We start from the raw sequence: 126,781 nt of genomic DNA on the forward strand, positions 1-126,781 counted from the left end.
TTTGGTCCTTCTGTTAGGTTTCCGTTAGTTTTAATAAAAAAACGTTAAGTGTGGACACGTGTCACCTTGTCATTGGCTCTGAGTTTTTTTTTTTATAAAAAAAAATTAACTTTTTTTAAATATATATTTTATTTTTTGTAAAAAATTCCTAGAACCAATGACAAGGTGACGCGTGTTAACTCTGGGACACGTGTCACTTTGTCATTGGCTCTGGGATTTTTTTTTAAAAATAATAATAATTTTTTTTTTGTAAAAAAAAACTCAGAGCCAATGACAAGGTGACACGTGTCCAGGAGTTAACTTTTTTTTAAAACCCTAACGGAAACCTAACAGAAGGGACCAAAACGAGACTAAAAAAACACTTAAAATCCTCAAACAATCTTTTTTTTAGTTAAGGGACCAAAGCGATATCAATTAAATAGTTAAGGGACCAAAAGAGCATTTAACCCCTAATAATTATTATACTACAAATCAAATATACATGATTGGTTTTGATTATTTGACGGCATATAGAAATTAACTAATGGGTTAAATATGTTTTTGGTCCCTACATTTTGCACGATTTTGAGAATAGTCCTTACATTTCAATAAATGTTTTTAAAATCCCTACATTTTTCCTCCGTTAGCGTAAATAGTCCCTGCTGTCAAATTATTAACTTGATGCCGATGTTGGCGGTTCAATCTCGGCGGAGAACTTCTCTATAACTTCACCACGATCTTTCTCCGCAGCATCGTAGACACGGATCGCTGGTGTTCGTCACGCTTCCGGTGAAAAATGTTGGTTTAGAGGGGAAGATTTGGAGGCCGAAAGCGATGATGTTGTCGTTGAAAGCGCTTGTTGTTGCGGGTGTGGAAGGTGTTGTGGTGGAGATTTGGTGGGGTGGGGTTGAACTTGTTATGATGGCCTGTGTTTCATCAACATGGCACTGATGGCAGGGACCAATTGCACTGACGGAGGAAAAATATAGGGATTTTAAAAACATTTATTAAAATGTAGGGACTAAAAACATATTTAACCCTTATCTAATTAAGTGATAATAAATGGGTCACTGTCTTCTCACAACATAAATAAATGGGTCACACATAAAATGTTTTTATTTTCTGATATTGATTTTAAAAAAATCTTGCACTTTTAAGAGACATACCGAAGTTCTCCTTCTCTCCCTCACTGTCTTCTCACAAAAACAAAATCACGCCGCCGCCGTCGTGCCAATATCTCGCTCTCACTTCCGTTTCTCTATATCTCGCCAAGGTACGTTCGTTTCTTGTTCGAGAGAGAAACACTTAGATTGAGACTTCAAGGTGTTCGATAAAATGTCTTCTTCGTTCAACAATATTATTGTGTTTGTTGCATTCATTTATATACATAATAGATAGAGAATCTTACGTTGGAGGCATTTTATTTTTGAAATAATTATGACATGCTATACGAATTATCATTTAATTCAAATACTGCTGCTAAAGTTACTCATGTGAGTTCATGATTGACGTGAATTTGTAACATTTTTCATTTTAATCAGAAGATATGATTGTGGCGAGATTCTACTACGGGAACAACTAATTTTCGTTTGATAAGAAGTTGTGTATGGAAATGTGGTGGATTTATTTCTTGAGATCTTCGGAAGGAAAATAAGTCACTTCTAGTTCTAGAGATTTAAATACTTTATTTAGATTTCGAGACGAACAACAGATAGAAATGATTGTAGCTAGAAAATTTTCCCCTTCAAAGCTTAAGTCGCTCGTTTATTTAGCTCTCCTTTCCGATTGCAAAACCCATGTGCAGTCAAATCTTTTTACAACCTTAACACCAGACTCAAATCCCCATCTCCATAGCCTTACAAAAAATTTACCGCATCCATCAAGTAATTTGATTAGGTATTTCTCTTCAGCACCAAAACAAAAATTGCCCTTATCTCGTGAGGGTAATTATGATGAAGGTACTTCCCAATCTCTTCATGTCTGCCCTGGTTGTGGGGTTTTTATGCAAGATTCCAGCCCAAAACACCCTGGTTATTTCATTAAACCATCTGAGAAGGATGTAACGTATAAATTGCATACCCATCTTGAACCTGTTGCTCAAGAGTCCGAATTCTCTAAGACAGTTAAAAAAGGGTTTGTTGTTGAACCAGAAAAGCTTTGTAGTAGTGATGACAGCTTGATCAGGAAACCAGAAAAGCCAGTGGTATGTGCACGCTGTCATTCGTTGAGGCACTATGGGAAGGTGAAGGATCCAACTGTGGAAAACTTGCTACCAGATTTTGACTTTGATCATACAGTGGGAAGGAAGTTGGCATCAGCAAGTCGGACCCGTTCAGTGGTACTTATGGTTGTGGATGCAGTGGATTTTGATGGGTCGTTTCCTAGGAAGGTTTCGAACTTGGTTTCTAAGACAATTGAAGATAACTATACAGCGTGGAAGCAGGGTAAGTCAGGGAACGTGCCTAGAGTAGTGCTTGTGGTTACAAAGATTGACTTATTGCCTAGCTCATTGTCACCAACAAGATTGGAGCATTGGATTAGGCAAAGAGCTAGAGAGGGTGGCATTATTAAGATTACTAGTTTGCACATGGTGAGTTCGCTCAGAGATTGGGGGCTTAAGAATCTTGTGGAAGATATAGTTGAATTGGCTGGATCTAGAGGGAATGTATGGACTGTTGGGGCACAGAATGCAGGAAAGAGTACGTTAATAAATTCTATAGGAAAGCATGTTGGAGGGAAAATTTCACATCTGACAGAAGCACCTGTTCCAGGGACTACACTCGGCATTGTTAGAGTGGAGGGTGCTCTTCCAAGTCAGGCAAAATTATTTGATACACCCGGCCTTCTCCATCCTTATCAGATTACAACAAGGTTGATGAGGGAAGAGCAAAAGCTTGTTTACATGACCAAGGAGCTGAAACCTAGGACATATAGAATTAAGGTTAGTGCACTTAAATACTAATTTGTGTCGTTGAATTTAATATTATTGGTTACATATGTGTGCTAATTTGGGCGCTAGAGTTGTTGCATCTTTTGCCTTATTAAAATCTCATGTACTACATTCTTTTACCAATTAATTGTGGTAGGCTGGTCATTCGATTCACATAGCTGGTCTTATGAGATTGGATGTAGAAGAAACGTCCCTGGATACTATCTATGTTACAGTGTGGGCATCTCCTTATCTTCCTCTGCATATGGGTAAAATAGAAAATGCAAGTAAAATGTTCAAAGACTATTTTGGACACCAGTTACAGGTATTCTCTTAATTGACTACTTATTAAGCAAATCCCTTTCCCATGCTTCTAAGCTGATTTTCAACTGTGTTCCTTTAGTTTTGTCTAGGTTACAAATGATTGATTTATATCTTAGTTATCCTGACTGTAAAAAGGGTTGTACCAAATGCTGTTGATAACCAACCTGATATTTGTTAGTCCTCTCTGGATAACCAACCTGGTCCAAATCTTTAATAGCATATTTTTTGGTAGTTTGCTGAGATTATTTTCATAGAATCACCTATAATACAATATTAGGCATAGTTTTTATGCATTGATAAAGTGCATGTAGAAAGCTATGTTGCAAGAAAAGACAAGTTTTTCTTTTGATTCGTAGGCATTATTCATTGCTCTTTACAGTTTTCACTCGTATAACACCGGTCTGAATTTTCCATTGTTCAGCCACCAATTGGAGAGGAAAGAGTCAAAGAATTAGGGAATTGGGTGCGAAGGGAATTTCATGTTTGTGGAAACAGTTGGGACTCAAGTTCTGTAGACATTGCTGCTGCTGGCCTTGGTTGGTTTGCCATTGGACTTAAAGGAGAAGCCGTATTGAGTGCTTGGACTTATGAAGGAGTTGATGTTGTTCAACGCAATTCTTTGATACCCTATAGATCAAATACTTTTGAAGTTGCAGGATTTACTGTATCGAAGATTGTCTCACAGTCTGACCGAGCTTCAAATAAGCCGCGAAGTGACAAAAAGGCGAAGCGGAATGACTCAAAATTGCTATCCGGCTCAGTTGAATCACCTCTGTTGGCTTCTGATGGAGGCATTTAATAATGATATCAGTTTGGAAGAAAGCAAAAGGAATTGAATTGCAATTTAGTTTCTTTCTTTACAATACAAGAGATGAATCGAAGTGATGACACTTCTTTTTTTCTTCAAAAGAATTATCAAAAAAAATTCGGGAATATATTAGTGTTTTCTGAGTTAGTTGAAGTGGCTCAATGAACTAATTCAACTATTGATTTTTATGCTTGTCCTTGTAATGATATTTTTGCATGCTAATTTTTTCTTTAAAAAAATATGAATAGGATGTATTGATATTGTAAAGCGACTATTGATTAATTTCAAATAATGCATTATCGTTTTTCTTATCTGATTTGATCATTTACTTTTTTAACATGGTTATCTTTTGAACATAATCAATTACATGTGACCAAAAAAAATCAATTACACCAGTTTAACAAAAGCATGTGTGGCAATACCAAAAGGATGATGTGGATATATAGGGTTGGATTGTTGTTATGAATTTATATAAAAAATGATTCAAATATTTATTTAATTAATTAGATGCTAACTTTTAGATATTAAAAAATGTTAGTGGATTTTTTCTTATCATAATAAAAATCACTTTCTTTAGTGCAAAATTACTAAAAATAAGAGTGAGGTCTTAAGCGAGACATTGGATCTATAAGGGCATCTACAATGGAGACACTCATTTTAAGATACTTAAATGGGTCTCACGAGTGCATAATTACTTGATCCCTCTAACCCAACATCTCACACAAATTTAATAAATAAAACTCAGTAATCATCAATCAATAACTTTATATGTTTACATTTTAATTTTTTAATATTAAAAAAAATATGGGTCTACCTTATTATTAAAAAAGTGTGTACGAGAAATGTTAATGGAAAATATTGTGAGCCACACTTGAGAATGAGATGCATCTCAGACCTTGGGTCCTACTCCTATGGGATCCTCAAAAAATCTCTCCTCAATGGAGTATCTAATAGCTCTCATATTTTAAATGTTTGAGACCTTTCCATCTTAGATGTTCTAAAACTCTAAAAAAAAGTTAGGTTTAATATATGTTTTGGTCCCTCAACTTATTTTTAAATTTCATTTTGGTCCCTTAACTTTAAACCGTCTCAATTCGGTCCCATAACTTTACCTCCGTTTACCTAAGTGGTCCCTTCTGTTAAAAAAACTAACCGAAGGGACCACTTAGGTAAATGAAGGTAAAGTTATGGGACCAAATTGAGACGGTTTAAAGTTAAGGGATCAAAATGAAATTCAAAAATAAGTTGAGGGACCAAAGCATGTATTAAGCCTAATAAAAATAATTTTAATATATATACCTATAATTTTAATCTAAATCAAAATAATTTCAATTAAAAACAAAATTTAACATTAATAATAATAATAATAATAATAATAATAATAATAATAATAATGAAATTAACATATACAAAATAAATATATTCCAAAATCTATATAACAAGAATCTAAATTTAATTATTGAGTAGAATAATTATTGATCAGACTTTCCTACCTATTAATCGAACTTCAAATTACCACTACATCTTTCTCCCAAAATCGGATGGTATATTATACTATAACACTTTTTTTTCTAATGAGTCAAATGCAAAAAAAAAAAATATATATATATATATATTGGAAGGTATATTAACTTATTTTTGAATTTCATTTTGGTCCCTTAACTTTAAACCGTCTCAATTTGGAGGGGAGGGGAAGGAAAGGCTTATGGAGTGGTAAACCCTTGTTTGCGAGTTTTAAAAAATCAAGGGAAATGTTTTGGGGGGTTTTGAAGGGCTTCATTTGTCCAATTTTAAAGTTCCCCCAAATTGGGGGGTTTTGAAGGTTAAACATATAAATTGACAATTTTGCCCTCTTAATAATTCAAAATTCCAATTTTAGACATTACTAAAATTATTACAATCTTTTTTAAAAACAACTTATTCAAAACAACTTATTTATACAAAACAGCTTATTACGACCTCATTTTCAATTATTACGACCTCATTTTTAAAAACGGCTTATTCAAAACAACCTATTTATACAAAACAGCTTATTACGACCTCATTTTCAAAAACGGCTTATTCAAAACAGCTTATATATGCAAAACAGCTTAATACGATCTCTTTTCCAAAAACAACTTATTTAAAACAGCTTATTTATGCAAAACAGCTTAATACGATCTCTTTTTCAAAAACAGCTTATTCAAAGCAGCTTATTTATACAAAACAGTTTATTACGACCTCATTTTCAAAAATCGCTTATTCAAAACAACTTATTTATACAAAACAGCTTATTCAAAACAACTTATTTATGCAAAACAGCTTAATATGACTTCATTTTCAAAAATCGCTTATTCAAAACAACTTATTTATGCAAAACAGCTTAATAGGACTTCATTTTCAAAAACCGCTTATTCAAAACAATTTATTTATACAAAACAGCTTATTGCGACCTCATTTTCAAAAACAGCTTATTCAAAACAGCTTATTTATGTAAAACAGCTTAATATGACTTCATTTTCAAAAACCGCTTATTCAGAACAACTTATTTATGCAAAACAGTTTATTACGACCTCATTTTCAAAAATCACTTATTCAAAACAACTTATTTATACAAAATAGCTTAATATGACTTCATTTTAAAAAACAGTTTATTCAAAACAACTTATTTATCCAAAACTGTGACCGTAAAAAAGACATTTACGCAGTTAGCAATTGTTTTATTGTGAAGAAAGTTGATGCAGCAAGGGAGCAAAGGTTTTTCTAAGGCTTTGTTTGCGAGTTTTGAGGGGAAGGAAATGAAAGGCTAAGGAGGGGAAGGGAAGGAAAGGGAGGGAAGGGAGAAAGGAGGGAAAACCTTCCCCTTGTTTGGGAGTTAAAAAGCCAATAAGGAAAGAAGATGGAGGGCTTATGTTATAATTTTACTATTTTACCATTTTTCCTCTTAAAATCAATACATTATTTATTCAATCACACCAACAATATAATAAATATATAATATAAATTCTTATCTTTTTGAATGACACAACAATTTAGCATTTTAGGAAAATTTGTTTAAAGAGGGTATAATTTGAAGCGAAAAAGACAGCCCAATTTTTTTTTTTTTTTAAAGAAGACAGCCCAAAATCATTTTTTTTTTTTAATAAAGCCCAAAATCATGTATTCCCTTCATATATAATATAGATATAATCTATATTATAATTACAAATTATAAATAAAATAAAATAAGGTAAGGAGAGGTAATTTTTAAGTGGCGCCCTAATATTCATTAAATTTCCTTATGTATTGATTTTAAACAGGAGTAACATACACTTTGTATTAACTATTTGATATATTACCTGCAAGACCTAGTTCAACTAACATTATCGATATTATTATGTTGAACATGTTTACTTAGGTTCAAACTATTTATGTGTGTGTTTGTTTATATGCCTTTTTTTGCTAGTATGATATAAAGTAAATAACTCTAAATACCATAATTTTCATATAAATTGAAACAAAATAATAAAACATATTACTATGACCACAATAATGTTTTACATAGAGTTCTTAAAAGTACATAGAAATAGCTAGAATTAAGTGAAGGCCGCATATGTATTGAGAAGTAATTATAAATAGAAGAGTGTTCTTTTTTGTTGTTAATGATTTTTTCTTATAATTCGTTATCGTCCTCGATGATTTGTCAAATATTATCATACATTAGTATTGTAATTTTTGTCAAATTACAAGACATATTAATTAAAATCTGAGTAGCTGATATTGTTAAAAAAAATTGTTTAAAATATTCTATTTTATCTAAATAATTAAATCTAAAATTATTAGATTCATTTGAACTAATATGCAAAGGAAGGTTTATGTGACAATAAATTTTAAGATTTTGTGACAATAATTTTTCATATGAAAATTTCTTAAAATAATTTTGTGTGCTATGTATTTTTTTAAAATTATTGTATTTTATCTAAATAATTAAATTTAAAACTATTAGATTCATTTAAACTTATATGCAAAGGAAAGTTTATGTGACAATAAATTTTAAGATTTTGTGACAACAGATTTCCATATGAAAATTTCTTAAAATAAATTTTAAGATTTTGTGACAATAAATAATTTCCTAAAATAATTTTCCATATAAAATTTTCTATACTTGTTTTGTATATTTTAATAACTATTATTTATTTATTTGAATAAACAAAGAGGAAACATAAGGGAATTTAATGAATATTAGGGTGGCACTTAAAAATTACCTCTCCTTACCTTATTTTATTTATAATTTATAATTATAATATATATTATATCTATACTATATAAAATTTCCTAAAATAAATAATTTCCTAAAATAAATTTCCATATAAAATTTTCTATAATTGTTTTGTATATTTTAATCACTACTATTTATTTGTTTGAATTTTTTTTGGTGGTGGCCTGGCCGGGGTTTGAACTCTCGGACCTTGCATATTTTTATGCATTATTTATACCAACTGAGCTAAGTTTACGAGGACATTTATTTGTTTGAATAAACAAAGAGGAAACATAAGGAAATTTAATGAATATTAGGGCGCCACTTAAAAATTACCTCTCCTTACCTTATTTTATTTTATTTTATTTATAATTTGTAATTATAATATATATTATATCTATATTATATATGAAGGGAATACATGATTTTGGGCTTTATTAAAAAAAAATGATTTTGGGCTGTCTTCTTTAAAAAAAAAAAAAAAATTGGGCTGTCTTTTTCGCTTCAAATTATACCCTCTTTAAACAAATTTTCCTAAAATGCTAAATTGTTGTGTCATTCAAAAAGATAAGAATTTATATTATATATTTATTATATTGTTGGTGTGATTGAAAAAAATAAGTATAATTTATTATAATATGAAAGTGTAAAATATTTATACCTATAATTTTATTAAAAATCAAAATAATTTTAATCAAAATCGAAATTTTATAAAAACTACGTTTTGTAATTTATATACTTTAGCGCAATAAAAAAAACAAACAATGGGAGCAGTAGACAAATTTATAATTTTGGAATGACTTTTTTTATTAATTCCAATTATACCCTTAAACAAATTTTTCCACGGTAATATTTATTGTTGTTGTCATTAAAAAATAAATATAATACGTGTGAAAAATGAAAAAAAAAAAAAAAACTTACAAAAAGTGAACGATGAAGCATTTAATCGATTAAATATTTAGTTTCTTGCTCTTTCTAACCAAAATAATTATTTTAAAAATGACAAGTTACAAAATTTAAACCCTGGCAAATCACAGTTAGCGAGTTCGTTTTAGTATTTATATGAAGCAATAGACGTTAATCTAAAACGCATATATACAATGGCGATGACTGGTGTTAAAATTCGAGTAAAGCTAGAAAAGTATAACAACTCTTTGAGTGAAGATGAAAAAATAGATGACGTATATTCAGAATTGGTAAGATCTCTACACATTTAAAGAAGGGTTTGTCTATGTCGTCTTGCCTTAGTTCCAATTTATCTATTTTTTTAAGAACACTGAGTTAGTTCTTTTCTTACGCTTACCGAATAGAACACCCGAGCCAAACCTTTTCATAAAAAAAATGTCTTTATTTCGAGTGGGAAAATCATATGGTTTTATGAAATCACGTGTTATTGTTCAAATCCATAGTCAATCCTATCTTCGAAACGAACAGTTGACAATTGAATGCAAATTTTCTCATTATTTTTGTTTGCCTAAGTGTGGGGCGTTTAGTTTATAAATAGTGGTGTTTAGTTTCTCAACCTTTTGAAATATGTTCCATAACAATAACAACGTTGTCAGTTGTTATGTAACATGTTTTGTAGGTAATAATATTATACACCATACAACATCTTACTATATATTTTTTCATTTCAATAAGCCGACCATATTTTTTTTTCTTCAACAGTATTCTTTGAGGGGGTGTTTTTAAGTCAATTTTGATAAAAAAAAAATAAAAAATTCATCTATCTTCATATGTTTCTCTTATTTTAATCCAAATAAGTGATTTTCACATAGATTTAAGTTTTTTATCGTGATTTTGTTGTTTGAGTGTTACATTGCTCGTCTTGTGTGATGTTGTTTGATTTTCTGTTTTGTTGCGGAGTTCGCTTGATTCTTTTTGAAATATCGGTTTTAGCCAATTACATATTTAATTAATGATTCTAGCGTCTACGTTGTAGATCCAGAGTCATGTTTATTCCGATCACTTTGATTTTATCATATTATCTGTATGTATTTTGTCGTTATATGTTATTAACTTCAATGATGCGAGGTTGTTAATCTTTTACGTTTCTAACGATGTTAATTTTTTTTTTTATTTTAAAATTTTAACGATGTTGAATATGTGGTTGTATTTTATGTACTTTATCATATCAAATAAATAAATATCGTTTTAAACAATATGGTTGAAGGTTGAACTAATAAATTTGTTTTAAAAAGTAAAATTAGCAAAAAAGAATAAATATTATCTACTTACCTTAAAAGGAAAAGAATTGACATTGCCAGCTATATAGCAGTAAGTACATTCATTCCATTTTGACCGTTATTTACAAAATACAACTAAGCATGCATTGCAATTGTATCACTTTCTTATAAACACGCATTTTCTTCTTTTACTAACCTTTTCCAATTAATTACAATAACACACACTTCTAATTAATTAACCCAATTACTTAATCCTCCACCTCTCTCCGGCGTCGCTCTCAATCGGAATGGCCGTTTAGGGTTTCGTTTCTCCGATCGCCGCCGTTCGCAGAGATGTCGCGCCAGTCGACTGGTTCCGCTTTCACCCAATCAAAAACTCTTGATAATAAATATGTATGTCGTTTCTTCATCCATTTTGATTTTTTTTTTTCAATTAATCTTTTCGTAATTGAAGAAAAAAATGCTGTTGGAAAATGTTAATATCATTGTTTTTTGAAGTTTGAATTGTTGAATTTGAATTATTGCTTTGTGCATTGTTGAATTAAACACTGAAATTTGAAATTTGATTAGTGGAAGGTTTAGGTTGGTTTTTTGTTGTTGAAGTTAGAGAAATTTTAGTGCGGTTTTTGCTTAATCAGTGTGATATGATGAATGATGAAGTTATCGATTATGATATGATTGTAGTAATGGTGAGGTTGATAATGTAGTAGTTGAATTGAAACCCTAGAAAGCAAGCTGATGGTAAGCGTAAGGGCGCAGGTGTAATGTGGAAAAGTAGCAGGCAGTAAAATTGAATCAGCGATGGTGGTTGTAGTAATGAGTTAAAGATAATTTCGCGGGAATATGTTGGTGTTGAAGGTAGTTGTGATGCGTGCCAGAGGCAAGGGATACTCCCACCGAATTGGATTGTGGAAGTTTCTAATCTATTTATTTTTTTCAATTGCGTAATCGAGTGTTAAATGGTTTTTGGACGAACGTGTGTTAAATGGTTTATGGACGAACGCGTGTTAAATGTTTTTTTTTTTGACAAACGCTTGTTAAATGTCTTTTATTTTGATTATTATCATTGTTTATTCTACAAGTGATTTTTATTATCGTTGATTGATTTTTTTAATTGAACTTTTTAAATGTTGGAGAGTGTGTAGAGGGAATGCACTTGGAAGGATTGTATTTATATTTCACATGTATGAGTATCATTTGTAAGTTTTTTTTTTTTGAAGTTGCATATGGAATTGACTTGTTTACATGTGATCTTTGGAGCAGATGCTTGGAGATGAGATTGGGAAAGGAGCTTATGCTCGAGTTTACAAAGGTTTGGACTTGGAGAATGGAGATTTTGTTGCAATTAAACAAGTTTCTTTGGAGAATATTGCTCAGGAGGATCTTAACATTATCATGGTATACAATGCATTTTAATATCATCCGTTTTCTTTTTAAAATTTTAGGGTAGCTATTAATTATAAATGGTTAGGTCTTGATGGCATCCTTGGTGGAGTTAATTTTGGTCCGAATTGAAATTGGACACACCAAGGATTGTATGATTAAAGTGGGATTACCAGGAAGTAATATGCAAATCGTATGAAATTTGAAGACCCTAAGGTTTTAGGGCCTGCAACTCCCAACTTTGTTAGTTCGTTACTTTTTATGTTGGGCTTTTTGAAGCACACTTAAATTCCCAAAATATATTTGCAACAGATAAAACAACTAGCAAACTCATTACCGTTTCTTCTAGACTGTAACGCCTCTTTATCGTTGCTTTTTATTTTATTTTATTCACTAATCTGGGTGCTGTTTACCTGTGACTATGCTGTTATTGGATGGACGACTCAATGTTTATAGCAAGAAATTGATCTGTTAAAGGTAATTCTTTTCCTCAATGTTAGATTAGCAGTACATTATCAGTTAATTTTTCTTTTGCTTGATAGCCACTCAGGGTTTTATTTGTTCTATTCCTCCTATGTATATATTGTGCCTGAAGCTTTAGGCAATGATTTTGAATGACATGATACAACTGTTATTGCATTAAAAAGCACTCTTAAAACTATATTATATTGACGTAAATGACGTGTTGGATGTTATTGTAGAGACAGAGCACTCTATAAAAAAATAAAAATAATGCTCTATTTCTTAATGCTTGACTCTTAATCCTTATTAATACAGAAAACAATAATGAAAATAAAGACAGAAACTAATTCTCAGAGATAGTTTAAGATATTTTATGATAGAATAGTGACGTGGCAATATAGTTTTTAGATATTCTAATTTCTAACATATATGATTTCAATGTAAATAGGCAAAGTTGGGTTGTTTTGCATTGTCGTAGAATGTAATGGCCACAATGGCTGTGATTGGCCGTGACAACCATAACTGTTAAAATGTGATGTGATGTGATGGTTTCAGTGGTTAGGTGCCACGATGCTAGGTGTAACCCTGTGATTGACTACAATGCTACTTTTCCTTGTCTGCTGATGCTGTAATAATTAATAATTTATTGTCTTAGTCTTGGATTGGAATAATTCTGAAAAGTTTGGGATTTTGAGAATTCACGGAATTGCTAAACTTATTATATGATGTCGTTCTTTTTTAAATGATTATTATTTTGCAGAATTTGAATCACAAAAACATTGTAAAATATCTTGGATCTTTGAAGACAAAGAGTCACCTGCACATAGTTCTTGAGTAAGTGAGCTCAACTCTTCCTCAATGTTGTTAGATTTAATTGTGGGATCATTTGAAGGAGGGTATTTAGAGTAGTTAATTGATTTTGCTTCGCATTGTTTGCTGCAAATTCATAGGTATGTTGAGAATGGCTCACTTGCAAATATTATCAAGCCAAATAAATTCGGACCCTTTCCAGAATCGTTGGTTGCAGTTTATATTGCCCAGGTTTGTAGCCTTAACTGTTTGCCCTAAAAGTCTTTCTAAGATTTGGCTATTTTTTAATTTCATGCTAAAAGTATTATATAATGTGAAAGGTGTTGGAAGGCTTGGTTTACCTACATGAGCAAGGTGTTATCCATCGGGATATTAAAGGTGCAAATATATTGACAACTAAAGAGGTAAATTTTTTATGGTCCTATCGCATACTTGACCTTTGTATTTTAGAAACTTTAGTGGTTGCTTATGTGCAAATTGATTTCGTCACTATGTTAAGGTATATCTGTTCATAGGTTAGTTTTTCATCAAACAATTCATCCTTTTATTTTGGACTTGGTTAATTGTGTTTCATCTGGATGTAGTAGATGGTTGTTCTTAGTAATCTAAAATCACTGTTTAGCCATGTTAAGCTCTAGAGTGTGGATTTTTAGTGTTGAGCTTTATATTTTGAATCTTTCTTTGAAAAAGTGCATTTTGTATAATCCTTGCTTTTCTGTTTCATTGCCTGCCACATCAACTTTTGTTTTTTGTTTTAGTTATTTTCTTATGCTTCTTTACTGTATCTTGTTTGTGTTGATATTCAGTTTACTTTATAGCTAAAAATAAACGCAGATAGAAAATAGATGACAAAAGGAAGGAGTCCTTGCCTTGCGTTGTTTTGAGCATTATTATCACTCTTAAGCATTTTGCATTAAATTCAGAACGATGTGTATATGTTTTAATACCAACATCAGCTAATTACTAGGAATGTGGAGCATAATGTATTCTCCATAAAGTGTAAAAAGGAAAATAAAACAGCACGGAAAAAGAGTTAGCGATAGCAGAAAGAGATTGGACAGCTCTTTGACTTTCTTCTTTTGTGTCTGTTTTTTCTCCTTTTGTTGAGGATTTCTTATACATCAGCATTTTTAATCATCTGTGATAAATTATTCATTTATGAACAATTTTTTTTTGTCAGCCTGCTTTATGTTTGCATTACAGTGTCACCACGGGTTTCCGTTCACACCACCCGTTGTTCGAGGATATTTTCCCGTGCAATTTTAATGAAAACCATAGGAAAATAATGTGGAACAAAAACAGTACATCTGGGATAATACAGAAAGTTCTAAAAAATCAAACTAAACTGTGGAAAAATATCTACTTTATGTCTGCATTACAGTGTCACCACGGGTTCCCTTTTATTCAAGTCTCTTTTTAAACATAAACTGCATTATATTTGCATTACTGTATCTTGGTTTTGTTTTTTTCTTTGTTCTAGATCTATTTAGAAAATTTGCTTTAATTTCTTGATTTATGCTTTCAGGGTCTTGTCAAACTTGCTGATTTTGGTGTTGCAACAAAATTAACAGAAGCTGATGTTAACACTCATTCAGTTGTTGGAACACCATACTGGATGGCGCCGGAGGTATTAATGTTATGATATTATTCTGCTAAATCATTTGGTTAGAGCTTGTGACCATTATCATATCTAAATTCTTTTCTAAGACCAGACTGGTATGCGAAGATATTAGAGGACCCTTTTTTTTTGCAGTTTTTAGCAACTTTGCCTCACTGTTCAGTTTGTGTTTTTAGGAGAAACTTTCATTTTATCCCACATGTACTGTGTTCCTTATCTCATTTTGGTTTGGTTTTTCAGGTTATAGAAATGTCTGGAGTTTGTGCAGCTTCTGACATTTGGAGTGTTGGCTGTACAGTTGTTGAGCTTCTTACATGTGTGCCTCCTTATTATGATTTGCAGCCTATGCCGGCTCTTTTCCGTATTGTCCAGGTTTGCTTATGCACCATCATTCATGTTTCCTCAATCTATGAAGGTTCTTTGGACCTGGGTTTCTTTTAGAATTGTTTAGATAATGATGTTTGCATTTGATTGTACAACTATCAAGTTCATAATTGGAACAATTTTTGCTAGCATGCAATCTTAATATGCTCAATTATACAGTTATAATTTGATTTGTGTCTCTTGACTTTTCTCTCAGGATGACAATCCTCCAATTCCTGATAGCCTTTCGCCTGACATTACTGATTTTCTGCATCAATGCTTTAAGAAGGTAAATTAAATATCAGCCGTTGATGGGAAAATGTTTCTTAATGAACATGTCTTTTACTTGGATGCCGTTGTGATTGTGTATAACTTCTATTGGTGTATTCTCTCCATCTATCTTGAACTTTGTTCCCAACCCCCATCCATGATCTGACATGGGTCGGTTGTCGCTGTCAGTATAAGGATTTTTTTTTTTTTTTTTGCGCACTAGACTCTATCTCTATATATAACAAATAAAAAGTGGAAAGATGTTATATTACTTATCCTTAAGATTTTTGTCTGTACCATATATGGTTAGATTATTCATTAATTGCACAATAGTTAAGAAAGAAAGAACTGATTTTTACAACAAGGGATCTTCCAAAATGGAATTACGAATTGTTACGCGGGCATAATTCTGCTGTTTTTTAGATTGGTTTCCATAGTTACATAACTTGTTCTGCTACTGGACTGTTTCCAAATTGCTTGGTCATTTGAATGATTGGAGAAAAAGAAGGGAAATGAGGATATTTTCAAAAAAAATTGGGCCACTATTATTATGGCAATACTATTTCCAGCAATATTAGGTTGCGACAAATGAAAATTCACTAAAATACTATTATCCTATTTTGTGTTTATGTCTATTTTTTTTTTTGGTCAGGTAGCCTAGTGGCTAGAAATTCACTTTTAAAGTGAATAAGTGGGGTGTCCGGGGTTCGAACCCCGGCCCCTGCATATAATAATGCATTGTCCCTGCCAACTGAGCTATGCTCACGGGGACTTGTGTTTATGTCTATGTACACCAATCGTTTCTTAATTACTGGCTCTGCTATGGTCACACATTTGTATGACTATAATTTAAATTTTTAAGGGAATTATATGAACAAAGTGATTTTTTTTTTTTGTAATAATTGAAAGTAGCAGATATGCTGGAGCTTAAGTCATTAACTGATAATTTATTTTCACTCTTTTTTTGTTTGTAATAATATCCTATTTTGTTATTTTTGTTGCACATGTCAGGATGCTAGACAAAGGCCTGATGCTAAAACGCTGTTGTCTCACCCTTGGATTCAAAACTGCAGACGGGTCCTGCAGTCTTCTCTTCGTCATAGTGGAACATTAAGGTAGACAGTCTGGGATACTATTGCCATATTATGTTATTTATATTAGTTGAACCAAACCATATATAAGTATTTTGTTTAACTTCGTGATCTGACACCTGTCAGATCACATCATTCTATTGAAACTGTACTCATAATAAGTGATGTTTCCCTCTACCTATTTCGGGCGTTAAGATCTCTGTAAGACCACCTATTTCTGTCCATGCTTCATTTGTAAGTGTTAGGGTGTGTGTTGAGTACCCATATTGACTATAGGTATGGCCAAATTAGTCATTATAAAGGCTTGGACAATCTTTACCTTTTGAACTAGCTTTTAGAGTTGAGTTAGATATACTCAATATTTAAGGTGCTATCAGAGTCTATCATAGATTTGTTAATAGGCCACCCATATTTGTCCATATTCCTGATGTTCAATCTTGGGCATAACGAGATGTGCTAAGATCTGTATTATTGGGCCACCCGCATTTTGTCCGTGCTTCAAAGTGTCCAGTTCTGAGCATGAGGGGGTTTGTTGAAATCCCGCATTACCTAGAGAATCAGAGATATGGAAAATTTAGTCCTTATAAGGCTTGGGAAATCCTCACCTCACGAGCTTGCAAGTGAGCATTATGTATCACTTGGCCTTTTCTTACGGTAGTCATTCTCTAATAGACTGATTGGATAGGGCTTTAACAATCACCCCTATCCAAGGGGTTTGTCTCTCACATCCATATCTATGGGAATACCCTGACTTTGTTTTTGTGTGTGTGTAATCCTGCTTTTCTCATTTTCCCAATGAACCCCAAGAACTACTTTGGTTTCATCCCCTATAGCAGATAGCTTGACACAGTAGTTTTTTGCATCGACATTCCTCAATGGGTAGCTGCTCACTGTGAGAGAATAGAGATTACCACTTCTCATGTACTACTTCTGGTTGTGCCCTTTATTTACACTTGTCTAGCTGTCCTGTATCTGTCTGAGTTAGCTACATAATTGTTTCAGTTAGTTATACCTAGACTACTTTGTAAATAACGAATATTAACACGACAGTGGGGTCAAAATGATTTTTCTTACCTAATGCATAATCAAGCTGTCAGTTTCCCTATACTCATAAACTTCTATTTTGTCTTATAATTCTTTGAGAAGAATGGGGGAATAGTAACGTGGATCATATTATGCATGTTTTATTAGTTTTCCACTGGATTTGTAGTATATCTGCCAACTACTGGTGGTCACTTTGAAGATAAATTTTCTCTAATTCAAGAAATGGAAGATTAATTAGTTTTTGATGCATATACTGCCAGATTTTTTTTTTTTTTTTTGAATTATTGTATACTTCCGTTTGGTTTTAGCTCTGTAATTGCTACAGTTTTTTAGTCGAATGGTGCTACCTCTTGCAGAAATATAGAGGAAGGTGCTTCTACAAATGGAAAAGCTTCTGATGGTGATCATAAGCTTGCAGGTGAAAACTCTTCTGTGCAGAAAGAGGTCAGTGTTGGTGGGGAGCTATAAGGACTTCCATTTTCTCTTTTCTACTGGGGCTGATAATCAGTGGCGGAGCCATGTACACTTGAGGGGTTGCAACTGCATCCCATGAATTTTAAAAATTTGAACCAATAAGCATGTAGTTTTATCATTTTGAATCTCCTCGCTATGTTTTACTGCTTTAGCCTGCAACTGTTTTACTGCTTTAGCCTGCAACTGTTTTACTGCTTTACTGCTTTGCCCTGCAACTGTTTTATTGCTTTACTGCTTTACCCTGCAACTGTTTTACTGCTTTAACCTGCTGTACATCTTTCTATATTTCCAAGTGGAGTAGTGTTTGCTAGTATTTGAATTTAAAATGTATGAGAAATAGAACGTATGAGTTGCTGGCTAGCTTAATCCCCATGCATCCATTATTATTCCAGCGTAAGTGGAGTAGTGTTTGCATTAATAGGATGCATGGGGATTAATAGGTTCATTGATATTGATGTTTTTTCTTGTAATAAGGATTAGAGGGAATATAATAGTTTTTTTTTTGTAATTAATTTAAGGTAAATTTTTAAATAACTTGAAATTTCTTTGTGTATTTGTAGACCGTACGTAAAATTTACCAAAAAATTGAATTTATTTTTAAATAACAAAATAAATATAAAATATAATATAACATTGAATGGTTGGATGATGAGTGCATATAAAATATAATATAACATCGAATGGTTGGATGATGAGTACATAACCAACAAAACTCTAGGGGTGTCGGAGTGTTTACCTTAATTTATTTGTCATGCATGTTTAAATTATATAATATAACTTATCCATTAATAAAATTAGAAGTGTATGTTTTAAAATGATGAAATATTTATTCAACAATCTCATAACATGATACCACACAGAAGACAATTGTAGAGTATGTACATAATTTTTTAAATATATATTATCTTTAGGGTGATAAAGAGTGCTCTTTGAAGAAGGTAAACTAGCCCACCTAAATTGGCTCTTAGGGCTTTGATTAAAGAACTAAAATAGAAATATTATGTTGGAATGTGGTGAAAAGTGCTCTAAGGACACTTTTTAAATGTTTAAAACTTTTTTTTTTTCCAATGAAAAACTGCTACTTTTAATTTTGTTAACAATTTTTAAAACTTGTTAGCATAATCTTTATATATATATATATATATATATATATATATATATATATATTATAATTATTGATTAAAGTTCCAAAGGTTGAACCCCCTAACCTAGGGTCCTGGCAACGCCACTGCTGATAATTTCATTAATTTGAAACTAACCATAAACAATAAATCTAGATACTGGGAGTAACTGAATGTAATTTTAGTACACTCTCAACTTTAATTTGCATATTGTAGGGCACTGCGGCTGCTGAAAGCTGCAGATCTCAAGATGGAAATGCTTCGGATTCTAATTTTCCCAATGAAAGAACAGAAAAGGCTGATGATGTCCCATCGGATGAGGTTCTTACCTTAGCCATCCATGAGAAGTCCGTTCAACAAATTGGTTCTAGCAAACCCTCTTCTGATGGAGAAATGGGTAGCTCTGAGCCAACTGGTAATCATGAAATTTCAAACACTGAAGGCGTGATCAACGGAGAAGTTGGATCACCACAGTCAAGAGGAATGACTAATAAGGTTGGAGGAAAATCATTTGGTTTTGGACCAAGAGGTCTTGATAAAGGTCCCGCAAAGGTAAAGAATTTCATATTTGTTATGGCTGATTGAAAGATTTGTTGATTATTGACTTGGTTATTATTATTATTATTATTATTATTTTTAATAAGCTAAACTAGCCCACCTTGAGAGGAGCTCACTCCAAGGTTTCAAGCCACACCACCAGAACCCAAATGGGTTATTGACCTGGTTATTATTGATTATTTTGTTTTATTGTCACACACACACACACACACACATATGTAATATATATAATATGATAAACCAAGCCTTGCCCCATTAAGTGAGATCAAGTGATACACTTTTGCTCTATTCGAAACCAAATTTACAGCAAGTCCATTTAGAGTATGGTCCTTTTAATTGTTTCTCCTAATTTTTTTGAGTCCTTTTCTCCTCGTTTTAAATTGGATTGTTTTCATTTTGATCCCTTTTGTGCAACTATGCCTCTCTCTCGGTTCTTCTTAAATGAGAGAATCACCTTAGATGAGTTTCTGGCATACATTTTTTTTAGTTGAACTTGCTTACCCTTCTGTTGATATTATCCACCATTTTAAAGAATCAAATTTGCAGACATCAATTTTTATTTTGTTCATTTTGAAATTGAGTTATAAAATGATTAAGTACTTCTGAGCAATACTTTGGGTAGTTCTTTACCCGATATATGTGACCAGATTTTCTGCAACCCTTAGACACGAGATTGGATCGAGTCTACCGAGGTGTTGCTTAAAGCTTCACTGTTTAAAGTATTGATGCTATAACTCTTCAAGAAAACATGTTTTTCTTTTTTGGAAGATACAATTTATAAACTTGTCTGGTTGCAATCTGAAGGCAATGAAGATGCTGCACCCTGCGGAAGGAAATGGGCTGAGTAAATTTAGTGACCCTCCAGGAGATGCCTACTTGGATGATTTATTTCCGTTAGACAAACGACATGGGGAGGTTGTAGGTGAGGCATCCACATCTACATCCACTTCACATATGGCAAAAGGCAATGCATCTATGATTGATGGAGGGGAAAAGGACCTGGCAAAAGAGTTGAGAGCTACAATTGCACGAAAGCAGTGGGAGAAAGAGAGTGAAATTGGACAGGCAAATAATGGTGGGAACCTTTTACACCGAGTGATGATAGGTGTTCTAAAAGACGATGTGATTGATATAGATGGTTTGGTATGTTAGTCGGTTTTCATAATTAATCTCTTTTTTCTCTGTTTAAAATCCCATGTTTGTATCCTTTTAACTTTTTGTGGCCTCATTTTTTTTATCAGGTATTTGATGAAAAACTTCCTGGAGAGAACCTTTTTCCTCTGCAGGTACCAAGGCCTTTTCCTCTGTCCTCAGCATAACATACACCTATCTCATGTAGTCTGCTCTAATAATTTGTTGGCATCTCATATATTCTTTCTCTTAGTTTGTATTTTATGTTATGGATGTGGGTGCATCTTTATTGAATGTGAGGTAGAATACACTTGTCCTGCAAAAATGACTATATTAGAGCCTATGTTTGGAAGATTTTTTTTTTATTTGTTCTTTGTTTAACCCTCTGCTTCTGTGCTACACACCATGGGTATGGTTTAGTACATGGTCATCTTGTGAGGTATACATCACATCTTTGGTGTACAATAATCTGACACATGGAAGAGAATGGTAGAGGGCAAGAGACAGGGAGGGAAGGAAAAAAAGCACTGCACTCCATGTATTGTCCCCAATTCGTGTGATATCTAATGTATTGATGTGTCCTTTTGGTGTTCTTTATTTCAATTGTTTTCAGAGTTAAATGTTTTTGGCCCCTATAAAATCAGCAACATGTTGATTTTAGTTCCTATAAACTATATTTTTTAGTCCCAAAAACATGCAAAAATTGTGTGCTTTTAGTCCCTGACAAGAGAATAGTGGGGGACGAAAAATATACTACCTTTACTATGTTAGATTCAAAATGTATGAACTTTTTATGGGGACAAAAATTACTTTCAATTCTATTGGGACTAAAAATATATTTAACCCTTTATTAAAATGACTGCTAGCTTCTTTTTTTTTTCCCTTGGGGGGTCCAACAATTCTGTCTGAGTTGTGTTTTTTTATCAAGGGGTCCTTTCGTTATTTTCTAACTGAAAATGTAACTCAAGTTGCTTTTTCTGCCACCTAAAAAATTGCATTTTGGCATCTTCTATTCACTTCCAACACTTGAACTCCATAGTGTATGTTTCCTTGATGCTTTCAGATAATTTTTTATTTTAAAAAAAAGAACAAGTTCTAGACTCTGTTGATTTCAAAAAATTATAACTTCCAATTTTTCAGACAATACTTTTCTCTGCTATGTAACTTCTTTTCAATTTTATAGTGACATTTTATCTGCTGCCCCTCACTTTATCCTCAGACATTTAACAACCATCCTCTGCATGTGAAACATGCTTCAATGCAGAGAAATTTTTTAAAATTGGCCTACCAATGTTTTTGTATGTGAGACATGCATTTGTGATGTATTTACCATTACTTTGTAGGCCGTTGAGTTCAGCAAATTAGTTGGTTCATTAAAACCAGAGGAATCAGAAGACGTGATTGTCTCTGCTTGTCAGAAACTCATTGGTATATTTCAGCAGCGGTCAGAGCAGAAGATTGTTTTTGTTACCCAGCATGGTTTACTTCCGCTAACTGACTTGCTAGATGTTCCTAAAACTCGTGTATGCTGTCCATCTTGATACTTCATTTGACTTTTAATTATTGAATGACACAGCTGACAAATAAGTAATTGGGATGGAAACATCTTAAATTCAATGGATGTTTCAGGTCATATGTTCTGTGCTTCAGCTTATAAATCAAATAATTAGAGACAACACTGATTTTCAAGAAAATGCTTGTCTTGTTGGATTGGTAAGTCCCATGTATGTTTTATGCTCCTTTCCCTATACCTCTATTTGATTATTTGTTGGATTAAATTCTACATTAAAATGTCTAATTAATGTTAGGGAGGCTCATTGGTCTAATTGTTGGTTCCACTCAGTATCCTTCATTATTATTATTTGGGCATGATAGTGCTGTAATCTTGAGGAAGAATTTTACAAATCTTCTATGAAATAAACCAACAAACAATGCATAGCAATTTCATTGTCACACTGTTGAATTAAGGTTTATTTAATTTGTAAATTATCTAATTTTATATCATTGACATGCTGCTTTTGTTGTTTTTATGTGTGTGCTGGTTCCACTCAGTGTTCTTCATTATTATTATTTGGACATGACAGTGCTGTAATCTTGAAGAAGAATTTTACAAATCTTCTATGAAATAAACCAATAATGCATAGCAATTTCATTGTCACACTGTTGAACTAAGGTTTATTTAATTTGTAAATTATCTAATTATTATATCATTGACATGTAGGTTTTGTTGTTTTTATGTATGTGCTGGTGTCATTTAGCAATCTTCTTGCATGATCAAGGTTCTGGGTTTTGATTGCATAACTGACCAAGTAGCTATTTGGGAATAGTTCATAGAAATGATCATTTCCTTCAAAGGAAGCATAAAATCTGTTTGAGAAATGATATTTGTACAACCATTTTTGAGACAACTTTTGGGACAACCTTTTCTTCCCTCTTCTTTTAGGTTTACAGTCTAAAGCAAATTTTCTATCTGATTTCTCCTTGTAGGAAAAAATCTACTTTAGAGTATGTTGTCTCACTTCTTTACGTGATAAAATAATCATCTCCTTACCTAAAACATGTATTGGCTAAAGTAAGATCCAAGCAGGTGAAAAATCTTGGATAGATTTACCCTTCAAATTTACCTCCTTTAGGCCATATCCCTTATGCAAAGCCTTGTAAGGCGTAACCTTTAGATGCCTCATTGAAAAATCTTTCTCCTAGTGGTATTTCCTAAATTGAGCCTTCTTAATCCTCCCAAAAGGTGCGTAAGCACCGATCACATTAAAGGTGTCTTGTTCCACAATCCTAGCATTAACATTATGACGTCTTTGATCCATTTCATTTTTATATGACTAAGTTTTGCATTGGCTGTTTTATGAGATTAAGGATAAAAAATTGAAACAAGACTGCTTTAATTATAGATTTTCTATATGCTTGATTTTATCAGTGTCCTCAAATATTTTGGTTCAGCTATATTTAATGCAAAATTTCTTGGTAGATTCCTGCAGTCATGAGCTTTGCTGTACCCGATCGTCCCCGGGAGATTCGTATGGAAGCAGCTTATTTTTTTCAGCAGCTTTGTCAGTCAAGGTTTCAAGTTATTTTATTTGTTACCATTATGTGGATTTTATACTTCAAAAATAAGGCATTGAATTGATTGTTCACACTTGATGCAGTTCTTTGACGTTACAAATGTTTATAGCTTGCCGTGGAATACCTGTTTTGGTGGGATTTCTTGAAACTGATTATGCCAAGTACAGGTCAGTTATTTTTATAAATTTTGCTTATGTAGAATTAAATTTTACATTTATAGTCTGCAGTGCTATGGTTATGCCAAGATGTGGCATTGCAACAGAAATGGCATGGGTTTATCTGATGCTATTTTTGGGAAATAAATGATCTGATATGGGATCATCTTAAAACCACATAAGGCTCTCTTTTCATCTGTATTATTATGATGTTTTCTTCAGCACATAACAGACTTTCCTGTTTTTTATATTTGCTTCTTCTAGTTTGCATGAGTTTAATCTTGTAATTTGCAATAAATTCTCGTATTTTGTACAATGAAAACTGACTGACTCAACTTCTGTCTCAGGGAAATGGTTCATCTGGCTATTGATGGCATGTGGCAGGTATTTAAGCTTCAGCAATCAACACCTAGAAATGATTTTTGTCGCATTGCCGCTAAAAATGGCATACTCCTTAGGCTTATAAATACACTTTATAGCTTAAATGAGTCAACACGATTAGCATCTATGTCTGCTGGGAGTGGATTTTTAGTTGATGGTTCGACTCAACGGCCACGTTCTGGTATCTTGGATCCTACACATCCTTTTTTCGGTCAGAATGAGGCACTGCTCTCTTCAGCGGATCAGCAAGATCTCACTAAACTAAGGCATGGAGCACTTGATCATCACTTAGAGTCTTCACATAGAAGGTCAGATTCTAACTACCAAATGGATGTTGATAGACCTCAATCAAGCAATGCTGCAGCTGAAGCTGTGCCACTAGAGATGAGTTTGAATCTTGCATCCAGGGAATCTTCAGCGGGTACATTGAAAGAGAGAGAGAACGCAGATCGTTGGAAAAGTGATCCCTCTCGAGCTGATGTTGAACTCAGACAACGTCTTAGTATTTCTGGCAACAGAAAATCAACAGATAGGTCTTCAAAATTGACAGAAACTTCCTCGAACGGGTTATCAGCAACAGGAGCTACTCAGCAAGAGCAAGTTAGGCCTCTTCTTAGCTTGTTGGAGAAAGAGCCCCGATCTGGACGTTTCTCTGGACAGCTTGAATATGTACGTCAGTTTTCAGCGTTAGAAAGACATGAAAGTGTACTCCCTTTGCTTCATGCCTCTGAGAAGAAAACGAACGGTGAACTGGACTTTTTGATGGCAGAATTCGCAGGTAATAAAGTTCTGTCTGCTTCTTTGATGAAGATATTTCAAATGGATAAATAACAGAAATCTACCTGTTACAATTCTGATAACAGTGGGAGTAAACTTAATTTCGTTGAATTACTAACTAACTAATTACAATAGTAAACACCTGACTGAAGGTAGTTTAGTTAGTTTTTTTTTTTTTTTTTTTTTGCGGGAGGTAGTTTAGTTAGTTACTGAGGCTGAATAATCTAGAATGCAACAAAACACATACATGGAAGAGAGTATAGAATAATTAGCCAACAAAGAAACATTCTGTTTTATTTTTTTACATTCACTTCAATGCTTTCTTTGTGGATTGTTGTCTTTATTTGTTTGCTGTGGACTTTTTTATGGTTGTGCAGATGTTTCTCAACGTGGAAGGGAAAACGGAAATCTTGACTCCAGTGCTAGAGTGTCTCAAAGAGTTGCTCCCAAGAAATTAGGGACTTTTGGTTCTAGTGAAGGAGCTGCTTCCACATCTGGGATCGTATCTCAGACAGCATCAGGTGTATTGTCTGGTTCAGGTGTTCTAAATGCTAGACCAGGTAGTGCTACTTCATCTGGACTACTTTCCCACATGGTTTCATCATTGAATGCAGAAGTTGCAAAAGAGTACCTTGAAAAGGTGGCAGATCTTCTGCTTGAGTTTGCACAAGCAGACACAACAGTGAAGTCTTATATGTGTAGTCAAAGCTTGCTCAGTCGACTTTTCCAGATGTTTAATAGGGTAGAACCACCTATTTTGTTGAAGGTACTACACAACATATCCTTTATGGAATTTAGCATATATTCCACTGCATAGTTTCTAACCATTTTGGCATTGGTATATTTTTAGATACTGAGGTGTATTAATCACCTGTCAACTGATCCAAATTGCTTAGAAAATCTTCAGCGTGCTGAGGCAATAAAATACTTGATACCAAATCTTGAACTCAAAGAAGGGTCTCTTGTATCAGAGATACATCATGAGGTGAGTCATACTTACCTTCCTTCTATTAAAATTTAGTTGTGGCTCATAAATGCTATTTATTATTTGTTAAATATTTTAAAAACTTATTTCAACATGTGATTGATTGGTAGTGGACTAGCTACTGGTAGGTAAAAAACATATAAAACATACATGTATTTCTCGTTAACTTTCAGTTAGGAACCCCAACCCGAACCCATTGAAGTTGAAATTAAAGATCGAATGAATCAAAAGAATAGAATCATATTATTCAAAACTGAACAGCAAATGGAGCATAAAATTCTTCCTTAGGGGTCTCCTCTTCACGGAGGATATCTCCTTTCACACACATGCCATCAAATATACAGAACGGCGTCTTCCATCTTTTAATCCCCTATTTATTTATTTAACTAATATCATCTTGCTAACTAACTATCCTAATTGTTCCCAACTAATTTTCCCTTCTTCCCTATCTTGACCCTTTATGTACCATGTTTACTCACTAGTACTACTTGCGAGTTGCGTTTGTACCAAGTAAAAAAAAAATAGCAGTTGTCAGGCAGTAACTACAGGGTTCTTTTGCTATGCTAAAAATAAATAAAATATTAGCACCAACAGTATTATAAGTCTAGCATTGTGGTATGTGTGTGTTGAAAGTTGGCTTGAATCTCATCTTTCATTTCTCTTTCGTAGGTCCTGAACGCATTGTTCAACTTATGCAAGATAAATAAGAGGAGACAGGAACAGGCAGCCGAAAATGGAATCATTCCCCACCTGATGCAATTCATCACATCAAACTCTCCTCTCAAACAATATGCATTGCCTCTGTTGTGTGACATGGCTCATGCATCTCGTAACTCAAGGGAGCAGTTAAGGGCTCATGGTGGTTTGGATATCTATTTGAACCTTCTTGAGGATGAGTTTTGGTCTGTAACAGCACTAGATTCAATTGCTGTTTGCTTGGCCCATGACAATGATAATAGGAAGGTTGAACAAGCATTGCTAAAGAAGGATGCAGTTCAGAAGCTTGTGATATTCTTCCAGAGCTGTCCAGAGGCGCATTTTGTACACATATTGGAGCCATTCTTGAAAATTATCACGTATAAAGTCTAAATCCTTTCTCTTCACTTGTCCAATTAAGTATTTAGTTGTTTGCCCTTTAGTGCTTTTATTATTTGCTAAACTTGTTTTGCACTGATGGGTTATAAACAAAGTTGTGCACCAAAATTCCTTTTCTTATTATGAGGTTAATGAATATAGGATAGACAAGTATTTTGCATTTTTTAAGGAAAGTAAATGGATTACAGGTGAGAAGGATAGATATTTTCCTGGGGGGGGGGGGGGGGGGGGGAAGTCAGAAACTCAGATATGTTAGCTCACAGAAGTACCTAGAGATCTTTGTTATGTGATATTTTACGCAGCCAAATATAATTTTCTATGTTATTCTTCTAATGTTAACATTTTTACTTTCATTGCACTGAGTTTTTATTTAATGTCATATAATAACCATATTGCAGAAAATCTGCCCGGATCAATACTACTTTGGCTGTTAATGGATTAACTCCATTACTCATTGCAAAGCTTGATCATCAAGATGCTATAGCTCGGCTTAATTTACTGAGGCTTATAAAGGTATGCATATATTATACTTGTTATAAAATATCTGGTCGGTGCTACCACAATACTTCATCCCAAATCCTGTCTTAATTCGATAGATTGAGTAGAAAATTGTTTTATTTTAATGTACATGTGGCTTAGTGTAAAACATGTATGAATGGAACATCCAAGTTTGTGTTTGAATAGGTTTTTGCTCCAAAAGCAACTATACTTACATATCTCTTGAAAATGTTCTGGCAGGCTGTTTATGAGCATCACCCTCAGCCCAAGAAACTGATTGTGGAGAATGATCTACCGGAGAAACTTCAAAACTTGATAGGGGAACGCAGAGATGGTCAAGTGTTGGTCAAACAGATGGCAACTTCATTGCTTAAAGCACTACACATAAACACCGTTTTGTAAATTAGTTTGTAATGGCCATTTTCCTGGATGTATATTTATTTCATTGGGGGAAAAGGTTTTCAATTGTTGTATAGAAGTTTCCCCTTTATCTGGTTTGCTTATTTTACTGCGTTTGGTTGAGTGAAAAAAATATAACATAGGGCTAGAAGTTTTTTTTGACTCTTTGGTGGTTATTTAAGTGGGTGGATGATTTCTTATGCTCAATGGCCTTTTTTTTGGCCAGGTATGTGCATTTAATGTATGGATACAGGGTTGAAAAATATAAAGGTACTGCTTTAGGGAACTGTTTATTTTACTCACTTGAGTTTTTTTCCTTTTTGGTTACAAAATAAATCATTCACTAGAGTTATTGATAAACTACAGAGTAAATTCATATTGTAATGTCCTGCAAACACAACTCAGGCGGTCGCTGCAAGGACAATATTATGCAGGGGCCGGGGTTCGATCCCTAGCTTCTTCACATTTAAAATATGTGCGTCTCAGCCACTAGATTATTTGACCAAAAAAATATGTATACTGTAATATCTTAAGATCTTTTTTAATCGAAAATATCTGGAGAATATACAACATTACCTGCGTCATCTATATTATTGATAACAATGTGATAGGAACTAGTACCTGAATCGGAATTAATTGTTAGAATAGGCGTTTATTGATGATGGAATAAGATAAGATTACACCAAAATAGTATAATAAACTTACAGTGAATGAGAAAAATGAAAATGCATTTTAATTTCAATAGTTTCCCAAGAAATTTGCAAGTCTTGGGTCTCACCCATCCATGAACTCAAAAGAGTTTGGTATTTCAATCAATATCTAGTCCTAAAATAAATGTATTTTTTTTTTTTGAAGAACTCAATAAATGTTTTTAATTACGATTTTTTAAGGAAACAAACTTAATTCATGTTGTCGTTATAAATAGCTTTTACAATACAAGTAGGCATCAACTCAAACACATGAGGATAATTATAAAGACAGGCAATATGATATAAGATAAACCGGAGATATGTATAACTTCAGAAATTGAACCTTGATCCAATTGCATTGCACGTAGCTCATATCTCAACTGTAGCCACTTTGCATTGGCGTGTGTCTGAAAAAATGCATGAATGTGATCCCAAAGTTTCCACGAGTTCTTGCTTCCAATTCCCATGTTTGGAACGCTAGATTGATGCAATTCAAGTTGCAATCTTAAATTGAAAATAACGCTAAGGAGTTAAATGATTAACAAGGAAATGGTGCAATTTAGATTTGATCACTAGTTCGACTTACTGTCACCAAAGGAGGTAGTTATGAGAATCCAAATTATCATAAATTGCAGAGAAGTTATTGTGATGGTGCAAAGACGATGCAACCAGTGGCGGCGGAATGGTGGTTTCAGCCATCGTCGCAGTGTTGTGCAGCGGATAAGGGATTGAAATTGAGGAATTCATGGGGATTTCCTCTGATACCATGTTAGAAGTATAACTACGGAGAATGTTGTGAATTTGAGTCAAAACTCACACTAATACTTTGATGTGTGGAGAAAAGTTAGCGGTAACCAAAACCAAAGTGATTAAACAAACACAAACGATAAACATAACATAAATGAGAAGAATGAAAAACACGTTAATATTTGTTCACTTAGTTCGGCCTAAATTTGACCTACACCTAGTGCCACTGGTGAAAGACTCCACTTCAACCTTCTAAATGCATATATCCACTATGTCTTTCACCTTCTAACCTCCACCCCACTGATCATGAGTGTTCTCACCTCGTTCTTTCTAGACTGGCCTTGATTATTCTTAGCATCACCTCTTCAAACTGGTGTTGAGTGTTTAATATCTCTTCAAACGAACACCTCTTCTACATGAAGGTCAACTTGCAAGTGTCGTTATTTTTAAGGTGATATAGTTCACCTTATGAGAGGTGAGATCAGGGAAAAGAGGAAAGGACTATTTATTGCATATATCACTAATCATATAAAAGGTGAAATAAGGGAAAAGAGGAAAGAACTATTTTGTGTTACATTGCTCGATATCATTTTTATTATATTTGTATTTTTTAAATTTGAGTGTTAGATTGTAAGTTTATATCATATAGATCATTTATGTAAATCTTTAAATCTTTATACAAATCTAAAATCATTTTATATATTGATGAGACCCACCAAGATTAACGGTGTTCAATAAAAACGCATAAACCGTTAATCTTGGTGGGTATAATAAGATATCAAATGAATTTAGATTTGCATAAAATTTTACATTGGATGATATGCATGATATAAACTTACAATCTAGCGTCAAATTAAAAAAATATAAATATAATAAAATGATATTGAACGGAGTAATATCGATGTAACATTACATTGATGTAATTTGATTCCTCACTCGCACACATTCCTTCAAAAAAAATAGACACACACTTCTATTGGATTGATGCAAGTACTTTTAAATATTTAATTGTTTTGTAGCACATAAATGTTCATTTTGTGTATGATGAATGTTGTTACAACTCGCTTTGTTAATTAAGACTTGAACTAAAATACCAAAATTTGACCCAAGAGAAGTTAGATAATACGACACATGTATTTTTTAGCTTAATCAATATCTTAAATTCAAATTCTTAAACATGTGCAGCCACACTAAAAATTTTAGGGAGATTTTGCCATCCATTTAAGGCCTTTATGTTGTTTATTGTATGTATATAATTATATATTACGTGTGTATTGTTTTCTGTCAATAAGATTAAGACAACTTCAAAGTACAGTTTCCAATCCTCGAAGCAAAATAGGTACTCTTTTCAATTAACATTTCTATATCATCAACGAAACTAGTATTTATATTATTTTTGTAAAATTGATGATAAAAATGGTTAAATATATTTTTTATCTTTATAAATATTCAAACTTCTCGTTTTAGTCCTTCTAAAATGTTATTTCGACTTTTAATCCTTCAAAATTTTTACGTCTACATTTTTAGTCTTTGCTTTTAAGTCAGACCATATGTATCCTTTTAATTTTTTAAGAGTTTTTACAAAAATGTTTAGAAAATTATAAGAATCTCTTAAAAGAAATTATAATCAAACATGAATTAAATATAAATTTTTAAACACCAAAATTATAAAAATTTATACTTAATTCATGTTTTGTTAAAAAATTCTATTTTTCGTAAGATTATTATAATATTTTAAACGTTCCTTCAAAAATTCATTCAAAATTTCAAATAGTACACATGGGTTGTGTGAAAAAGCATGGGTCTTAATTTATAAATGTTAGACACTTTGATAATTTAAGTTGCTAACATTTTTTTGAACAAGTTTAACTTAAAAACATTAAGGAGCAAATCGTTTAACATTTGTAACTTAAGAGACCAAAATGAAATAAATAGACTAGAAAATCAAAGTGTTTAATGTTTACAACTTAAAAATCGAAATTAAACATAAAATTTAAGGGATTAAAGTGAAACCTAAAGATGAATGGCTGATCAGGATCAGGGATCCCGGATCCCTTTTCCTAAAAAGCGAAGGGTTAACATAAAAAAATGGAAGTTGAATATACTTTTTTTTACCATTTTTCAAGATATTTTATAGGGAATAAAAATACAGATAATCCTTCCTCAAAAAAAAAAAAAATTATCCAAAATATTATAGAGACTAAAAATAATATAACTTTTTAAAAAGTATTATATAAGAAAATAATATTATATTTTAGCAAATATATATATATATATATATATATATATATATATATATATATATATATTATATGTTATAAAAAATAAAAAATGGTGGCTATATCAAAACATTAATACACAAGAATCACAACTAAATGAACAGTTACCATTTATTCGTTTGATTCAACGAAAACATATTTAGCATTTCTCTTATGTAGTAAGGGCAGCACTGCCTCAGAAATATACACAGAAAGTCTCTCCTTGTTTAACCTAACCTAGTGCAGCCCCTAAAACCATATGTTTTGATGACGTGAGGCGCATAAATAGAAGGTTCAAGCAACAATGAAATGTTCGGAAAATAAATATGAAAACCATCAATCTATGGGGTGATTCTCATATCCAAACTCAACCCGGTTAACATTTTCAAGATTTGTTTTTTTTGTCAAGTAGTTTAATGACTAGATTCACACAATTTAATTGTCGAGAAGTGGTTGTAGAGAAGTGCAGTGTTTGAGGTTCGAACTCCGGACGCTACATATAAAATATAATATTTATATCAATCGAGCTAAACTCACAATATTTTCATTGACTTTTTTATTTTGTTTACCTTTTTTTCTTTGAATAAAAATAAATTGCATACGACTTGTTTTTACGAAATTTATGTCGGCTTATTATATAAAATTTTAATAACTCAAACGAGATTATTTATGGTAAAAGTATTATAAAATTAAATTGATAATTTATTGATATTAACCCATATGAGTTGGTCTAAAAATGGTAAAATTCATTATGTTCAATTATTTTTTGTGTCAATTTCGATATGTTTTAGATCTTAGTGTTAAAATTGTTTAATACGAAATGAGATAAAATTGCTGTAACAATAATTTATATTGTAAGAGAAACATCAAAATGTATTTAAATCGCTTAGTTTATGTCTTGAGTTGGTACTTTTTTTCGTACTTCTTTTATTCATTTCACTTTTTGTCATTCAAAATATTGATGTTGCACCGATATCCTTTCTTTTTTCTTTTTTTTTTGGTCAAATGGATTTGGATAACAACACCAATATCTTTTTTTTTTTTTTTTTTTTTTTACCGAAATAAAGTTAACTATTATCATTAATCAACCAATATTCAATATAAGAAGGATAAGAATAAAAAAAATATGGTGACTAGTCCAAGGACAGGCCGCCCTAGCTATATACTATGAGCAACCATGTTCGCTTGTCTTCTACCAAACTTCACCTCGAAGTTGGAATGTAATGATAACTGATTAATAATACTAGAAACAATAGCATAGAATTTTGAATCACCATGGCCCAGAGACGATAGAGCTTGCACTAAAGTAGATGAGTCGGACTTGAACACAACCCGGTCCCATCTGTTCGCATCAACAAAGTGAAGGGCCTCGAGTAAGGCTACTGCCTCCCCCTCAAACTATCATATTTTCCCGCTGCCATTTCGTTTGAGCCCGAATAAATTGCCCGTGGGAGTCTCTAACACAACACGCAAAATATGTAATATGGTTACGATCATGGAACGCAGCATCCACATTGCACTTCAACCACGTCTCGTTCGGTTTCTCCCAAACTGAATTGTTACCTTGCACTCTACTGTGCCCGTGTTGTACAATCGGTGGTGAGTGGTGTTTATGAACCTCTTGCCATTGTTGACATGCATCTAGTGTTGTCCTTCCCATGCTCGTTGAAGTATGATGAGCGTCATTCCAAATGACATCATTACGTGCAGCCCAAATTTGCCAAAGAAGTACAGCCACCCGACCAGCAATATCTCGGCTTTCTGAACGACATATATCAAAAACAAAGTCTGCCAAACTGCTCACAGTTCCAACTCGCGGTTGCAGCGCAGTCGCAAGCCCTACCCAGTACCAACTCTCTTGTGCCACCGTACAACCCACAAAAGCTTGTCAATCATCCTCAACAGTCGTTTTACACCAGGGACATACCATCTCACATTGTACATGTCTTGATTGTAATCGAAGGTGCGTCGGAACACACACCCTACATATCCTCCATAACAAATTATGTGCTTTATGAGGGGAATTCACCTTCCAGATTCTATGTCACTGCTTCAACATGGAACCAATCAGTATGTAGCAACTCCATCATAGCCAGCATATAACCAGTCTTAACAGTATACCTCTCGTTATGTTCCATCATCCATGCTATTATATCATTCTGAACTTCCGCAAACAGTGGTGTGTCGAGAGTAGCTTGCACCATATCATCTAAAAACAAAAATTCAATCTTATCAATATCCCAAACCCGTTCCTCGACAGCTATTAAATCAGACACACTCAAACTATACACATCTTGACTTTGTGGGGATTGAATCTAGCATCCACGGACACCTCGAACCCATGGATCATTCATCACGCTGACCTGCTGCCCATTTCCAACTGTCCATCTACATCCATATAAAAGTAACTGATGTGAATTCCAAATACTCCGCCAAGCAAAATTCGGGTTATAACCGAGTCTAGCACCCAAAAAATGAAGAACGGGGAAAATACCTTGATTTAAAAACTCTAGCAACCACAGATTCAGGTTTAGACATAAAACTCCATTCTTGCTTAGCTACCATAACGAGATTAAAAGCTTTGAAATTCCTAAACCCCATACCACCAAATTCTTTGGGGAATGCCACGCGTTCCCATGCCATCCATTTAATCCCACGATTGTTACTCCTTCATCCCCACCAAAACACATCTATCATTTTCTCAATATCATCTATAACTAAATTCGGCATAAGATAAATTAAATACTCATTATATATGAAGGAACCGATATCCTTTCTTATCGCCCTAAATAGTAAACAATTAGGCTATTAGAATATCTTACGTATATATTAATGTGTATGTTATTAGAATTTAGAACTAATTCAGTTCACATACACTGCTAAAGAAAGCCAATATAACTGGATTTTCCGTCGAAAAAGAAAAAAAAAACTGGAATTGATTTTTTTTTTTCTTCTTTCTCTTCGAACTAATTCAGTTCACATATAATGCTAAAGAAAAGTGCTATATATTCTGTGTGAAAAAACTTTTTTCTATTTCTAATCCAATATTTGAACAAGTCTTTCTAATTCAATTAATCGCTTGAACTGACATGATTGGTGAGTGCACATTCTGCATCTTGATTTTCTCTCTTTTAATTAATTAAAATAGTTTCAAATAAAATAATTTTTTTGAAAAAGAATTACAATATTTCAACTCATCAATTTTATACAATCAACATGTACGTAAATTTACAGAGGGATAGATCAAAACTCCCTTAAACGACAAAAGAGTTAAACGTTTGTTTCACCTACACCTACAAACGCCGTGATCGCATTCGCAGATGCCATACTTTACCACCACTCGGTAACCGGTCTCCTCCACATCGCACTCCGTCCCCATCGCGTATGCGAAATGAACTTTTTGGTCAAAACTATTTGTTGTTGTTTTCCACAGCGTTTCATCAGCTGCTTTGAGATGGTAATTTATTTATTAATTTTTTCTGTTTTTAAAGCAATTTTTAAGATATTAGTTCTTCAGTAATTTTTCCAAATTGCGGAAATTTGTCACAAAATACATGGACGGGTGATTAACCGTGCGTTAACGTTGCTTACTTATGTGTGTGTGAACTCTCATATCCAATCTCAAGAATATTTTCATTCACTTTTTTATTTTGTTTACTTGTTTTTTTCTTTGAATAAAAATAAATTGTAAATGGCTTGTTTTACAAAATTATGTCATAATAACTCAAACAAAATTATTTATGGTAAAATTATTTATTGATAATTTATTGATATTAACCCATTTGGGTTTGCTCTAAAATTATTTATTTGAAATCTCTGTTTTTTTCTTTTTTTATCAAGTAGCCTAGTTGTTAGAGCTCACACAATTAAATTGTAGAGAAGTAGAGTGTTCGGGGTTCGAACCCCGGTCCCACCAACTGAGCTAAGCTCATAGGCTTATTTCAGATCTCTTAACGTCTTATGTTTGATTATTTTCAGTATTAATTTCGATGTATTTTTAAAATTGTTTAATACGAAATGAGATTAACAATAGTTAATATTGTAAGAGAAAGCATCAAAATGTATTTAAATCGTTTATTTTAGGGTTAATTAAGTTTTTGGTCCCTATAAATATCTGCAGTTTTGTTTTTAGTCCCTATAAAAATAAATCACATTTTTTAGTCCCTACAAATTTTTCCGTTAGTGTTTTTAGTCCCTGTTAAATTAAAATTTGTTTAATTATGCTTAAAATTTTAATTTTTTTAATAATTTTTTACATACTTGTTTAAAACATTATAAAAGGTTCCGCCACAATAAATTAGCTCAAAATTTTATTTTTAGGTCCAAATTTTCCTTAGTTTTATCTTGAATTTTTGGCGTTTTAAAAAAATTATATTTAATTCATTACAAGTTAAAAAATTCTAATTTTTTATAAAAGAGATTATTATAATGTTCTTAAGATGTCTGTTAAAAATCATTTAAAAATATAAAAGTTTAAGTATAATTAGACAAATTTCAATTTAATAGAGACCAACACATACTTTTAGACCTTGTAAAATTAAAATTTGCTTAATTATGCTTAAACTTTTAAATTTGTAATATATGTTTCACACACTTACTTAGAATATTATACAAAGTTCCTCCGCAAAAAAGTAACTTAAAATTTTATTATTAGGTCCAAATTTTCATTAATATAATCTTAAAATTTTGGCTTTTAAAAAAATTCATATTTAAATTATTACATGTTAAAAAAATAAATTTTTTTTATAAAAGAATGTCTTACGATGTTATGAACATGTATGTAAAAAATCTTTCAAAAATTTTGAAGTTTAAGCATAATTAAACAAATTTTAATTTTACAGAGACTAAAAACACTAACAGAAAAATTTATAGGGACTAAAAAGTGTGATTTATTTTTATAGGGACTAAAAACAAAACTGCAGATATTTATAGGGACCAAAAACTTAATTAACCCTTTATTTTATGTAGCTTTCCTTCTATTTTTTTTTTTTTTTATGTATTGTCTTCAGTGCTTTTGGCAATTTTAGGAGGGTGTATTGGATCATGATTCTAAGGGATTTTAAAAGACATTTTTATTATGAAAAAGTCTTGTGGTATTCAATCAAGACTCTTTTCAATTTAAAAAAAGTCTTGTGTTATTCAATCAAGATTCTTTGTCATTTAAAAAAAGTCTCGTGGTATTCAATCAAGACTCTTAATCACTTAAAAAAAGTCTAGTGGTATTCAAAATCATTCAAATTTCGAATGATTGTTTAATAAATCAGATTTTGATGGATTTTGTGGAATTTTCTAGTGAAATTTTAGCATGAAAAAGTCTCTCTCTCTCTTAAAAAATAAAGTAAAATAAATAAAAGAGTATTTATTGAGATTTTGTGAAAGAGAGTGTGTTATGATATTTTTTCAATTATTTCTTAAAATTCATAAAATCCGTTGAAATCTCTTGAAATCCATAAAATCATTTCAAATCCTTTAAAATCTTATGAATTAAATCCATTGAAATCTTTAATAGTCTTTTAAAGTCATCAAAATCCTCCAAAGTCTTTTAAAATTCTCAATACTTTTTTAAACAAAAATTATCCTTTAAAATCCTAATCCAATACACCCTTCTTATTTTCGTACTTTATTTATTCATTTCACTTTTCTGATTAATATATATTTGTCATTCAAAATATTGATGTTGCACATAAATCCTTTCTTAACACCTTAACTAGTAAACAATTTGGCTATTGGAATATTTTATGTGTATATTATTAGAAATAATCGATAATGATTAGTCAATAATTGTATAGAAGATAAATACATTATTAACATTGATAACTCATGAACGTATGGGAATTAAATATGAGACTATTTTGTGTATATATCATTAATCATATAAAGATGAAATAAACAAAAAGAGGAAAATATAAAAGAACGTATAAAGAGAAATAAGAGATAAAAAAATAATTTATATTTGTTTTAAATACAATTATTATAATTTATCCAAAAAAATTGAACGGTGCAAAATTTTAAGATTATTCATAAAAATAAAAAAAATAAAAAAAAAAATTAGTTATTTGATAGATAATAAATACAAAATACATAGATGTGATAAAGGTTAGAATTTACAATTATTTTTATTTTTAATTGACATATATAATATTCATTATCATATGACATGTATGACTTTAAATTCATATTTAATACATGAAGAATTATAAATAATGTATTCAAAACACATGCATGTAGTTAGTTGATGATGTTCTTTATGATCGATATGCTTGTATTTGGTTGATGGTGTTTTTTTATTGTTATGCACGACTCTAATATACATATTTAATACATAAAAACGAAGAAATCAATTGTGTATTTTTTGGTTAAAAAATCAATTGTTCCAGATTTTGAAAATCAATTGTCGATATTACTCTAATGAAATGGATGAAAATCAATGTTGAAAATCAATTGTTCCAATAACAATGGATGAAAAAATTCCAATAACAATGAATATTTCGTCTTTATATAAATCATTTTATCGTCAATGTTGAAAAAATTCCCCTTTGTGGACAATACTAATGATGAAGATTTTATTCCTAATACTATTAATCAGGAAGACATACACAAGAAGAATGGGGAGTTGCAGTCTATTCATGTTGATGATGAACAATCTTTGAGCCAAATGGAGGTCAATCCCATGAAAATGATGCTGATCTTCAGAAGCAGAACCAAGTCACTGACATTGTGATTGACGACAGAGAAATTTGAAAGGTTACAACCCCTAAAGCTCATGAATCACCTAAGGAGACTAACCATGCAACTCAGAAGTTGGTAGTTCCTGAGATCGCTTCTGCTGTGGAATATTTCCGAACACGATAAGAAAATTGTGGTGATCAATTCTACTTAATCTCAGGATGAATTGTTAACTACAAAGAGCTCAATCCTAAGGTTCAAATGGAATTGCAACCAACTGGTGAGTTTTGGGGGGTGCTCCTAAAGACGAAATATTTCTCAAAACCCCAAGTCCAAGTCTGCAGTTGGTACTTACCACACTCGTTCAAGAGACTCAAACTCTCAATGAACCTTCTTTTTGGAAGACCTGATCTTCCAAAACTCACCAGTTATTTTTGGAAGACCTGAACCCTAACCATGTATTTTTTTTTTCTTCATTTGGTTTTTATAGAATTAGATGGATACTTTGCATTCATCATGCTTACCCAAAGAGAAAAAGAAAAAAACAGATTTTTGCCTGCTGTGAATCCAAAAATGTTGATCAATCCAATCTTAATTTCATATACTTTGTTTCATTATGGACCCTTATTTTAATAACACCAACACAAGACAGAAACATATACGGCAGAACACCATATAAAAATATTTAATTATTAAACATTGCCAACATAAAAAAATTGTTGGGGAAATTACCCCTATTGTTAACTTGTATTCCTACACAAAATTAGTGGCTACCTACATTTCATTACAGATATATTGTTACTTGTACTACCCAATATTTCCGTGCAAAAACAGAATGAAAGTACACCTTGGACCATATGAATAAATTAGGGGAATACATTGCTTATACCAAAAACTACACCAAAGAGGATACCAAATAATAATTTGGCAGAAGCTGTGAAATGCAGAGGCCATTTAAAAGTGTAAAGTGAAAATCTATGTAGAGCTCCTTTGCCATGTTGACTTGTGTAAATTGCTTTGCTATAATATAAGAAGCACTGGTAATAAGTTACTAATGAACCCTTCCTTCAAGATCGGTCCCCAAATCCGAATGGTGATTTTGTTCTACTACCGCCTTCACCGTACATTTCATTCCACTTCCTTAACTCATTCATGCTGGTTGCATCATAGGCAACAGATGGACCCACCTGCATATTATGACGAGCCAGTTATTTCACATTTGGACTACTAAGAATAGGAACATAACAATTCAAATGTTACAAAAATATGTATACCTTGGATTTTGCTTGCACGAAATCATCCAAATTAAGGGGCCTTAATACAGAAGTTGTAGTATCATTGTCTCTCTGTGTAAGCCAAAAAAATAGCATCATGTTGGTTAGGAGGCAAACAAATTCAACTGAAGTACCAACATACGTGGCAGTGCCGGGTGGAAAGAAGATAAGGTGAAAAACAAAAATCTTGACAAGAAATCCGAGCAAGTTTTGTGTATTGACTGCATGTTTATCAAATTCAGTGCGAACAATTTTTTAGTCCCCGTACCTTCTTTTCTTCCTCTAAGAGCTCTTGAACAGGTCTATATGCTGCAGCGACACAGAGGTTCTGCCAAATATAAGCACAAAGCAGCGTGAGATATATGACCGGAGACAGATAACCAGAGAATATTATGTATTGCAGCAAAAGAAACACATGAAAATTGTCCGCATTATGTTCGTCATGTGAGGAATCTGAGGGTTGAGAGGCAAATTAAGGGAGTGCCTAAAATATAGTGGTTTTTATTCAGATGCACTTGACAATATTTACCTTCAAATCACTGCCAGAGTATCCTTCAGTCAAGCTAGCAAGTTTGTCATACTGAAAATCAGGATTCAGATTTTCTTTTGCAAGAAATATTCTTAGAATCTTCATTCGATTCTCCACATCTGGTAAATCAACATATATCCTAGAGAAATATGAGCTCAGTTAGCAAAGGTGTACTTGTATTTGTCACATACCTCCCAAATGTAAATGTAAACTTGAAATTTAAGTAAACTAATTGACAATATTAACAGTGCATCAATATATTTATTGAATTTTTTCCCTTGGCTGTAAAAGCTATTAACAATTTTTCAAATAAATACATATGTATAAATCTATCCATGGGCCTCTATCAGAAATACTTAAGCTTTAGAGAGTGTCACTCGGAGTTGCCAAGAGTTGTTGGTAGGAAATCTGGAGTGGCATCAGATGCCTGGCAGTCCCCAGGTGAAGAAATATTTTATTTCTAATAATATAATATTTATAAAAATATTATCATATCGTATAGTTTTCTAAACAATACTTTCTTAATTTATAAATTGTAACAAGAGTAAATCTTATTATGCTTATGCTTAACAAAGAGTAATAGGAAATATTGAACATATCATTATAGTAATTTTGGTTAACATAAATTATCGATATAATTAGTCACTGTAATCTCATTTATCATGCTTCGCTTTCTTATTTACTTATGGTACATGTTGCCTTTTGTAATGATAATAATATGCAAGATATCAGTCACATTACATTTTATATAACTTTTTTTCTGAGTACAATTAAATCCTTCAAATTCAACAATTTGATTCTTAACACCCCCAATTTCTTAAGTAGAATTAAGGACTTCGTCGATTTGAAAAAAAATATTATTTCATGTTTTCACAAATAATTACAGAAGTGACACAAGATAATGATCATAACTCATAAGTTATAACCCTTCAGCCAATATTTCTAGAAGGAATCTTACAGTTTACCTTCTGGGTAAACGACGAATAACAGCATCATCAAGGTCAAATGGACGGTTTGTTGCACCAAGAATGAGAATTCTTTGATTTTCTTTTGACCTCAATCCATCCCACGCTGCCATGAACTCGTTCCTCATTCTTCTAGTGGCCTCATGCTCATGAGCACCACCTCGAGCCCCAAGCAAACTGTCTACCTACGATATAAATTCTAGTCAGAAATCAATTTTCTAATTCGTGATGGAGATAGATAAACTGATAAAGCGTAGAAAAACAAAAGAAGGAAGATTGCCAGTAAACTTTAGATTTTTTTCCCACATTTGAGGGTCCATTTCTGGAAAGTGCAATCTATTTTTTGGAACGTTTTAGTTTATTTTTTCAAAACATGACCTTTAGATTGGATTGCATTGGATTTAATTTAGAAACAAGCTGATTGGATGATTGAATGAGAAAGCCATTATCACTGGATTTGATTTTTTTTTTTCTCTTAGAACTAATTCAGTTCACATACAATGCTAAATAAAAGTGCTGTATATTCTGTGTGAAAAACTTTTTTCTCTTTCTAATTCAATTAATCGCTTGAACTGACATGATTAGTCTTTTAAAGTTCCACTTTAAATTATTATTGAACTTTCTTGAATTGCATTTCTTTCTATTGCATTATTAAATCAAAATAATGAACAAAAACATCAATATCAGAAGACATTGAAAACGCTGCAAAATTCAATGTACCGGAAAAAGTACAGTCTATTTCTAGAAAGCCATGCATGCTTATAAAAGCAAAATCAGAGATGGGAGAAGGTATGCATTCACACACTCACTTCATCAACAAATATAATGACAGGTGCAAGCTTGCTGGCAAATGAGAAAAGCGCTTTCGTTAGTTTCTCAGCATCTCCAAACCACTGTATCAGCAAAGAAACAAAAAATAAAGATATTGTTAAATGAGATGATTTGAATTGCTTGAGAAAAATTACTCTCAGCCTTGTTATTTATAACCAAGTGATTGCAATCAAATCTACAGCTAAATCCCTTGATTGTAGGGATAAAAACCAACAAACCTAATGATAGAGATATTTACTCAACATAATATAATTTAAACCTAATCCATTTCTTAACAGATATCACACAATACAGAAGAAACTCGTGAGCCTTTAAACTACTGGAACAATTCATATAATAAAATTCATGAAAAAAAGCAAAGGAACTTGATAATAGACAAAACTAGTTAATTGTAAGCCCATTTGCTTTTCACTCAAGTTTACCCCATATTTACATTCTCTTAAGAGTGTCTTCTTAATCGTCTATGCTCCAACCCATTCTCATATTCATTAGCTGTTCCTCATTGCCAAATCCCACTTGGAAGTCTAAAATTTCCCCTATGGTCAAATCTTTCATAGGACAGTAGTACTTAATCATGTAAATGTTAAGGTCTACTTTAGAAACAGAACCAACATGTTTTTGCATAGTAAGGAAGCTAAGATCTTATGAAGGTGCCCTTACAGCTAAGCTGTTTCTCATCGTATGCTAAAAATATTTGGCAAGAAAAAAGAAGCTACGATTTAAAGTTACAGTTTTAAGCAGTTCTCCGGTGTATTAGGTTAGAAAGGAATGTGAAGCATTCAAAGATTCCACATTTCCTTACATTTGTTATTGAACTGGATTGTGTTTTTAGCTTTTCACTGATGCTTGAGTACATTGTTGCTTGAAAAGAATTTCTATTACTAACATGCAAAGAAATCAGACTCTGCAATTTTGAGCCACTTGTATGTTTTATTTTTCCTTAAAAATCATCTTACTAGGTGGAGTTGGGTATGGATCAATTGATGCCATTTGACTCTACCAAAAAGCCAAAAAAAAAAAAAATTGTCAATTTCATTTAGATCAAGTATATTATGTGCTGTGTAACAAAGAAATCAGACATATACACTAAGATATGAGCACATTTCAGCAATGTTATCAATCTCTCACTTTCCATATCCACATCATTCACGGCTTCCAGTACTAGGTAAAATAAAGAATATTACGAGGAAAAAGCAATAACTTGACAGATCCGCTACAGCCTAATCCTTGCTTGGACCAACGGCCTAATTTTAATTGCAATAAAAGTATCAACTTAAAAAGGCAGACGTGCTATAATCGAAATTACCTTTGAAGTAAGGGTTGAACCAGTTACACTGATAAAATTTGCACCAGCTTCTGTTGCAAGTGCCTTCGCCAGAAGGGTTTTCCCAGTTCCAGGAGGACCAAAAAGTAAGATTCCTTTGCAGGGCTGAAAAGTTTCCTCAAATTTATTATACACAACAAAAGAAGATAACAAAACTGATTTTGTTAGAATCAGAATAACAAGGACCATTACCCGCAACAAGTTTCCATGAGAGAAAAGCTCAGGTCTTCTCATTGGAAGAATAACAAGTTCCTGAAGTGCCTTCTTAACATCTTCAAGAGCGCCTATGTCATCAAACTTCACCCCAATTTCACCAGGAGCTACAACAGCTGAAACGAAATTGCTCTCAAATTCATCCTTCGCAAGGTTCTGTAACCATATTTTGTATGATCAAAAACAACATAAGATAAAAAAGGCTGAGCTTATGATCACTTATAATTTACAAGTAACAGTAAAATAAACCACATGCCTTGAGGTTCTGAGAAGATTTTCGTGACATAGTTTCCATGCCTTTCATCCTTGAGATTGCAATTTCAAGACTTCACACAAGGGAAAGAACAAATAATGAGTTATAATTCTGCCTGAATAAATATATACAATAGAATGATAGGATTTACACGTATACCTTTCACGAGGTATGCACAATCTTTCTCCTTTGATAGAAGGAAGCAGGCATGATGATAAGTAATGATTTTTTGCCCAGCCTACCAGTTTCTCAGCTTCTGAAAACAAAATTAAATGACAAAAATCGTGACATGCAAACACATGAAGTTCGATCATGGCAATTATTAATGATGCCTATACAGGGAACTTGTCAAAGATACGAAAGTATGAAGTATTAAGTATAGAATAAAGCTTTACATATTCCCAAAGTACTAAATAATGTTGTACTTCACATAAGTACAACATAATTCCTCAACAGTTCCCCCCTTAGGGAACTTTCTTTAAAGGAAAATGTTAGTTGTTAAGAGTGTTATGTTGTGGCCAGGCTTTGAACCCTAAACCTCCTCATACTCCTTCCAATGTTCCAGCTCAACCACTTTATGTTAGAAGGTACTCGTACAATCAATGAGGAAGAAAAGACTATAGCATACAATACAAGATAACAAGTGAAACAGTTTTGAAATTAACTAAAATCTCTTACTTTGCTTAGTTATAACGATGCCATCAGTATTCACATGCAAGAGGTCTGTGCACGATAGCTGATGTTCTTCAAGAACCTGCGACATGAAAATCCAGCTATATATATTTAATATTGATGGTGTGAAACGCATTCATAGAAAACATACTCCGGGGACAACGTACTTGACATATATATTTGGGAGGGGGGATGGATTGAACAAGAAAAATCATCAAAGTATGACAGTTTTGAGACAAAAATATATTTAAGACTACACGTGCATAGATTTACTGAGAATTACCTTTCGTAGTTCATTCAAATTACTACGTGATATCACAATCTTCCTGTCTTCCTCGAGTTGTTTTTTGAATACTGTCTGTAAATTCTCCTCCTGTAATGTATCATAAAGAATATCAGACGAAACCATGACATAAACAACTATTAGAGTCATACATATCAAATTGTACATAAGATCAAAAGCCTGATAATCCTCAGTCTACAACCTTAGAGGAGATACAAAGACAATCAACAGCTAAACCAATATATGATTTCTGTTTTAATTACATAAAGAATTGTAAGTGCCAGTTTAATTTGTGAAAATGTTTCTATTTTCAATTTTCATTTACTATTGTTACTTCTAATTACAAAAATGCTGCACTGTTTTCAGAAATATAGAAATATATACATACAGATGTACATAGGCCAAATTTTCTTCTAGTATGTTAGTTAACAAATATATGTCTGACTTGTATATAGGCCATAGCCATTTAATGTTATTGTTTGTACAGTAGTGATGGGGATAGTGCCCTGAAATCCTTAAACTTTAAATGTTTGATATTGGTGATTCATCATGATTACCTTATGAAGATGCAAAATACAAAACAATTACCTTTGGTGGATGTACACTCAAAACATTAGAGAAGAGCTTGTTAATATCATCCTCTTCTGATGTCTTTCCCCCTTTGAATCCATCAGTCAGATGCTTCAAAGAAAGAGGCTGTAAACAAATATGAAAATGAATTAAATAAATAAGAACCCAAGAAAAAAAAAAATGGCGATTTTCATAATGCTGCAGTTATTATTTTATTGACCACTGATTTCTTAGTCATATTCAGTTCAACAGTTGATAAAGCAGAGACACGCAATAGGACAAATTATAATTACACTTACAACAACAACCAAACCTTATCCCAATAAGTGGGGTCAGCTACATTGATCAAATTATAACATAGCTTTCTATCAAAAACCATATTTGGATCAAACTCATTAACCTCTAAATCTTTCCTAATAGTTTCTCTTATAATTGCAGTTAGGCAGCATAAAATTGACAGTAAAAAATTGTCGTAAAAGAAATAGCAGTTCATAAATAGAATAACCAGATTTGAAAACAAATAAAGCAAAGGAAGTCAAATGCATGGGAACATGATAGCAATTTAAGACACTAAAACAATGAAATTCTCAAATTAACAATCAATATCATTAGTTACTCTACAAAGCATTTACTCATATTGATTGATTGTTGACGTTAAGTTTTCTTAAAGTAAACAAAGAATTATTGCTATTAGAAAGGGAAAAAAGTACATTTGCAGGATGGAAAAAGCTGACATCAATTCCAATCATGAATAAATTATACGTAGTTACAGTTATCAACATGCTATAGCCTATAGTTAAGAATAATAGTGATTCAACATCGGCATAATTTGAACCTAAAAACATTTAAACATACAATATTTAAGGAGATGCATAAATTTGTAGAGATAGAAAGCATTACCAGCTTAGCAACACGTCCAAAGTTTGGAAGTATCATTGTCTGTCGAGCATTGCATATGATTAAGGAAGAAAGTTAAAGATATTATTCGCTAAATGAAATCCATACATTTGAGCAGACATTAAGAATATAATACTTCATGAAGATAAATGACAATTAAAGCTTACAAACTTCTCCTTCTCCTTTGATCCTGAATGAACTTTGTTTTGGCCACAAATCAATACTACAGGGCCATATAAACGGTCAAACATCTCCTCAACCTTGTGAAAAAACTCATTTCGATTTGACTTAGGAACTGATTTATGCAACCACTGTGAACTATCCGGAAAATACACTATAAGAGGTCTTTTGGAATTCAAAACCTGAAAAAGCAATAGACATGCGTCACCTATCATTAAAACAAGATTTTGATTCATTTATTATGAGATTCCAAAATTCCAAAATTACCAGAGCACTATACCTCACATAAAGCCTCCACTGCTATGTAGCAATCATGTGATTGAGCATCAAGATCATTCTCTATGTCCTTAACTGTTTGAAAAGTCAAAAATTCTTAGTTTGCTTAGTCAGGAGAACTAACATAATTTACTATCCCTAAGGGAGGAGTAAAGTTCAAATACTTATATCAGAGTAGCTGCAGCAACAGTATAAAACTCGAGAAACTGTATCTATGTCCTAGGACAGAAAGTACTAATTCAACCTCTGATAATAATTAATAAGTTTATAAATTATAATAACTTAACCATCAAACACATAGCAGCATGTATTTAACAGAGATCAAGATAACTCACTCAGTTCAATTAGGCTAAAAAACATTACTTTCTAAAAAATAAAATACGCTTGGGAAAAATGTCAAACTCCATTGCCAGTTTAAGAACCAACAGATGCAGATTAGTTAAATTGTGCAAAATAAAATTTGAAAACATAAAAGTATTTCCGGACAATCAACTACACATAGAAAGTACAAGGAAGTTGACTTAAAAGTTACTAAGATTGAAGTTCTTCAATATTTTGAATCAGAAAAATGTACCATTTATCCAATAAACTGATGGTTTTGCACGACTGTTGTTAAGGTTTTCCACCTCATTTTCATTGGCCTTCTCTTCATTAATATCCCAAATGACAGCAACTCGGTCTCCATTAACCTCATATATCTCTCCTTTCTGACCGTTAGATAAACTTATTTCCCTGCAATATATATACAGTTGGTTAATTGCCAAAAAAAAAAAATATACCTGCAAGCTATAAGCATCTCTGAGACCTATAAATTCTCAATTGCATGCAATATGTTGTTTAGATTAATATAAAATAATTTGAGGGTGATATTAAAGGAAAGTCACACCATAATTTTAAATGTGGCATAAGATAGACAAAAACTAATCTTATACATCTTACTATCAATTAGTACTACACCCTAGTATCAGATATAAAACCAATGACCAGAAAAGGGAAACACAAATACAAGCAGAAAAAACATAAGAGATGAGCAAAGCAGCAACATATAAAATCACAACTTATGAATATTACAAATTTGTAACATGCAAACAGAAGACAATGCTACAATATATTTAAGACAAGACGTTTGGTCATCTGGAATTTTATTAACAATGAATAACAAGGATGTAGATTTACATAAATGCACAGTCAGAGATACAAGTCAAAATGCAAGCCATTGATTATGCCTTCTGCCCTAATAAAATCTACAACATGAATAGCCAAACTATCACACAAATGTTAATAGAAATAGAAAATGTAACTAATTAATAATCTACTCTTCCACGATTGTTATGATTCCATGCCCAATCACTTCAATAAGGAACTCACATAAATTCCCCAAAGCAGTTAAATAAGGAAATAAGATGATATCTATTAGGTAAGTATCAGATCACAAGTAGACAACCCGACAAAAAACTCTTGGGTAATAAATTCCTCAAAGCAGTTAAATAAGGAAATAAGATAAGATATATTAGGCAAGTATCAGATCAAGAGTAGACAACCCAACAAAATAACTATTAGGTAAGTATCAGATCACATAGGAAAAACAATGAAACCTTTCACACACCCAAAATAGAAGCAGAAACCTAAAATAGATTGTCTTTGTCGGCATTTAAGTTAACATTGCACTCAAATGACCAGCTGCCGTTAGCCGAATGTTAAATTGTGTTGTAACAAGGTGCACAAATAGACAAGAGGGAGAGGAGAAATAGTTAAGAGTTAATCACCGTTCAACCTATGGCGAACTATAGACTGGCACATGGTCATAACAGAGGTAATTAAATATGAAAAATACAACGAGTAACTGCTCAAAACTCAAACACTGATCCCAATACAACCAATAACTAACTCAGATTTCCAACAATTTGCAATTTAAACACCGACTTCAAACATACTCATATGACTATAAAATTCCTTGATGAGTTGAATTACTTTCTTTTTCGGGTTAGGCTTTGATCAGTTTAAATATTTAAAATAAAACTGATTTTAGGAAAATGCCGAAAGGCGAGAGAGGCACTTAACAGTTTGATTTTTACACACAGGGAAAAAAGTTTAAAAACCCACCTTTCAGGTATAATAATATAAGCACTAGTTGGACCATCAGATGTCGGTATCTTCCCCAGTGCAATCCTGTGATAAAGTATATATGCCAATGTCAGGTGATTGCTAACTTAAAGTCCTATGGGTATGATGCGTTGCGTTGGTTTTACAAGAAATAGTTGAGGCAGCTTTCTAGAACCACGCCTTCAGTGCTCAAAATAACTGAGCGCCTGCTCAAAATTGTATTATACTCCATCCATCCCAAAATATATGTCACTTAAGAACTCCGCACACGAATTAAGAAAAGTAGTTAATTTTGTATCGGAAAAAAGAAATTATGAGTTACAAAATTAACTGTTGAATTTATGATTATGTTTCAAAATCAGACACTGTTAGAAAGAGAGAAAATCGGAATTTGTATTCTTATTGATTGTGAAAATTGCATATAGAATAAACACAATATATAGTAGTAATTGATAGGACTTGCCAATTCTAAGCCTACCAATAAATTGAATTCCTAATGATAAATATTAGGAATTGATTATTTGATTCTAACACTCGCTAAAGCTTAGTAAGCTTTCAGCTTGTTATAACGGGTGGGAAGTAATGTGAGGAAATAGAAACAGCAGGGCTGTAGCTTGAAAAATTATAGCGGGGCCAAAGGTAATTGTAGCAAAGACAGTTGTGCTCGTTGGAGGATTCCTAAGGTGGTTATGGTGGTGTTCAGGAATGTGTCTCACCGGAGAAGGAGCGGCTGGTTAAATCAGAGCTGGATGCAGAGAGAAACCCACCAATGGAAAAGAGAAGCACCGGATGAAGCACAGTGAATGCGCATAACATGATGGAAGCAAGACAGAAATGTGGACCAGCTGATAGTGAATAACGGAAGGAGAAATTGTGAATATTACGCCGGAAGGATGACACAAAAGTCGAGAACTAATCGGAAAATAGCTTGCTGGAAAATTCCCCAAGGAGCGGCTGCTCCAACGACGGTATCGTTCAGGTGGCTGGACTGGTAACAGCGATAATATTACGGTGGTATCAATGGTGATTGATGATACACGCCGGAGAAGGTCCACCAAAGAAGAGATGTGTTGCTCGAAAACGAATAGCCGAAAAATAATCATCGAAAACGAATAACATGTTTGGAGGCTCACGGGAAAGAGATGCAGAAGCACTAGAAAAGTATGGAAACTTGAAGGAAACTTAGGTTTATGGCTGGCAGCGGCAACTTGCCGCCCGCAGCAGCTTTAATGAACTCCAATAGTCACATGATCAAAACCTGCTCCGACACCATGTTCAATTTGTGATTTTGTATGTTTAAGTCAAACTACACTTACCGCTATTTATAATAGCATATAGAATAAATATAATAAATACTAACCGTAAATTGAAATCCTAATAATAATAAATATTAGAATTTGATTTTTCGATTCTAACATTATCCTTCACTAATAGTATAGGAAAGATAAATTAAAAGAATTGAAAAATAAAAGAATAATAAAATAGTAAGGGGTATAGTAGAAAAAGAAACATTAGTGATTCATTGATGTTGTAAAATGAAATATAAAATGGGGCAAACTATATACTGTGGGACAGAGGGAGTAGTACCTTTTCTATAAGCAATATTACATTTCATGTTTAACTCAGAGTCTCGTAACAAAGGTTTTGAATCAAGTCTTTTGGAAGGAACATGGATTTTACATAGCTACTTAGGTACCAAGTCCCAAGACAGTTACTAAAACTACTACTGTTCATAAGTTCAGAATTACATGACTCGTACCCATTACCCGAGTACTTGCACCAAACACGCTTAAGCAGGTTATCCTAGAACTTATTGTACTCAAGTAAAAACAAAACCTTTTTATAAAGCAAAACTATGACATAAATGAAATTATTCACCAATTATTGGCATATATCAGTATTGTCAAATGGCGCCATGGCAAAATGGGGTGGCAAATTTTTCAAAAACTACCATAGGAAATTTGTGAAAGGATGCCGCCATGTCGGCACCATAGGTCACAATGGCGTGTTCATATGCCGGTTTTTAAGCTTTTCATCAACGACAACACTGGCATATATAATTCCATCACAAAGTTCTAAAAAAATTAATAAAATCCACCACAAGTTGATAGGAGAGGGGAAAGACTATAGCACATCGCGAGCTTGTAATAGAGAAACACAAGATATATGTTCCTAATAAACCTTGTCTATTGAATAAGACAGTATCAGTATATAAAGAGTTAGAACACAAAATCTCTTGAAACTCTTACTATTAAAGAATTGACATTTCAAAGAACGTAAAAAGAAAAATAACATAGATTTGGGATTCATACAAGTCAAATCTACCACCACCGAGCAATGTCGCTCTAAACATTTGGGCTTGGGACCCCACAAAACCAACGTGGGATTTTCAACACACCCCACGCCCAAGATTAGACATCTGAAATTCGGACCAATGCGGTAGGAATAAGAATAACATAGAAATCAACAGACACCTTCACGCCCAGAACTGGAAACTGGAGTATGGACTAATGTGGGTAGAGTAATAGAGATCTTGGCCCAATAAAATGTCTAGGATAGCCTCTGATACTATTTCAAAATTTTGGCTTGGAGCCTAACTTACCAACTTGGTAGGTGAGGACTGACCAAGCCTTATAAGTTATAAGCGATAGCCATATCTTCATTCTTTAGTTAATGTTGGACTTTCAACAATTACCGCCGACTCCTCTATAATTACCCTCACTACAACCAGGGATTGTACACTAGAGAACTACATAAATGATACATAGGAAGTGTTATAGACTATAATTTTAAAGATTCTCGATGACTTATTGGGATTTAATTTTGTGGGACTCAAACCTCCGTAATAGATGGAATTCTTAATTCTGTAATTGGGACTCAAACCTCTAGTGTACAATGCCTGCATTAATAACGGGTCTCTTTACTGGTGTCACTGCATATTGAATGAAATCCATTTGTGCATGCATATACATCGTTTCTATGATGCTCTGGCTCTGTACTGTTTCAAAGAAACTCTCTTTTAATATTCAAATAGTCAACACATCTTCTCTGTGCTTCTTGGGCTATTTGTTTTCTTTTGGCTTCTCTACTGAGGAAGATATTTAATATTCCTCGGTGCATTATTATCATTTCACTCTAATAGGTTTATTGATTTTATTTGAATTGAAAAATGAAGCATTGATTCCATTCATTTTCTACTGCTTTTGTTGGTCTCAACATCATCAAATTGTCCATCCGTTTACTTAAAAAAAGTCTACCGCAATTATTTACCGATATTAGCCATACCGCAATCATTGTCCTCTCGTAGTAGTAGAAGAAAGAAGGAAGAAATGTTTTATTACCTATCATCGGCATCTGAAAATTCTATTGAAGGCCCAATATACTTCACGCGGGCACCTAAAAAATTTTAACAAAGCAGTAATGTAGACAATCATGTGAATGTGGATACAAATGGGAAAATGAAAGTAAATAGGTTGCAGGTAGAAAATCACATATGGCAAGCTCATATATGATCAAAGTTCAACTTGGGTGAACATGTTACCTTTTCTTAGCTTAGATCCAGATTTATCAGAAGACGTGGCATCATCAGAATTTGATGACTCAGCAGTATCATCTCTAGTATCTCCACCAGTGACCATCTGCCGAAAGATTAAGGGGTACGAGGTGAGATCTCAAACCATCTGTCATAAAGCCCTCGATAAAATGAAAGTTTATGTTCTATAACTTGTCTATCTGTCATATAAATTGAATATGTTCATATAGAAATAGAAGTTATTAACCTCTGCTAGTAGTAAAAAAGTGTAAAACTAGAATTATTCTTTGAGTGAATTTTAAAAACTAGCAAATAAAAACATATTAGCATCGGAATACCACTTTTTTTAGCGTCCATTTATTCTATCATCTCAAGTTTAATTCTATGCACTAAAAGCTTCCAAGGCTACCATAACCAGATACTTCATCTTTCCACGGATACAAAATCAAAAAATAAAATAAAAAATACTTGCAAAAAGATAACTGTATATATACCTTCTCCAATTCTTCAACATTGTAAGGGATGAGTTTCTTAACAGCATCTTTAACTTTCTTAAGGGCAGCTTCAGCAGATGCTACGACATCATCTTCATTATCACTAGCATCTGACTTCGCTTCAGTGCTGCTCCACTCTTCTTCATTACTAGCATCATTATCATCCTCATTCTCCGAACCCTCTTCCCCAGATTCTGCATTATCATCATCAGACTCGGAGTCTGAAGATTGATCATCATCAATATCCTGCATAAAAATTCAGATGATATAACTTCTTTTTGCTTTCAAGCACCTGCACTGTTATAATACGAAACCATGGAATGACTTCAAATTCTTCAGGAACTTACATAAGGAGCAAGTACGCTGCTGTCAAGCACCAACAACGGAACTTGTAAATCTTGTGCAAGAGCTCTAACTACTCTCTCGCGATAGAGCTCGGTGCCTGAAGATAGAAAGACAACAAAAACATCAAGACTCAAGACAAAAATTAGAATAAACTTGTAAGTCATAGATTCTTGTGAAATAGCATCCAAAGTAAACAAAAAAAAATTAAAATTAGTGGAATAAATTACAGACCGGGAATGCTCTGAAGCAAAATTCTTCCACTTGAAGATGCAAGGTGAATGCCATAAGACGAAGCAAACTTGTTATGTCTCAAATGGGAAGCAGCACATTCCGTCAGAAGATTTTTCGTATGCTCACTGCAAATGGTAATGAAAATTTTAGATAAGAGAAACCCTTAAAATTAAGAAAAGAGTAATGAATAGGAATGTAAAGTAATTACTGGATATGATAAGGAAATGTGTCCCATGAAATGTTTATTTTCTCCCACGGAACAATTCTTCTCAAAAACTCATTTTTAAACCTATCTTTTTTGGTCAAAAATTGCGATTCTTTCTTTTTACTTTCTACAGCAAGCTTCTCATTAGTAAGCCATTCCTCTTGATCCAATTCTCCAAGCCGGGCATGCGAATTGGTGCATTTAACATATTGACCAGACTTATCTAGCTGACTCTTCCCCTTATCAAAATTAGCTCCATCGTTAACATGTACTTGTTTATTCTCACTTGCACCACTTCCATCACTTTCAGAACTGAAAGTGCGTATTTGACTACTCCTAAGACAAAAACTAGGTCTTTTGTTCAGACCAGTAAAACTATGTCTAGACAAAATATGACTAGATGAATCTGAACCTAAAACATCTCTTCTGATAATACCGCCATGTGAAGAATATTCTTTGACCGTGGTCTTAGGTAACAAAGAATGATCAGAGAACTTTGGTCTAAAGAAGTATTTTGATGGTTGCAACAACAAAGCCCATCTCCGATCTCGGCACTGTATTCTCCTCAAGTACATTGAAATTTAATGCCTTTCTCTAACTTCAACTGTGCTGCACAAGAATCACATCCATTAGATAATTCATAGTCATAAAACACCGAGTTGAGTACTCGATAGTTCTACTAATCAAACACCAACTTAGAATGCGGGTAATCAATTCACACATGTAGCCTCAGATAGATATGCATAACCATGTTGTTAAATAGGAGCCATAGAGGCGCTATAGCGCTTATAGCATAGTGGAATTTGAACAAATTTCCGCAATTTGTTATACAGTGCAAAATGTCGTCAAATGGCATCTATCACAGCGCTATAACACCGTGTATTAGGTAGGGGAATTTGAACAAACCGATATTGTGATGATATACAACAGAACCAAAAGTGACTAGTGTTGAGTGGATTATAACTCAAATGCAAATCAAGGTAGTAAAACATGAACAAAAACAAAACAAAAAAAGGAAAATAGCCACTAAAATTGTAGTTAAAGCCTTAAAAATTCTATTTTTTTACCACAACAAGACTAAGAAAACAATGAGATGAATCCTCCATGCTAATTATATGAAGAAATAGGGAATAACGCCTAAATTAAAATATCAATTCACAAAAAAACAAAAACATAAAGATCCACATGTTGAAGCTCCAACACAAAACAATTCAGAATGTTAAAAAAAAGAAAAACATAGTAATAATCATACATAATAGGAAGAAAGAAAAAAAAAAAAAAAAAAAAGGATTAATTGGAGAAATCGATGAAAGAAAGAAGACCTGTTGGTGATTGGATAGGATTATTGGGAAGAGAGAGCGAGGTGAGAGTTAGGCCATAAAATAAGCGAAAGAATGTGCGAGACAAGCGTTTAAGGTTTTCAGATAATAGAACAACGAAGCTCTCTTTGTGTTTGTGTTATGTTGCGAATCAATGAAATCGAGTGACTAGTGAAAAACAATGTTGCGTTCCATTTGCCCCCTCGTGCATCGTATCGTAGGTTTCTTTAGAATGTACACGGGTGTGGGTCGACCCGCCAACTCGGACACCCAAACCAATATTTATCTGTATTTAATCGACCTCGATCACTCAATCCATATGTTATTTTCTAAAATTCCTCCGTTTTTTGGATTATGTAATCTAAACACGGGTTGAATATACGATCTGATATACATTTATATATAATCAGCAATCAGAACATTGTTGCGGATTTTTCTTTTAATAATAACCAAAAAAACATAATAAAAAAATTGTAAAACTTATCAAATAATATACATATATACACACCGCCTAAAAATGCTAAAAATCAAATAAAGTTAATGCAATTGTATTAGATTTTTATGAGAATATGAAAAATAAAAATAGGTATAAGCGATTAAATTTTTTATTTTAAGAGACAGAGTTCTATAAAAAGTATCTAATTCAAGATGATCTAATGTGCATTTTTTTTAATAATATAGGCATGAACAAATAAATGGTGGTGACAAGTGAACTATTAAAGATACTTCTAAATAAAGATCGTATAAAATCTACCTAGAAACAAGGAATATTCTTCGTTGTCCCAAAAAATTATAGGAAAGTGGCACTGACTATTGTTGTGAGCATTCCTCTAAAGATCATGGCTCACTTATTGTGATCGTTAGGAGCGTTCCTCTAGTGATTAAAGCTTAGTTATCGTGATAAATCAAGGATAAAGAAAGAGTTTTAACTGTCATATTCTATAATAAGAAAGCTCTTCCATAGCTCCTTCACTACATCACAATCTCGAAAAACATGTAAAATGGTATTTGGTCTTTGAGGAGCATCATACATTGTTCAAGTGACATTTGACAAATTGACATCATGGGTATTTCACTTGATTTGAATCTATGAACTATATAGAAATTTTTAAACGAACCTCTAAGCTAAAAAAAAAATTGTAATCATCAAGTTCGTAAAATAATATATTTTTTGTAATTAAATTCTATTATCGTATTATCATTAGTCGTGCAATAGAAATATCTAATTAAAAAAAAAAAAATCAATGACTTGATTATAACATTTTTAATTTTGCATATACATTTCGAGCATACAAACTAATATATATTAATGTTTATGAATATAGATATTAATAAATGGTAGAGGGCAAGAGATATAGAGAGTAAGAGAGATGGTAGGAAAAAGAAAAAAAATAAAAAGAGGAGGAGGAGAGAGAGGAAAAATTGAGGAGAGCAGGAGCAAGACGTTAAAGGGTATAAAGACCATGAAGACTGAAGAGATTGATGAGTTTTTGAAGTTCACAAAGAGCAGTCTCTGAAACAAGAAAATTGAAACGACTCTTAGTTTGCTAAAGTGTGCAAGTCAATCAACACTTCTATTTCATTCGCGTTAGGTATGGTTGATTTGCACCTCATTGAAGTTGTCAAAAATCATGTCAAACAAAATTTTTGGATCACTCCACACTATAAGATGAGAAAAATGTTTTCTCTGAACCATGTACAATTTCAAATACAACCCCTGCATCTTGGCATGCAAGACATCTCATGCATCATTCTTCTTAGTGTAGCCTTTAATCCATCTACCGTTTTTTTAGCTAAAAAGACCCCCACATATTGTAATATCTCCCCTATGTGCCATCATTTTTTAGCTAGATAAAGCATTCTTGTGGTAGCTTCTATCCTACGTACACAGTGGTTCTCCCCTATCCATGCATTAACCGCAGTGGTTTTGCATGTTTTCTTTAGTAATTGAATTATGGTTTATTCCATGGCTCTGGTACCAAATCAATCTGGAACAAAAGGATTTGTTGTTACGAGCAATACCAAGTTGGTTCATTCATTGTGGCTTTTTGACGTGCTTAATCATGACGTGCAAAAAGATTGAAGAGGCATGACGCATTTACTTTGATCTTCAATCTTGGTAAGGTTGGTTCCAGAAATTAGTATGCATACTTATTTTCTGCTAAAATCACATTTCTTTTGTTGTAAAGTGGGTAGGTTTGTAGCCCGTTTAATTGGTCGAATTGTCACTTGATTTAGTTTGAATAAATGTATGATATAAACCCTTGTTTAACTATGGTTCATACTTACATTATAATATCAAAATAACAAACGTCCTTGATCAGAAAACACAATCGGTAAGTTAATACTCTGAAAAGATATGGTTCTGTAAAAATAAGTATTGGTAGAAATAAACCATTATACATTTCACATGCCTATACTTTATGTTGTACAAAAGTTATGATTTATGAAAATTTTCCTTTCTTCACATGCCCAAAGTTATTAATAAAGTATCTTTCAACTAGGAATAAATGCAATAAATAATAAAAATAACATTTATATGATTCAACTCTGTAATTAACCAAACATCTGCAAGTAAGGATAGCTGCAGGAATTCCAATATCCATAATGTATGACTGACACCATCAATCACAAAAATTTCCGATACACAAGATCTTTACCAATTCTTACTAAAATTACCAAAACTGAGCAACAAAACTAACAGAAATAAAATAATAAAAAGCATAAGATTAAGTTTTCAGTATCCAAAAATGGAAGATAAGATGCTGCAAAACTGCCACACTAGTCGTCTGCAAAAGTAGTCTTTTTCCCTGAAAATGGCAAAAAGTTCAAATAATCAGAAAATGAGAAAAAGGTACTGAAGCAAAAAATAATATTTACTCTAGTCATGGTTCTGCAAGCAGTAGTTGTTCAATGTATGGAAAGCTCCTTAAAATTTTAAAACAAATATTTTAACAATGTTATGTAATCCTTTTAATTGAAAAGCAGCATCAAAAAAACAAAATTGGCAAAAAATGTGTGAAAGAGGAAAAGGAAAGATACCTTCAGAAGCAAAGCTTGGTTTATTGAATCCTCCACGACCACCTCTTCCTCCTCGACCACCTCTACCGCCACTATCCCTTCCACCAAATCGACCTCCACCTCTTCCACCACTCCTACCACCAAATCCACCGCTTCTTCCACCTCCACCAAATCGACCACCACCACTCCTTCCACCTCCACCTCTACCACCAGAACCTTGACTATCTCTAGGTTTTGCTTCATCCACTGACAACTGATAACCATCAAGTTCACTTTCATGAAGTTCAAGAGCTTTGCTGAAGCTATCAGAATCTTTGAAGTCCATGTATGCAAACCTGTGAACAATCCAAGAAGTAAGTAAAGTTTTCAACTGTGAACAGTCCGTGAGTAAGTAAAGTTTTCAATGTAGCATTAGGAGAAACATTGGAATGCCAATGGAATTTTGCAAAGAAACATACCCCTTAGAATAACCAGATTCAAAATCTTTTGGGATTGACACCCTTGTAGGTTCCCCACAAGTACCACCAAAATGCTCCATCAATTTAGCTCTTATCTGAAAATACATAACAAAATCAAGTCAAGCAAAAATAATCAAATGATAAACATGAGGGCACATAATCATTGTGCATGAGCCAAGAGGGGGAAATAAAATCACCTCATCCTCTCCAAGATTCTTATCAAAACCCCTGACAAATACTGTTTGAGACTGGCCTCTTCCACCACTTTGGGCTGAGTAGTTACTGCAATAATATTAAAAATACAAGGAATAATGGAATCAAAACATGAGGTATAAATGTAATTAAAAGAAATTTTAATTGTATAGAGTAATTACCTATTATTATTAGGAGTAAATGCACCCCTCTCCCGAGCTAAATCAAGTCGGACAGCACGTTGCAACAGTTCTTGCCCATTCATCTCAAGGGCCTATTATTAAACATGCAAACAATCATATAAACAAGTATAACACATGAATTCAGAAACAAATTACTAGGAAGCAATCAATTAGAGTTTAAAACATATCCATAAAGTTGTAAATATGCAAATAGCTTACGCTTTGGGCTGCCTCTGCAGATGCAAACTCAACATGTCCAAAGCCTTTAAACCTTCCCTCCTCATCCGAAGAAAAACGTACATCAACAACCTCTCCGCAGTCTTGGAAGAACTTTTCTCTGAATAATTTCAGTTAGATAAATAATACAAAAAAAACAATAACTAAAAATCACATGAGTGAGAAACACAAGTACATGTCAGAACGTTGCACACTGAAGGACAGGTTCCCAACAAATAATGTCTTTGAGCCACTGTTCTCGATTGGTGTAGCTGGGGTATTAGGCTGCAAAGTCAAAAAATCAAGTCATATACATCCTTGACTTAAATTATCTTCAGTGCAAAAAAAATAAAAATAAATCAGCATGGATAAATTAACTACAGCTTTTTTCCCAGATTTGCCAGCATCAACCATCTCCACGTCCTTGATCTGTTTCAAAATGAATATGGATTATTATTGTTATTACAAAAAACAAAAAAAAACACCAAACTAAAATTAAAATCAAAGTTACGCAAACAGAACAAAGTATATGGTGACCTTTTTCTGAGGTGTTTTCGATGGTTCATCCTCACTCTCCTCCTCACTCTCGTCGGAGTCGGAACCATCCTTGTCAACATTCATCTTATCCTGTCATTGACGCATATTCCCATTGTATTCAATAACACAATAACATAACATCTGAATAAAAACTATCAATTGACGCAGTATTTTAGTTTATTTAACAAATACCATAACCATATTTAGATTTCATTTCAATATAGGTACATGCTACTACATTTTTTTTGAAGACCTACATGCTACTACATTTGTAGTTATAAAATAAAGAACAATACCTCGTCATCAGACGAATCACTCTCCGATTCACTAACCTCTTTCTTAGCAGCCACAGGCTTCTTGTCTTCGTCAGAGCTGCTATCATCATCTTCATCGTCAGAATCTGAGCTATCTTTCTTACTCTTTTTTGCAACAGCTGCAGGCTTAGACACGGGCTTTGCATCCTATACAGTGGAGCATAAGTTAGAACATCAAAGCATTATAAATGAATACTTGCATCTTCTAACCTTCTAGTAGAAAGGTAGCATAGAAGCGACATTTAAATATTACTGTTCTTATGGTTTAACTCACTTCATCTTCATCGGATTCTTCATCAGATTCTTCATCAGAAGAACTTGCAGCTTTCTTTGTGGGTGCACTCACATTTTTAGAGGCTTTTGCTGCAGGTTTCTGAGCCAAGGAAAAAATATATATTTAATGGGCATTTTAAAAAACAGAATAAAAGTTGTCAATACACAAATATAAATTAAGATTCATCGTGTAATTAACTTCAAAATGTCCAATACCTTATCTTCTTCATCAGAAGATTCAGAGTCTTCATCGGAAGACTCAGTATCAGCTTTCTTTGCGGGTACACTCCCATTCTTGGAAGGAACAGCTTTTGCAGCAGGTTTCTGAACAATGAAAAATAATCAAATTAAAAAAGGCAATTTAAAAAAACCAAACAAAAAGGTGGGAACACAATGATACAAAATTAAGGGTATTATCATAATGCGATAGACTTCAAAATGTCTAAATACCTCATCTTCCTCATCTTCATCAGAAGATTCATCAGTATCTTCTTCATCAGAAGCAGCTTTCTTTGCGGGTGCACTCCCATTTTTAGATGGAACAGCTTTAGCTGCAGGTTTCTGAACCATAAAAAAACATGTAAGTGAGTTATAGAGGGAGTTTTAATAAACAAAACAAAAAGTTGGCAACGCATTGTTTTTGCTATAAATTAAAGGTATCATGAAATAAACTAAAGGGAATTATCATCATGCAATAAACTTCAAAATGTCTATTACCTTGTCTTCATCAGAAGATTCTTCAGAATCTTCTTCTTCAGAAGTATCAACTTTCTTTGCAGGTGCACTCCCATTTTTAGATGGAACAGCTTTAGATACGGGTTTCTGAACCATAAAAAAAGTGAATTATAGAGGCCATTTTAAAAAACAGAACAATAGGTTGTCAAAACAGTGTTTTAAGATATAAATCAAAGAAATATCATGCAATAAACTTCTAGATGTCTCTTTAATGTTTAAGATGTAAATAAAAGGAATATATGCAATAAACTCCAAGATGTCTCTTCAAATTTGCTGCACTCACTTTCACTTCTTCCTCGTCGGAAGAGGAGCTGTCAGAGTCAGATTCCTCTGAAGTGGTCTCTGGCTGGGCTTTCTTCACATTCCCTTTTTTAGCTGGGGTCTTCTTTGAAGGAGCGGGAGCTTTTACAACAGGTTGCTGAGACCACGTAAAATTAACATGACATAAATCAATAAGATAACAATGACAAACAAATACATGATCAGTACACCATTTGAAATGCATTAAAGCATATGCAGTGAAATATAATACCTCATCCTCAGATTCAGAGGATTCCTCCGAACTACTTTCCTCCTTCTTGACTACCTTCAAGGCCTTTTGCTTGGCGGCAACCTCTTCTACCTTTTGCTTCTTTGCACTCACTGCCTTGACTTCTTCCTCAGCCTGCCTCTTGCCTATATCAAAGTCAAGATAGCCCAATAAGAACCAACATCAGAACATAAGAAGTATCCAGAGAAAAAAAAATCACTTTACATAACATTAGTTCAACCAATCAACAACTCTATAACATAGAGTAGCATGGCCAGCATCAAAACATCAAATAAAATTGAAGAACCACCAAGCTTTAGGTTTTATGGTAAAATCAGTTCGACCCTATATAATCAACATCAGAACAACTCTATAACATAAAAGTACAAGTAATCACCATCAGTTTGACCAATCAACAGCTATATTAACATTAACACACAATACATGTAGAACCTAACTTCATAACAAATCATAATCATATAAATATCTCAATGGACAGAAAAAATAATTGGCACTCAAAACTCAGCATGAATCAAAACTAATGAAATTCAACTAAAACAAAGTAAAAACAATATCTTTAAAAAACGAAGTTTCAAAAATCACTTAAAAAACTCGGAACAAAAAAATCATATAGACGACTCTGTGAGCTAAAAAAATTAGTCACTTAAAAAGTTAAAACACATGAATCAAAAACAATAAAATTCAAATTAAACCAGGTAAAAATATCATCTTTAATCAAAACCAACACTTCAAAGCTAAAACCCATGAACGAAATCATATAAAATTCAAATCAAAAACAGTAAAAAAAAATCATCTTTAAGCAAAAAATCGAAGCAGAAAAGTAAAGGTGGTACCTTTCTTTCCAGACTTCACTGGAGAAACAACAACAGGAGCAGCATCAACCTACGAACAAATCAAAAACAAACAAAAATCAGCAAATTACAACAACAAACAACAACAAAACACTAAATTAACAAGAGATTGATAAAAAAGCATACTTTGGTAGCGGATTTCTTGCTTGATTTAGGCATAATGAACAGAAGAGAGGAATGAGAAATTGGGGGATGCGGCGGAAGCTGTTCAAAACCCTGCGGCTGAGAGAGAATTAGGGTTTTGGAAATAGCACAGAGAGAGTGAGGAGGAATTGTGAGAAGGGAGAGTTGGGTTTTATATACGAAAAGAAAGGGGTTAGGGTTTTGGGCTTGAGGTTTCGGCACACAAACAGCACGTGTGAATGATGCTGTGCGTTTTGCTATTATTAGGTTTTCTTGCCAAGATATTTTTCTCTCTCATCTCATCTATCTGCTTTTCAATTTCACAAACAAATCGTGTAAAATATTGTGTTTTTTTACATGAAAATTCTCTCAATTTTTGTAATAATAAAAAGAGTTAAATATATTTTTGATCTCAATAAATATACCAACTTTCGTTTTAGTCCTTCTGAAAATTTCATTCAACTTTTTAGTCTTTTAAAAAAAATTCATTTTCACTTTTGATCCCTCCTTTAAAATAAACTCGTATGTATAATTCATATTTTTGAATAAAATTTTTCAGAAAAATTCATAATATTATAAGAAACACTCTAAAAAAAATTAGAATTTTTTAACAAAACATGAATTTAATATGAATTTTTATATTTTGAAGGTTTAAATTTCATATTTAATTTATGTTTTGTTAAAAAAATCTAATTTTTTTAGGAAACTTTTTTACAACATTATACACATATCTGCACAACTTCATTAAAAAATACTAAAATTAACTTAAAAGTATGGATTAAATATTTTATAAAGACTGAAAGTTGAAGTAAAATTTTAGAGAGACTAAAACGAAAAGTTAGTGCATTTATAGGGACTAAAACATATTAACCCTAATAAAAACAACCCGAATTTGACCCTTTATATAAATTATTTAATTTAATTCAATAGTCGTGTTTTATTAATATTTATATTTTTATATGAAAAGACATGAGTTTTGATAGTCTGTCGGTTTAGCTCAATTGGTATGAACAATGCATAATATATACAAGATTCGGGGTTCAAACCCCGGTCACTGTAACGCCCACTTTCGTTTAATTATTTATTTAATCGAGTTTAGGCGATTATATTATATTTTTATAATATATATGTTAGTTTTGTTGAATTAAGGTGATTTAAGTTGATTTGGATAATTTGATGTGTTTTGATGATTTGATAAGATTATAAGACTTATTTTATTGTTAAATAAAATAAGATTTGATAAGAAAATAAAAATATTTAGTTGAGGGCTATTTTGAGATTTTAGAGAGTTTTGGGGAAGAAAGTGAGATGAGATAAGATATTAGGAAGAGGTATATAAGAGATAGACCTAGTTTTAGAAAAACATTATTGTACGTACGTTTTTGGAGAAAAAGCCAAGAGAATAGAGAACCAAGAGGAGGGCTGCGATTTTCTTCATACAAGGTAAGGGTGAGACTAATAATTCAGTAATGTTAATTGTTGTAATTCTGATGATTAATTGACAAAGTTAGGGTTGATTTAGAAAAGTTTTGGAATTAGGTCAAATCCCTAAAATTGATGATCAAACGGTAAAACTGAGTTAGATTGATGTAGAAACCGTCCTATAGCCTTAGAATATGTTTAGGATGAATTATGGGATTGAAACTAAGCTTAGAACTTTGTTAGATGATGATTTTCGTGTAGAAAGTGCAATCTGTCCGAGCCAAAATTCATCGCTCACCATTGCGAACTATGATTCTCGCCTCGCGAGTGATGAACTTCATCGCTCGCCAGACGAGCCTTAACCTTTCGCCTCGCGAGTTACTTGGTGTAGCTCGCCACGGCGAACAACCATACTCGCCATAGCGAACTTGACCAGAGTGCTTGACATTTTCTAAGTTTTTGACTTTTGAGTTGAACCTTAGATGCCTTTGAGTACCTTTAGGTGCCTACTATTGATTAAGGAATGATTTGGAATGAGATTGAACCTGGAACAACCTTAGTTGGGAAGCTGGCTTGTACTCGCCATGGCGAGCAGATGCTCTCGCTTCGTGAGCACTTCCAGAATTGAGTGTTTTAGTGGATTGTGAGACCTGAGTTGTTTGGATTGGTTAGAAAGGAACTTTAGGTACATAGTGTGACCTATTAAAGATAATGATTATGAACTGTGAAGCTTTATGAATTGTCAAATGATTATGAAGTGAATTATGGATTGAATTATACTCACTTGAATTGTTGTTGAATGATCAAGAAACTATTGAGAATGATTTGTTATTTAAGTTGATGTGATTTGATTATGCTGCAATTGTTATTTAACTAAGTTGCATGATTATGAATAAGTTGATGATGAACTCCAAATTATTGGAAGTATAAGTGATAAGTTGATCAAGGTGTTTTGTTGTTAAATTCCATGCATTAGCATTCATTGAGTTTTGTCCTCACCATGATTAGGAGCTTTGTCCTCCGCACGATGAAAGTATATTAATACTTATGATGACGATTGGTACCACATGCATATAAGAGTCTAAGTTGCATTGTCGCATTTGTCGAGTTTAAAGTTGTTTATGCTATTGATAAAGATTGAAGTTGTGATTATGTGATAAATGTTTATCAAAGATGCTATGTTGATTTAGACTGATTAAGATGTTGATTATGATTTGAAATTACATTGATTAATGTTATTGTGTTATGAAATCTCACCCCTTTTGCTTAAAAATGTTGCTCTTCGTATGAGTAACTTGCAGGTGATCGTGCTTAGTGTGCAGTTGCTATTTGTGAGTGGCCTTGCCTCACTATGTCGTCTAGGTCGCTCTGATACGTAACGGGATGGGGTGTTTGTTATGCATGCTTCATTCTCTTACGTGACTACTATGTTATTTTTATAATGTTATGGATTGACTGTTGAAATAATTTGATGGGGCCTACTTGCCAAAACGTTTTATGGATTATGAAATAATTTCCGCTGCAATGTTTAAGCTATTTGGTTAAATTGTTATTTAACTGGTTTGGATTATGTTAAATGTGATATCCGGTTTATTTATGCTGTTTACTCTGATAATTGTTTAAGAAATTTTCATATTGGAAAAATGGGTGTTACAGTCACCACCAAAAAAGTATTTTTGCTTCTAATTTTACATTTTCGCTTAAAATTCTCTTTTTACCATTATATTCTTCGGTATTAATCTCATAACTTTATTTTTCAAATAATTAGATAAAATCTACAAATTCTACTATTTTACTTTAATCTCATGATAACTTTATTTTTTAAATAATTAGATAAAATCTACAATTTCTACCACTTTCCCTTCATGAATAAAATAGGAAAAAAATAACATGTTAATATCCCGTTTTGACATTGGTAAAAAATGTTAGGTTTTTTTCATCTTCTTCTCCTCATATTCATTTTAATATCATCTCCATCAACCTTCAACAACAAGAATCTCAAATAAAATTCAGAAAAAAATTTAACTTTTTTGAATTAAAACTAACGGAAATGACCAAAATGTGTAACAGATAGAAGTTAAAGGACCAAAATAAATCAAATTTTAATTAAGGGACCAAAGTGATACCACCTAAATAGTTAAGTGATCAAAAATGCAATTTAGCTAAGATAAATAAGAAATTAAAGAAATAATTTACGTTTTTTAAGGGAAAATGATTTATACAATCAAAATTATTAAAAAGAATAGTTGTTTGATGGATAATAACAAAATGATATTTTTTTTAAGGAGTAATTACATGATACTTAAATGTCGTAAAAGTTAGAATAGTTGGGTGAATCAAACCAACTGGATTTTTTTTTGGAAAGAGAGAGAGAAACAGAGGGAAAAAAGAAATAGAGAAAACGAGCAAACATCCTCATGATGAAGCAGACGTTCGAAGAGAGGATCCTCTAAGATCATCCTTAAAAAGGCATCAATATTAGAGAAACAAACAAACCCTTCTAAAAAATATTTATAATAAAAATCACAAAGATTTAATTAAATTTTGTTTGTATTCAACGTTTGCTGCCTTTCTTTTTGTTCTTGTTCCAAGTTGTCCCCACTCTGCATCCTTACACATTCTTCATTTTTGCACCCTTTTTCCCTTTCTACGCCGTAATTAATAAATTCCTATATCAATGCTTTTATCTTTTTTTATGAAACAATGTATGAAATTAGAATGAAACCAACACTTAAAACTATGTTCAATTGAAGAAGATGGAATTGAGATTTTGAATTTCTATGATTTTGAGAGAGAAAAGAGATATAAGTAAAAGACTTGTGTAATTTTAATGATGAAGGTAACTAACTTTTATCACATGGTTCTATACTTTAAGTATTTTACCATCATATTAGTGTATAATGGAAACATTACTATAACTTAGGGTTTTTAATGTTTTTACTTTACGAAGGATTGGCTTTGTTGGAGTTCCATGCAAGAATAACATGTGATCCTCATTTTGCTTTGGAAAATTGGAATCCAAGAATAACATGGTTTGATTTTTTTAACGAATTCACAACATGATCAAATATTTATTAAGGCTGATACTTACTTTCTCACATACAATTAAAACCACTTTTCCAGATAATTGAAACATAGGCATGATAGAAATTCCTAAATTATCATCTAAAGGAACCACTTTTACCTAGAAATTTTAGAATTTCACCACATACCCAAACCTGTCATTAGTAGATTAAATGGATAGGCCTAACCCTATCTTATTAAGGGAGAAAGAATAAAGTTCATATGCAATGTTTATAAAGTAGACAATAATAACCTTGTAGCATATTCATATGTTCGGTCAAAACAGTTAAGTATGTCACACTCCATAGAATTCATGAAAGTATTAAAACAAAGGTTCATCTTAAAACCATAACCAATATGTGTTTAATTAATTAGAATTATTTTTTAACAATTCAGGAAGCGGGGTAGAGGACATGATTGAGGCTATAAAGGTTTTGTTGTTGAGGTGGACGTTGACTCGATTGAGCTTGCCGACTTGCTTGTTTTATGAATGGAGTTGGAACCCAAAAAAGTGTCTTCTAAGGTAGGGGGCCTGTTTTCTTTTCGGCGGTATGGGTGGTAAGCTTGGGTATGTTGTTGTTTGTTTTGTTTTGACAGGTAGTATATGTCAGCCTCATTGTTGTTGTTTGGTGCCGTATGATTGATGTTTGTTGGGTGCTTGGGTATGTTCTTGTTGTTTTTTGTCGCGAGCTTTTGTGCGCCTTGCAACTTCTCGATGAGAATAAAATTTGTTGATAAAGAAAAAAGCTGTTTAATTACTCATGGTAACTAAAGACAAATTACAAAAGAAATAAAACATACTCTAAGAGCAAATGTTGACGAGAGACTCCTCCGTTGGTGTTCCCAATGCTTGCATTCCTCTTGAACTGCTAAGTTTTGAATGAGAAATTGTGAACGATAACTCTTGTATTTACATGCAAGACTCTTGTATTTATAGGCAAGTCTCTAGTTGGGATTGTGTTGATTTTTTTTAGCTTTTTTCCATAAGCTCACCCCGTCCCGCGTAGTAGACATGCACCACGCGTGAGTGCTAAAAATAGTGTTTTTCGACACTGTTTCACACACTTGGGGTGCATGGCAGCACACCCAGTCCGTGTAACTTAAACTTTTAGTGAGTTTTTTTTGTTGCCCTTTTTTTCTCTCCGTATTTTTGAGTGTTTTCTTCCTCCAAACTTGTCTTGTGACTTTGGACATAATTTTCCCAACCTGTAATGTTTTCAGAGGCCTCTTGAATCTTCATTCCATGTCTTTCCAATTTTTCAGGAGGCGTCTTACTTTGTCGAATTATTTTTCAATAGAATACTTACAAAACACCTAAGAATTGTTTGGTCTAGGCAAAACTAGAACTACACGACTCTATATGAAAAGATTATAAAATGTCCATTAAACCATGAAAAATGATTAGACTTAATTTACATTAACCTAGATTGAACGTAAGTAAACTGAATTTACACTAACCTCTTATATACATACGTAAACTAAATCTACATTAACCTAAATTGAACATAAGTAAACTTAATTTACATTAACCTAGATTGAATGTAAGTAAACTTAATTTACATTAACCTAGATTAAACGTAAGTAAACTGAATTTACAAACTTAATTTACATTAACCTAGATTGAACGTAAGTAAACTGAATTTACATTAACATTGAACATAAGTAAACTTAATTTACATTAACCTAGATTGAACGTAAGTAAACTGAATTTAATTACACCAACCTCTTATATACATACGTAAACTAAATTTACATTAACCTAAATTGAACATAAGTAAACTTAATTTACATTAACCTAGATTGAATGTAAATAAACTGAATTTACACTAACCCCTTTTATATACACACACATGAACTTAATTTACACTAACCTCTCACTTAAAATCAAATTGACAGGCATATCTCATACCAAAACAAACAATAAACAAATAGAAACTCATCGAAAATGAAATTCATGAAATTCACTAACCTTTATGAATATCGTACAAATTAATAACAAAGATGTTGATTCAGATATTGGTTGCACATCTATAGTGATTTGTGGATGAAAGGGGGTAAGGGTTCAAGATGAGTTTTTAAAAATTTACATGAAGAGGGCAATTTTGATATTACTGTAAAATTTTAAATAAATTTGGGTGTAACTTGTTTTTTTTAGGTGTGATTAACACCAGTCTAATTTTAATCGAAATCAAATTAATTTTCATCAAAATTTAATAAAAACAATGATTTTTTAATGGAGAAAACTTAGGTACAATTACTTAGGTGCTTTTCGCATGGTTCTTACCTTAAAATACAAGAATAAAAAAAGAACCTAAGAAATTGTACCTAAATTTTGTCTTTTATTAATTTATATGGAGCAGCGGAACAAGAAAATTAGAGCAATCTACTATTTCAAATGTGGGAGTCTATCCGCGCGTGTTAGAGTGTAGTTACATTGCCCTTCTCACGCGCAAGCGAACTGAGTTTTCTTCACAAAACCAAACATTTGTTCGACACTTCCAAAGCTTTACTCTCGTAGCAGCAGCCGCTATAACAATTATCTTCATTCATTCATTCCAACAACTTCTACTAAATCCTCATTTTTCTCCTACATTGCCGGTAACTCCCCGTCTAGTTGTTTTGTTTTGTTTTGAGTTGTAAGGGTTTTTAACTTTTAAAATCTCAAACTGTTTATGGCTTTTATTCAAAATTCAACTTTTATTCATTTCCCATAACTGTCGTCTTTGAATGATTTAATTTGAGCTAAACTTTTCTTCTTTTTGTTGATTTGAGCTGCATTCTGTTTGTTTATGTACTGTACCAAGCTTTATTTTCAGTTTGGTAAAAATTGCGGATCTTGAAAATTGTTTCATGAAATATGCTTAAAACATCATAAGTTGTTTGATTTTAACGCTGATTCTCACTGATTTTTGTGACTGTATATAAAAGGTTTAGATTTCATTACGTGTTAATTTTATTTTAAACTTTTTTTTTTTTTTTTTGGTTATATTGGCCTAGTGGCCACACATGATTAAGCTGCTTTTTGAAAAATTTGTAATTTGCAATGTATTTAAACACTCATGCTATAAGTGCTCATCCAAACAAGGCTTTAAGTCTTTTCTGCAGTGCTTTATATGCTATAGCTACTGATTCAGTTTCCTGATGTAGGTTTAGGGTTTCTTCTGCCACACCACACACATTGAAGATGGCAACAACATCTATTTCTAGCTTGCAAGTTGCAATGTCAAGATCATGCATTCCTTCATCACAAAAGTTTGCCAATGTGAGTAATGTGGTTCTTGGTGCCAAGTCCAAGGCGGGATCTTGGAATAAACTTGCAAGTGCTTGTCATGTTGCATCAGTGCAGCCCTTCCAACGGAGCTTTACATCATCATCTGTGAAATCTGTCAAAATTGCGACAAAAGCAATGTCTGAGTCTAGCGAAACAAGTCCAATTTCAGGATTGCCAATTAATTTGAAAGGTTATTTTCCATTTTTTTATGCTCGCTTTAATTATTAGGTTTTTACTTGCATATGGCTCAATGACGTTTAACTACTGACATGTTATATTTCTGGGAACTTAACCTTATTCCCCATTAACTACCAATTTTTGCACAGCATATCGCCATAGGCTATTTAGTGCAAAAAGCTGTAAAATAGCACCTATAGGGGTGCTAGAACACTTTTGTATAGTGAAATTTGAACAAACCACTATTTTGTACAATCTGTGATGACAACACTGATACAAAATATATAATGCTAACTAATATCCAGATTTATCTTTTGTTGATAAAAATTCAGCTAAATTTAGCGAGCGTTCTTTCATATTCACTGTCAATTTATTTTCCCATCTTGCCCTGGATATTGCTGTCTTTGACTATTGAGAACTAGCGATTTACTGAAAATAGCGTTATTTGCAGGTAAAAGAGCGTTTATTGCTGGTGTGGCTGATGATAATGGATACGGATGGGCAATTGCAAAATCTCTTGCTGCAGCTGGAGCTGAAATTCTTCTTGGCACATGGGTTCCTGTAAGTCAATAAAAATTCACTTGGCTATCTGACTGCTGACATTTTGAATCCTTCCTGCTGTGTATGCATTCCACTCCTTTTGTAGTGATACATTTATTAACTGTGAACCATTTTTGTAGGCTCTGAATATTTTCGAGTCCAGCTTACGACGTGGAAAATTTGACGAATCACGAGTGTATGACATTAACTACTGCTATTGATTTTGTTTGTTAGACCATGCAATGTATCATTTTGCTAATAAGAAACATTTTTTTTCCCTTCAGATTACCTGATGGTTCGTTAATGGATATTACCAAAGTTTATCCTTTGGATGCTGTTTTTGACAATCTTGAGGATGTTCCAGAAGATGTAAACAATAGATGCCTCATTTCATTTTTTTAAATAAAGACATGAAGTACATGTATGGCATAATTTTTTCCTCATACTGATTTTTTATATTGGGAAATTTGTTTAGATAAAAACAAACAAGCGCTATGCTGGATCCAGCAAATGGACAGTTCAGGTATATAATTTTTTTTATTCTTGGTCAAAATGCTCTTTTGGCCACTGTCATGAGTATTATACTTATGGGAGAACTGAAATAGTGTATTACAAGTTTAGGTGAAATTTGTAATTAGTTATTTTTCTGCTAGATATTGATTTCAGCAGACTTTTATAGGCTTTAATTTAATGGGACTGGGACCATGGTGCTAGTCTGGTGTCACATCCTATATTGGTTATTGATATCTAGAACCATGTAGACAAGAGCCCCAAAAACTCACTTAAGAAACAACTTTCTTCCATCTTTTCAATTGAATGATAAACAGTGAATTAGAAATGTATTTTAATACATTCCTCCTCATACTTTTTAGTTGCTCTTAAATGTTGATGCGCCACTTTCTTATATATTGCAACTGTATTTTAAGGCTAAAATGTAATAAATTTGATATTTGATTTATGAGTAGTTGCATTGAAATAATTTGTTTTATACCACGTTGGGCTTTATAACAGTTTTCAAGTCTTGACTATGAATTTTACACAACACCTTCAACTACTCGTCTTCAAGCCCAAATCTTTCCATTCTCAAGGAAGAGAGATGATTCGTTACTAAGTAATAAATGATTTTCATTTGGGTAATTAAGCATAGGGTATTTTCTTTCCGGGTTTTGAAGAATCCATGAACTCTAATGAAATATTAATCTTAGTGTTGCTTATAAATATGAACCGGTTCTCGAGCTCTTTTGGCTATCTACTGAATCCATAAGACTAGCCTTGCTATATATCTTATGTTTGTCACTCACTTTTCAGGAAGTTGCTGAATCCGTTAAGGAAGACTTTGGCAGCATAGACATCCTTGTCCACTCTCTTGCCAATGGACCAGAGGTACCGTAAATAGAGTATTAAGCATCCGAGTTTCTTTATGACTTTGTACTCCAGCTTTATTAAGCAATTAACTTTGTTATAGGTGACCAAACCACTGCTGGAGACATCTCGGAAAGGATATCTTGCTGCAATATCTGCATCTAGTTACTCCTATGTTTCTTTACTCAAGCATTTTCTTCCAATCATTAACCCAGGCATGTACCTTATCTAATAATGCTTCCATTCTATTGCTTTTGTTTGCGTAATCTTTATGAGGTTTGGGTAATCTTCACCTCTTGAGTTAGCTTTTGAGACTGAGTTAGGCTGGCCTAGTCAAATTCTAATACGGTGTTAGAGCCTGTTCTATGTCTGTTATTGGGCTAGTTACAAACTTCACACCCTACATGTCCAACCCTGGGTGTGACAGATATGTGTCGAGATCCTATGTTTTCTAGAGATATGGCCAAAGTATTTTTTATTAGCTTTGAGCAATCGTCACCCCTTGAGCTAGCTTTTGGGGTTGATTTAGTCCTAGTCAACAATCTAATTAACAAATTTTGTTTATCATTCTATCTTACCTGTCTGATGTATTTGTAGGTGGATCTTCAATTTCTCTCACATACATCGCATCAGAGAGGATCATTCCTGGGTATGTTGATTATGCTTATAAAGCCCTTATAATTCTATACAACATCAAATTTAAATTGACTGTATTTATGAACTAAATGATGATACAGATACGGTGGTGGCATGAGTTCTGCAAAAGCTGCATTAGAAAGTGATACACGAGTAAGCTTCAAACTTACCGTCTCACATTTATTTTTAATTGTTGGCTTCTTCCCTGTCACTGGGATTTTTAAATTACAGCTCAATTCATGATTTTTCAGGTGCTTGCTTTTGAAGCTGGTAGAAAGCGCAAAATTAGAGTCAACACTATATCTGCTGGTACCTTGTGACTTCTCTTTTTATCATGACTTAATTCCTTCCTACATTTAAATCAAATGAAGTGATATTTTACAGTTTTTTTTTTAATAGACACCTCATACATTTCGGTTGAAGTTAATTGTTGTTGTTTACATGTTCGTGAATTTAGTTCTTGTGGTTAACTCGTGTCTCTTGCTTCCAGGTCCACTAAGAAGTCGTGCTGCAAAAGCAATTGGATTCATTGATATGATGATTGATTACTCAATAGCCAATGCACCTCTACAGAAAGAGCTATCAGCAGGTAACATTTCCATCAGAATTGTTCCTTGGAACATAACTAGTTCACCTCAATCTTTTGATTATTTGCACAACTGAGTCAATTTTCATATGTAACAGAGGAGGTGGGCAACGCAGCTGCTTTCTTATCATCACCTTTAGCATCGGCTATCACAGGTACCGTTCTATATGTTGACAATGGTTTGAATGCTATGGGCGTTGGAGTTGACAGTCCTATATTTAGTGATCTGGACATTCCCAAGGAGCAGCATTAATTACCAAGTCTCACCCCAACTTAGACAGTGTAGTCTCCACTTAGAGTATTTGCTTTGCTTTTTTGTAGGCTATTTTTCTCAGATTTTGTCTTGTAGACTTTAGACCTTTCTATGTATCTGTTATATGCTCAGAAGAGCAGGTCATACAATCGTGAATGTAATAAAAATGTTAGATCTATGGTTTTATGGTCTAGATTGCATGACCGCGGAGTCCAAATTCTGTACATTGCTTGAAGTTTGAAAGAAATTAATCCCTTAGTAGGGTGGGAGAGACTTTTCATACTTCAAAGAGTTTAATGACTGATAATTGGTTGAGGAATTGAAGAAATGCTGCCCCCTATTTCATAATATTTAATTTTTAATAATGAAAATTTCATACATTTGATTGCTTGTGGTTTTCTTTTGGTTTCTGAGGGGTCAATAGGGAAGGATCATTGAAAAATAACATTACATGTATAAGGAGTAGACTTTGATTGACAAGTCGGTATTACAAATTTACATTCATGAAGCGACAGAAGTTTAACTGTCAAATTACTCATGTGCAAAAAAGAGGCACTTTACTCATGTCAAATTACTAAAATGATTAGTGGAAGCTTTGAATCAAGATTTTTGCTTGGGGTCCACCTTGAACATAAACAAACATACATTCAGAGCCAGGGTTTAAAACCTTGTGCCATTGTGGAAGTTCATATGTATTCTTCTCTCCAGTTGGAGACAGACCCCATACTGAGCCTGAGAGATTTTCAACCACCAACTTAAGATCTGAGACTGGCTTTGCAGAAGTGTTCTTGATTATCACCTTGTGTCGGTAATAAGTTGTTGTACCAACAGTCCATGAGCTGGAAATTGAGTGAAGGAAATCAACTGGTGCACCTGCAACAGCAACTTATCATTAAGATACAATGGAATATTTTTTTTTTTGTAATTGATACTTTCAGAAACTATAATGACACCATTTGGGACCATAACGGCTATTTACTCTATTGAATCTCACCTTGTGGTGTTTTAGGTGTTGGTTCTTTGTAGAGGTTTGTTTTCTTTGAGGGATTATTGTAAAGGTTTGTTGTACCTGTCAAACAATGTATGTCAGATTAGTAGAACAAAAGGTGCATGACTAGAAACTTCCAAAATCAAATCAAAATATAGACCCTTTTTCCTACTCACTTGGTGTTTTTTGCTGGGGCAGTGGCGATTCATTATATTTATGGTAGGAACCTGTGTCAAGCAAGTAAGAGAAGATTGATTGAAGTTTCATATAGAAAAAACTGACAAAAAGAGCAGATTATTACAGAATGTCGGTATTCCTATTCATTACTCACCTATATTGCCATATGAACTTTGCAGTTTAGCAAAGATGCCTACAAGAGGAGCAGATCCTGAGAGTGTAGGCTCACTCTGTTCATAATTGGACCTGTCATCAGTGTAGTCATCATTTCTATCTGGACCTCCCACAAGGCCTCCATGGATGACATTAGGATTTGGCTCAATACGGTTATACCATGCGTCGAATCCTTGTGCACAACCAACCTCAGAGTGAAGAGAAAAAACTGAAGCAATGGAAGAGCCTCTGTGGTGAACATGAATAGGATATTTTGGTCCATATCCAATCAAGTAGCTCATATCCTCCGGGTTTTTACCAAGGATATAATCAGCCTGTGTAAACCAAATTTCACAGTTTCAGTTATCCAAATTCTAGTAGTAAAATACTAAAATGTTTGGCTAGGGATAAGATAGTAATCCATTAGGGAAGGATGGAGCAACAAATTCCAATAGATACCTGTGACTTGACAAAATTGAGGAGCTCCTGAGGCTGAATTTGACCCTCAGGACAGTTGAGCTGTGCCTTTGCAGCTGACAGATAGTTTGAGTAAACGGCTAAAAGAAATGCAGCAGAGGAAGCATACTGCATATTGTTCCATTCGTGCAAGTATAACAAGCCACCTAGTAAAAGAAAAACACAATCAGAAATAAAATGATATGATTATACTTTTTTGTGACTGTTTCGTTGGAAAGGAGATCAAGTGATTGTTAAACTAAATTAATGTTTTATAGCAACTAACCTGGAGTTTTCTGGACATTGTAACCATCATTCTTTTGCAAACAGGCGCATGAAAAATAATCTGCTTTGGCCTGATATTGCTTTAGTGTTGATGCATATGGACCAGCTTTGCCTTCTAGTAATACCTGCAAATTAGATTTGACCATTTATTTTATTGCATGATTCTTTGAACCATAATTTGTAATATGCAGTAAAGAGTTTAAGCCACTGCATTGCTTAAAGCCTTAAACTAATTAACTTAACAAATTTTCCTGCAGATTGACCTTCTAAAAGTCTTATTAAAAAGAACCACAACACAACAAATGAGATATTTGTATCCTGTGAGAAACCAAATTACCTTTGATAGGAGGGTCTGGACACCAGCATATTTGTTGTCCCAAGAGAACTCTTTCACCGCCCATCCGGTTCCACCCATATACACCGCATTGTCCACGACGTACTTTAGGTAGTATTCATCACCAGTTGCTCGGTGCAGCCAGGCAGCAGCCCATAACAATTCATCCTTTACCAAAGAAGTCAATTTAGATGGATCGGATGCTAATAGGAGTAAAGAAATAATAGAGAAATGTTTACTCACTGAATAACCAGAAGAATCATAGAATTGCTTAGCAGAAGATATGGATTCGTCATATAGACCTCGGTACCTATCTGCGAATGTGAAGAGCTGCAACAGATAGAAGAATATCAATAACTCAATATTGAGTGTAAACTTTGATTAGATATATGCGGGAAATAGAGTGCATTATTAGTACTCCTCTGACCTGTTTTGCGTGTACTAGCAGAAGATTAGAGTAAGAAGAGTTGTATGGCCTGAAAGCTATGGCTGCAGAAGCCAATGCAGCTGCAGTTTCACCTGCAAGATCAGAGCCAGGGTGTTGTTCATCAATTTTGTAGGCAGTTCTTGAAGTAGTCATATCTTCGGCACGTTCCCAGCAGTAGTGATCAGAAGTTCCATCACCCACCTGAAATTTCTCAAATTTAATACACCAGAAGCACACTTAACATTCAACCACATTAACAATGCATTTGAAGAGCTGCTAATGATTAAAATAGCTTATGATATATCCGTAACCTGTTTCAAATTATTTTCATGATAAAGAAACAACTTATATAGATCTAGTCCGGATTTTATCCTTACTCCCTCCTTTAACACTCTAAGTACTTATTGAATAAGTGATTAACTTCCAAACTCCATCTAGGGCCTGTTTTTATGAGACTTATTTGAGCTCATCTACTATCTACTAGTATAAACACTTGCGACACTATTTAGTGGAGAGCTTATGGACACAACTTATGACATGTTTATAGTATTTTTTTTAGCATATTTCCTTAAGCTCTCTATGATAGCTTTTGAAAACAACTCATAACATATCTGAAAATAGTTTGACTTTATTTTATCTTTTGCTAAAAAATAGTTTATACATAAACACTTCTATGATAAGTGCTTAATTACACTGTTTACTCAAACAGGGTCCTAATTTGAATCTGTTCACCAAATTCTCCATGTATAATAAGCTGTTATTAAAACATGATTGTAGCAGAAAACATTTGTATACTATAATAATTAATAATAATAATTTTGGCAGATGAAAATTGTTGGCCAAAGACCAAACAATTAATAGAAGTTAGAACTAATGAATACTCTCTAGTTGCTGCACTTGTTTTACCTGTCCCCAAAGAACATTAGGCTGAGGATGTGCTTTGATGAAGTAATCAGTTCCCCACTTAATGGCCCATAATGTATGTCCCATTTGGTTTAAGCCTGTGATTTCCTTGCTAAACTCAATAGCCCCCCATGCAAGCATTGTGACACTGTAAGCCATTGGTAGCCCAAACTTCACATGATCACCTGCATCATAGTACCCTCCCACCAAGTCTACCTGTAACAAACACACAAAAATCCAATTTAGACAAACACTTATATGATATAAGTGCTTAACGAAGCCGTTTATCCAAACAAAGCCTCATTGAATCTCAGAAGAGTACTCACTCCTTGCTGAATTCCATCCTTGAGACCAGAATCAGCTCGCCATTTGACACGCTGTTGTTGCAGTGGTAATTTACCAGACCTTTGTGCTTCAAAGAACATCAAACTCTTGTCAAGAGCATCACCATAGTTGAAACCTAAAGGTACACTTCCAACTAAGCCAACAAGTACTACTGCCATAACCATGCACAAAGATATGTTTAAGTTCTTCATGATAGTTGGTTAATTACTTTGCAACCTGAATGGAATTCAGAAAATGTGACTAGTATAAAGTATGATTTGCCTTATGCATCATACATTGCTATCTATTTATAAGATTTTGTTATGTAATGTAACAAGCATATGAAAGAAATAAAGAGTATGTAAGTGTGTGGTAGCCATCACGTTGGGGTTGACATTAGGAAGTTAAAAGAGGTTCCCACGTTTTGACGTGCCAATGTGTAAACTGAATTCTCTATCGTGCATAATGTTTTTTGATTATCATAGTATAAATAAAGTCCATGTCAACATTCTTCAAAAAAAAAAAAAACATATTTTTTTATTTTCAATTTCAGGGAGCAAATTTAATAACTATTTTGATTTATTTGAATGTGTATCATAGTATGACAAAGATACACAATTTTAGAAGAAAGTAAGAGATTAATTTCTATACATCAACTGCGTAAAACTTTTTTATACGTATATTCAATCAAATCACACCATGTCACTTTTATAGATCAATTTCTAAAATATCTCTACAAATTTTATACATGATGCGATGATAAAACGAGTATAAAGAAAAGGGAATTTAAATTTAATTTAATATATAAGAATGAAAAAAAAAACATAAAAAAAAAACATTGCAGATTGGTGCTTCTGCTTTTGCCGGCAATAATAATAGGTAGGACAATATTTTAAAGGGGTCTAACTACTTGGCTTTTAACACTTCTGGGGAGTTTTTTTGTTTTGTTTTTGTTTTGAAGGGAACTTCTGGGTATTTAATTCTCATAAGTTTACTAGGTGAATATAGGTGCCTTTCTATTAATTGTCTCCCCAAAAAAGATAAATATACCATCTTTGCACATCAATATATGACATATTTCTAAAATAAATTGAAAAGGGGATTCTTTTTATTAATTAAAATTACACTAATTACTATTTTACAACCATCTACGAGAGGTTGTCAAAAAAAGAAAAGAAAAATCTACGAAAAAAATTCAAACTCTGTATTTTAAGTTCACAAAACTAAATTTTTACCACTCTACTATCACCTTATCTGTTTTTTCTTTTTTGACAATGAACACTTCAAGTGTATTATTTAATCAGAATATGACATTATTTAATTAGGTAATCGAATAAAATAAATGATTAAATATTACTATATATAACAAGGCGCCAAGTTGGTGTAAGGGTTTTTGAGGGGTCATAGAGGGAGTAGGGGTGAGTGAGGGGAGGTGGTTTGAAGAAGGGTTGACGAGAAGAGTTGATAACATGACCACAATCTCTTTCTAGAATGATTCTTGGCCAGGAGGCCCTTTGCGTTCTAGATTCTGCCGCCACTTTGATCTTTATGTTGATAGAAATATTTCAGTAGCATATATGTGGAGGTTAGTTTGGGGAGTTGAAGGTCAATGGTGGATGTGGAGGTGGAGGAGGAGACTCTTTGTTTGAGAAGAGGAGCAAGTTTTATTTTTGATTAAGTTGTTCTGAGGAGCAAGTTTTGTAGTGTTGTTCTTTGCTGAAATTTTTTTGTTGCAAAATAATATGACAGATAAATGGATTTGGAAACATGATACTCATGAAGGCTATTCGGTTAAAGGTGTTTACCATATTGTGAATCAAAATAAGCAGCAAGACCATGCCCCATTTACGGAGTTAATTTGGAACAAAACAATGTCTTTAAAGTGTCTCTTCTTGCGTGGAGAACTTTACATAAGAGGATTCCGAGACCAAAGGCAATTTGGCTCGTCGTGAGAGGTTGTTAATTCATGCTCTTTGTTGTGTTTTGGTGGTTGCAGGAAAGGAAGAACATACAAATCTTTTGTTCTGTTCTTCCGGTTGATGTCTGCATGAATGCCATTTGGTGGTTCTCATCTGTTCAGGAGTGATATTCATCATTATTTTTTAGGTGTTCCGGTTGTCTTGTCTTTGGGTCATTTGGAAGGAAAGAAACTTGCATATCTTTTCCAACAATGAATTGTATCTTGATCACTTTCTTGATAAGATTAAGCTTCATTCTTGGTGGTGGTTGAAAGCACAAAACCCAATTTATTTTGTTAAGGAGTGATATTCGTCATTGTTTTCAGATGTTCTGGTTGTCTTGTCTTTGAGTCATTTGAAAGGAGAGAAACTGACATATCTTTTCTAATAATGAATTGTCTATTGATCACTTTCTTGATAAGATTAAGCTTCATTCTTGGTGGTGGTTGAAAGCACAAAACCCAATTTATTTTCTGGATTTTAGCTCTTGGTGGTCTAACCCGACTATTTGTAATTTGTATGGGTTATTCCATATCTTATAGCAGTTTTGTTAACTTGCTATTTTTTGTTTATTCGGTTGTCTGAAATTTGACTTTGCCAAGTCCATTTTAGGCGCACCTTGTACTTAAATGGTTGTCACCATTTTTAATATATTTCTGTTGGCTTCTTATAGAAATTGATTATGGATATATTTATCAGAAATTTTGATCCGGGTAGACTTGTAAAATCCAACCCACATTAGACCAATGTAAAATAAGATAAAGGCCCATGATTTCGGTCGAGATGATCTTAACCTAGGCCGAGAGAAATTCTTTCCCATCCTTAAAATTTCTCAGTAGACTAGTCAAATACGATGATGAGCATCCAAAACTTCAAAGATTTGCAATACGTGTGCTAAGCTTGAATTGCAGCTCATCCAAATCTGAAAGAAATTGGAGTGCATTTGAGATGATAAGTTTCTTTCAAATTTAAGTTGTGAAAATAGTCTACCAAATTGCTATATACTAATGTAGTTTGTGTCTATTAGGTGCATAAAAAGAGAATAAATAGGCTGAAGCAAAAAACCATGAATGATGTTGTGTTAGTGACGACTAATTCTAAATTGGCAAAGAAGAAGAAAGCTAGAAATATGGTAGAATATAGCCTTGATGACATTGAAACCGATGATGAATGATAAATGTTCACTTCAAAATTAAATTTGGTATTTTGGAGATTTGGAGGGAGGAACCCGAAATAAAAGAGATAATGGAGTTGCAACTATTGCTGAAAATGACTTGGAGATTCACAAACTATGAAGAATTTGGAGGACTTGGAGATGAAGAAATTATGAAAGATGTCGGGCTTGATCATAATGTTTTGTTGAACTAGTTTTTTTTTTTTTAATTTTTTTTAATGATGTTTAAGAAATTGATGTTTTTTTATTATGAAATTTCTTAGATGATGCTTAAGACAATGAAAATTATGATTAATGAAAGTTTTTTTTTTAATGAAAAGTTTTTTTTCTTAGTTTCTTTTATTATTTTGTCTATTAGATGTGGGATATTACGATCTTTATTACGATCCTATGATCTACGCTTTTTCTATACCATCAATTTTTAGTGGGATTTCGATTTTGGCAACCATACTCTAGAGTAATATTTGAATGCATCATAGTCTAGTGCAATATTTTAAATGCCCATGGAGAATGACTAAACTAAGTCGGATAAATGAGGACTTCTGGACGTGACACAACCAAGAGCTAATATAAAAAAGGGAATTATAAAAGGCAATCTCAAATTCTCAATTGATTTTATTTGACACTATGAACATACCAAAATGTATTTTTTATGAGTTAAATACACTCATCTTTTTCGATAACAGAAGTTTCAAGCAATGTTCTCATAGCTATAAAATTCTATATACAAAACAATTGGCAATTGATTTCTTGTTAATCAAGAATGAAATTGTATAATTAGTTGACTGCACTGCATATGCTTCTTATGACTCCAGCCGATCCGGTTAAGGGTTCAATATCTCCCATCTTTATCATAGCAGTTGCAAAGTCGGATTTGAAAGTTGTAGGATTGTTGCTGTATTCTGAAACAAAAGAATTTGTAGACCCTCCACTGAATAAAACTTGATCTGATTGAAGAAGACCCTTCTTTTGAATTAAATTTTTAAAGTAATTGTTGTCAAATGAATTTGGTGTGACTAAGTCTAGGGCTGCCAACTTTTGATCGTTTGAGGTGGTACTGGAAGATGGACAACCACGTTGGCGAGTGCTAGCAAATCCAGCATCTATGTCACTTGCATTGTTGTATATTCTGCCACGAAATGTGAAGCATTGAGCTTGTCCGATTGTGTGTGCACCTAAATTCAAATAAAATTGACCAATATTAATTTTCATGTAGGCAAATGTTACACAAAATTAGTCATACAGACAAATATAAAAATATTCATGTTTGAAACAAATGAACTAGTAATGAAAATTTACCGGATAGAGTAACCATCTCTTTGGGGGAGAGATTTTTTTTACTAAAATGAGATATAAGAGTTGTAAGATCGTCTGTAAATAACGGAAGGTCGGTATTGGCCAAACTTTTGCTTGCTGTTGTAGAGTCTCTTCTTCCAAGTTTTACTGTCCATGACGGGCCACCTACCGCGAATGATGCATCACGTGCTGCCACAGCAAGTATGTCCGCGCAAGACACAACTCCGGGACAAACTTTCTCAACCTCAGATTTTGCTTTATCAATGATTTCAAATCCTCTTACTGAGTTAACATTTGGACGTGCACTCTTTTCGCTCTCGATTGTGGAACTATCATCCAACAAAATTGATGCATCACAACCCTGCAAATTAATTCAGAATTAGCAAATTATATATTACATGCATGCATGCATGCAAGTGTGTGTGCATATTGAATTAGAAACCTAAATATGAGTGTAGTAATTACCTGCACAAAACAATCATGAAAGTGAAGACGAATGAGAGATGCAGCCATACGACGCTCCTTAGAGATTGCAGTACGAATCGAAGTTCTGATGGTGCTTAGTGCATTAGGGCAAGTACTGTCATAAAATGTAGAAGATAATTGGGCATCACATGATATTGTGCCTAGCAGCACCAATGTTACAACAAAACTAGTGATCATTCTATAAGCCATTGAACTACGCAAATTGTAATAAGAGTATTGTTGTTAAGAGAATGAAAATGGTTGAAGAGATGATGATATTGGTTGATGGAGAAGAGGGTGTGAGTTGTAATCAATTTATAGAGTTAGAAGAATGTTTCATGGTCACTATTGTCCGCTGCAAGTTGCAACGCGTAGTTGCTAATTAAAGCTTCAGAATCAGAAGGATTAATAAATAACCCTTTCCCTTTTCAATATATATTTTAGTGACCAGTTCGTTCTCTTTAATTTGGTTGACAATGCTAGTTCATCACAGACACTTGTTTTTTGGTTAGATAGCCATATACTTTTCAACATGTTTCGTTTTTGGTTTTTCTTTGAATATTTCTTAAAAAACAACTACATGTGTGTATATATTAAAGAGTCAAAGTTACTTATATTTTTTTTTTTTTGAAATAGAGTCAAAATTTATTATTGAATACTATAGCGTTCACACGGGAATCCATCATTTTATTACGTTAATGCGTATAAATTACGGATAGTAGTTTTTAGAAAATTTTGATTTTGTTCAAATTTTAGGTATAAATACTTTGCACTTTCATATTGGAACAAACTATAATTACCTTGTTCAAAAAAACAAACAAACTACATTTATATTTCTTAATGATACCAACAATATAACAACTATAATATAAATCCTTATCTTTTTTAATGTCGACATAAAAAATATACCATTTAAATATGCATATTTCTTTAGGAGTATAATCGAAAGTAGAAATGGGGTCTAACATGAAAATATTTTTCTATTCTTCCCCTTCTCTTTTGTGAGCCGTCACCAAAATCCTAGTTTCTTCTCCTTCATCCATCATAGAAGGGTGATTTAGGGTCAATTTTTGACCCAAAATCACCCCTCTAACTCGTTTTTCTCTTTCCCTTTTTATTGAAATAAATGATTTTCGCATCTATTTCATTTTTTCTTTCGTGATTTCTTTGTCTTAGTGCGACGTTGTTTTGTTCGTCGTTGATGTAGTATCAATAGTAAGTAAGTTTTAATATCGTTTCTACAGGGATTAATGCGATATTATAAGCCGTTCAACAATTGTTATCGTTCTAAGTTAGGGTTTTTAAAATTGTTTGTTTCGAAAAACCTAATCGGACTATAATGCGGTAAATAAACTAGAGTTAAACAGAGACTTAAAACTGCTGGGATTAGACTTCACTAACCAAACGTCACATATATTCTCATAATTAGACGTATAGATTCTAGCTATCAATCAATATTACCACGTATCACTCGACAGACATCGTTTATATCTTAATAATGTCGTGAGTTCAATCGTATTGTTTAATTGACGATTTCTCGGCCTATTAAACAATACAATAACATTAAGACTTGATATAAGATGTGGTTATCAAAACCTAAAACCATTTCTAGTATTTAGGGTTTAATAGAAGTTTATCCTAAATCTTGATTCAAAAAGTACTTTTCAATAACAATTCAAATCATAAGTTAAACAATCCATATATATAGGTTTTGCTAGAAGCCACCCATGAAGGTGTCTTTTAACAATCCATACCTCAAGGTGTGATTTTCACTTTTTAGTTATAACTTTGCTAAAAAACATCTTCATAAAAATTAGTTAATAACTTACTAAAAGACACCTTCATAAAATTCACTTTTAACTCCTTTGTGCTATCCTTTGAAATAAGCAATCTCAAATTGCATACATAGCTACATTTAGCTCATCATTAAGGGCACAACGGACTCCCAAATTAACAACAAAGCAATCAAGGTTGATTGCATTCTCTGAATATATCCCAACGAATTGTCGGAGGCCTTCTTAAAATCGACCTTAAAAAGAATAACCTCTTTCTTCCTCCTTTACTCATCGTTCACAACTTCATTTGCGATAAAAATGGCATTAAGAATTTGTCGGACCTTGCCAAAAGTTGATTGAGTATATGATGTCTAGGAATATGCGTTTATCTTAGTTTTTTTTTCCTCTTGTTTTCCTCTTTTGGGCCCATGGCCATCTTTTGTACCAAAAAATAGACTAATGAACCAAAATACTAATGAGATTATACTAGTTTTTAATAGGTTTAATAGGTCATTTGATCCCTTAAATAATTTTCAGTTTTCATTTTGGTCCCATAAGTATTAAAACTTATGTTTTGGTACTTTAATTATGTCTCCGTCGGTCAAATAAATTTCGTCTGTCAAATAAATTCAACTATGTTCATCTATCTCCTTCCTTCATCTTCTTCTTCATCTCCATACCATCTTCATCATCAATCTTCATCAAATTCAGAAGAAGAAAAAAAACTCAAACAACAACAACATCCAAATCACTAAACTTCTTCAAAAACACATTCAAACTCATAAAAGAAAGGAAAAAAAATCAGATTTTTTCCTTATGAATTAAAGAATTCAGAAAGAGGCAAACATACCCAACATCAATAACAACAACAATCAACAATCATTCCATCGACCATAAATTTGCACAATTCTTCACAAATCAATTACGCAACAACATCATCAATTTTTCCCAAATTAATGCAATGGAAACATAAAAAAAAAAAGGATTAAAACCAATCTGCAAAATCAAACGAAAAATTGGGGAAAGAAGTAAAGGGAGTTTCTGGATCTAAAGCTGAATTGGGGAATGAAGCTGAACCTGTATATGTTATTTTCTGAAAATTTTGTTGAATGAATGCCATATGTATGTCTTTCTTTGTACCCATTCATTTAGAATAGAAGGCCATGAACCACTTTTCAGGCGCGGTAGTGAATTGTCGGCGACCGGCTACCACATGGTGGCCGGAAAACATGAGAAAAGGAGGTGGTTTGGAATTTTCAACATCTCCAATCTAAGCAATAAAATAGTGGGTTTTGTAGAGGAAAGTTAAAGGAATTCAATGGTGGTGGTAGAATTTTGAAAGAATATAGAACGAATAAGAAACGATTGCTGAAAGTTGGTGGTGGTGGTGGTTTGGGGAAGAAGAAGAAGAAGCGTGTTGTGTTGTTCCAGAAAGAAAGATGAAACAATGGAAGACAAAGTTAGATGTTTTTGATTCACCGTAAGATCCGGTAGACATGCATGATCTAACGGTACTCTTTTAATAAAAAAGATCAAACAGTTTATATTAAAATAATTAATAGGATCTATGATGAATCACTCTTAAAGTTGGTTCACCATATAGACATTTAGGGTTAAATTTAACGGGCAAAATTTATTTGACCAACGAAGACACAATTAAAGGACCAAAACATGAGTTTTATTATTTATGGGACCAAAATGAAAGCTGGAAATTATTTAAGGGACCAAATAACCTATTAAACCTTTTCATTTTTTTGAAGGAATCATATTTTAATTCTTGTTGAACAAAGAGTAATTTCGAAAAAAAAGAATAGGACGCGTAAGTAACATATTGGGTGGAAAAAGTAATAGCCAAAGTTTAAAATTTAAAGTGCCTAGATTGATAAGTTTAATGGCTTTCATTTTATCTGGATCAATTTTGTTATAGGGACAGAGTTATATTAAGAGTCTTTCTAGTGAATGCTATAGAGAATGACTATGACGCACACATGAAATAAAATAAAGCGACAAAGGTGAGAGGTAATTCAAAAGAAAAATAGAAGGCAATCTATATTGTTTTTTTTTTCTTTTGACACAACAATCTACGTTGATGAACAAACCAGAATGATATTCTTTATGAGTTAATTCATACCTTGCCTTTTTTTTTTATAACACAAGCCTCAAGCAATGTTGTTGACATAACCATAAAATTGTACACACAAGAACGAAAATATATACAAAAGATTTAATTTAATAAAGAAATTGAAAACGATACACAATATACATATTGATAACTATATTCGACAATTGATTGATGTTGATGATCAAGGAAGAATTTGTATGATTAGTTGACAGCACTGCAGATGCTTCTTATGATACCAGCCGACCCAGTCAAGGGTTCAATATCTCCCATCTTTATCATAGCAGCTGCAAAGTCAGACTTAAAAGTTGTAGGATTGTTGCTGTATTCAGAAACGATAGAATCTGTAGATCCTCCACTGAATAAAACTTGATCTGATTGAAGAAGACCCTTCTTCTGAATTAAATTTTTAAAGTAGTTGTTGTCAAATGAATTTGGTGTGACCAAGTCTAGGGCTGCCAACTTTTGATCGTTTGATGTGGTACGGGAAGACGGACAACCACGTTGACGAGTGTTAGCAAATCCAGCATCAATGTCACTAGCATTGTTGTATATCCTGCCACGAAATGTGAAGCATTGAGCTTGTCCGATTGTGTGCGCACCTAATTTAAAATAAAATTGACCAATATTAATTTTCATACAGGCAAAGGTTTACGCATTAACTAATTACAAATTAGTCATACAAACAAATATAAAGTATTCATGTTTGAAATAAATGAACTTGTAATGAAATTTTACCAGATAGAGTAACCATGTCTCTGGGGGTGAGATTTTTTTTATTAAAATGAGATATAAGAGTTGTAAGATCGTCCGTAAATAACGGAAGGTCAGTATTGGCCAAACTTTTGCTTGCTGTGGTAGAGTCTCTCCGTCCAAGTTTTACCGTCCATGATGGACCACCCACCTGCATCACATAAATGTCACTGTTAGTTACATTTTAGTTTTGTATATTACTACTATACAAGCAAATTTTAAGAAGCTTATAAACTTACAGCAAATGATGCATCACGTGCTGCCACAGCTAGTATGTCCGCGCAAGACACAACTCCGGGACAAATTTTCTCAACCTCAGATTTTGCTTTATCAATGATTTCAAATCCTCTTACTGAGTTAATATTAGGAAGTGCATTCTTTTCGCTCTCGATTGTAGGACTGTCATCCAACAAAATTGATGCATCACATCCCTGCCAATCAAGTAAGATTTTGTAAGTAAATTAACTAATGTGCAATTATATGTATATATTATAGGATTAATAAATATAAATATAGTAATTACTTGGACAAAACAGTCATGAAAATGAAGGCGAATGACAGATGCCGCCATGCGACACTCCTTAGAGACAGCAGTACGAATCGAAGTTCTAATAGTGCTTAAGGCATTAGGGCATGTACTGTCGTAGAAAGTAGAAGAAAGCTGCGCATCACATATTGTGCCTAGAACAATCAATGTGAAAACAAAACTAGTGATCATTCTATAAGCCATCAATGTTAATTACTATATATCAGTTCAATAATTTGTTTTAACTTGGCACACAAGATAATCAAAGAAAAAAAGATGATATTTACGAGAATGAGTATGAAAGTGAAGAGATGATATTGGTTGATGGAGAAGAGGGTACGAGTTCTCATCAATTTATAGCATGCATGCATGTATATTGCAATGCTCTTCAACCCTTTCTCTATTGACAATTGATTATTGCGACCAATTCTCCTTTTGGTTTGACAAAGTACAATTTAATATTGTTGCCAGTTCATCACAATATTCGTCTTCGTTTTGGTTGACTTTTTTTATAATAATATATAATTTTCAACATTTTTCTTTGAATAGTATTTTTTTTTGTTGAGGCGACTTTGATATTACTTTTTTTTTTTAAGGGAAAATTTCAATGCATTTTATTTGATAACAAGTAACAAATATATCACTCCACATCAATAAACTGTGGGAGCTAATATGCATACAATGAGGTTTCTTGTGCTAAGGCGTGAGTGATTCCATTTACTTTCCTCCAATTCAACTTAACTTTATAGTTATGAAAACAAGTGCTAAATAATTAAATTAATAATGCTTCCAAATTTGCCAATATATTTTAAGATTAACGTATCAAATTCAATCTCAAAAAAGTTACAATAATTTTATCTATATAATTAAATAGACATAAAAAAAATAAAAACAAACAATAGCTATTTAATAAAAAATTAAATTCCTTGAAAAAAAATTAAATTAAACTCGACAACACTTTAAAGAGTCAAATTGATGTTTATAAAATAAGAGTCAAATTTATCTATAATTGATATTATATGTGTTTTCAATGTAAATAACTACGTCTTTACAAGAAAGTCATTGTTCATTTTATTTTTGAGTTTTGTCTTTACGGTTTCAACCCTAGCAAATATCTCTTTATAGATGTTTAATACTCCTTTTGTTACTATATATAAACACCCTTTTATTAAAGGCAATTGATGCTTATATATAAGAACGAAAGAAATATATTTTTTGATAGAAATTGTTTAAGATATCAGAAATGTCAAAATAAAATAAGACGAAAAAAAATCTATCAAACAAGAGTTAATATTTTGAGTATCATATTTCTCACAGTTTTTTTTATCAAATAAACTTATTTTAAATAGCCAATTAAGTATTTTCCTACGTATAAACACTCAAACATAAAATATACTTACTTGGTCATAGCATAGCATCGCCCCTACTACATGACAAATTCACGGGTGCCTTTCTTTTTTTGACCAGAGGGATAATCTGTATTTGATTGTGACATATTTTCACATTTGCATAAATACTAAATAGTAGTATTTTTCCACTAATTATAAAGACATTATTTTATAAGTGTATAAGATAAAATAGACACTCTTACAAGGGATATATACAGAGCTTTCACCCACCACGTGAATATGTTTCGTCGTCTTCTATTATTGTATGGTTGAGTCAAAATCCTCTCATTTTTTGCATATCAAAATTTTAGAAATATAAAAATAATTTGATTTTTGGTGGACCAATCATCATACATGCTTTAAAAAAAAAAACTCTTCAAAACTAATTCCATTCTATTCTGCTTCAAAATTTTAGAATATGAAATTTGTTCCGCGCATCATGAAATATCTAAACAATAGAATAAATTCTGTATTTTATTCTATTTTGCTCCAATTTATTATGTTTCATTCCATTCTATTTCATCCATCCGAACATAACGGTTATAAGTTTAAATCTTTGTTAACGTTGACTCTTCGTAATATACAAGAAAAAAAAGAAATATTCAAATTAGGAAAATATTGAAAAGTACTAAAACATAAGTGTCCATGATGAACTGGCATTGTTAACCAAAGGAGAACTGGTCACTATAATATATTGTCAAAACCAAAATATTAAAGCTTTCATCTAAATTTATCATCAATGAACCGCGTTGCAACTTGCAGCGGCCATCATTAGTGACCATGAAATATTCTCAATATTCTCATACAACAAACACATATGTATGCATTCTATAAATTCATGAGAACTCAAATCCTCTTCTCCATCAACCAATATCATTAATTTCTTCAACATTCTCATTCTCATCAATCTCGTTAACAACAATAATATTACCTTTTTTCTTCCATTATCTGTGTATCAAGTAAAAGAAAATAATTAATTATATTCAACTCATATAATAAAGTAATATATTAACATTCCAGTTTGCATTCGATGGCTTTTAGAATTACGACTAGTTTTATTGTCACATTGGTGCTACTAAGTTCAATATGTGATGCACAATTGTCTTCTACGTTTTACGATGGTACATGCCCTAATGCATTAAGCACTATCAGAACTGCCATTCGTACTGCTGTCTCTAAGGAGCGTCGTATGGCTGCATCTCTCATTCGTCTTCATTTTCATGATTGTTTTGTCCAGGTAATTAGTATATTAATTCTATACATGTATTTTGATTAATCATATAAAGTATTCATTATGATCATATTAATTAGTTTAATTGATCTTAATTAATTTACAGGGTTGTGATGCATCAATTTTGCTAGACGACACCTCCACAATTGAGAGTGAAAAGAGTGCACTTCCAAATCTTAATTCTGTAAGAGGTTTCCAAGTTATTGATAAAGCAAAAGCTGATGTAGAGAAAGTATGTCCTGGAGTTGTGTCTTGTGCTGACATTGTAGCAATAGCGGCACGTGATGCATCATTTGCTGTAAGTTTAAGTTAATTTAAAATTTAATTAATATACAACAATATCATAATATATGACATATTTACATTTATAATCATGCAGGTGGGTGGTCCATCATGGACGGTAAAACTTGGAAGAAGAGACTCTACCATTGCTAGTAAAAGTTTGGCCAATTCAGACCTTCCAAAATTTACAGATGATCTAACAACTCTAATATCCCATTTTACCAATAAAGGTCTTACTCTCAAAGATATGGTTACTTTATCTGGTAAGTTCATCACTAACCCATTTTTTTCAAACATGGAAATCTTTATATTTGTGTATATGACTAATTTGTAAACCTATGCTTATTCGACAAATTAATATTGGTCAATCTAATTTTAACTCAGGTGCTCACACAATCGGACAAGCTCAATGCTTCACTTTTCGTGACAGGATATATAACAATGCAAGTGACATAGATGTTGGGTTTGCTAGCACTCGTCAACGTGGTTGTCCATCTTCAAGTACCACCACAAACAATCAAAAGTTGGCAGCCCTAGACTTGGTTACACCAAATTCTTTTGACAACAACTACTTTAAAAATTTAATTCAGAAGAAGGGTCTTCTTCAATCAGATCAAGTTTTATTCGGTGGAGGAGGATCTACAGATTCTATCGTTTCTGAATACAGCAAAAATCCTACAACTTTTAAGTCTGACTTTGCCGCTGCTATGATAAAGATGGGAGATATCCAACCCTTAACCGGATCTGCTGGAATCATAAGAAGTATATGCAGTGCTATCAATTAATTTTACAAAATTCTTTCTTCATCAGCATGCATCATTTGTTTGCCAATTGCTATTAATGGTGTCTGTTAGTCTCTTTCATCATTAAATTAATTCTTTTATACATTTGCGTTCCTTTTTCTACAATTGTACGGTGTTTATATAAAGATTTATTATCAATTCATTTTATTGTATATGTGTTAGCTATTTCATAGTGATCAATAAATTGTAATATATCTTGTCAAAAAAAAAAAAAATTGTAATATATTTCTGTTAATGTTTTTCTCCTCTAAATTGAACATTCCATCTTGAGTACGAAGTCATGAAATTGCTTGCGCAAAATTTACTACATTCATGACTCCATGCCGACAATACCATAAATTCTGTTGGATTCTCAATCTTATAACAAACAACGTAAGCAAAAATTATAGGAAGTGACTGTTGAGATATTGTTTTATTCTTGCTGCTTAATTTAAGGGATTTAGTTCATGTAAAATAGGAAAGGTGTAAATATGAGATTTCCTATTTTCTATTCCTAATTATAGGCTATATAATTCTTGTACATGTTCAATAAAACATATATCAATCAGAGAAAAAATATTCTTCTGAAATCAAACTTGGTACCAGAGCTAGGTCTAAACCTAGTGCCATGAGCAAATCAGATTCCGAAGATGTTGAAATTGAAACATCAAAAAGGAATCATGAAATCTCTACCACTAAGTCTGCTCCTGCTCCAATTATTATTCAGTCAGAAAGTTCAACCTTCAATGCAGGGATTATACTCAATGAAACGAATTATGACATGTGGTCTCAGATTATGGAGATGCATCTTGCCGAAAAGGAAAAGCTATCATTTGTTCGTGGTAACACTCAACCCCCCACAAAAAAAGATGATGGATACGAGAAGTGGTACACCGACAATCAGAAAGTTAAACGGTGGCTGCTGATGTCTATGTCTCCAGATATTATGAAGCGGTATATTCGCCTAAAAACTGCCCGAGATATTTGGAAAGCTTTATCAAAGGCCTTTTATGATGGAGCAGATGAATTGCAAGTTTTCACATTGAATCAAAGGGCTTTCTCTTCCAAACAGAATGGAAAATCAGTTTCTGTTTATTATGGAGAATTGGTTGAAATTTTCAACGAACTGGATCATCGGGACAAGGTGATTATGGAATGTGAAAAAGATGTTGCAGCTTATCACAAGTCAGTTCAGCGACAACGAGTGCACATATTCCTTGCTGGTTTGGATGGTGAATTCGAACAGATCCGTGGTGAAATCTTGCGCAAAGATCCGGTTCCTGAGTTAGAAGAATGCTACTCAATGGTCCGCCGCGAGTTTGTTCGACAAACAACAATGAGTGGAGAATTTGAGAAGCTTGAGGCTTCAGCCATGGTGAGCAGGAACAAAACAAACCAAAATGTTTTTTCTCAAAAACAAGATCGGACAAGGAGCAACAAGTCCAACCTTAAGTGCACTCATTGTAATCAATCTAGTCATACTAGAGATCGTTGTTTTGAGCTTGTAGGATATCCAGAATGGTGGGATCATAACCGTGACCAGCGAAAGAAGCATCCAGACAGAAATTCCGCTGCTGCAATTGTAGAAACAAATACTGATCTGGAAGATGCTGCTGGGAAAAGCTCGGCTTTGATAACAACAGGAGGTAATGGTGGTAAGGTTTTAAATTCAGTTGCCTTTGTTTCTAATAGTACATGGATAATTGATTCCGGAGCCACCGATCATATGACTTTTGATTCTAGACAAATCTCACCTCTAACACCTTCCTCGCAAAAATTTATTTCCACCGCTAATGGTTCCTCGGCACCTGTTATTGGGGAAGGGGATGTATCTCTGACTGATACTTTGAACTTAAATTCTGTTTTAGTTGTCCCATCTTTAGCATACAAACTTTTGTCAGTTTCTAAAATTACTACTGCTTTATCTTGTGTTGTGATTTTTTGGCCTGAATATTGTGTTTTTAAGGACATCCAAACGAAGCGGACGATTGGTTATGGTACTAGACAAGGGAATCTGTATTACCTGAACTTGGAGCCGCATAGCTCAACTCAATTACAACAAGCCTTGACAACAGACAGTATTGAAGAAAAAGGGAGAAAATCAGAGATTTGGCTATGGCATCGACGTTTGGGGCATGCTTCCTTTGGATACCTTAGAAAATTAATGCCTAATTTATTTAAAAACTTTGATGTTTCAAGTTTCAAGTGTGATGTTTGTGAACTTGCAAAGAGTCACCGTGCTTCATTTCCATTAAGCATGAATAAAAGTTCAATTCCTTTTATGGTTTTACACTCTGATGTTTGGGGTCCATCAAAGGTGGCTACCTTAGGTGGATCCCGATGGTTTGTTACTTTTATTGACAATTGTACTAGAATGACTTGGGTATGTTTAATGAAATCCAAAAGTGAGGTTAATTTGTTGTTTCAAAAATTTCATAAAATGATATGTACGCAATATAATGTCAAGGTGCGAGTTCTACGTAGTGACAATGGGGGGGAATATTTAAGTTCTGAATTTAGGCAGTACTTAGAAGCACAAGGAATCGTTCACCAAACTACTTGTCCCGACACACCCCAACAAAATGGAGTAGCTGAAAGAAAAAATCGTCATTTATTGGAAGTTGTCCGTGCTTTATTGATAGAATCTCATATGCCTCTGTCGTATTGGGGTGAAGCCCTTACCTCAGCAGTATATTTGATTAATAGGGTTCCTTCTAGCACTATTGCTTTTCAAACACCATTACAGGCCCTTGCTGAAGCAGTTATTGCACCGGCTGTCCCAAACTTGACTCCTCATGTATTTGGTTGTGTAGCATATGTGCACCTTCATAAGCATCAACGAAGCAAACTAACTCCTCGCGCATTGAGATGTGTCTTTCTAGGATATGCTGCCGATAAAAAAGGATACCGATGCTATCATCCTTCAACTAAGAGAATGTTTATTACATTAGATGTTGTTTTCCATGAAAACTCTATTTTTTTTTCCTCTGAGTCAGACCTTCAGGGGGAAAAACAAAAAGAAGTTCTAACTCTAGATCATGATACTCACGTACAAGAGGAAATAGAACTAACACCACAAGAAGTGGTAGGAAGTATTAGTGATGATAATCAAGAAATGGGAATAGAGGTTCCAATACTCTCTGAGATATCAACAACATCACAAGATCTTCATGAAGAAATGGGTAATGAAGTAATAGGTAATGAAGAAGCACCACCCGAAGAAATTGTCGTACCAAACCAATCGTTAGTTGAGGATGCCCTTGATCTAGTTTCTGAACCATCCAGAAAGCAACTTCCACCACGACAAAATAGAGGTATCCCTAAATCTAGTTATGAACCTGAAATTTCTAGTAAAGCTAGATATCCTTTGAACCATTATGTTTCTAACCATCGTTTGTCAGAATCAAACCGGTCATTTGCAAATCAATTATCTGTTGTATCTATTCCTAACAATGTGCAGGAAGCCTTATTAGATCCAAGGTGGACAACAGCTATGAATGAGGAGATGAAGTCCTTAATTAAGAATAATACTTGGGAACTCGTTGACATTCCAGCAGGAAAGAAAATAGTTGGATGTCGATGGGTTTATACAGTTAAATACAATGCTGATGGTACCATAGAGCGCTTCAAAGCAAGGTTGGTGGCTAAGGGATATACCCAAACGTACGGAGTTGATTATACAGACACATTTGCACCTGTAGCTAAAGTAAATACAATTCGAGTTTTGTTATCTCTAGCAGCAAACATGGATTGGCCATTACAACAATTCGATGTGAAGAATGCATTTCTTCATGGAGAATTGACTGAAGAAGTCTACATGGAACTTCCTCCGGGGTGCAAGACACCAGAAGCATATGATAAAAGTGTGTGTAAGTTAAAGAAGGCGCTATATGGGCTAAAACAATCTCCAAGAGCCTGGTTTGGAAGGTTCACAAAATCTATGAAAGAGTTTGGCTATAGTCAAAGTAATGTAGACCACACTTTATTCATAAAGAAGCATCAAGGTAAAATCACTGCACTTATTGTTTATGTTGATGACATGGTAGTTACTGGGAATGATGACGAAGAAAGAAAAGCTCTTCAAACCTACTTATCTAAGGAATTTGAAATGAAAGATCTTGGCCCCTTAAAATATTTCCTTGGTATTGAAGTATCTAGATCAACTAAGGGAATATTTTTGTCTCAAAGAAAATATACTTTAGATTTGTTGGAGGAAACCGGTATGTCAGCTTGTCAACCAATTGATACACCTCTTGATGGAGGACTGAAATTGTTCTTTGAACCTGATCAAGTTCCAGTCGATAAACGGAGATATCAGAGACTTGTAGGAAGGTTAATGTATCTAGCACATACAAGACCAGACCTTGCTTATGCATTGAGTGTCATAAGTCAATTTATGCATAATCCGGGAGAGCAACACATAAGTGCAGTCATGCGTATTCTAAGATATTTGAAATCAGCTCCAGGAAAGGGAATTTTGTTTGCAAAAAATGAAAATCAGCAAAATGTGAGAGTATATACGGATGCCGATTGGGCTGGATCTATAGATGATAGAAGATCTACTTCAGGTTACTTCACCTTTGTAGGAGGTAACCTTGTTACATGGAGAAGCAAAAAACAGAATGTCGTTGCACGCTCAAGTGCAGAAGCCGAATTTAGAGGAATGGCACTCGGGTTATGTGAAGCCTTATGGTTAAAACTACTACTTTCAGATTTGGGATATCCACCGAAACTACCAATTCTGCTATATTGTGACAATAAAGCTGCATGTGACATAGCTCATAATCCGGTTCAACATGATCGCACTAAGCATGTGGAAGTAGACAGATTTTTCATCAAGGAGAAATTGGATGAAAAGATATTGGAGTTACCTATGATTCGTTCAGAGGATCAATTGGCCGATATTCTAACTAAAGCAGTTTCAAGTCAAGTGTTTTCAAAGGTTGTGAGCAAGTTGGGCATGTGGGATATCTATGCACCAACTTGAGGGGGACTGTTGAGATATTGTTTTATTCTTGCTGCTTAATTTAAGGGATTTAGTTCATGTAAAATAGGAAAGGTGTAAATATGAGATTTCCTATTTTCTATTCCTAATTATAGGCTATATAATTCTTGTACATGTTCAATAAAACATATATCAATCAGAGAAAAAATATTCTTCTGAAATCAAACTGTGACGTGACATATTTGAATAAAAAAAAATTATTATTATTATTTTTATCATTACTAAATATTTAAAATTAAATAAATACTTACTATTGTGTGTTCTATTTTATGTGGGACCCCCACATTCTATTTTTTTAATTCACACCGCACTAGATCAAAGTTTTATTATTACTTGATATTTAATCTTCCGACGTTTCAATTTTCTACCAACTTAACAATAATGTTCCAATATTATCAAATCACATGGAGTATGCTATCTCCAAAAATTTGTTGGACTATGAAAGTTTCAATCACTTGCCTCATACCTGGATAAAAAAAACCAAAACCTATCAGTCCTCAATCTAATATGGATCATGCTAAGGTTTTTAGTGATCTCTTGCATCACATGGAGTCAAAGATTTTTTGTTTTGTTTTATACTTATATCTATATACTCACATTTTCTACTCATATGTGCGTGTTGCATTTCTATACACTAACAATTCGTAAAAGCTTAATTGTGACCTCTATTCAAAGCAAGAAATTTATAATTATGGGGAAAAAACTCATAATTAATACTTGAAGCCTAATTGAATATGATCAAAAAACTCAATCTTAGCATTTTCATCCTCGGGAAGATAGTATTCATATACATAACTCCATCTCATAACTCTTCGACATTCAATTACCTGTTTCCATGCATCCTTAAAATTAAGATAAGTTGAAGAGCCTTTTTTCTTGCAATTTCATTGTTAGCCCAACCATGATATCCAAATAACTTTTTTCGTAGTTTCGTAGCACTTCATTTCCAAATATCTCTTGAAATTCCTGAACTTGTTGTAAGCGATTGGAACCGTTGCAAATACACGGAGAGTGGAGACATAACCAGCAAAATTGGAACCCACATTTGCATGTCATATGATTCAGGACATGGTTTTGTGTTGGCAACAATCCAACCACTAGTAGTGATCTTAAATTCGGAACTAATATTTTTCATCCATTTAGCAACAGTTTCACAATCCACAGGTGTATGAGCTTCTTCATCACAATTCTAACAAAAACTATGATAACAATGACATGTAACATCACCACTACAATCCATAAATTTTTTGTTTCCACACCGCCATTGCAAAATCACATGATTTAAACAAGTGATCATCCACCTCTCTTACCGACTGACCACATGCACGACAATTCCACCCCCATTCCCAAATTGACCAAATTCCTTCTTGTAGGAAGACGTCGAAGCAACAATTGCCACGAGAATGCCATAACCTTTGAAAGTTCATATAACGAAAAAATGGCATAACAACATTAGATTCAAGATCACTAAATGCAAGATATCAAAGAACCAGTCAAAGAGTTTTAACATTGTTGCATTTCTAGAATTTGAATTCGAGACATTTTAGTTAAATAGATAGAGACTCGTGTCATCTCATTCAAGCGGTCTTGAATAATTCAAGTAACTTTAATATTAAACCAGTTAAAGAGTTCAAATAGATTACCTACAAATGACAATATTATTGCAAATCTACAAAATTCATCAACTTAAAATTCAAAAGTAAAACAATGGTAAACAATAAAAATAAAAACATGTATGTGGATCAAAGTAATGTTTGAACCTAATTCAATGACAGGCCATGGTTGGTAGAGCCAAAATTGTTATCTCTACATACTTCACATGGTCATGTATCAATTTCACTTGACTCCCTTTTTAAACCGCAGCATAGTTTTTCACACACACTACCTCTAAACCGTTATCTAGTTCTTTTACCAAATTCATGAAATAACTTTTAGCCACCCGAGCCCTAGTGGTTAGCTTCGTCCGAAAATCACAAAATTCTTCCTCGGACCCATTATGTAGAAGTTGCTTTCTTAATCCATTTTCTGCAAAATGATGAAGCCTATCCAAAACAACTTGAGCTATGCTTTGGATGTGATCAAAAAACTCAATCTTAGCATTTTCATCCTCGGGAAGATAGTATCCATATACATAACTCCATCTGAGAATTCTTCTGCATTCAACTATGTGTTTCAATGCATCCTTTACCATGAAATTACCGAAATTAGTTCCAGACTTTTTTCTTGAAATTTCATTGTTTGCCCAACCTTGATGGTAGTAAGTGTACCTATCCAAATGATTTTTTGCATGGTTTCTTTGCATTTCATCTCCAAATAACTCTTGAAATTCCTGAACTTGCGCGCAATTGACACCATCACGACAATTAGAGAAATCGCGGAGACATAGCCAGCAAAATTGGATCCCACATTTGCATGACATATGATTACATCCATTGTTTTTCTCAATTGGTGTCTTACATTTAGGGCATCTTTTTGTGTTAGCAATAATCCAGCCATTAGTAGTGATCTTAAATTCAGAACTCGTCTTCTTCATCCATTTAGCAACAATTTCACAATCAACAGGTGTGTGAGCTTCTTCACCACAATTCCAACAAAAGCTATGATAACAAAGACATGTAACATCATAATTTATTCTAGAACTACTTGAACCGTGATGATATGGTAATTCATAACTTATAGCATTACAACAATCTGGAGCAGGACACCACTTCAATTTCATGTTATTGTTGTTTTCAACATAAGAACGAAAGAAAAATTGATCGTATTTAATCTTTCTTGACTCACTTGCTAATTGTTGAATCATGTCTTCATCTACAGCTGCATTACAAGAAGGCTCAGGGCATTTGAGTTTGAAGCAGTTATGATCATCGATATGGGTATCAACGTATTGATTCCAGCAATTGATGCAAAATGAATGACGACACCATGATGATCTAATCGCTTCGCTAGAAAAGATTTCTAAGCAAATACCACAAATGAGAGTATGTGATGAGTAGGCAAGCCCTAATTCTATGTGGGTTTCGTTCGATAAGCCTATGGCATTTCGAACTTTTTGTTGGTTATCAAACCATGATTCTGAAGCTTGAGTGACATTCCAATTGTAATGGGAGAGTAAAAGACATGCAACTGGTCTTGATACAAAGAGAATTGATGAAAGATGATTGATGTCAGCATCTTGAAGGCGCTTTATGTCAGATTCACTCAAAACATAAAAGTGTTGTTCCATGTAGCAGAGGATTCAAAATGGGAGAAAAATAGTAGTAACAATGAGTGTAATTTTAGGATTTTGGATCTCCTTCACATTTTCTCTACATCTCTCTCTTAATCTCAATCTCTCTCTTCATTGAAAAAATAGTACCTTTGTGTATAAACATAGGATCATTGAGTAAATAACGGGAATAATAAGCTTGATTGTGATCTTAAATTCATTGACTATTAGTATTGCTTTTACTGGTTTATCCTTTAATTAAGACAACAAATTTAAATTAGTTTTATTTCTACAAAAATGAAAATGATATTCAACATCGTTAAAAAAATAAAATGGATGAATCTAAGAACAAATTCACAGCATCTAAGTTAATAGCAAACAACGGCAATACATAAAAATAATATGATAAAATCAAAGCGTTCATATTATCTACACCTTTCGATCTGCAAGGTTGACGCTAAAGTCATTAATTGAACATTGATTCTCTCTATAGGCTATATATGTCTCAACAACATCATGTCGACCTCATATCCTTCTTCAGAGAGCACGGTGTCAAACAAATTTCAATTCATGAGAAAGTCTTACATGATTAAGTTAGGAAGGTCTGATTATTGATTTTTTTAGGATGCTACTCTGTAGCAACCATAGCTCCTTCTCAAACTCGAACACAAGCCATCTTTAACGTTGTACAGAAGATGATCTCGTAGTGTTATTCATGCAATATACCTTTCTCAGTGCATGCCACCCTCATGTTTCATCCATGTAAAAAAGTTATATTGTCTAATTATGTAAGCATTTGCACTTTGTATTTTGCATTGGTTGCAAATAGCTAGAAGGGTTAATTTAATGAGCACCAATTCTTGATTGTTTCTCAAGAAATGTTTCATGCATAACTTAAAAGAAATGTTTCATGTTCCATCCTGTTTATTTTTTCTATCAATTACTGTAATCATTATTCGTTGCTTACATAAGTAAAAGATACATAGTACTGGTGAATTATTTGTTTCCTTAGAGTTAGACATAATGAAATGATTCATTTTTATTAAAGTAAACTTTCTAATGAGTAAAAAAAATCTTTAGAATTGTGCATAAATAGAGCAATAATTGTCAATGGGTTGGTGTATATAGAATTGATGAAAATTCGCATCTCTGTTTAATACTCTATACGAGAGTAATGACTTAAGTCTTGCACTTGTTCTTCTATCTTTCTCATTATTGCTTCGGTTATGTACTAAGAAACACCATCTTGAGTTTCCTTCTATCAATTTTACCTTTCAAATTGTTTTGTGCAATATCATATTGTAATGTTCCCTTTGAATCAATAATTAAATATACAATCCTCCATCTATTATAGTCCTCAATTGGGAAAACTCTTGCACTATCACAAAAGAAGTTAAAAGAGTTTTAAATTTGTTCAATTTATAGAATTTGAGACATTCTAGTTAAACCGAACAAGACTCGTGTCATTCTCATCTCGTTCAAATACTCTTGAATAATGCAAATAACATTAACCCTTTCGTATGCAGTTGACAAAACTATATTAAACCAATCAAAGATGAGTTGAAGTAGATACAAATGAAAATAATTACCTGTTGAAGATCTACAAAAATCATCAAATTGAAATTTAAAAGTAAAGCAGTGAGATATGTTAAAAAAAAAATTGCCTAAGGATCAAAATACAGTTTGAACCAAATACACAATGACAAACCATGAAAAGTTGTTCTTCAAGTATCATTATCTGATTGTTCAACCATAATATCCATAATGTTGATTCTGCTTCACCTTCAAGTATTCAGCTTCTTATATGAGTTGTCACCAATTTCACTTAACACCCTTTTCACACCAGTGTAGTTTTTCACACACACAACATCTAAACCATTCTCTAATCCACTAACCAAATTCATAAAATAACTTTTAGCCACCCTAGTGAGGGTGGTTAGCTTCACCTGAAAATCACAAAATTCTTCCTCTGACCCATCGTTTAGAACCTTTCTTAATTCACTTTCTGCACAATGACGAAGGCGCTCCAAAGCAACCTGAGCTATGCTTTCTATGTGCTCAAAAAACTCAATCTTAGCATTTTCATTCTCAGGAAGATAGTATCCATATACATAAGCCCATTTGAGAACTCTTCTACATTCAACCAATTGTTTCAATGCATCCTTTATGAAATCAAAATAAGTTTCTGACTTTACCCATGATATACCAACTCTCTTTATATTGTTGGGCTCGACGAGCTTAACGCAAGTGTAAATTAAAATTCCAAAATCCAAAAGAGACTGGATCTTGCAGCGCAGCGGTAGCGATAAAAAAAATTAACACCAATATTTAACGTGAAAAACCCTCTAATACCGAGGGAAAAACCACGGGACAAACTCCGAAAAATATTCCACTATATTAAAGAATATTACAATATTCTCTCCACTCTCTCACACACACAAGAGATACAATATAGTGTTTCCCGTGAGACCTACTTCTATTCTAATGCTATTATTTTATAGCACCTAGAAGTTATAGAGATGATACCCACCCGGTGTATTTTTCCCACACTCTCTGGATTTACTCAACACTCTATTTTTCCTCTCACACACTTCTACACACACAGAAGCTTTGTATTTTCACTTCTGCTTCGATGCTTTCCTTCAATTCCATTGCCTCTATTTATAGGGGAAATGAGCCGTAAGAGTTGGATTTGGTTCACACACTCTTACACCAAAAGTCATGACATTCAGAGTGTGAAACTTGAAATGAATTGCAAGCCTTCACACTTTTCTGCACAGCAAGCTATGCCTAGCCATGTCTCTCCACCGTAAGCTATACCATAGCTTTCCTATTTGTAGAAAAATGCATCCTTGCATTAAATAGGTAGAAGACTATTTACAATTACTTGTAGTAATTGTCTTTGGCTGGAAACAATACCCACACGTGGTGGGGCCAACAATTCTCCCCCTCCAGCCAAAGGGAGATATCATCGCAATTCATTCACCTGCGATCCATGCCGAACAACTCGGCACAAAGTTGAAGCTTTTCACGTGCTACAACTTTCGTCAACATATTCGCGGGATTTTTATCGGTGTGAATCTTTTCCAACATAAATTGTTGTTCTTCCGCTGCTTGACGCAGCCAATGATATCTGACATCAATATGCTTTGTACGAGAGTGGTACATCGCATTCTTACTCAAATCCAAAGCGCTTTGACTATCGCAATGGATAACGTACCTTTCCTGCTTCATTCCCAATTGATCAAGAAATCTTTTTAGCCAAAGCATTTCCTTCCCTGCTTCAGCCATGGCAATATATTCTGCCTCGGTTGTTGATAAGGCTACACATTTTTGCAATTTAGATTGCCAAGATACAGCTCCCCCTGCAAAAGTAAACACAATTCCTGAAGTAGACTTTCTACCATCCAGGTCACCTGCCATATCAGCATCTGTGTAGGCTTTCAAAATCGAATTTGATCCTCCAAAGCATAAGCACTTATTAGAGCTTCCTTTCAGATACCTCAAGATCCACTTCACAGCTTCCCAATGTTCTTTTCCCGGATTGGAAAGAAACCTGCTAACAACTCCAACTGCATGAGCAATATCTGGCCTGGTGCAAACCATTGCATACATCAAACTCCCAACTGCTGAGGAGTAAGGTATTGCAACCATAGCTTCTTTTTCATCTTGACTAGTAGGACAACTCACTCTGCTGAGTTTAAAGTGATTGGCTAACGGCGTGCTAACTGGTTTAGCACCCTTCATGTTGAATCTTTCTAGAACCCGGTCCACATACTGTTGTTGTGACAACCATAGCTTTCTAGCTTTTCGGTCTCGCAAAATCTTCATGCCTAAGATTTGCTTTGCAGGGCCTAGATTTTTCATGTCAAAGGATTTTGACAATTCCTTCTTCAAATCACCAATCATATCCTCGTCTTGCCCCACTATCAACATATCATCTACATATAACAGAATGATGATGAATTTGTTACCTCGAAATGTTTTGACATATACACAATGATCTGCATCTGTCTTGGTATATTCATGACTCATCATGAACGAGTCAAATTTCTTATACCATTGTCTTGGTGCTTGTTTTAATCCATACAAGCTCTTCTTCAATTTGCAAACCAAGTGCTCCTTTCGAGTCTTCTTAAATCCTTCTGGTTGAACCATGTAGATCTCTTCATCTAAATCTCCATGAAGAAATGCAGTCTTTACATCCATTTGTTCAAGCTCCAAATCCAAGCTAGCAACTAATCCGAGTATAACTCGAATTGAACTCATCTTAACAACTGGAGAGAAGATTTCATCAAAATCTATTCCTCGCTTTTGTCCAAAACCTTTTACGACTAAGCGAGCTTTGTACTTCACTAGCTTGTCACCATCTTTCTTGAGCTTGAACACCCATTTATTCTTCAAGGCTTTTCTGCCTTCAGGAAGTTTCACAAGTTCATAAGTATCATTTTTCTGCAATGAATCCATCTCTTCTTGCATTGCTTTCATCCATTGGATTTTATCCTTATGAGTTTGAACTTCATCGAAACTTTCCGGCTCCCCCTCATCAGTGATGAGGATGTACTCCGAACTAGGGTACCTGGTAGATGGATGATGATCTCTGCTTAATCTCCTGAGATGAGATGTTGTGGATTGCTCTCCATCTTGAACATCTTCATCATCACCATCTTCAACTACTGGCTCACCATCAACCCCAGGGTCTTCATCAAGATCTCCCCCTTCTGTGGCAACTCTTACAGGAGGAGTGGTAAGTGTAAGATCAACCTTACCATAACGTTTAGGTGTTTCTAGAATAGCAGAATCTGACATAGTTTCTTGCTTATGAAACACTACATCTCTGCTTCTAATAATTCTTCTCTTCTCTGGATCCCATAACCTGTAGCCAAATTCCTCATCTCCATAGCCCACAAATATGCAAGGAATGGCTTTATCATCAAGTTTTTGTCTATGCTCCTTATTTACATGAGCAAAGGCTTTGCATCCAAATACCTTCAGGTGAGAGTAACTTATATCATGTCCGGACCATACTCTCTCAGGAATATCAAAGCCCAAAGGAACAGATGGAGATCTGTTAATCAGGTAGCATGTGGTTTGAACAGCTTCTCCCCAAAATGGCTTTGGCAGCTTAGCCATTTTCAGCATACATCTCACTTTCTCCATAATGGTTCTGTTGATTCTTTCAGCTACACCATTATGTTGTGGGGTGCCAGGAACCGTCTTCTCATGTCTGATGCCGTGCTCAGAACAATAACTTTTAAATTCATGGGAAGTATATTCACCCCCATTATCCGAACGAAGACACTTCAAAGATTTACCAGTCGATCTCTCCACCATCGCATGAAACCTTTTGAAGTACTGAAACACCCGATCCTTACTTTTAAGGAAGTACACCCACACCTTTCTTGAAGCATCATCAATAAACGTCACAAAATATCTGCTACCACCAAGAGTCTCCACTTCCATGGGTCCACACACATCAGAATACACCATATCCAATTTATTACCTTTCAGCTTTGAAGTTCTGCTGAAAGAAACTCTATGTTGCTTGCCAAACAAACAATAATCACAAGGATTCAACTTAGTACCTTTGCCAGACGGAATGAGGGACTTCCTTGACAAAATTTGCAATCCTTTTTCACTTAAATGAGCCAGCCTTTTATGCCACAAATCTGGCAAAGCAACATTCTCGACCGCATTCAAGCCATCTTTGATCAGCTTGACTTGAGTTTTGTAAAGCGTCGAATACACGGCGCCTCTAGCAATCATCAACGATCCTTTGGTAAGTTTCCATTTTCCATCACCAAAGTTGTTTTGAAATCCGGCTAAATCAAGAGCATGGACAGAGATTAGATTTAGACGCAAATCTGGCACATGTCGCACGTCCTTCAGTGTTAGTGTAAAATCGGTATTGGTTTGAACACACACATCACCAATTCCAACAATATCTGCAATGCTATTATTGCCCATCTTTACTTTGCCAAAGTCTCCTACTTTGTACATCGTAAAGAATTCTTTATTGGAAGTAGCGTGATAAGAAGCTGCTGAGTCAATGACCCATTAAACACATGAATCTGCAAGATGACATTCTTCTTCTTCAACAGAAAGCAACACCACTTCCCCATCAACTACTGGGGTTGTGGTATTTTCATCTTCGTCTGGTCTTTGATTCCTCCGGTCCTTCTTTTCTTTGTTCTTCCAAGATTTGCAATTTCTTTTGATGTGACCTTCTTCGCCGCAGTGAAAACACTTGAACTTTCTTCGAGGTTGAGATTGTGATCTGTCTTGGATTTATTGGATCTCCCCCCGCTCTTGCTTCTGCCTCTGTTCTCCGTGACAAGGGCCTGAGAGCTACTTGATCCCATGTCTTTTCTTCTTGTTTCTTCATTGAACATACTATCTTTTACCTGGGACAAAGTGAGCGCTCCATCTGGAGCAGAGTTGCTTAATGACACCACCAAAGTCTCCCAACTTTCTGGCAAAGAACTCAAAAGTAATAGTGCTTGTAATTCATCATCCAGCACCAACTTCATGGCAACCAATTGGTTTACCAAGTCTTGAAAGTCACTCAAGTGCTCGGCAACTGATCTTCCCTCCCGATACTTTAGATTCACCAACTTTCTAATAGCGAAAGTTTTGTTTTGTGCGTTCTTTCTTTGATACATCTTTTCGATGTTCTTCCACAGAGTCTGGGCATTTGTCTCTGTGGCCACATGGTGGAATACACTAAGATCCACCCACTGCCTAATCAGACTAACAGCCTTCCGATGAGACTTTTTCCAGTCTTCATCCGTAACCTTATCTGGCTTTGTGTCTCCCTTTTCTACAGGATCATACATATCCTTGTAGTAAAGTATATCCTCCATTTTTGGCTTCCAAATGGAGTAGTTTGTAGAAGTGAGTTTAATCATCGTACCAGTGTTCTCCTCCATTTAATTTACACTATACTCTCGAGCTCCAATCGGAGCTCTGATACCACTTGTTGGGCTCGACGAGCTTAACGCAAGTGTAAATTAAAATTCCAAAATCCAAAAGAGACTGGATCTTGCAGCGCAGCGGTAGCGATAAAAAAAATGAACACCAATATTTAACGTGAAAAACCCTCTAATACCGAGGGAAAAACCACGGGACAAACTCCGAAAAATATTCCACTATATTAAAGAATATTACAATATTCTCTCCACTCTCTCACACACACAAGAGATACAATATAGTGTTTCCCGTGAGACCTACTTCTATTCTAATGCTATTATTTTATAGCACCTAGAAGTTATAGAGATGATACCCACCCGGTGTATTTTTCCCACACTCTCTGGATTTACTCAACACTCTATTTTTCCTCTCACACACTTCTACACACACAGAAGCTTTGTATTTTCACTTCTGCTTCGATGCTTTCCTTCAATTCCATTGCCTCTATTTATAGGGGAAATGAGCCGTAAGAGTTGGATTTGGTTCACACACTCTTACACCAAAAGTCATGACATTCAGAGTGTGAAACTTGAAATGAATTGCAAGCCTTCACACTTTTCTGCACAGCAAGCTATGCCTAGCCATGTCTCTCCACCGTAAGCTATACCATAGCTTTCCTATTTGTAGAAAAATGCATCCTTGCATTAAATAGGTAGAAGACTATTTACAATTACTTGTAGTAATTGTCTTTGGCTGGAAACAATACCCACACGTGGTGGGGCCAACATATATATGCAGTACTATTCATCTCAATCAAATTTTGAAGAGCCTTTTTTCTTAAAATTTCATAGTAAGTGTACTTATCCAAACAATTTTTTGCATTGGTTCTTAGCATTTCATCATCATATATCTCTTGATGAGAATGCCAAACTTGTACATTATTTAAAGTGCCGCTGCAACCATTTTTTATACATATAGACATATCACGGAGGCATAACCAGCAGAAGGAAAACTTACATAATCTGCACCTCATGTGTCTGCACCCTTGGTTTTTCTCAATAGCTATTTTGCAATTAGGACATGGTTTTGTGTTAGCAATAATCCAACTATTATTTGTAACCTCAGAATCAGAACTAATCTTTCTCCTCCATTTAACAAAAGTTTCACAATCCACGGGTGTATGAGCTTCTTCACCACAATTCCAACAAAAGCTATGATAACAATGACATGTAACATCATTATTAAATCTAGGGCTAGACTCTGATAATAATTGATCATGACTTATAGCATAACAACAACAATTTGGAGCAGGACACCACTTCAATTTCCTATCACTGTTGTTTTCCACGTAAGACCGAAAGAAAAATTGATCATATTTAATCTTTCTTGACTTACTTGCAAGTTGATGAATCATGTCTTGATCAACAGCTGCATTACAAGAAGGTTGAGGGCATCTAAGTTTGAAACAGTTAAGATCATCGATGTTTATATCGACATATTGATTCCAGCAGTTGATGCAAAATGGATGACCACACCATGATGACTTGATTTTATCACTAGCAAAGGTTTCAAAACAGATATGACACATGGTGAGAGTTTGTGATGAGTTTGGAAACCCTAATTCTAAGTGGGGTTGGTTGGACAGGCCTATGGTTTTTTGAACTTTTTGTGGGTTATCAAACCATGATTCCAAAGCTTGAGGGACATTCCAATTGTAGTTGGTGAGTAAAAGACATGCAGTAGATCTTGATGTGGAGAGAACTGATAAAATGTGATTGATGCCATTGTTTTGAAGATGCTTTATGTCGGATTCATTCAAGACTGAGAAGTGATTGTCATCTTCAGCAATGGGTGAGTAATCATCGTCGTCGTCAACAATGGAGGAGTAATCGTCGTCGTTTTCCATGCGTGATGGTAAGCTCATGGTTGGAAATGGAAATGGAAATTAGGGTATTATTTAGGGATTAGGGTTACATTTGTTGTGTGCGAGGGGACGTGTGGAAATTTGATGGATTTTCATTGGATGGTCAACTAAAATTGTTTTACATTTTTGTGTTTCACGCTTTCATTTTTGAGGAAAAAAAAGGTTTGATCAAGGATAGTTCTATCAAGAATCAAAATTAAGTTTTTTTTTTGAGCAATTTATCGTCTAAAGAAGTTCATCAACCATTTCAGTTTGATTAAAATTAATTTATAGTACATATCTTTTAAATTATTTTTTAAAATAAATAATTATAAGACAATTAATTTAAGTTAAATATGTTTTTGTTCATAAGTTAAATAAATTATCAACATTATTTTAATCCTTAAAAAAAACTCCTTCAACTATTCATATCATACATTAAATGAGAATTAAAAAAAAAAAGAAACAAAAGTGAAAAGGGAAAACTAAATTCTTAAAAAGGACAAACCAATAAAACATTGGCAAATAAAACATATTAAAAATACGATAAAGTTTCATTAAACGTAAACGTAATTAGATGGTATGAACTATTAGCTCTCAATTTAGCAAGAAGGTTAGCACAAAAAAATTTATCCATAAAATAAGATAAATAATTTTGAGTTGAGTTAGAAAGCAACGGAATAGAATTAAATTATAAATAATTGAGTTATCCCTATCAAATACAAAAATGGACATGTAATAAAATATAGATATAAGTAAAATTAAAATGTAAACAAAACAAAAAAATGAAAGTATTGAAATGGTTGGAAGTTTATGATCCACTAATAATGTGATGAAGTAAAATCACCCGCGAAGACGTACGTTATTTGGGATAAGGCAGATAGATACATTTCCATACACACACTTCATTCCTTCCTTTCCCAATGGCGACGCTGCAATTCACATTCTCAGACTCAACTACCACACTATGCAGACCGTTATCTCAATTACCTTCTTCTAAATCCACCATCATTCATTCTCCGAGACCTCGAAGCTTCGTTGTTAAAGCTTCTCTCGAACCTTCCAGAACCAGAAGACAGTTCATTGCAGAAACCACTGCTATATCAGTGCTGCTTCCTTCTCAGTTGGCCAAATCCGAAGAAACTCTTTCTGAATGGGAAAGAGTTTATCTTCCTATCGATCCTGGTGTTGTTCTTCTTGATATCGCTTTTGTTCCTCAAGATCCTAATCATGGTGATAATCATTTCATTCTCTTGCTTTTTTTTGTTTTGTTTAACTTCATAATTGTGATTTGGAGCTGAAACTTCAAATTGATTTTGCCTACATTGTATGACTGGAATTAACTTATCTGAGCTTATTTATGAGTATAAGCACTTTTGAAGAGCTTATGGAAACAATTTATGACATATCCATAAGCTCTTTTCAGCTTATTTTCATAAGTTCTCTAGGATAGCTTATTCGAAAATAGTATGGCTTTAATTTATCTTTTGTTACAGAAATATTTTATATATATTGATAAAAAAAAATAAAAACATACGCACTTATATGATAAGCGCCTATGCTATACTCGATTAAACTGTTTATCCAATAGAAATGATAACAACTATTTTTTTGTGTTGGATTGAATAAAGTGCACTAATTTCTGCATCAAATTTGTTTCTAATGTAGAAGGATGCAAACATAAATTACTTCTCTTTAAAACGTAATTAAATTTTACAAAATTTAGGTACTATTTGGATAAACACCTTAACTGAGCTCTTATAGCATAAGTGCTTATGTATACACTACCTGTTTTGATAAGCCACTTATTTTGCAGCTTATAACATAAGTGCTTATCACATTAGCGCTTATCATATAAGTTCTTATGAATAGGCTATTTCTTTAGTCAAAGATAAAAAAAGTGAAACTGCTTTCGAAAGAGCTATAAGTTGTTTTCATAAGCTATAATGAAGAGCTTATGAAAATAAGCCAAAAACAACTTATGAAAATGTCATTAGCTGTTTTCATAAGTTCTCCAAACAATCTCACAAGTGTTTATGCTAGTAGATAAACTTAAATAAGTCAATCCAAACAGACCCATATTTCTATGAAAAAAGATAAAATAAAGCCAAACTGTTTTTATAGGCTATCTTGGAGAGCTTATGGAAATAAGGTGAAAATATCTAATGGACATGTCATAAGTTGGTATTCTTAAGCTCTTCGAAACAGTCTTACAAATGCTTATGTCATTAGATAAGCTCAAATAAGCCAATTTGAACAAACCCTATTTCTATTCCAAATCATGTTTACGAAATGCTTGTGTAATTAGTCTGTTTTTGTTGTAAAATGGAAACGGATTTGTCCTGGTAGGTTTTCTTCTGGGGACGAGGCAAACCCTTTTGGAGACTAAAGATGGAGGAAGAACTTGGGCTCCACGTTCTATACCATCTGCAGAAGATGAAGATTTTAACTATAGGTTTAATTCTATCAGCTTCAAAGGGAAAGAAGGATGGATCGTAGGAAAACCTGCAATTCTGTTGTACACTCCTGATGCTGGAGAGAGTTGGGAAAGGATACCACTCAGTGCTGAACTTCCTGGCGATATGGTATACATGCTTCATCCAAATCCAATGCTTGTTTCTACCACTACAAATACTATTTAATTTTATTAGGAGGAGGAGGAGGAGGAGGAGGAGGAGTATTGGTGGCAGTAGTTTTTTTAAGGACATAGCTTTTGCGTTGAGTTGGAAAATTTACTCTAATTTTTGCGTCAAACTTGCTTTCAGATTTAAAATCCAAATATTAATCGCATGAATCAATTCAACTGTACAAAAGTAACTGTTGGAACATATGCAACAACATTAACTCTACTCAAAAAGCATGTTCATCAAATGCTCACATAAGTTGTTAAATGTGCAGGTATACATAAAGGCAACTAATGAGAAGAGTGCGGAAATGGTGACTGATGAAGGTGCAATATATGTTACCTCAAACAGAGGATACAATTGGAAGGCTGCTGTTCAGGAATCGGTGTCGGCTACTCTTAATAGGTGAGTTTCCGAGAGACAAAAAATAAAACTTCATTTGATGTAACTGTCTGAGAATGCATAATGTATATGGATGGATGGATCCATAATGCCATTTAAGGAATGTGACTCTTTCAAGCTAGGAAGTGAACTAAGCCAATACAAGAGTAGCAATATGAAAAGTCGTATTAATACATTTGGAAGTAGGGTGGTCTTTTATGATGCTATTAATGAACAAATTCAACTTCTTATTTATATGTTTAGTAATCTCTTTTGACGCGCTATCTTTCATACTTTCTACACTGCAAATATTTTATTTCAGTTTTATACATGACATTTATCTAGCTATGTTGCCTCTTCAGAACAGTTTCTAGTGGTATTAGTGGTGCAAGTTATTACACTGGAACTTTCAATACTGTCAATCGATCTCCCGATGGAAGGTATGTTGCAGTCTCAAGTCGTGGCAACTTCTACATGACCTGGGAGCCTGGTCAGGTGAGGCTTTTACTTTGTGATGGCTTTTGCTTTTGCTTCTATTTGATTGGTAGTTTTACTTTTGGTATGCCTGTGGTCTATCTAAGTGTACAGGAATATTGTTACACTTACATCATTGTTGCACGTTGAAACAAAATAGTTTGATACATTAAATATATTCTTAGGAGTATTAACACTTTGGTTAAAACTCAATATATACTAAATTTTAGCACAATGGATGCCAAGAATCTTCTTGTACATCCACTACTTTTAAGAAAACATTTTGGTTTCTTCTTTGTTTGATTTCATCCAGGCGATATCATTGATTGGATAGACCTCCTGAAGAAAAATTCTGCTAACATACAAAATTATAAAAGATCCTCTCTTTTGCTTTTTGCACTGATTAAACCTGTACTTTCTTCCTCAATGTGCCATGATGTGTTTAGCTCATCCTTGTAATATATGTCTTAATGTCTCGAATAGTTGGCTTTGGTAGATTATGAGTTTTCCATTTAGCCATAGATGTCATTTTGGTTGGTGTTTCTTCTGTACTAATAGTAATAGTGCTTAATTACATGTTTATTTCATTTTTAGGCATACTGGCAGCCACATAACAGAGCAGTTGCCAGAAGAATCCAGAACATGGGATGGAGAGCTGATGGTGGTCTCTGGCTTCTTGTTCGTGGAGGTAGTCTTTTTCTCAGCAAAGGCACAGGGGTAATTAATTCCGAGAATATCATTCTAGTGTACCCATATGATACTAGTGGTCTTCCTTATCACTCATTCCCTTCTGGATAGTTTTCTTTTTTATAAAGTTTTCCTTTTCACTCATTTCAAAGTCTTTCTGGTTATACTTTTTAGTTACGTCTTTCATTCAGTAAAAGTTTTGTCACGCTTTCCACAGGGATATTTCCATCTCTATCTCCATATTGCACATTCACACACTACTTTATTTACTCTCCTTATCTTGTTTGATAATAGGTCAGCTTCTGTCTTTGTTCAAACGTCTTTCTTTATTGCATTCTCTTCCCTTGTGCTGTCCACTATTCATTTTGGTTTATTTGTCTCTAAAAATGTATTGTACTTATCTACATTCACGATTCAACTGCCCCATAATGTTTTACATCTTGTAGAAATAGGGAGAAGTGAAAAAGGATTAAAAGGGAATCCCTTTCTTAGAAAATGTACAAGTGCAGAGCCCTTTCACTTCTATCATTATTTTACCACATATATAATAAATCTCAAAATTGGTCCATTAAATTCTTTTTGGTCAATCTTTACTGACTTCATACACTTTTTTCTTGCCACTGATTACATCCTCAATTTTGTTTTTTAAAATTTAGTTGCATAATTTTGAGAACAGAAGGTATTTCATTGTTGCAGATAACTGAAGAATTTGAGGAAATTCCTGTTCAAAGCCGAGGGTTCGGCATTCTTGATGTCGGGTATCGTTCAACGGTAAATTTTACTGCATTCAGAGAATTGCTATATTAAGGAAAATGTTGTTTTGCTGGAAAAGTTTAACATAGAAAGTTATACAAATGAATTTGAGTGAGTTTGTTTAAGTGGGGGTGTGCAGTTACTACAAAATAACTTTTACATAAACCTCACTCATGTATTATTATATATTTCCCCTTTTCGTATTAACATTCATAACAATTTCTTCTTGCTAAACTACACCGCTGCTTTGTTGAATCAACAATTTCTTGCTTGTATCAGTCTTAAAAAAAACATTCGCAATATGACTAATGCCTCTGCAGTTCCTTCAATACGACTATTATTAGTTTCAAATTTTGAGAATAATGTTGAAAACATTTGCAAAATTATGAATACAGGACGAGGCTTGGGCAGCAGGTGGCAGTGGTATTCTCTTGAGAACCAATAATGGTGGCAAGTCATGGATCCGTGACAAAGCTGCTGACAACATTGCTGCAAATTTATACTCAGTAAAGTGAGTATAACTATTTCTAGACTCTACTTTTATGTAACTGTACTTAATTATGCGTGTACACTTTAAAACCTCTAATTTACTTGGTAGAGCTCTCGTCCCAACCAAACCAGGTTCCTCATGTTGTTGATATATTCTCCACTTATATTGTTCCATCGGTTTTGTATTACTCCTTTCCTATTCTCAAGAGATGCTAATAGAACCAACCGATAATATTTGTAGAATATAATAAGTTGTGTATTTGTGTAAAACTGGAGGAGATAGCACCTGTATCATGGAAATAAGTATGGACTAAATATAAAATGGATGGAGATGATCTCCTTGGAGAAATGAAAATGGTCACCTCAGTAAGAGTGCCTCCTTTACTGAGATAGGGATAATTATACACCCAGCGACCAAAATTTCCACTAAACGGATCAGATACCCTTTGTGTTCTGTTACACTCCTCTAAATACCTCCTCTTTGTCTCTCTGTTAATGATTTCCTCACCTTTCTCCAATTCTAACCTGCTAGCTGTCCATATCGTTGCTCCTTCCCGTTCCTTTTTCTCTTTCCTCCACATCTGCAGCCATTAGTCCCTTTCTCCGTTGATACACACATGCCTTTGCTCTTTAGGCCCAATACCACTACTTTCCTTTCCTTTTTTCCCCTTCCTATAAACATGCACCATAGGCCTATCAGATGCAATTATCGGAAATAATACTTTATCCGTTATATTGTTAGCACAGGATGAAAAAACTTCCACACGTAAAAAATAAACATGAGATTATGAAGGTCAGAGTTTGTAGAACTTTTATTGGTAATAAATCTTGTAAATGGTTTTACTTGCTGCAGGTTCATTGACGACAAGAAGGGATTTGTATTGGGAAATGATGGAGTCTTGCTTCGCTACCTTGGATAGAGCTTTAATTTAGCATGGTAAATAACAGTCTCCTGTTTCTAGCTGATATAAGTTATCTTTCAATGACACAGTAGTTTCAGCTGCATCATTTAACTGTCTGTATAGTTTTATGATTGTTTTGTGATATAGAATGAGAAAGTGTTGTGTTTTTCTTTTTTAAATTCTTATTTTTGCTATTAATTGCAACAACAAAAAATCAGTATTTCGTAAGTGAAACTAATTAAGAATTATTTTCATTGTTTGAAAACACGACAAAATGAAAATAATATGATACTTATGTAATTATTGGTTGAAACAAGAAATGATAAAAGTAAGCATTTATTTTTCTTCAAATCATACTGAAACTAAAAATGCCTGGAAAGAAACTCCTCGTTTTTCTGATTTACATGGAGAGAAAGAAAGAGAAGAAACAAGATGAAGAAAAGAACAAAATTAGGGAAGAATAAGTGTATAATTGCTTATATGTGCTGATCCTCCCTGGGAACTAATGCAAGCATGTTTTGGCAAGGACAAATAGAGTCAGGATTCCTCTCATACAATTAAACTAAAAGTGGGGATAGATCCAAGTTAGAACACTGGTTTAAGGTGATCTTTAAGGTTTTAATTTTTCAATGAAATATGGAATTTTGCAGGTTTGTCAACTCGATTGCAATTTTGTAGCAGCAGATTAAATATCCATGCTTAGTATTGAAGAGAGCTATTGGATCAAATCAATTCCTTGATGTCATACTGAAAAATGTGAGGAGATGTGGAAACATTCTTAATCACTATGAATAGAGCTGTATTATGTAAATTTAACATTGTAATTGCCATGCTACTATTGCATTTAAATGAAAAGTGCTACACCTGTTGTAATGTAGAAGCCTAGTGCATAGCTTCAACGACTAGTATAAGATCAGATGCACCATCTATAGGCGAGTTATCCCACGCATCACTTGTAAGTGGTGCATGAATCGAAGACGCCAAAAGGGCATATTGTAAACATTCAAAAAAGTTAAACTGTACAACATACAAGTAATGCATGAGATAACTCACCTAAGTACTTCACCAATGTATCAAAACACTTGCTTTGCATACCAGGAAGCACAGCCTATAGCAATTTTCCCAAACCTCCAAAATAACCTTCAATTCAATCTTGAATCGTTCGCTTGACAAGCAAACTGATTGATAACACTAGATAGTATGCATTCTTAAAGTTTGGGGTTCAGAAGCAAAAGTTTTATAACTACCGTAAATACATATTTATAGTAGCTATTTTGGAAATCAATACAAACCCAAACAAAGTATTTTCAACGTAAGACATGAAACTAACAATTTTTTAACTGTATACGATTCTTTAAGATTTACATATTTAACATTGTTCATGTTCAAAGTAAATAGTCATTAACAGTTAAACTAGTTTTTCCTTTCTTCATTGTAAATGAGATGGTTTACAGTAAATGTCGCTGTAAATTGTCTCAATTAGGATAGAAAAAATGGAATATGAACTTGTGGAGAACAAGAGGAAGAGAAGCAACCCACAAGCGGAAGGAAAAGGATGAAAAGTATGACCAAGCTACTAAAACAAGCGCCCAGGCTTCAAATAAAAAACTTTTAACAAAGGAAAAAAGGCCTGCATATGAAATAATTTGAGAATGAGAGAAAGATGTGGCCGTCCTTAATGCAGAGTCTGAGTCAGGAGGAATGGTCGTTAGTGGACACCTTCAGCTCAAAAACAAGAAGCAAGGGATTAAGCTGCCCGAAAGTCCATTCCCCTAACTCTAACTTGTTAAATAATGAACAACGTCACTGACTTGTTTCCTTATAAATTCAACACAAAATTTGGGGAGAGGAGTATGAAAAAGATATTGACAAACCTTAGTTATAGCTCTGAAATACGAGACATCCTCCTAATGCTTATGAAGGTTTTCCTGCCACTTAGAATTCAACTCAAAATTTACATTATCTAGTTAGATGGTGTAAATTGTACCGCATAGGGCATTCCGCGCCTCTATCCCTTGATCTACTTTTATTTGATAGGCAATTCTTACATGAGCCAAATGGATTTTTCATAGTAGATTGCAATCCCCGACAACGCGGAAATGACTTGTACTCAACAAATTACTCGAGCAAAAATGGTGAGTCCTCTTGACGGAGTAGTTACCTTGCTTGTCAACCATCCCAAGCCCTTTGATTTCCTTAACTAAGGCCAAAAGTGAAACTTGCAACATAGAATTTGCAGTATGTTCATCAAGTAAAATCCTAATGAGCTCGTTCTACCATTCATTATCGTCGTCGTATCAACTATGATACATGCAACTTTTGAATCAAGGGATGCATCATCAAAGAGGTTTGAGGTTAGTACCATCAGAAACCAATTTCCTTTCCATACAGGTATACGTTGCACCCGTGTTAATACTCAACACTTTTGCAAACATGGTTGTGATTATGCTTAGTATGGCGCAAAAAAAAACCATCATTGGGAACATATTTAGCTTTGAATAAACAAGTAATTAATAAGATCCTTTGGATTAGTTAAAAGCTTCCACTCTTGCATAGCTAACATTGCCATATTCAAAGCTTATAAGCTTCTAAATTTCATTCCATCTTGCTTCCTCGTAGCTAGTTTATCCTACACAAGCAGCGACATATCCAGAAAATTTGAGTAGTGTAAGCAACATATATATAAATTTGTATCAATAAATATAAATATCATTTGAGATAATAGTCATTTTTATCCTTAAATATGTAAAGAAACAATTTTAAAATATTACTTGATTGTTCAAACCTTCTTCATCCCGTTTTATGGGTCGGGTACGATGCTTGAATCCAAAACCATTCAACCATGACCCGGCCCGTGGATACTTCAAATATTTCCCATTCTCTCCTATACGCAAACGAAACCTAGCAGTTAGCACTACCAGCCGCAAACCAATCCTCTCTCTTTTTCTCTGCCGTAACTCGCCACCGTCTCTCTCTCCCTCTCCGGCACCGTTGATAATCTCCGTTACATTCCTCCTCAAACAACCATGGTAAGCTTAAGCTTCTTTACTCTCTCTTTGTTCTCTATTACCACTTTGTTACTTTAGAGTTTAGAACACTTCAATTTTCGATTTTTGAACTGGGTATTGTTTTTCTTACAATTTTATCTCAAACCCAACAAAAAAATTCAAACTTGTGCGTTTTTTTTTAATGTTGTTGCATTGAGCTTGAAAATTTATACCTGCCATGTTTTTGTTGTGAATTAAACAGAGGAAGAATCAAAAAGGGTTTAGAAGACCTGTTATCATCAAGAAGAATAACAAGCAACCAGAGGCTCAACCTAGTATTGATCCCATTACTGGAAAGAAGATACCGAAAAGTTTTGTTTTTTCAAGAGGGAAATTGCCTGTTCCTCTTAAACAGCTTCAGATGGATCTTAGGAAGTTGATGCTTCCTTATACTGCTCTCAGTCTCAAGGTTAATATCTTCCTTTTAATGTTTGTTGTTCTTTGATATAAGTGCTTATGTATAAGTTATTTATATAACAAAAGATAAAATAATGTTAAACTGTGTTTTCATGTAAGTTATAAACTATAGCTTGTGAAAATATAAGCTAAAAACAACTTATAGGTCCTTTACATAAATTCTTCCAAGCTGTCTCACAAGTGCTTATGCAAGTAGGTAAGCTCAAATGAGTTACGGCTATGTTTGGATAAACAACTTAAGTTAAGCGCTCAGCATATAAGTTTTTCTATAACAAAAAATTGAATAAAATTCAACTGTTCTTGTATAAGCTACAAACTGTTTTCGTAAGCTGTCCTTGATAACTTACGAAAATAAGCTGAAAACAACTTAGACATGTCATAAGCTCGTTTCGTAAGCTCTCCGTGCGAATGCTGCTAGATAAGCTTAAATAAGCCAATTGAAACAGGCTCTGTTGTCAAAGCGGAAATGCGGCGCGGCGCGGCCACCCCAAAAATTGGTGCGGCACTTAGCGGGTCGCATAGCAGGCGCTGTTTTGTGGCACGGACACTAATATATTTAATACTAAAAGACCATATTGTTCAAAAAGAAATACTAAAATACCTTAAACATTACTTAAAATTCATGAAGTATTCATAATTCATGAAGTTAACGTTTCAAAATTACAAAATTACCCTTAAAACGGTTTAAAGTAATAGGCAAGCCCGTCTTTCTGCATGGTGTGTGTGTGTGTAGAGGCCGCTTTGGCAGCATTGACTCCACTCCACACTGCTGAATAGCGGGCCGCTTTGACTCTGTCGCGGCTTGGAGCGGTGGGCTGATTTTTTCCGCTTCGCTATAGCGGGTGGCGCGGCTGCTATTGACAACAGAGGAAACAGGTTCTGGGTGTATCTCATTTGCATTGCTTTGCAGACAATGAAATGTTATGTTGTGGTGAGTGGTTTAGTTATTTATGAGCCTGTATTAAATCGAACTCATAGGTGGATTAAGGTGGTTTCATGAGTTTGAAGACTTTTGGAGTGACTAATGAACTTTTGTAAAACAATGTTTTTCGGAGAATGCTGTGACAGTGAGTGCTGTATTAATTTCAGGGATTTTTGTGAAGGTGATGTGCTGCCTTATTTAGATTGATTGTTCCTTGCCTTACTATAGTCCTAGTTTGGATTAGTTTATAACTTACGAGAGTTTCTCAACTAAAATAATTTTCTGTTTCTTACTCTTGAAATGTCGTTATAAACTTATTATAGATGTTCAAAGACAATTTGAATTACAGAGCTTTTAAAAAAGTTGAAATGTAGAAACTTATTTCAACATACATAAGAGGCTATTGGTAAAACATTATCACACATCTTACACGATTCTTTAATATATCTTTTATCATAAGTGCTTATTGAGAAGCTTATCAAACTGACCCTTAATGTTTCCTAATTTCTTAAATTTAGAGAATTTCTATGCAAATGAACTAAATGGGAAAAAATTACTGTTACGCAGAGTTTAAGATTTGAATAAGGTATAGCATGTTGAAATTTACCCAGAGAAATTGACTTTCATAGGGATTTTTAGTATGCCATATAATACATTTTTAGCCAATTTCAATCACGTGACAAGGTGGCTTGTATGCTAGTGTTGACTATATACTCTCATGTCTCCTATTTTGCAGGAAAAGAAACGGAATAATCTGAGAGACTTTCTGAATGTTGCTGGACCCATGGGTGTCACACATTTCCTTATATTGTCAAAAACTAAAACTTCTCCTTACTTGAGGGTTGCAACTACCCCACAAGGACCTACTCTTACATTTAAGATACAAGAATACGCACTGGCTGCTGATATTGCTCAATCTCAATTGCATCCTCGATGCCCTAAAGATCTTTTTAAAAATTCTGCATTGGTAAAGTATTTCTTTATGCTTATCAACATTATAATTTAGATAATGACAAACAGAATGTCAGAAGAAATTATCACTAGATTTGCTAATGAAATGCGAGAAAGGGATTATGTATTATATTTTTAACCTTTTATTCCTATCGTGATGAAGAAAGAAGGGATAGTCATTAGTTAAGACTGCTAAATGGGTGTCCTGTTAATTTTTATCACATCAAACAGATAAATCTCTTCAATGTCTTTGTGATGTCCATTTTTGTGTTATTATCAGCTTCTCATGTGACTTAACTGCTCTTCAAGTGATAGTATTTAAATGGGGAATATATCCCGTTTGCAATCAGTTGAGACTGGCATTAAAATATGTAATTATCCACCATGTATGAATTATGATCTAGTAACCATTAGTAGTTAATAGTTATCTAACGTGATGTTGGCATGTTTTTATTTTACCAGATTGTGCTTTCTGGATTTGTCAGTGGTGATTTACCTCTACGGCTTACAACGAACATGTTCCAGAACATTTTTCCAACAATTGACGTTAAAACTGTGAGTTGTACAGACAAAAACACTTTAAAGACTTGCTTGACATCCAAGTCCATCTTCTAATGCCGCAGTATATTTCAGGTTAAACTCTCGTCTTGCCAAAGGATTGTGTTGCTTAATTACAACAAAGAGACTAAGCTCATTGATTTTCGGCATTATTCAATTAGATTACAACCTATAGGTGTTTCAAAGCGAATTAGAAAACTTGTTCAAAGCCATCAGGTTCCTGATCTAAGGAATCTTCAAGACGTGAGTGATTTTGTCACCAAGTAAGATACTTGCCCATTTACATAAGCTTTCATTTTTTTTATGAATATGAACTTGAAGATAGAGCTAATGTAATCCATTTCTGTCATTTGCATTGCACCCATGTTATCCTTCATAAAGTAAGCAAAGTTTGTTATTTCATAGTATCAAGATGTGTAATGAAGAGTGTCGTATATAATATAACATGCTCTTTGTTCATCATCCTTTTTTTTATTGGTTGTAACTTGTAACTCTTGGTTTTTCTAAGGGTGTGTTTGGATTAGTGGGAAATGGGACAGGATTCCACCATTGTTTGCATTATTATTAATTAGTAGGTTAGAACTTAAAATATCAGCCTGATTTAAAAAGGAAGATATATTTGCTTAAAGTTTTAGCATGCAATCAACATTCGTATTTCTATGTCTGTAGCAGCTATAAACATATAAATAAAGCCCAAAGTCATTCAGAAGTAAACAAAAATTTATTTATACAAAATAATTAACCATTGCTTATGCTTCTTTTTTATTTTATTCTTATTTTTTCACTTGTGATTTGTAAGAGCTGGTTATGGATCAGAAAGTGAAGCAGATGATGAGGCAGCAACAGTGACTTTGTCTAGTAATCTTGGTAGAGTTAACCGTGCTTCTACAAAAAGTGCTGTCAGACTTCAAGAGATTGGTCCAAGGATGACTCTTCAACTAGTTAGGATTGAGAAGGGACTGTGTTCTGGTGAAGTCCTCTTCGACGAATTTGGTACATCATCCGATACTTTTTCCTCAAGTAATTTTACTTCATTTTCATTGAGAAATTTATGAAGTATCATGTCACTATCATCTTTTACTGTATCAGGCATATATGTCTGAAGTTTTGTTTGAGCCATTTTTGAACGATTGTGCAAATATGTTTATTAAATTCAACTTCTTCATCATAAAAGGATAAAAAAAAAAAGTATCAGAAATCAACCAATGACTGTTAACTTTTTTCTTGCTAAGCATTAATGTTGAGTTATGAGATAAATATACTTGATATCTTGAATCTCTACTTCAGCACCCAATCCATGTGTATTATTTCGTTCAACGTGTTTTCTTGATTCTGGTAGAAAGCAATCATAAAAACTTCACTCTTGTTATCTTTCTGGCAGTAGAGATTGACTACCCTTTCTGATCGCATATCCTTGTAAAACTCCATTAAGTTTCTTGACATCTTTTAAGTTCATCCAGTGGCGGAGCCAGAAATATTGTTGAGCCTGGGCAAAATATTTCCAGAATATATATTAAACAGTTTTAAAATAATAGCAAAATTGTGAATTGGTGTAGTGGTATGTTTTGTTAAAACTAACATGGAGAACCGCGGTTCAAATCCCTACAGGACCTCTTTTTTTGAATAAAAATATTTTTAATATTATAGAAAATAAAAAGGTAGTCTTACCATGGATCGAACCCACGCCGTAGCGGGGTCTGGTAGCACGCCTAACCACTGCAACACAATGTAACATATGATATGTGACGGATAATATGATAATTATAGGTACGTTGAGGACTGCTGTGGCACCTATAGGTCTCCTACGAGATCCGGGACAGAGCCCGGGCGTGTGCCCAGGCTAGCTGGGTGGTAAAACCGCCCGAGTTCATCCTTATTCTTTTCTTTCCTCTTCTTTAATCATTTCATAATTCCGAAGTCATTATATTGTGATTTTAAGTTCCCAAGTCTTGTTTTCTGAATGAAATACATGTTCTTTGCGCAACACCCCTCCCTCTCATTTCTTTTGTATCTGAACTGATTAGCTAACATTTATAATGTTCTGCCTTGTCCAGCAACAGGAAAACCTGGTGACAAAGGAAAAACTGATGATAAGATCGACAATGATGACGAAGATTTAGAAGGTAGTGAAGATGATGATGATCAAGATGGAGAAGAAGATCCCAATGATGATGAAGATGGTGAAGAGCTTGATTAGGAACATAGTGGCAATCCTCAACACTACAAAGATGAAAGGTACCACCGGAAAGTTTTCGTTGTTCATTCCGGTGGCTGCTGCTACAATTTGTTTGTTCTTGTTAAATTATACAAATTTTGAGTCAGCTATAAAAGATTGTGACTTTTCTTTTCCGCCGAAAAATCTAGTATGTTTGTTTTAGATCTCTCTCAGCCTTATATGAAACAAATTTAAATGTGAAGTTAAAAACCACCAGCACATCTGCACTATATATTGAGTAATGCCAAAAAATCACTATTGATTCTGTTGTAGCCAGGAATGTTGATTTTGATTAATAGAATCGTATACCTATCCAGAAGCATGAAAATTCTGGTAGAGGAACTGGATTTATTGACACTGATTGTGGCCTGATTTCTAGTTTCAAATGCTTTTATGGTACCTTATAACATGAGTGAAGCACACGGGTGCTTAATTTCTACCTGGTTTACTTTGCATCTTAAACAGGCTAATATTGGAAAATTTGCATCTTAGACGGTGTTTGGTTTATTGGAAAATCACATTTATTTTGCATTGGGATGCAGGAAATTAAATAATAAACACAAGCAAACTTTAACAAAATTAAATAATAAACTTAAAATTAAGAATTTGCAAACACCGTCTAAAACTCACAATTATTGGGTCCCGAATTCATCTTGCTGACTCGTGGAGAAGTTTTAAATTAAGCTAACAAGATTTTTCGTTGATTTTACTAATTTATTAATGAGTACAAATACTATTACAAAAACTAAAGGGAAGTTAAAATATATATTTATTTTATGCACAGAGATGTTTGTCATTGCTTCTTACCATAATCTTGCGAAATTGCTTCGTAAAAGTTCAATGGCAATACATTAATATATATGCTAGATAAATTTCTCACAATTAAACTAATTTTGTCCTGGAATTGGATTTGGCATTTGGTCATCCCAGAAAATCATAAGCATTTTTTTTGTTAAGACAAACTAGTCTACTAACTAAAGAGAATCGAACATAAGACTTTAAAAGTAGTACACTTCAAGGTCACAAGTCAACTCAAATGAAACATTGTTATTGGCTTGTTATACATGATTTCCTTCCAACTGATGAATCACTTCAGAAACTTCCGTCATCTTACAACAGACACTACTTACCAATGTTGTGCAGCTAAGAAAAATGGAATTCATGCTATACTCTTCATGATTTACCCGCGTGATTTCCACTGCAGCTACATGATCCTTATTAATAGTGACATGTTGGGAAATTTGGAGGAATAGGAATGAGGAGATATTTCAAAATAAATAAACTCACGTAGGCGGGGATGCTAATGACATTTTCTTCATTTCACTCAAACATGGTGCAGACTCTTGGTAACACAATACTTCTCTCTATTATGTGGCATGTTAGAATTCCACCAATGGGAGGATGTACTTCAAAGATGCTTACTTATTTCAAAAGCCTCTGTTGGGTCACGCATATATGAAACAACCTCCAAACCAATAGAGATTGTTGTTGGACACGATAACCTGCATATTGTGGTTGAGATTTATAATAAATTTTGGTCACTGCAATGCAAAAATATTTATGGTATCCCTGGTTGAAAATCATACCAAGGCATGTACTGATTCTAACATGCATGATTTGAGATTTTAAGAGCTATCTTTGGCTAGGTTCACGCGCTTAATAGTCTTTGTATCAACCCCCAATCCTTAACTGTGTCAAGTGTAATATTTATGGTTTTGCCAAGGGTTTTCCTGCAACTTGTGGAAGGATTATTTAAGTAGCTTTGCGGTCAATTTGCATATCAATACTTCCTATAAAGTTGAGCTTCATGGTCAGATGCATGCTATTGAGATATATCTTATAAGAAGAATTGGAGGAGACTTTGGTTAGACCGACTCTCAACTTGTTACTATTGTTCCTTGGTACCTAAGAAATAGATGGATGAATTGCCTGCCATTGTCATAAGTTAACAAATTTGTTTTTATTGGCCTTCAACATAATAATGGTCTAATTTGGATGTCATAAAGGATTAAGCTTTTCTAGATTTATATTTTGTTAATGTGTTGATCTTTATCAAGAGTTCTCTACCTTGTTTGCCCTATACTCTTCTTTTTTTGAGAGGTTTAATCCCTCTGAATTTTGATGACAAGTTTTTTTTGTTGATTTCCTTTGATTATTTTGGCTTGGGTTTTTGTCAAGTCCCCCAAGTGTCCTTGTATCATTCTTTTTATTTTAAGAATATATCTCAAGTGTAGCAATTTTTATGCAGCAGTTAAGGGATACTAACATTATTGAAATGTCTTAGTTTATTTTGCCTTTGCTCACTCTATGTTGTTTAAAAAATATATATAAGTAAATAATTTGTTACATGCTTAATCATTGCACGTTCAATAATAATAGCTTTTTTAATTTATACTTTTTAAAAGAAAAAAAACAAGGCTCGGATTTAACACATTCAAAACTAATTAATTCTCTAAAATAAAAATTAATTTCTAGCATAACTTTTTTAATTTATTTATGTCAGCATACAATGCAAAAATTGAAATTAAACATTCATATCTTTACCGTAAATCTTGGAGCAGAAGTTCCCCACTTAACCCATGAGCTCATAGATGAGATGGTAAAGAATCGCTTGCGATTTAACCAAAGACTCTGGGTTCAAATTCAAACCAAAAAATATAACATAATATCTCTTGAAGAGTTTTATTATTCATTGCGATTCCATCCGACTCCTGGATAAGTCTCATGCAAAAGGTAGTTGGTTCCACTTTTGGTCTTGCATTTAAATCCACGCACAATAGTATCCTGCCAAATATCCTCAAAAACCTTCCCAACAATTTGAAGAGTATCTTTCATTAGCTCTGTCCCTTATTTCTGTGGTGTCTATCAGACTGTATCTTCTTCGTGATTAGGAATATACAAATAATGGCCACGGAAACTTATCCGATATTATCAAGTAAATTCCGTTAATTTTTTTACTCACATAATTAAGTAAATTCCGTTATTTATGATATCTAAACTATCTTAGCACCTAAATCGTATTTATTTTCATCTAACGGAACTATATATTAACCAATTTCAACGCTAAAAAAAAAATAAAAAAAAATAATCTAAATTTGACTAAAAATAAACATGGAATTTTTTTGAAAGAAGATAAACATGGAATTAGAAGTGCATCGTTTGTTCCTCACCGAATACGAAAGAAATATTAATACTTGCTCAACAATTTTAACAAAAAAATAAATAAATAATCCTAGCTAATTTAACTTCTTATTTCTTGTTAAATGCACCTTTCAAATTAAACCACATCATTACATTAGTTGCCAATCACTTAACTCTACTTTATTGCTTAAAGTTTTTTTTTTTTTACAACTACTTAAAACAATCTTTAACATGCATGTTTTGCCACTTCTTAAACCTACGTAATAAATTTCAATGATGATAGCGATTTCAAGGGAAATGATAACATGTGTTAAAGATGGAAATTATCTATTGGTAATTTAGCCAATTTATTTCTCAAGTTTGACAATTTGTGAAATCCTTAACATATGCTCTTATTTTAATAATAATTCAAAATACAACTATTGACACTAACTGGCCAGGAAACGCTTTAAAAAGTTAGATATGAAAAATCAGTTTTCAAATTCACAACCTAATTGGAATTTCCCTTAAAAAAAAAAAAAACTTATTATAATTTAATGAAAGATGATTAATTTGAGGGTATGATTTAGGAATTAGCTCTCCCCATACCCATTATTCCACTTTACTTGCTTATGAATCAATTTTATGCAGATACTACTACTGATTCCAA

General features: G+C 33.5%; 13 protein-coding genes across 22 annotated transcripts; 7 read left to right on the forward strand and 6 right to left on the reverse strand.

The window, feature by feature from the left end:
- The first annotated feature begins 1,097 nt into the window (after positions 1–1,097).
- On the forward strand, positions 1,098–4,262 carry LOC11444404 (GTP-binding protein BRASSINAZOLE INSENSITIVE PALE GREEN 2, chloroplastic). Of its 3 annotated transcripts, none has more exons than XM_024782660.2 (4): positions 1,098–1,252; positions 1,521–2,920; positions 3,066–3,233; positions 3,654–4,262. In XM_024782660.2, exons 2-4 carry the CDS (start codon positions 1,697–1,699, stop codon positions 4,029–4,031), a joined length of 1,770 nt encoding a protein of 589 aa, XP_024638428.1. In that variant the 5' UTR covers positions 1,098–1,252; positions 1,521–1,696; the 3' UTR covers positions 4,032–4,262. The 3 variants fall into 3 exon arrangements, with proteins under 3 accessions (XP_024638428.1, XP_003607234.2, XP_024638429.1); XM_003607186.4 differs by having other exon boundaries at positions 1,103–1,252; positions 1,524–2,920; XM_024782661.2 differs by having other exon boundaries at positions 1,115–2,920.
- Positions 4,263–10,585: 6,323 nt separating this feature from the next.
- Positions 10,586–28,430, forward strand: LOC25492839 (MAP3K epsilon protein kinase 1). The gene is made up of 24 exons (XM_013601090.3): positions 10,586–10,835; positions 11,706–11,840; positions 12,282–12,302; positions 13,048–13,121; positions 13,238–13,328; positions 13,418–13,501; positions 14,623–14,724; positions 14,956–15,087; positions 15,296–15,367; positions 16,360–16,463; positions 17,840–17,927; positions 19,295–19,630; positions 20,441–20,779; positions 20,878–20,922; positions 22,111–22,290; positions 22,397–22,480; positions 23,748–23,839; positions 23,926–24,009; positions 24,345–25,156; positions 25,533–25,921; positions 26,006–26,140; positions 26,810–27,216; positions 27,634–27,748; positions 27,974–28,430. Exons 1-24 carry the CDS (start codon positions 10,776–10,778, stop codon positions 28,133–28,135), a joined length of 4,143 nt encoding a protein of 1,380 aa, XP_013456544.2. The 5' UTR covers positions 10,586–10,775; the 3' UTR covers positions 28,136–28,430.
- A 10,721-nt stretch (positions 28,431–39,151) lies between these two features.
- On the reverse strand, positions 39,152–55,197 carry LOC11443643 (peroxisomal ATPase pex6). 3 transcript variants are annotated; one of them, XM_039833979.1, is made up of 25 exons: positions 54,992–55,197; positions 53,673–54,273; positions 53,465–53,589; positions 53,236–53,330; positions 52,889–53,134; positions 52,404–52,500; positions 52,204–52,258; positions 48,863–48,928; positions 47,334–47,491; positions 46,764–46,834; positions 46,471–46,665; positions 46,307–46,345; positions 45,425–45,532; positions 44,837–44,926; positions 44,560–44,635; positions 44,041–44,137; positions 43,885–43,954; positions 43,608–43,784; positions 43,398–43,520; positions 42,070–42,153; positions 41,261–41,445; positions 40,296–40,434; positions 40,035–40,094; positions 39,767–39,838; positions 39,152–39,679 (listed from the first exon to the last, which is right to left on the reverse strand). In XM_039833979.1, exons 2-25 carry the CDS (start codon positions 54,242–54,244, stop codon positions 39,560–39,562), a joined length of 3,120 nt encoding a protein of 1,039 aa, XP_039689913.1. In that variant the 5' UTR covers positions 54,245–54,273; positions 54,992–55,197; the 3' UTR covers positions 39,152–39,559. The 3 variants fall into 3 exon arrangements, with proteins under 3 accessions (XP_039689913.1, XP_024637178.2, XP_039689914.1); XM_024781410.2 differs by having other exon boundaries at positions 53,673–54,278; XM_039833980.1 differs by lacking the exon at positions 48,863–48,928 and having other exon boundaries at positions 53,673–54,278; positions 54,992–55,196.
- A 2,307-nt stretch (positions 55,198–57,504) lies between these two features.
- On the reverse strand, positions 57,505–62,619 carry LOC11446619 (nucleolin 1). 4 transcript variants are annotated; one of them, XM_003607191.4, is made up of 18 exons: positions 62,444–62,616; positions 62,300–62,348; positions 61,449–61,591; positions 61,200–61,334; positions 60,899–61,003; positions 60,632–60,742; positions 60,398–60,505; positions 60,183–60,281; positions 59,891–60,055; positions 59,595–59,684; positions 59,439–59,486; positions 59,254–59,342; positions 59,061–59,178; positions 58,842–58,933; positions 58,665–58,749; positions 58,468–58,562; positions 58,031–58,344; positions 57,505–57,798 (listed from the first exon to the last, which is right to left on the reverse strand). In XM_003607191.4, exons 1-18 carry the CDS (start codon positions 62,474–62,476, stop codon positions 57,770–57,772), a joined length of 1,908 nt encoding a protein of 635 aa, XP_003607239.1. In that variant the 5' UTR covers positions 62,477–62,616; the 3' UTR covers positions 57,505–57,769. The 4 variants fall into 4 exon arrangements, with proteins under 4 accessions (XP_003607239.1, XP_003607240.1, XP_039689032.1 ...); XM_003607192.4 differs by having other exon boundaries at positions 59,927–60,055; positions 62,444–62,614; XM_039833098.1 differs by lacking the exon at positions 60,899–61,003 and having other exon boundaries at positions 62,444–62,619.
- A 6,683-nt stretch (positions 62,620–69,302) lies between these two features.
- Positions 69,303–74,032, forward strand: LOC11446620 (enoyl-[acyl-carrier-protein] reductase [NADH], chloroplastic). Its single transcript, XM_024781545.2, has 13 exons — positions 69,303–69,523; positions 70,073–70,386; positions 70,825–70,934; positions 71,054–71,109; positions 71,198–71,282; positions 71,389–71,436; positions 72,222–72,296; positions 72,379–72,490; positions 72,873–72,924; positions 73,013–73,064; positions 73,163–73,220; positions 73,402–73,500; positions 73,596–74,032. The coding sequence occupies exons 2-13, from the start codon at positions 70,110–70,112 to the stop codon at positions 73,748–73,750; spliced, it is 1,179 nt and encodes a 392-aa protein (XP_024637313.2). The 5' UTR covers positions 69,303–69,523; positions 70,073–70,109; the 3' UTR covers positions 73,751–74,032.
- Positions 74,033–74,184: 152 nt separating this feature from the next.
- Positions 74,185–78,084, reverse strand: LOC11442830 (endoglucanase 5). Its single transcript, XM_024781544.2, has 11 exons — positions 77,800–78,084; positions 77,477–77,689; positions 76,571–76,771; positions 76,387–76,473; positions 76,147–76,311; positions 75,811–75,934; positions 75,528–75,691; positions 75,070–75,403; positions 74,915–74,965; positions 74,745–74,819; positions 74,185–74,623 (listed from the first exon to the last, which is right to left on the reverse strand). The coding sequence occupies exons 1-11, from the start codon at positions 78,007–78,009 to the stop codon at positions 74,334–74,336; spliced, it is 1,914 nt and encodes a 637-aa protein (XP_024637312.1). The 5' UTR covers positions 78,010–78,084; the 3' UTR covers positions 74,185–74,333.
- Positions 78,085–81,511: 3,427 nt separating this feature from the next.
- LOC11441173 (lignin-forming anionic peroxidase) lies at positions 81,512–83,034 on the reverse strand. The gene is made up of 3 exons (XM_013601094.3): positions 82,691–83,034; positions 82,229–82,586; positions 81,512–82,104 (listed from the first exon to the last, which is right to left on the reverse strand). The coding sequence occupies exons 1-3, from the start codon at positions 82,898–82,900 to the stop codon at positions 81,707–81,709; spliced, it is 966 nt and encodes a 321-aa protein (XP_013456548.3). The 5' UTR covers positions 82,901–83,034; the 3' UTR covers positions 81,512–81,706.
- A 3,454-nt stretch (positions 83,035–86,488) lies between these two features.
- Positions 86,489–88,175, reverse strand: LOC11441606 (lignin-forming anionic peroxidase). Its single transcript, XM_039832875.1, has 4 exons — positions 87,861–88,175; positions 87,577–87,768; positions 87,323–87,488; positions 86,489–87,186 (listed from the first exon to the last, which is right to left on the reverse strand). Exons 1-4 carry the CDS (start codon positions 88,065–88,067, stop codon positions 86,789–86,791), a joined length of 963 nt encoding a protein of 320 aa, XP_039688809.1. The 5' UTR covers positions 88,068–88,175; the 3' UTR covers positions 86,489–86,788.
- A 1,866-nt stretch (positions 88,176–90,041) lies between these two features.
- LOC25492840 (lignin-forming anionic peroxidase) lies at positions 90,042–91,776 on the forward strand. Its single transcript, XM_039832874.1, has 4 exons — positions 90,042–90,488; positions 90,589–90,780; positions 90,862–91,027; positions 91,149–91,776. Exons 1-4 carry the CDS (start codon positions 90,282–90,284, stop codon positions 91,547–91,549), a joined length of 966 nt encoding a protein of 321 aa, XP_039688808.1. The 5' UTR covers positions 90,042–90,281; the 3' UTR covers positions 91,550–91,776.
- Positions 91,777–91,972: 196 nt separating this feature from the next.
- On the forward strand, positions 91,973–93,681 carry LOC120580010 (uncharacterized). Of its 2 annotated transcripts, none has more exons than XM_039832872.1 (2): positions 91,973–93,201; positions 93,513–93,681. In XM_039832872.1, the coding sequence occupies exons 1-2, from the start codon at positions 92,175–92,177 to the stop codon at positions 93,548–93,550; spliced, it is 1,065 nt and encodes a 354-aa protein (XP_039688806.1). In that variant the 5' UTR covers positions 91,973–92,174; the 3' UTR covers positions 93,551–93,681. The 2 variants fall into 2 exon arrangements, with proteins under 2 accessions (XP_039688806.1, XP_039688807.1); XM_039832873.1 differs by having other exon boundaries at positions 91,973–93,192.
- Positions 93,682–97,491: 3,810 nt separating this feature from the next.
- Positions 97,492–99,777, reverse strand: LOC11439693 (probable E3 ubiquitin-protein ligase ARI10). Its single transcript, XM_039832762.1, has 3 exons — positions 98,481–99,777; positions 97,870–97,964; positions 97,492–97,740 (listed from the first exon to the last, which is right to left on the reverse strand). Exons 1-3 carry the CDS (start codon positions 99,775–99,777, stop codon positions 97,492–97,494), a joined length of 1,641 nt encoding a protein of 546 aa, XP_039688696.1.
- A 9,624-nt stretch (positions 99,778–109,401) lies between these two features.
- LOC11439200 (photosystem II stability/assembly factor HCF136, chloroplastic) lies at positions 109,402–115,761 on the forward strand. Its single transcript, XM_003607200.4, has 9 exons — positions 109,402–109,804; positions 110,921–111,156; positions 111,470–111,600; positions 111,939–112,071; positions 112,645–112,767; positions 113,434–113,508; positions 113,886–114,001; positions 114,833–114,916; positions 115,532–115,761. The coding sequence occupies exons 1-8, from the start codon at positions 109,495–109,497 to the stop codon at positions 114,897–114,899; spliced, it is 1,191 nt and encodes a 396-aa protein (XP_003607248.1). The 5' UTR covers positions 109,402–109,494; the 3' UTR covers positions 114,900–114,916; positions 115,532–115,761.
- A 1,990-nt stretch (positions 115,762–117,751) lies between these two features.
- Positions 117,752–122,997, forward strand: LOC11439201 (peter Pan-like protein). Of its 2 annotated transcripts, XM_024782918.2 has the most exons (7): positions 117,752–117,910; positions 118,131–118,337; positions 120,004–120,234; positions 120,681–120,773; positions 120,852–121,039; positions 121,576–121,769; positions 122,831–122,997. In XM_024782918.2, exons 1-7 carry the CDS (start codon positions 117,908–117,910, stop codon positions 122,971–122,973), a joined length of 1,059 nt encoding a protein of 352 aa, XP_024638686.1. In that variant the 5' UTR covers positions 117,752–117,907; the 3' UTR covers positions 122,974–122,997. The 2 variants fall into 2 exon arrangements, with proteins under 2 accessions (XP_024638686.1, XP_039689548.1); XM_039833614.1 differs by lacking the exons at positions 117,752–117,910; positions 118,131–118,337 and adding an exon at positions 119,087–119,276.
- The last annotated feature ends 3,784 nt before the right edge of the window (positions 122,998–126,781 follow it).

The sequence above is a fragment of the Medicago truncatula genome, chromosome 4 (genome assembly GCF_003473485.1).
Source record: "Medicago truncatula cultivar Jemalong A17 chromosome 4, MtrunA17r5.0-ANR, whole genome shotgun sequence".
NCBI lineage: Eukaryota > Viridiplantae > Streptophyta > Magnoliopsida > Fabales > Fabaceae > Medicago > Medicago truncatula.

Coding starts and splice junctions, on each gene's coding strand:
- LOC11441606 (XM_039832875.1), bottom strand. CDS start 88,067: ATGGCTTATAGAATGATCACTAGTTTTGTTTTCACATTGATTGTTCTA. Junction 87,489..87,576: donor CACGTGATGCATCATTTGCT/GTAAGTTTATAA, acceptor TATGTGATGCAG/GTGGGTGGTCCATCATGGAC. Junction 87,187..87,322: donor AGACATGGTTACTCTATCTG/GTAAAATTTCAT, acceptor ATTTTAAATTAG/GTGCGCACACAATCGGACAA.
- LOC120580010 (XM_039832872.1), top strand. CDS start 92,175: ATGAGCAAATCAGATTCCGAAGATGTTGAAATTGAAACATCAAAAAGG. Junction 93,202..93,512: donor AACAACAGGAGGTAATGGTG/GTAAGGTTTTAA, acceptor TGTGTTTTTAAG/GACATCCAAACGAAGCGGAC.
- LOC11444404 (XM_024782660.2), top strand. CDS start 1,697: ATGATTGTAGCTAGAAAATTTTCCCCTTCAAAGCTTAAGTCGCTCGTT. Junction 2,921..3,065: donor CTAGGACATATAGAATTAAG/GTTAGTGCACTT, acceptor TAATTGTGGTAG/GCTGGTCATTCGATTCACAT. Junction 3,234..3,653: donor ATTTTGGACACCAGTTACAG/GTATTCTCTTAA, acceptor TCCATTGTTCAG/CCACCAATTGGAGAGGAAAG.
- LOC11439200 (XM_003607200.4), top strand. CDS start 109,495: ATGGCGACGCTGCAATTCACATTCTCAGACTCAACTACCACACTATGC. Junction 111,601..111,938: donor GTGTCGGCTACTCTTAATAG/GTGAGTTTCCGA, acceptor TTGCCTCTTCAG/AACAGTTTCTAGTGGTATTA. Junction 112,768..113,433: donor TTCTCAGCAAAGGCACAGGG/GTAATTAATTCC, acceptor TCATTGTTGCAG/ATAACTGAAGAATTTGAGGA.
- LOC25492839 (XM_013601090.3), top strand. CDS start 10,776: ATGTCGCGCCAGTCGACTGGTTCCGCTTTCACCCAATCAAAAACTCTT. Junction 20,923..22,110: donor AGAACCTTTTTCCTCTGCAG/GTACCAAGGCCT, acceptor ATTACTTTGTAG/GCCGTTGAGTTCAGCAAATT. Junction 25,157..25,532: donor TTTGATGGCAGAATTCGCAG/GTAATAAAGTTC, acceptor ATGGTTGTGCAG/ATGTTTCTCAACGTGGAAGG.
- LOC11441173 (XM_013601094.3), bottom strand. CDS start 82,900: ATGGCTTATAGAATGATCACTAGTTTTGTTGTAACATTGGTGCTGCTA. Junction 82,587..82,690: donor TTCATGATTGTTTTGTGCAG/GTAATTACTACA, acceptor ATTAATTTGCAG/GGTTGTGATGCATCAATTTT. Junction 82,105..82,228: donor AGAGATGGTTACTCTATCCG/GTAAATTTTCAT, acceptor ATTTGAATTTAG/GTGCACACACAATCGGACAA.
- LOC11439201 (XM_024782918.2), top strand. Junction 120,774..120,851: donor CAACAATTGACGTTAAAACT/GTGAGTTGTACA, acceptor AGTATATTTCAG/GTTAAACTCTCGTCTTGCCA. Junction 121,770..122,830: donor AGTCCTCTTCGACGAATTTG/GTACATCATCCG, acceptor TGCCTTGTCCAG/CAACAGGAAAACCTGGTGAC.
- LOC25492840 (XM_039832874.1), top strand. CDS start 90,282: ATGGCTTTTAGAATTACGACTAGTTTTATTGTCACATTGGTGCTACTA. Junction 90,489..90,588: donor TTCATGATTGTTTTGTCCAG/GTAATTAGTATA, acceptor ATTAATTTACAG/GGTTGTGATGCATCAATTTT. Junction 90,781..90,861: donor CACGTGATGCATCATTTGCT/GTAAGTTTAAGT, acceptor ATAATCATGCAG/GTGGGTGGTCCATCATGGAC.
- LOC11446619 (XM_003607191.4), bottom strand. CDS start 62,476: ATGCCTAAATCAAGCAAGAAATCCGCTACCAAA. Junction 58,345..58,467: donor GAATCTGGTTATTCTAAGGG/GTATGTTTCTTT, acceptor GATTGTTCACAG/GTTTGCATACATGGACTTCA. Junction 57,799..58,030: donor ACCAAGCTTTGCTTCTGAAG/GTATCTTTCCTT, acceptor TGCCATTTTCAG/GGAAAAAGACTACTTTTGCA.
- LOC11446620 (XM_024781545.2), top strand. CDS start 70,110: ATGGCAACAACATCTATTTCTAGCTTGCAAGTTGCAATGTCAAGATCA. Junction 72,925..73,012: donor TCAGAGAGGATCATTCCTGG/GTATGTTGATTA, acceptor ATGATGATACAG/ATACGGTGGTGGCATGAGTT. Junction 73,501..73,595: donor ACAGAAAGAGCTATCAGCAG/GTAACATTTCCA, acceptor CATATGTAACAG/AGGAGGTGGGCAACGCAGCT.
- LOC11442830 (XM_024781544.2), bottom strand. CDS start 78,009: ATGAAGAACTTAAACATATCTTTGTGCATGGTTATGGCAGTAGTACTT. Junction 74,966..75,069: donor AAGTTCATATGGCAATATAG/GTGAGTAATGAA, acceptor TGCTTGACACAG/GTTCCTACCATAAATATAAT. Junction 74,820..74,914: donor GCCCCAGCAAAAAACACCAA/GTGAGTAGGAAA, acceptor ATTGTTTGACAG/GTACAACAAACCTTTACAAT.
- LOC11439693 (XM_039832762.1), bottom strand. CDS start 99,777: ATGGAACAACACTTTTATGTTTTGAGTGAATCTGACATAAAGCGCCTT. Junction 97,965..98,480: donor TAGGGCTCGGGTGGCTAAAA/GTTATTTCATGA, acceptor GAACTTTCAAAG/GTTATGGCATTCTCGTGGCA. Junction 97,741..97,869: donor GTGGAATTGTCGTGCATGTG/GTCAGTCGGTAA, acceptor AGTTTTTGTTAG/AATTGTGATGAAGAAGCTCA.
- LOC11443643 (XM_039833979.1), bottom strand. CDS start 54,244: ATGTACTTGAGGAGAATACAGTGCCGAGATCGGAGATGGGCTTTGTTG. Junction 46,346..46,470: donor CAAAGGAGAAGGAGAAGTTT/GTAAGCTTTAAT, acceptor AATGCTCGACAG/ACAATGATACTTCCAAACTT. Junction 45,533..46,306: donor TTGGACGTGTTGCTAAGCTG/GTAATGCTTTCT, acceptor ATTTGTTTACAG/CCTCTTTCTTTGAAGCATCT.